The following is a 144179-nucleotide window of genomic DNA, read 5'->3' on the forward strand; positions in this document are numbered from 1 at the left end:
CACCGTCATTCTGGCAGAATAATTTTGCGCAATCCGCCTAAAAAAATGATCCGTAAAAAATTGCGCGGTGAACAATGCGATGAAAGCAGCAATATTCGGAAGCTGATAAAATCACTTCTCCTTACCACATCAAAGCAAATGTTATATTTTTTCCATAGCCAAATGAACAGTGAACACAGAAATTTAAATAAAAAACTCGACTTGTCAAAGATAAAGCAACTGCAATTGCAAAAAGTTAGACAAAAAATCGTATCTAATAAGACTGCTATATGTGATATGGCAAGAAAAGTAAGCATCACAAAAACGACTATAAAAATACTTTCCCGAAATATTTTTCGGATTTTTTTTTTGAATTGTGTTCAGAATTAAATTTCCTTTTCAGGGGGGTCAATTTCGTGGTGGGGCAGACGAGGGAAACGCAAGCAGAATGGTTTAAAAATGGGGTAAATGTCTTACGTATTTAAAAATAAATAGAGATTTTAACGTTTATAGACGCCTTCAATTAGGCGTCTATAAAAATATTTTCCCGAAATATTTTTCGGAATTTTATTTTTGAATCGTGTTCAGAATTAAATTTCCTTTCCAGTGGTGTCAATTTCGTGGTGGGGCAGACGAAGAAAACGCGAGCAGAATGGTTTAAAATGGGGGAAATGTCTTACGTATTTAAAACATAAATAGAGATTTTAACGTTTATAGACGCCTTCAATTAGGCGTCTATAAAAATATTTTCCAGAAATATTTTTCGGAATTTTATTTTTTAATCGTGTTCAGAATTAAATTTCCTTTCCAGGGGTGGCAAGCTCGTGGTGGGGCAGACGAAGAAAACGCGAGCAGAATGGTTTAAAAATGGGCTAAATGTCTTACGTATTTAAAAATAAATAGAGATTTTAACGTTTATAGACGCCTTCCATTAGGCGTCTATAAAAGTATTTTCCCGAAATATTTTTCGGAATTTTATTTTTGAATCGTGTTCAGAATTAAATTTCCTTTCCAGGGAAAGATTAATTTCTGCTCAACTGAGGAATAGAAGCTGCAACGTGATAAAGTGATAAATGCTCCAGGTGATGCAGATGTTGACATCGTCAAGACGGCAGATGGACAGCCCTCATCGACATAGTACGACTTTAATTGGTGAAGACACGGACCTTTTAATATTGATACTACGCTATGCTGACACTGACCCAGACATTAAAGACCTCTACTTCCGCTCCGAAAAGGCTTACGCAACCAAGATACACGACATCAACAAACTTAAAGCAATCATCGCACCAGACATAATTATGCTTACAGCTCCTCTTCATTCATGCATTCACCGGTTGTGATTCAACGTCAAGGATATTTGGTATCGGGAAGAAGACGCTTTCAAGAAACTAGTGAAAAGTCAACCAATAATCAAAGAATCTGCAAATTGCTTTATTCTCTCAAATCAGACAGACCACATCATTAAGGATCTTGGAAACAAAGCTATGACCGTTATGTTTGGCAACGATGGCAGTAGTAACCTAGAAACACAGCGATACAATACATTGGTCAAGAAAATTAAAACAGCCAAATCCTTTGTTCACCCTGAACGTTTGCCACCTAAATCATCCTTTACCAAATTCCACTGCCTCAGAGTTTACTACCAGATTATGGTCAGGATGGGTAGGCTACTGACGATGGTATGGATGCTCTAGACTGGGTATGGAAAGTAGACAATAATCAGATGGTTCCAATCATGACGGACATGAAAGTTGCCCCGGACAACCTACTGAAAATGATCACTGCAATTGCGAATCGTTTTCACCTCACTGTAGTTGCCGGAGATATGTGCTACCATACCATGCTGGATGTGGACCATGCCAAACTGGTTCATGTGTCCATACAGCAATCACATACAGGTAGGCTAATTACTGTAGGCTGTAGGCTAATTACTGTATACTGTAGATGACATCGAGAGTGACAGCGATGAGCATTAGTAATACTTGATCCATTTGCTTTCTTTACGCTGATTATGTCAAGAGTCTACATGACCACATCGTATGAGCTCTTTATGCCTGCTCAGTTAACCCAAATATATATAGAAATCCCTGTGATAGAAATTTACCGGGTTTTTTAATAAACAATACATTGTTATTGTACATTTTTAATTGTTTTGGCAGCCATCTTGGATTGCCATATTGAATTTATAAGCTATCAGATAATTTAACAATTCTGAGAATGGTCTCATTGACTTCACAAGGTATAAAAACCTAGATATAGCCTAGACACCAAAACTACACGTTTTGGTCATATGATAACCGAATTATGGTCAATTTACTGTTATTTTAATGGTTTGGCGGCCATCTTGGTTTGCCATATTGAATTTATAGGCTATCAGATAATTCAACAATTCTGAGAATGGTCTCATTGACTTCACAGGGTATAAAAACCTAGATATAGACACCAAAACTATATGTTTTGGTCATATGATGACCGAGTTATGGTCAATTTACTATGTTATTTTAATGGTTTAGCGGCCATCTTGGATTGCCATATTGAATTTATAGGCTATCAGATAATTTAACAATTCTGAGAATGGTCTCATTGACTTCACAAGGTATAAAAACCTAGATATAGCCTAGACACCAAAACTACATGTTTTGGTCATATGATGACCTAGTTATAGTCAATTTACTGTTATTTTAATGGTTTAGCGGCCATCTTGGATTGCCATATTGAATTTATAAGCTATCAGATAATTTAACAATTCTGAGAATGGTCTCATTGACTTTACAAGGTATAAAAACCTAGATATAGACACCAAAACTACACGTTTTGGTCATATGATAACCGAATTATGGTCAATTTACTGTTATTTTAATGGTTTGGCGGCCATCTTGGTTTGCCATATTGAATTTATAGGCTATCAGATAATTCAACAATTCTGAGAATGGTCTCATTGACTTCACAGGGTATAAAAACCTAGATATAGACACCAAAACTATATGGTTTGGTCATATGATGACCTAGTTATGGTCAATTTACTATGTTATTTTAATGGTTTAGCGGCCATCTTGGATTGCCATATTGAATTTATAGGCTATCAGATAATTTAACAATTCTGAGAATGGTCTCATTGACTTCACAAGGTATAAAAACCTAGATATAGACACCAAAACTACATGTTTTGGTCATATGATGACCTAGTTATAGTCAATTTACTATGTTATTTTAATGGTTTAGCGGCCATCTGGGATTGCCATATTGAATTTATATAGGCTATCAGATGATTTAACAATTCTGAGAATGGTTTCATTGACTTTACAGGGTATAAAAACCTAGATATAGACACCAAAACTACATCCTTTGGTCATAGGATGACCTAGTTATGGTCAATTTACTGTTATTTTAATGGTTTGGCGGCCATCTTGGATGGCCATATTGAATTTATAGGCTATCAGATAATTCAACAATTCTGAGAATAGTCTCATTGACTTCACAGGGTATAAAAACCTAGATATAGACACCAAAACTACATGTTTTGGTCATATGATGACCGAGTTATGGTCAATTTACTGTTTTGTTCAATGGTTTGGCGGCCATCTTGGAAGCTATCTTGAAAATAACCACTTTCCGGAAGTTGGATTCCTTAAGATTTTGAACATGTTAGTACTGACACTCAGTACTAATCAAATCAGTTGAAAAACCATTGGTAACTTATTGTAACCAAAAAAGTAACACCAACAACAAACAAGCGACTACAATAAGTAAAAAACAAGCAAAAAATTAATACATGACGTCACAATGACGTCATTAATAACATAATTTTGTGTCATTTTTATCTCGTGTATTTTGTAGTGGCAGTCAGTCCAAATGTAAAAAAATAACGTATCTAATTGCATAAAAATGCCGTGAAAAGAGCTCAAAATTGACCTGGGGGGAATCCCCGATTTGGGGGTGATTACGTGACCCAAAAAGTTGCGGCACCCACTAAAATTGAAGTTAGATTCATCAACTATAAAAAAATGCAAAAACAACAACGTGTACTAAGACAACTATACTTGTGGAGTGGCGGTTTGCATGACAGCGGATATTCTTTGCAACAACAGCGATGAAAAGCTTAACCAAAGAAATTTGGATGTTGATTTTTTCACAACCTATTGACATTGGATGATATATTACATCGTTACAAACGCTATCAAAGCTCATCCCGATTTAATGATTCTATCTGGAACTCCTAATAGCAATCTTCCTCCTGGCTTAGTAAATGTAGGTAGGCTAACTCCTGTTGGTTGAACGCTGCATTGCAAGCGCTTAAATTTGTAATTATAACATGTGATGTGCCAATATCGTGACTGGAAAACGACAAAGGTATTGCAAAACTGGACAGAAATTTATTTCTTATAATGCATAATCTTATTGTTAACAGAAACGTAGAAGAAAAACTACTTAAAAACACGTTGAATGATATAAGAAGTAAATTTCCACTGGATTTGCAACATGACCCTGCCGAATTTTTTAGCGAATCGTCATTGCCATTAGCGGTCTGATATAACATTGGCACTGGAATACGTCACGTATCACCAGTGTATTGAACGTGGTTCAAAAAGTGAGCTTCATAGAAATAACGAAAAAGTATTATTTCTACCAATGTACCACTGGATTTCAGAAAATAATCTTTTATCATTATATCTAAAGAACTTGCTAGTTGACAACGAAATGTCACCATGTTGTAAATGTACAAGTGTGAACTGTACTACGAGTAAACAAATATTTAGTTTCCCCAAAGTTTTGGTTCTGTCTTTAGGTAGAAATACTGGTGTAATCAAATCCAAAAGATGTGTCACAGCAGATGAAACTTTTACTCTTGAGGATGCAAATGGCGTTGAATGTAATTACAAATTCGTAAGTGCCATTGCACATTTTGGTGAAGGGAAGGAAAACAACCATTACCGTACATTTGTTATTGTCTAGAAGGAGCCAATGTAGTTTGGGAATTTAATGACAAAAAAGTTCGATGTATTTCGTTCTGCGAAATGACAAAGGTAATACAGGATCGCGGATACTTGTTTTTCTACGTAAAAGCTAAAGACTGAATATAGCAAAAGAATCCGCAGCATCCTACTCGATTTGCTAAACAAATGTTTAGAAGTTTATGTTGTGCTCAGAGAATACAAATTATTCTTCATTAACTGTTACTTACTACATAGCCGAGTGGTGAGGTCGGCTGCATAGCCGAGTGGTGAGAACTTGGAAAGGCAATCGAAAGGGCACCGGGTTCGACACCGTTCAAGAGCATGCGTCTGTGTCTTTGGCAGGACACTTAAAGGCATGCCTAAAAGTGGACACGAAAATTGGCTTCATTGCCTTCGTGTCCACTTAATCTAAATCTTCAACCAACAGGTGTAAGCCTGGATACGACAAACAAACCTAGTGATTTCTAAATCAACTCATTGTAGATGCAGTAATCTATTAAAACTTAAAAAAATACCCATTCGAAATGTATAGCCTATAATCGCTTTCTAGAGAAATATAAGTTTTCAAATTAGGATATCTTCAATTTACACATCATTTTGTCAAATTCTGAAAAGTTCAATATTGATCAAGCATTAACTATTCTGTACAATTTTTTTGCACTACTCAAGATGTGCTGTATAGGCAGGTGTAATATGGCTACTGGCGACAGGTCCTGCGTTAACAATAAACCGAACGACCCCATAAGGTTGCCTCAAAGGTGTGGTGGGAAAACCTTACAACAATACAGAACTTAATAAACAAATGTAACACAAGGAATTTATTTTTGTACAGGTCTTTTCCATTATTTTCTGTAATTTCCAATTTTTCAACTATCTTTTATAAACGCTTAATTGAAGGCGTGTCAAAACGTCAAAATCCTTATTTAATTTTAAATACGTAAGATATTTCTTCCATTTTTAATCCATTCTGCTTGCGTTTCCTTCGTCTGCCCCACCACGAGATTGCCATCCCTGGGAAGGAAATTCAATTCTGAACACGATTAAAAAATAAAATTCCGAAAAATATTTCGGGAAAATATTTTTATAGACGCCTAATTGAAGGCGTCTATAAACATTAAAATCTCTATTTATGTTTTAAATACGTAAGACATTTACCCCATTTTTAAACCATTCTGCTTGCGTTTCCTTCGTCTGCCCCACCACGAAATTGACATCCCTGGAAAGAAAAGAAAATTTAATTCTGAACACGATTCAAAAATAAAATTCCGAAAAATATTTCGGGAAAATATTTTTATAGACGCCTAATTGAAGGCGTCTATAAACGTTAAAATCTCTATTTATTTTTAAATACGTAAGACATTTACCCCATTTTTAAACCATTCTGCTCGCGTTTCCCTCGTCTGCCCCACCACGAGTTTGCCATCCCTAGAAAGGAAATTTAATTCTGAACACGATTCAAAAATAAAATTCCGAAAAATGTTTCGGGAAAATATTTTTATAGACGCTTGATTGAAGGCGTCTATAAACGTTAGAATCTTTATTTATTTTTAAATACGTAAGACATTTACCCCATTTTTAAACCATTCTGCTCGCGTTTCCTTCGTCTGCCCCACCACGAAATTAACACCCCTGGAAAAGAAATTTAATTCTGAACACGATTCAAAAATAAAATTCCAAAAAATATTTCGGGAAAGTATTTTTATAGTCGTTTTTGTGATGCTTACTTTTCTTGCCATATCACATAGGCTATAGCAGTCTTAATAGATACGATTTTTTGTCTAACTTTTCGCAATTGCAGTTGCTTTATCTTTGACAAGTCGAGTTTTTTATTAAATCTTCTGTGTTCACTGTTCATTTGGCTATGGAAAAAATATAACATTTGCTTTGATGTGGTAAGGAGAAGTGAATTCATCAGCTTCCGAATGTTGCTGCTTTAATCGCATTGTTCACCGCGCAATTTTTTACGGATCATTTTTTTAGGCGGATTGCGCAAAATTATTCTGCCAGAATGACGGTGGTAATATATCTTCCATGTTTGAACCGTTCTGCTGGACGTTCCTCCCAAATGCCCACGTATTGATGCACATCCCTGGAAAGGTAACTTAATACTGAATCCGATGCATGCAAAATTTAAGTGGCACGTGTTGCGGAATATAGTTTTATTCGAAGATGTTTGGAGATGTGTTTTTTATGCAAAATCGTATTATTTTCTTGAATATCGTAAATATATCTTCCATGTTTGAACCGTTCTGCTGGACGTTCCTCCCAAATGCCCACCTATTGATGCACATCCCTGGAAAGGTAACTTAATACTGAATCCGATGCATGCAAAATTTAAGAGGCACGTGTTGCGGAATATAGTTTTATTCGAAGATGTTTGGAGATGTGTTTTTTATGCAAAATCGTATTATTTTCTTGAATATCGTAAATATATCTTCCATGTTTGAACCGTTCTGCTGGACGTTCCTCCCAAATGCCCACGTATTGATGCACATCCCTGGAAAGGTAACTTAATACTGAATCCGATGCATGCAAAATTTAAGTGGCACGTGTTGCGGAATATAGTTTTATTCGAAGATGTTTGGAGATGTGTTTTTTATGCAAAATCGTATTATTTTCTTGAATATCGTAAATATATCTTCCATGTTTGAACCGTTCTGCTGGACGTTCCTCCCAAATGCCCACCTATTGATGCACATCCTTGGAAAGGTAACTTAATACTGAATCCGATGCATGCAAAATTTAAGAGGCACGTGTTGCGGAATATAGTTTTATTCGAAGATGTTTGGAGATGTGTTTTTTATGCAAAATCGTATTATTTTCTTGAATATCGTAAATATATCTTCCATGTTTGAACCGTTCTGCTGGACGTTCCTCCCAAATGCCCACCTATTGATGCACATCCTTGGAAAGGTAACTTAATACTGAATCCGATGCATGCAAAATTTAAGAGGCACGTGTTGCGGAATATAGTTTTATTCGAAGATGTTTGGAGATGTGTTTTTTATGCAAAATCGTATTATTTTCTTGAATATCGTAAATATATCTTCCATGTTTGAACCGTTCTGCTGGACGTTCCTCCCAAATGCCCACGTATTGATGCACATCCCTGGAAAGGTAACTTAATACTGAATCCGATGCATGCAAAATTTAAGTGGCACGTGTTGCGGAATAAAGTTTTATTTAAGATTTTTCGAAAGTATGTCATGTCGCAGTGTATGCCTCGCACTTATTCACGGATAACTTTTTTAGGCGGAAAGCGGAAAAACTATTCTGCCAGAATGACGGTGGTAATGACGGTCTCGGTGGTAGAATGACGGTGGTTCCTTGAGGGCTAACACTATTGTCTGAACCAGCGGTTCTCAACCAGTGGGCCATGGCTCACTGGTGGGCCATAGAAGCATTTTCAGGTGGGCCACAGACATGTTTAAAAAATTGAAAGATTTATTGAAACATTTTGTTTTATTTTTGTCACTATAGTCAATTTTACACTTGTGTGTTTGTTTAGTTACAATGAATGATGCTGCTGTTTTTAGTTACAAAGTGGCAATCATTATTATTGCAGCATACAGTTTTACATCAACTCAGTTTTTACAACACTTTATGATGTATTAGACTAATTTGTGATTACAATTAAGCCACCTTTATAAGCGGTAGCTTTGTTGAACTTCTGCAGATCCGCTTTTTAGTACGTGCAGCATTTTATTTTGTGGATTATTTTGGGAAGGAATTGACAATACTTGAAGATTTAAGTTTGATGAAAATTACATTCAGTATGTACATCAATTTTTGATAACAGAGAAGAAAAAGGGCAATGTGTATTATGTTGTAAAGTTCTTAGTCATCATTCATTGAGGACATTAAAACTGAAACTTCACCTGGAAAAAGTTTATCCAAATTACAAGGATGAAGATGTGAACTTTTTTAATGAAAAGAAGATAGTGTGAAGCGTCAGCGCCTGGATTCAACAAGGGGATTCCAGCAACATTCCAAAGGCAATGTTCTGCTGCTTTTGGTTTATAAACCTTTTTGTATTTTTTTTCTTACATAAAAACTGAATGGGCCACAGAACTTTTATGCAAACAAAGATGGGCCACGAAAGAAAAAAGGTTGAGAACCACTGGTCTGGATGGTCCTGAGCTGGAGATTTACGACCCCGCCTCGGCAGTAATCGCTTGGCACAACTCTTGTATACCAGCTCCGCACGGCAACCCCTCACTAAAATATTCAATATTTCCAAGAAAAAAATTCTTCCTATTTCCATTTTCTATTGAGCTTTTCTAGATTATTATCAAATCTTTATCGATGTTAAAAAGAAAAGAAAAAAAACCTTAATCCACGGGTCTGCTACTATTCGGTGAATCCGATTCGGTGAGTCCGATTCGGTGAGTTTGATTCGGTGAGTTCCTAACCTCTAGCTCCTAACCCCTAACCCTAAAACGGCAATGATAATTAAGCTACGGTACCCGATAATAAAAAAAAAATTGAAAAAATCCCCCATTAAGGGATCGAACTCACCGAAACGGGCTTCCACCACTGTTTGCAATGAGTGTTACAGAAACCATGACATCAACTCATTTGTAATTACACGTATCCAATAGCAATACACAGCACAAGTTTATTGAAATAACTAGCAACTTAGCAAAATATATTAGTTTTGCTGATACTGGTTCCCAACAATTTAAGCGTATTCTAAACATCACTCCTATGAAAATGCATGCTTGATTGTTTATTAATTAAACAGTAAATTAAGAATTTGGCTATGTAGCGAACTGTTGCTTTGTATTGAATCTCTTCATGAGTTTTCACGATGTTATTTTCTGATGTATATGACCGTCCCTTCTTTCAAATCCGGCGACAGCTGATGAAGCTTCGGTTACCAACTTAATGTGCCTTTTAACGGCTTGGTTGTGACATGGGTACTTGAGTTTTAACTTGTTCTGTCTAAAATCCTCAATATCTTCATTCTTCAAGTGTTGTAATGCAGGTGGCTCATGCATGGCTTTCAGATTCAAACTGGATAATTTATAATATACTTTAGCAGTTGGATTAATTTTTGGAATTTGAAACTTTTGGACTTTTTGATACGAACTGTGACCAAACTCTTCAGTGGTTGCTAATTCTTGAAGGTCGCTGCCATCATCAACACAATCGAATGCCTCATTTTCAATGACATACTATCCTGCTGCTCGTCACATGCTAAGCACCTTATTAACCCCAAGCCGGCGAGTGCTTTCATCGTCATCAGCCAGCATTGCCAACAAAACATTTTCATGGTGCGCAAAATATGCATTTCTTTGAAGAACTTTCAATGCAATATCTCGTACATTTTTTTTGGAAACTTTACCACACGATCAACAATACTGTAGAAATTTATTGGTCTAGCAGTAATCTTGCTCTTGAGCTTGATTTGGAACCAACCAGGGAAATAGACTTTGAGTAAAAGATTAAATTTGCACTTTTTGTAGCTGCCCATTTTCCTTTTTTAGGCCGAGATTCCATGTACGGTATCTAAAATCTTTAACTACCCTTTGAAGTCTAAAAACTACACCATTTACAGTGATGCAATAAACATTGCAGTGAATCCAACGTTCAACAAGTTCGGACAGCGATGTTAACAATTGCTGCTTTTGTTCTCCAGTTCTGCTCATGCAACAATCTTTGTAGTACATCTCTTTTTGTGGGAAGAACACCCAGGGAATGAACCAATACTCCTAAACTTATACTCTCCTTGACGTTCAGCATATGGGCCAGCAATCTCAACATAACAATTCTAGGCTATTTCAAGTGCACTTCTATATGATTGGTTTATTAGCTGACAGACTGAAACTTACCAGTAACACCTACACTAGGTTACTGCAAACTGCACTGAGCCATGTGCACCTAGCAGAATGTCATGGATGACTATTGACTAAGCACTAATGAGCAGTGTAGTTCCATAGAAATCACATGGTACAATGGCAAAGGAAAGGGAGGAATGATCATTGATCATTGCTATTACTATATTCTAATTGTTAAAGATTCCATTCGAAAATCGAACATGATGATGGATGCTACGTTTATCGTGAGAATAAGGCAAAAACTTTATTTTGGCAAATTCTGGCTTATGTGGTAGAAATATAGACAAAAGTTGCAATATAACAGATATAAACATGGACCTTCTGAACGTTTTAAGCCAAGAACCAACATTCTAGCTTAACCCAGGGGTGTGCAACCTTTATTAAAGGAGGGTCATATATCAATATCTGGGTGAAATCGCGGGCCGCACGTTTATTTAACATATGCTTTCTAGTAGTTGTAGGCACAAAAAAGTAGTTTATTTTTGTTATTGATCTTATGGCATTATTAGAGGTTATCTTCTTGCAGAAATATTAAGTTAAGACGCATATATTTCTGAAGGAAACTGCTATTCAAATGTATTGTCACACCGACTACGAGTTCGGTGAGAAATTTGAAGCTGGCTTTTTTTCCCGACGACTTTTTCCAAATTTACTTTAATGGAAGTGCTCGCAATTCGAAGTCCATTTTTCAAGTGTTTGTCTGTCAGAACCAATCAATAGAGAGATTTTTTTACGACGCCATTTTAGAAAAAAATTGTTCGCACAAATACGTTGAGCTAAAAAGAGCCATTTATGAAGCCATGATTTTTTTCAAATGTGAAAAGTCATCTTGATTGAGATGTTTTCAATAAAAATCAAAAAATTGATGACTTCTTTCCGCAGTTTGTAAAATTGTTGCAACATGCAGCCCTTGCTTAACCAACGCACCTCGGAAAAGTAAAGTAGATCTTTATGTGTCGTGTTGAGATCATCCAGAAACTTTTGAAACTGACGATGTTGAGCCCTCGTGCTCGAATAAAATTACTGCCATAATAACCGGGCTCAAGACGTGTTTAAACTTCAAGGGTTTTGCCCACAGGTTTTGCTGGTGAATGATGCATTGAAAAATTGCTATGTCATCATCGATTTTTCTCTTCCTCAAGGCAGACTTCAAGAGACCTATGAATCCAATGCCAGTTCCGGACATGGATCGAACACCATCAGTTGCGATTCTGCATAAGCTGGACAAGTCCAATTCAAACCTGTCAAAAGCATCAATTACTTCAATAAAGATGTCAGCACCAGTTATCGTGCCCTTCATTGACTGTAGTGACAGAAGCTCTTCCCTTTCGTTCAAGTCTTTGTCCACTTCTTTTGCAAATAAGGCCTGCTGTGCTGTGTCCTCCTGGTCTGCAATTTCATCGATCGCAAAACTCCATGAAACAAAGTTCTTCACCTTATCCTTGAGAGTGTCCATAATATCACAAGCAAGATCATCGATACGCCTTGCTATCGTCCACCGTGACAGACTTATTTTCTCAAACTCGCTCTTCATTTTAGGGCAGATTTCTTCTGCGACATCGATAAGACACTGCATCACAAAATTACCGTCAGAATACGGTTTCATAGTTTGAGCTATTCTGTGCCTCTGATCTACTGACGTTCCAAATAATTAAATAGAATGGATTAGCCGTGGCCGGTGGGAGATTTCTAAAATGGTTAACAGAAGGTGCGAAATGTACAATAATCTACTCTACAATAAATTGTTCACACGTACCAGACTAAACTAAATTATAAACACGTTTCGCGGGCCGCACGCAATTCAAAACTGGCACATCTTCGCGGGCCGCATCTGGCCCGCGGGCCGCACGTTGCACACCCCTGGCTTAACCGGTTTCCAAGTTATGGGATTTTCATGAAATTTGATCCTCGGATAACCTTTAAAAATTATGGGCCGCCTGGGTGTAGGTGGCACTAACCCAAAACCTTCTCAGAAGTTGGTTTTAAGTTCATACGCCAAAGAGACATTCTCTTTTCGCTAACGGGTATAATTATACGATTAAATGAATGAAGTATGCAAACTAGAAGCAAATCCTGATGCTTTTATCCGACTTATTCTTTTAAGTGGTATACATATGCGCTTAACCGATGTTTTTACTTCACATCAGATTAGATTTGGTTTGGGATTTCAGGTTTTGATTCAAATAAACGATAGATACGTTTAAGCAGTATACTATTAACCGATTTCGTCTGTATTCAATACTGGAGCTGGAGCTGATAAATATTTTGTAGCTCCAGCTCCGGCTTCACAAGAAATGTTTAAAAAGGCTCCGGAGAAAATTTTTGGCTCCAGCTCCGGCTCCCCAGCCCTGAGTGGGGTTTCTGAAAAAAAAAGTGTTTGCGCAAACTCTCCAAATAGGCTATCATAATTGATAATAAGATGTAAAATGTAAACCAAGTGATTTGTGTAGTCATACGAAAACTATTCGACAAGTAATGTGCAACCTAAGGACGCTTGTCGTTTGGTTGAAAAGCTTTTGCCAGGCAAAGACTACCCAGGTAGCAAAAATGCACAATTCTGCATCGCTCCCACCCCGCCAAACACTCAAAAAACTCATGCAACTCGGTTGCCATCAGCAAGCCGGCTCCACAGTCGGCGATTCAACTTCCACACTTAGCCGCAACAAACTCACCAAGCCCAAACAATGTCACGGCAAAATAAGTAGGCCCAAAAAGAAAGCAATGGGACCACGAATCCTCACCAAACCAATCAAAATGGTCCCGTTGCGCCCAAGATGACAACCTCATTGCAAAGAAAGGAGCGTCCCCCCCAGCCACCAGCACAAGGCTGAGCACTTGAACCACAAGAACCACAATGGTGCAGCTTCCACACTAGCCATTTCAATTCTTGTCGATATCAATTCTTGCTACAAAACGGCTGCCGAGTAACATATATATAGTTGATTGGATGGTCTAAATGGCTAGCATGGAAGCTACACCGTTACGCCCAGCGAATCGCAACAGCCCGCCGCACCAGTGAGCACCCAGCCCTGTGCCGACATCAGGGAAGGACACTCCCCCCTCCGCACAATGAGGCCGCCATCCCAGGCGCAACAAGACCACTTATTGATTAGTTCAATGAGGTTTCGCAGTCCCACCGCCCCCACCCCGAGCCCACCCACTCCGCCACGACATTGTTCAAGCCTGGTGAGTCAACCACAACAAACAACGCAAAACTGCTGAAACAAAACGTTTTGTTTGAGTGAAAGAATCACTGTAAGCAAACAATGCCAAAAGGTGCGCGCATGAAGTCATGGGCGTGTGACTGTGTGAGGTATCAAAAATTTGAACAGGTTGTTATTTTTCTACTTCAATGTGACGTTAGTTACTACTTTAAAAAATCTATATCTTTGCTTCTGCAGAAAATCCGCAGCAAACGCCTTTTTTTACATGTTTAGTATCGGCCACAGCCCACAGTATCGGTTTGCCGATGCCGATGCTCAAAAAATGGCCGATATTACGATGCCGATACCGATGTATCGGTAAATCTCTACTTTGCACATTGATGCCTCAAGTCGTTTAACCATCTGTGATGACAGTGTCCATGTTTCTGCATTGTAGAGTAGCGTAGTCCATATATAGCATTTCGCAATTCGTTTTCGAGTGTTGATGTTAATTTTGCGTGTTGTTAATTAATGTCTTTTTCATTTTTACGAAGTTGTTTCTTGCTATTTCTATTTGTCTCAATATTTCGGTATCGCATCTGCCATTTTCAGTTATTGTGTGTCCTAGATAGGTAAAGCTTTTGACTTGCTTGACGAGCATTCCGTCAATAGTAATATTTAAACTTGGTATACATTTTCTTTTCTTATAATACATTACATTTTCTTTCCTTACACATACCGGTAGTCTTTATGTTTTATGTTGCTTTGTTTTGTTATTTTACTGTCATGTATTGTGTTAACTAAGTCTGGTATTTAGCGCCTAAATTTTGATATTTTGTTTAAATGTTTGGATGGTAGCTGACTTTGGGTGTCGGTTTGGTCTTTCGCTGCTGTGCTTGTAGTGCAAATTATTTGTGTTTTGTATCTTTTTGTTTATTCGCCAACAGAACAAACTAAACCGAATTATCTAAATCAGTCAAATAACTGTATTCTTTAACAATCTGGAAAAATGTCTAATTTGTAATGACACAGTTCACTATTACATTTCTGAAAGATTAGCTTTAGGGTTAGGGTTAGCTTTTTGTTTTATCATGTTAAATGTAGTGTTGTTGCTGAGTTTATGATGTATGAAAATGGTCATAACTTTTAAAAATACAATAAACATGAAACGAAAAAAGTAAAGAGAATGTTTTCATCATCTCCATGTGATGAAAGAAAGCAGTTCAAATGGCTGATCTAAAATGTTGTGTGGTGAAGATATCTCCCCACAAGTGTTTTCATGGCTCGTCTAGTGATAACCATGCAAGAAAACCTCAACGGGTTAAGGTTGTACGTTTTGTTGCGATAATGTCACTTGCGACCGCCCATAAACGCTCACTTGCGATTGAGTTGCTGACACTGCCAACAAAATCCCCGCAAACTTTGTCACCACCTAAAATGTTAAACTGGAATATTGCAGCAGCTTAGGGCAACTTATAATGCAGACACAGCCTGTAAAGTTTTAAATTTGGCGTTTTTATTGTGAAAAATAGACCACAGATTATCTTGATTTCAATCAAGTGTGACGTGGAGCACCAGGCATGTATTCTCTGATCATACAGAGCTGCCGTGCCAAAGTATCAGTTTTTATCGTTCAAATTTGCGTCATAAAATTCTTGCAGCTCTTGAATGCACAATGAAATTCCTTTTATTTCAAAATTAACGTCTTAGAGAAGCGTATTTCGAAACGAAACCAACAGAAGCAATTTTGCTGTGAAACGAAACACTTTCGTTTTAAACATTCCCAATTGTGGGACCCTTCATGATTCGATTCACTAACAAACACACTGGTGGTTGCCTTGTTCAATACCTAATACTTAGTCTACTGCTATCTACGTTGCCCGACCTTCCTTCATGAGCTGCGCAAATACCAGCGAGAAATTAATCATTATCGCAATTGCACGAACGCTTCAACCAATATTTGACTTGTAAAATTTCCAGCTTAATCGGCTACAGTACAATATTTTACCTTTAGGCTTTTTGTCGGGTCAAGGTTAATGTTAAAACTTCAATGGATTTCGTTTTCATCGACCTTCACTGACGACTATTCATTCACATCATTTCATCACAAACATGTTACAGAACTCACAAAAATTTTAAGCATAACCATCAAACTACAGTACTTTGCATTAAATTTATCATTTTTTCTTCGTTTGCTGTATGTTCCAGTTGGATTTTGTAGAGTGCAGACATCAATGTCGGTTGGGTGTTATTCCACTTTGTGGAGTGCAGACATCAATGTCGGTTGGGTGTTATTCCACTTTGTAGAGTGCAGACATCAATGTCGGTTTGGTGTTATTCCACTTTGTAGAGTGCAGACATCAATGTTGGTTGGGTGTTATTCCACTTTGTAGAGTGCAGACATCAATGTCGGTTGGGTGTTATTCCACTTTGTAGAGTGCAGACATCAATGTCGGTCGGGTGTTATTCCACTTTGTAGAGTGCAGACATCAATGTCGGTTGGGTGTTATTCCACTTTGTAGAGTGCAGACATCAATGTCGGTGGGGTGTTATTCCACTTTGTAAAGTGCAGACATCAATGTGGGTTGGGTGTTATTCCACTTTGTAGAGTGCAGACATCAATGTGGGTTGGGTGTTGTTCCACTTTGTAGAGTGCAGACATCAATGTCGGTTGGGTGTTATTCCACTTTGTGGAGTGCAGACATCAATGTGATTTGGGTGTTATTCCACTTTGTAGAGTGCAGACATCAATGTCGGTCAGGTGTTATTCCACTTTGTAGAGTGCAGACATCAATGTCGGTTGTGTGTTATTCCACTTTGTAGAGTGCAGACATCAATGTCGGTCGGGTGTTATTCCACTTTGTAGAGTGCAGACATCAATGTCGGTCGGGTGTTATTCCACTTTGTAGAGTGCAGACATCAATGTCGGTTGGGTGTTATTCCACTTTGTAGAGTGCAGACATCAATGTCGGTTGTGTGTTATTCCACTTTGTAGAGTGCAGACATCAATGTCGGTCGGGTGTTATTCCACTTTGTAGAGACATCAATGTCGGTTGGGTGTTATTCCACTTTGTAGAGTGCAGACATCAATGTCGGTTGGGTGTGATTCCACTTTGTAGAGTGCAGACATCAATGTCGGTCGGGTGTTATTCCACTTTGTGGAGTGCAGACATCAATGTCGGTTGGGTGTTATTCCACTTTGTGGAGTGCAGACATTAATGTCGGTCGGGTGTTATTCCACTTTGTGGAGTGCAGACATCAATGTCGGTTGGGTGTTATTCCACTTTGTAGAGTGCAGACATCAATGTCGGTTGGGTGTTATTCCACTTTGTGTAGTGCAGACATCAATGTGGGTTGGGTGTTATTCCACTTTGTAGAGACATCAATGTCGGTCGGGTGTTATTCCACTTTGTGGAGTGCAGACATCAATGTCGGTTGGGTGTTATTCCACTTTGTGGAGTGCAGACATTAATGTCGGTCGAGTGTTATTCCACTTTGTAGAGTGCAGACATCAATGTTGGTTGGGTGTTGTTCCACTTTGTAGAGTGCAGACATCAATGTCGGTTGGGTGTTATTCCACTTTGTGGAGTGCAGACATCAATGTTGGTTGGGTGTTATTCCACTTTGTAGAGTGCAGACATCAATGTCGGTCGGGTGTTATTCCACTTTGTAGAGTGCAGACATCAATGTCGGTTGTGTGTTATTCCACTTTGTAGAGTGCAGACATCAATGTCGGTTGTGTGTTATTCCACTTTGTGGAGTGCAGACATCAATGTCGGTTGGGTGTTATTCCACTTTGTGGAGTGCAGACATCAATGTCGGTTGGGTGTTATTCCACTTTGTAGAGTGCAGACATCAATGTGGGTCGGGTGTTATTCCACTTTGTAGAGACATCAATGTCGGTTGGGTGTTATTCCACTTTGTAGAGTGCAGACATCAATGTCGGTTGGGTGTAATTCCACTTTGTAGAGACATCAATGTCGGTTGGGTGTTATTCCACTTTGTAGAGTGCAGACATCAATGTCGGTTGGGTGTTATTCCACTTTGTAGAGTGCAGACATCAATGTCGGTTGGGTGTTATTCCACTTTGTGGAGTGCAGACATCAATGTCGGTTGGGTGTTATTCAACTTTGTGGAGTGCAGACATTAATGTCGTATGTCGGTCGGGTGTTATTCCACTTTGTAGAGTGCAGACATCAATGTCGGTGGGGTGTTATTCCACTTTGTAAAGTGCAGACATCAATGTGGGTTGGGTGTTATTCCACTTTGTAGAGTGCAGACATCAATGTCGGTTGGGTGTTGTTCCACTTTGTAGAGTGCAGACATCAATGTCGGTTGGGTGTTATTCCACTTTGTGGAGTGCAGACATCAATGTGATTTGGGTGTTATTCCACTTTGTAGAGTGCAGACATCAATGTCGGTCAGGCGTTATTCCACTTTGTAGAGTGCAGACATCAATGTCGGTTGGGTGTTATTCCACTTTGTAGAGTGCAGACATCAATGTCAGTCGGGTGTTATTCCACTTTGTAGAGTGCAGACATCAATGTCGGTTGGGTGTTATTCCACTTTGTGGAGTGCAGACATCAATGTCGGTTGGGTGTTATTCCACTTTGTGGAGTGCAGACATCAATGTCGGTTGGGTGTTATTCCACTTTGTAGAGTGCAGACATCAATGTCGGTCGGGTGTTATTCCACTTTGTAGAGTGCAGACATCAATGTCGGTCGGGTGTTATTCCACTTTGTAGAGTGCAGACATCAATGTCGGTTGGGTGTTATTCCACTTTGTAGAGTGCAGACATCAATGTGGGTTGGGTGTGATTCCACTTTGTAGAGTGCAGACATCAATGTGGGTTGGGTGTTGTTCCACTTTGTAGAGTGCAGACATCAATGTCGGTCGGGTGTTATTCCACTTTGTGGAGTGCAGACATCAATGTGGGTTGGGTGTTATTCCACTTTGTAGAGTGCAGACATCAATGTCGGTCGGTACAGGACAACTAGGCAAGACAAAGTGGGCGATACCCACTTGGGCGAGACCAGGTGGGCGACGAGTCAAGTGGGCGACGAGCCAAGTGGGCGACGGCCAAAGTGGGCGACGAGCCAAGTGGGCGACGGCCAAAGTGGGCGACGGAATCGAAAGTTTAGCCGTTAGGAAAAAATATGACTTTTAATTTTTACTTTAAAATACAATGATTGATTTGTGGAAGGGAGGCAATGAGAGTTCTCACGCAGAGTTTCACGAAGCATTGGAAGCAACATTTTCATGATTTTTTGTAGCCTAGTAATACTAATAGCGCTTGCTGTTTGATGTTAATTTGCATTGTGACATCATCTTGACACATTATTTTGCAATTTGCGGCGTCAGGGTTTATCGTGAAGCTTAAGAGAAACCCCTCACAAAAGAGACAAACGAATGGCCAAAGAGTGGTTGAAGTCAGTTATGAACGTTCCCTAACCGTTAATCAAAGCTTGTCAGTATAAAATATGATTTTTAATTTAAAATACAATGGTTGATTTGTGGAAGGGAAGCAATAAGAGTTCTCACGCTGAGTTTCACGAAGCATTGGAAGCAACATTTTCATTATTTTTTGTAGTCTAGTAATAGCGCTTGCTGTTTGATGTTAATTTGCATTGTGACATCATCTTGACACATTATTTTGCAATTTGCGGCGTCACGGTTTATCGTGAAGCTTAAGAGAAACCCCTCAGAAAAGAAACAAACGAAAGGTCAAAGAGTGGTAGTAAGAGTAGCCTAATTGTAATCAAAGAGTTAGAGAGGAAAACGCCGCAGAGAGTTGTTGCAGCAAAATTTGATGTGGCACAGGCGCAAATTTCACGGATATGGAAGGCACGGGAAAAGTTCTTGAACAACCATCGTAACAACAACATCGACAAAACTCACCTTCAGCAAGTAGAAGTTGTGTTTTATTTCCAGCAAACACAACTACTTCTGTCCATCTTTCACACCAACGTATCATCAAGAATTTCAAACATCCTTATCGATGGAGTATGTTGCAAAAACTTCCGGTCACCATCGACGCTGATGAAAACGCTACAGCCACCAACAAAGCACGGGCAATCTGTTTTTTTTTTCGCTGAGACTTTTCGGTCATTTTTCCGAAATGACTTGTAAAAATTCGGTCATTTTTTATTTATTTCGGTCATTTTTTCTGATGAAAATATTTCCTTTCAAGTAGCTGATACAAACCAAAATTTGCACTTCCTGACTCGCTACAACATTAAGTTTCGCTGAGAAACGTTGTCGTGTTTTACCTGAGAAAAGTTGGAACAGACAAACGTTTTTTCAACGTTCATCAGCGAAACTCAACCTTGCAACACTTGGCCGAATTGACTATATATTTGTTTGCACATTTTGACCGAATTGGCTATATTTTTTTCGGACATTTTTTTAAAAAATCGGTCAATAACCGAAAAAAAAACAGCGCACAATGAGTGTTCTTGACGCTATAAATCGTATGTGCGCGGAAAATCCAATGTCTCATAGAGACTTGCCATTAACTTACATTTACAATGTTGTATGTGAAAGTACCAATAAAACTTTAATCCGTATGCTCTAGTCTAGACGCTGCGTAGCCGCATCAGCAGTTTACAGAACACATTGTGACTGACAGTCATTACTAGGGCCATTTTGTTTATGACCTAAAAATTGAAAAATATGACTTTAGTTTTAGATATTCTGTCAAAAATTTTATTTTAATGGATTATTTTTAGAGCATCAAATTTATGCTAATCTCCATAGTTAATGATTCGTATGTAAGTTTTTACATGTATTTTAAACAATAACACACTCGAACAACTAACAAAAACTTCTGTTTCGCTTGAAAATCACTACAAACATTCAAATGTCTAATGCATGTACCTACCAAACTAGCTACTTAGTAGTTACTATCTCACCACTGGCTGACCTAGTGACCTACTAGGCTACTGCAAGTGTTTATAATATTCAGAGACTGGACTGTGTGTTGCAAAATAATGTGTCAAGATGATGTCACAATGCAAATTAACATCAAACAGCAAGCGCTATTACTATACTATGCTAGACTACAAAAAATAATGAAAATGTTGCTTCCAATGCTTCGTGAAACTCAGCGTGAGAACTCTCATTGCTTCCCTTCCACAAATCAACCATTGTATTTTAAAGTAAAAATTAAAAGTCATATTTTATACTGACAAGCTTTGATAACGGTTAGGGAACGTTCATAACTGACTTCAACCACTCTTTGGCCATTTGTTTGTCTCTTTTGTGAGAGGTTTCTCTTAAGCTTCACGATAAACCCTGACGCTCAAATTGCAAAATAATGTGACAAGATGATGTCACAATGCAAAGCGCCATTACACAAAAAATAATGAAAATGTTGCTTCTAATGCTTCGTGAAACTCAGCGTGAGAACTCTCATTGCCTCCCTTCCACAAATCAACCATTGTATTTTAAAGTAAAAATTAAAAGTCATATTTTTTCCGAACGGCTAAACTTTCGATTCCGTCGCCCACTTTGGCCGTCGCCCACTTGGCTCGTCGCCTACTTGGTCCATCGCCCACTTGGCTCGTCGCCCACTTGACTCGTCGCCCACCTGGTCTCGCCCAAGTGGGTATCGCCCACTTTGTCTCACCCACTTGTCATGTACCGATGTCGGTCGGGTGTTATTCCACTTTGTAGAGTGCAGACATCAATGTGGGTCGGGTGTTATTCCACTTTGTAGAGTGCAGACATCAATGTGGGTTGGGTGTTATTCCACTTTGTAGAGTGCAGACATCAATGTCGGTTGTGTGTTATTCCACTTTGTAGAGTGCAGACATCAATGTCGGTTGGGTGTTATTCCACTTTGTAGAGTGCAGACATCAATGTGGGTTGGGTGTTATTCCACTTTGTAGAGACATCAATGTCGGTTGGGTGTTATTCCACTCTGTAGAGTGCAGACATCAATGTCGGTTGGGTGTTATTCCACTTTGTGGAGTGCAGACATCAATGTCGGTTGGGTGTTATTCCACTCTGTAGAGTGCAGACATCAATGTCGGTTGGGTGTTATTCCACTTTGTGGAGTGCAGACATCAATGTCGGTTGGGTGTTATTCCACTTTGTAGAGTGCAGACATCAATGTTGGTCGGGTGTTATTCCACTTTGTGGAGTGCAGACATCAATGTCGGTCGGGTGTTATTCCACTTTGTGGAGTGCAGACATCAATGTCGGTTGGGTGTTATTCCACTTTGTAGAGTGCAGACATCAATGTCGGTTGGGTGTTATTCCACTTTGTAGAGTGCAGACATCAATGTCGGTTGGGTGTTATTCCACTTTGTAGAGTGCAGACATCAATGTCGGTCGGGTGTTATTCCACTTTGTAGAGACATCAATGTCGGTTGGGTGTTATTCCACTTTGTAGAGTGCAGACATCAATGTCGGTCGGGTGTTATTCCACTTTGTAGAGACATCAATGTCGGTTGGGTGTTATTCCACTTTGTAGAGTGCAGACATCAATGTCGGTCGGGTGTTATTCCACTTTGTAGAGTGCAGACATCAATGTCGGTTGGGTGTTATTCCACTTTGTAGAGTGCAGACATCAATGTCGGTTGGGTGTTATTCCACTTTGTAGAGACATCAATGTCGGTTGTGTGTTATTCCACTTTGTAGAGACATCAATGTCGGTTGGGTGTTATTCCACTTTGTAAAGACATCAATGTCGGTCGGGTGTTATTCCACTTTGTAGAGTGCAGACATCAATGTCGGTCGGGTGTTATTCCACTTTGTAGAGTGCAGACATCAATGTGGGTTGGGTGTTATTCCACTTTGTAGAGTGCAGACATCAATGTCGGTTGGGTGTTATTCCACTTTGTGGAGTGCAGACATCAATGTCGGTCGGGTGTTATTCCACTTTGTAGAGTGCAGACATCAATGTCGGTCGGGTGTTATTCCACTTTGTGGAGTGCAGACATCAATGTCGGTTGGGTGTTATTCCACTTTGTAGAGTGCAGACATCAATGTCGGTTGGGTGTTATTCCACTTTGTGTAGTGCAGACATCAATGTCGGTCGGGTGTTATTCCACTTTGTGTAGTGCAGACATCAATGTCGGTCGGGTGTTATTCCACTTTGTAGAGTGCAGACATCAATGTGGGTTGGGTGTTATTCCACTTTGTAGAGTGCAGACATCAATGTCGGTTGGGTGTTATTCCACTTTGTGGAGTGCAGACATCAATGTCGGTTGGGTGTTATTCCACTTTGTGGAGTGCAGACATCAATGTCGGTTGGGTGTTATTCCACTTTGTGGAGTGCAGACATCAATGTCGGTTGGGTGTTATTGCACTTTGTAGAGTGCAACCATCAATGTGGGTTGGGTGTTATTCCACTTTGTGGAGTGCAGACATCAATGTCGGTGGGGTGTTATTCCACTTTGTAGAGTGCAGACATCAATGTGGGTTGGGTGTTATTCCACTTTGTGGAGTGCAGACATCAATGTCGGTTGGGTGTTATTCCACTTTGTAGAGTGCAGACATCAATGTGATTTGGGTGTTATTCCACTTTGTAGAGTGCAGACATCAATGTGATTTGGGTGTTATTCCACTTTGTAGAGTGCAGACATCAATGTCGGTTGGGTGTTATTCCACTTTCCTTATTCCACTTTGTAGAGTGCAGACATCAATGTCGGTTGGGTGTTATTCCACTTTGTAGAGTGCAGACATCAATGTCGGTTGGGTGTTATTCCACTTTGTAGAGACATCAATGTCGGTTGGGTGTTATTCCACTTTGTGGAGTGCAGACATCAATGTGGGTTGGGTGTTATTCCACTTTGTAGAGTGCAGACATCAATGTTGGTTGGGTGTTATTCCACTTTGTGGAGTGCAGACATCAATGTCGGTCAGGTTTTATTCCACTTTGTAGAGTGCAGACATCAATGTCGGTCGGGTGTTATTCCACTTTGTAGAGTGCAGACATCAATGTGGGCTGGGTTTTATTCCACTTTGTAGAGTGCAGACATATTTTATTTACTTAATTAACTTGCCATAACGAAGGCTTTATAAAACATAGCTAAACATAAACTAAGCACCTACACTCTTTACAACCCTCACAACTGAAAAGTGGACAAAGAGAAATGTGAACAAGAACTTCGCGACTCACGCCAGAAGCCAACACGTCGACCGTGTGCACGCAAGATCAATTAAACACGTAACCAATCAGAAGAGAAAATCAAGAGTTTTACAACAATTTGTTAGCATGTCCACGTTCTCTACCTTAATTTTCAGACTTGTTGATTATTTGAACTTCTTTCGTTTGAAAATAGATTTTTTTAGATTGTTTTTAAAGTTTGTTCGTGCTATAGAAGCCGCAACTGATCCACCTCCCTAAAACACATTAATGACACAAAGTCAACAACTTTATATAGTTCCATACTTCCGTGACCACTGACTGGCAACACAGCGTACCCTAGCAAGCATGCGAAGTCTTTTATGCATTGCGAAGATTTTGTCTGCGATTTGTAGTTGAACGGTTGAAGGCTGCACCATAGAAATAGCGATTGTTTGTGGTGCATGCCAACATCAACACACTTATGTTTCTCGGCAGCCGATTTGTAGCAAGAATTGACAGCGATAGACACGTGTTTCGCCCATGAGGCTGGGCTCATCAGTATCGCACCGTATTCTGCCACAAATTTATTCGACCACCGCTTTACCAGTCAGTTTAACTCTTATCTTTGTGGAAACAAAGAAAGAGCCAACAAAACCAGCAGGCGCCAGGGCAGAGGACATGTGAAGAGAGGGGCGTTCTTCCCGGCTATCAGCACAAGGCTGAGCACTCGCTAGTACAGCGAGCAGCTGCGAGTCGCTAACCATAACGGTGTAGCTTCCTCGCAAGCCATTCAGACTTTCCGTTATGGTTAGCGAATCGCAGCTACTCGCTGTACTAGCGAGTGCTCAGCCTTGTGCTGATAGCAGCGTTGCCAGATTGGGCGATTTATTGCAAATTGGGCTACTTTCCATATGCGATTTGCGACAAAAAATTGAGCTTTGCGACTTGCGACTTTTTGAGCTACTTTTAAATTTAGATTGGCGACAATGTAACAAAATTGCGACTTTTTTTACATGGGAAATTTCTTACTAAAGTAAGTTTCACTTGCAGTCTACTGACAGTTTATTTGTCGTTTACAAATTTTACAGCGCATTCTCATGTTTCCAAGACAAAGCAAGGGAGTGAAGGGACATGGTTGAGTGAGTTTGTAGTCTATTCCAGCGTTACGCTATCTCCTTTCTATGTCTTTCACTGTAGTGTGGAAGTCAGAACACAGAAGTGCTTGACAAGTAGTGTGCTGAAAAAGTAGTGAGAATCTAATCCGTACCCGATAGAGCCTGTTGTGAATGTAGGTATGGTAGAAGTAGGGGATTGCTCACTCAAAAGTAAGGTGGACAACTGGATGGCACAATTTTATGACAAAATTTGACGCAACTACAGCTTGAGGTCTACTGCCATATGTCGCATACTCAGGTGCAGTTTATATGACCTGCCCACGTGTGTACAAAGTGTGTATCGCTAAAATAAATGTAGGAAATATGTGACATCATGTTTAATAGTATTTAAATCGTGATAATGTAGTGGTAGACTTCACGCAACAACACCGGTAACGGTAGGTAGCTTCACACTGCTGCAGTAAGGTTTTGCAGATTTTCTAGCACCCAAAATTTTAACCAAGTAGCAATTCATTTTATGAGAATGAATTTACCTAAAATCAAAGAAAACGTTGTGCAGTTCTGTTAATTTTTGAGCTTCTTAGTAACCCTCCAGCTGTCCATTTTGCAAGAAAAATCAGTAAAGTGAGTCGTCCCGATATTCTACTGTCCCTATGTGAATGTGCCTTACTGTACCGGTAACTCTGTTGCTGTCTAACACTAAATTGTAGATTGTACTGCTGATATTAATGGGAAAGTGGGCTAAATACAGCAAAAATTTCCACGAAACATGGATGAAAGAAAAACAGTTTAAGAACTGGTTACAAGCGAGTGATGGAGGCAAGAAGGCATTTTGCAAGTCTTGTAAAGTTGAATTGAGAGCCCATAAGGGTGATTTAGAAAAGCATGCTCTCACTACAAAACATACAAAAAATGTAAAAAAGTTGCTGGATCAACCCACCATTACATCAGTCTTTACCCCCAAAAGCGAAAAGTTATTGAAATTGGAAATTCGTCTTGCTTTGCATGTGGCATGTCACTCAGCAATCAGGTCGATTGATCATTTAAGTGAATTGTGGAACAAAACAAATTTATGTGGTTCAACAAGCTCAGACTACCTTAGATTGCATAGAACAAAATGCACAGCCCTTATAAAGAAAGTTATCGCACCATGTTTTTTGCATGATTTGGTTAATGACATGAAAGAAACCCCCTTTTCTATCATTGTGGATGAATCAACGGATGTTGCATGTACGAAACACCTCTGTGTTTGTGTGCGTTATTATAGCACGAAAGCAAATGAAATTATTTCAAAATTTTGTGGATTAATTGAAGTGACAACTACCACGGCAGAGGCATTGTATCAACATTTGCAAGAGTTTTTTAAGTCAGTCAATATTGATATCAATAATTGCATTGCAATAGGCACAGATGGTGCATCAAATCTGTGTGGTATGCACCATTCATTGTATACCTTGTTAAAAAAAGACATACCAAATCTGATATTGCTGAAGTGTGTCTGTCATTCTTTGCACTTGGTATGCGCACATGCATCCGAAGAGTTACCATCCAACATCGATTATATGTTGCGGGAGACATATAATTGGTTTCATAGGTCATCATTGAGGAGGCAGTCATACACAGATATTTTTAAGCTTATCAACGATGGCAAGGAGCCTTTACAGTTAATTCCATTATCTGGCACTAGGTGGCTTGCTCGTAGCCGTTGTGTGCAGCGTGTTTTGGAACAGTGGGACACTCTTAAAACCCATTTTCAGATTGCTGCATCATCATGTGATAAATATGTCTCACGTGAATTATCAGCAATGTATTCAGATCCATGTAATCTTTTGTTTTTGACTTTCCTGAAACCAATTTTGTCTGAGTTTGAGTCTCTCAATCTTCTTTTTCAAAAGGACAAAGTTGATTTTTCAAAACTTTTGGCTGAACTTGAAGGATTGACACTTGTGATGTTGAGAAGAGTGGTGGTTGAAGAGTATGTGAGCTTAAGTGTCGATTTTAATTTCCAGTCTATACTCCGGCCTTTGGGAATGGTTGATTTTGGATACCAATTTACTGAACTTCTGAGAGTGAAAAAGATGGAAGGCTCAGTCTCTGAGGAAACTGAGATTTCTGTGAAAAGTAGATGCCACACATTTTTGATAAAAATTTGTAAAGAACTGCTTATGCGCTTACCAGCTAACTTAAGCCTGCTCAAAAAGATGAATAACTTGTCTCCATGTGTTTGTTTAAGTAATGTTCGGCCACCATGAGCATGCAGTCAGCATCCAGGCCTTATGCTAATAGCGCAATGCAGGTTATTATAACAAGATTTATTAAACTACTATCAGTGTTAAATTGTTGTGCAAATGCCAGCATTTGATGAATGCAAAATAGCAGTACTATCAGTGTCAATTGTTATTTTACGGTAAACAGAGATTATTTACGATAAACAGAAGCCCTTCTATTATCAGATGTATTAAAAACCTTCGTATCCCCTTCTTTAGATATCCCTGGGTTTGTTAAGCTGACTTTCCATATATATATATGTGACTATGTAAGTATATATATAGCTGTATATTTAGAGCATTTGACGGCTTGTATGTTATTAATTAACATTCTTTTGTTCTTTTTCAGGTTCTTCCACTGACTGGCATGTAGATTTTACATATATGATATAGTTTACTAATCAGTGTAGTAATAATTGAAATAAGGATGAATGGCTTGATGAAAATGTATGTATGTTGAATTTATGTAATGATGATTGTACACCTTGTCTTTCAGTGAAAAATACCCAACTCAAGGTAAAGCTGAGGCTAAGCAGTTCTGTTATGAAGTAACCCATGCCTAACACAGACACCCAAAAGATTGTAGCTGTGTCAGTGTTAGAACGTCTAACGGGGGGTCTGGGGGGCGAAGCCCCCCAGAAGTTGGAAAACATAGTTTCCGCTCCTCCTGCTATAAATTGGGCTACTTTGGGAGCAAATTTGCTACTTTTTTGGCTACTTTTTTTTTCAAAATCTGGCAACCCTGGCTGATAGCCGGGAAGAACGCCCCTCTCTTCACATCAACACACTTAGTTGAGCGCAGTTTGTACGTACATTAGGGTGGCCAAAAAAAATGGAATTTTTTTATTTTTGTTTGCACACCCTCTCATTTGAGGAGGATTCATGAAAAAATGACACTGTGAAAATTTGAAGTGAATCCGACAAGAGGAAGTGCTCTCCCACCGACCTCTAAATTTGCTTTCTTTGGCATAATTCATCAAAATTCCTTGAATATGTGACGTAATTCTTTTTTGACTTATCTACATTGCAGTTGCAGCATTTTTGTGTTAACCATTGTTTTACTCTGAATTTATGATATAATAAGTGTTTCCACATGCAGAAAAACATAAATAATGCACAAAATAGATCACATTAACAAGCGTTTGGTATGAAATTAAACGCACTGAACTTTAGCGAAAACCGTATAAAAGTACGTTCACCAGTCACAATCGCAACGCTTCAGGTGACAACACATTGCCCAGAAAAAGCAAAAGAAATGTTTGTAAAGAGTCAAGCCATTGATTTTATTTAATGGAGCTGTTGGCAAGTTGGCTTTTACTTGCACTTGTTGGAAGCAGCTTTCTGTGGTGCTCGATCACCTGATAGAGAAGCTGGCGCTGTTGTTCATTTTCCGCAAGGACTTCATTGAAGTCAGTAGCTAATTTGACTGCCCAGTGCCCGCTCTGCACAATCATTGACGACTTTGAGATCATGGCATGCAAAAAATAGCAGCCTTCGATTAAATGCCTGCTGCATGACAGTGATAGCTCCAGTGTGGATTCCCGTATTGCTTGATGTCGTGTCAAAACAAAGTGCAGCTAAGTGCTCTGCTACAACTCGTGTATGAATTCCACTACTTTTTGGCCCATTAGTGATCCCGTTCCAACAGGCAGCTTTGGAATGCCAAGCAGTATCTCAACATGCATACCAGAAACTACAATGGCCAAAGATTCGCACTTTGTGCCATTGGCATTAGTCAAATGTTTACCATGAAAATGAACAACAAGTGGAACTGTAACTGTTGGTTTAAATTTTTGCAGCACTGCAGCTGCCAGGCTTTCACGTGAGGTGTTTCGAGCATTCATGACAGAGGAATGTGACATTGTCAATTCATTTATATCAATTCCAGCTGCAGCAAGAGCAGGAGTGACGATCATCATTGCTTGACGACTTGATGTTATAGTTCTGTTCAGTGCTGCATTAAACAGTGGATTATCGATAATGCAGCGTTTTGGTAATGGCTGCTCCTACTGGGTTTTCTTTTGTTTTGGTGTTATTTGGATTTACGGTGCAAACAGTGGGTCACTGGAAGAATCTTCATCATCTGCTAATCATTTTCAGATGAGAAAGCAGCAGCACTTGATGGTACTGGATCAATGCGATTTCTGTTGCGTCTCTGTTCATCATCTTTGCACTTTCTATTATATACTTTGCAGCAGCTTGCCGGTGCATTGGGTCCTCTGTTGTCATCAGTATCTGTCATGCACCACCTTGATCTATCAAAAACTGGCAGTCTTCTGGTATTGTTATGCGGCATTCCCAGTTAGCATGTGCAATATCAAATAATGCACTTAAGCTCTGGGTGAAGTCAGCTTCTGAGGTCAGCTGGGAAGCTGAATTTCGCCTCCCTTTGTGCTTTGATTCTCCTATATGCTCTTGATGGATGCGTTTTAGTTTGGTAACAACGTGAGTCTTTGCAGTGGTAGCGATATTACCGTTCACTCACAAGAACTGTAGGCTACTGCAAGCAAGTGGCAGTGTAACCTTATTGATCTTCATCTCGTAGAACCACACCCCATACAGACAGCTGACATAGCCCCTCAAGGGAGTCAACACTATAGAGTGGGTGTCCATTTGTAGACTCTCTTGAGGGCCATGTCAGCTGCCTGTATGGGGTGTGGTTCTTCGCCGTCTACTACGAGATGAAGGTCAATAAGATTACACTGCCACTTGCATGCAGTACAGTTGCAGATGAAGTAATATTAACTACTACCATCTATGCCACTTTTTGGTTTGCAGCACCTTCATCAATATCTGCCCCTACAAATGACCTAGCAATGTCACAGCTCACAGAGGATTATAAAGAGGTTGACAATGCAATTTCTCAAGTGGCAGAAAAAAGTTGAGGTTGCGCTTGTGGTACATGAGTGAGGATCTTGCTGCACTGCCTTTATTCAGTGATAATAACACAGATGAAAAGAAGGCAATCGTTAATGCTCTTAAGAAAGACCCATTTCCCGAAGATGTTCGTCGTGTTGCCCCAAACAAAATTGTCAAGTTTTAACGTCTCTCTTTGGCACAGTTTGTAACACAGCATTCACTTAACCTTTTCGAGTCACTGCTTCTGTTGACACATGGCGTGATCGTGATGATTATAAAGAAGCATGCAAAGTTTGGCGTCATCTCAAAGCCGTCAATGATTGTGCAGAGCGGGCAGTCAAATTAGCTACTGACTTCAATGAAGTCCATACAAAAAATGAACAACAGCGCCAGCTCCTCTATCAAGTGGTCAAGCACCACAGAAAGCTGCTTCCAACAAGTGCAATAAAGTCAACCAATGGCTTGACTCTTTACAAACATTTCTTTTGCAATTTCTGGGCAATGTGTTGTCACCTGAAGCGTTGCGATCGTGACTGGTGAACTTACTTTTATGCGGTTTTAGCTAAAGTTTAGTGCATTTTGTTTCATACCAAACACTTGTTAATGTGGTCTATTTTGTGCATTATTTATGTTTTTCTGCATGTGGAAACACTTATTGTATCATAAATTCAGAGTAAAACAATGGTTTACACAAAAATGCTGCAACTGCAATGTAGATAAGTCAAAAAAGAATTACGTCACATATTCAAGGAATTTTGACGAATTATGCCAAAGAAAGCAAACTTTGAGGTCGGTGGGAGAGCACTTCCTCTTGTCGGATTCACTTCAAATTTTCACAGTGTCATTTTTTCATGAATCCTCCTCAAATGAGAGGGTGTGCAAACAAAAATAAAAAATTTCCATTTTTTTTGGCCACCCTAATCGTACATAGGACATCATCACTCATCAGCATGACTGTATGTTATGGATTTGCCTGATTAGGGTCGAAGAGCTTTGGTTTTATGTTGTACAATAAGTGCACGGGGTTGGTCACCAAACGTTTCAGTTGTTTTGCATTCATCGTTGGCAACTTTATTAGCTCATTGAATTAGTGTTGACAATTCAGTAAAACAGAGCAACTTGCCGAGTGTCTTTGTAAGCCCGCGGCGCCAGTCGTTTCTCTCGTAATTAGTGACTTGACGTATTCGTAAACTTTCAGGTGGTGGAAATGCGTGACGTAGTTCAAGCTATTTGGTCATATTTGACTTCATGGTTGATTGCGCACGCAACTTCCAGTACGTGAAGTAGGCGCATACAAATCTCGACCCAGCGAGGCGAAGACTGCATCGCAATGCCGTCAAGACAACGTACAAAAATGAGGCTAGTAGTTCACAGGGTTAGTTTGGATCATCTCCGCAAACTAACCAGACAGCAAAACCTTCATTTCTACATTGTACAATGTAGACGTTGCATCTATAGACAATGTAGAGTAGACGTCTGCAGACGTTGCCTCAATGTAGAAATGAAGGATTTTGTTGTCTGGGTACCGAATGGTAACGCCGTACGAAAACTATTCAAATAAATTTTCAAACACCTCTGGCCACAACTTCTTCTTTGAAACACAATCGAAAAGCAATTTCATTCGACTTTGATGTCTCGGGATGAAAATTTTGCAAAAAATGGAGAAACCAGCACAACCATTCAATTGCGATACGAGGGAACAACCTATAGAAAATAGGCTAAATTTAGGAACGATTATGAAAAAGTTGTTACCAAAGTTTTCTTTTTAGTGGGCTACAGCCTACTCCGCCGTATGTCGTAAATAAAGCATTTAAATCAGCAGTTTCCAACCTTTTAGGACACATTTCTCGCTTTGCTGATTAGTGGACTTTTAATTCCTCCCTTATCACCGAAAGCAAAGGAGAATGGTTGAAGTAGCAAAGGGTCGTTTGCTGGATAATTCAGATTGCATATAGAATGTCGAACTACCTTAGGATCAACCACTGAAGTCATACCAGGGTTTTCCAAACTATATGCCGTTGCTCAGTCGAATGGTAGGCTATGCCGTGTAAGAAGCAAGCAGCTTATGATAGTATCTGAGGATGCTTTTGCAAAATATGATTTATACCGGTTCAGGTTTCTACATATTCAAGCTTATGGTTGAAGGTTTAAATTCTGTGGATAGCAAGGTAAAAAAATCCAGTCTTCGTGTTCACCTTCAATTGTGGACACGGTGTGGTGATCATGAGAGGCTTCGTACCAGCGTCTTCTCATTCACCACAGCTCTCATTCAGCTACATAACTGAAGTTTTGCATTTGTAAGAAGATGAGGCTTCTTTTAACTAACGTACATTAAGCTTTTAGCTCCATCCTTGGGTATGATGATTGCCGCATTACGTTTCAAAAATGTATATTCTCTGCAAACACGCCAGAGAAAGAAGGTCAACAAGGATTAGCTGTTTACCAATTTGTTGATGCTGTATAGGCCCCTAGGAGATGTGCTACCTTGCCGATTTTTGACAATTGTTTTATCAGCTCTGTTTGTTTTCAGATGTTTAAGTGAAATCTTCTTCAACCATGGTTTGCTTTGATTTAATTGTTGTTTTAATTTAATCTTTAAACAGTTTTCTGTTGACAAGGGACAAACAGATGGAAGCAGCGAAGTAAGTGCTTGTAGACAGTTTAAGTAATACGGTTAGGTCGTGACGTACTTGCTATCTTTGTGACGTACTTGCTACCTTTGTACTTGCAGAGGCAGCAATGTTCCATCTGGGAAGGACATGGATGCGATTCCAGAGCATGATGCTCAAGTGGAAGGAGACGCCTCGAGGTCCCCTGCTAAGCTGGAAAGATTGGTGGGAATATTATTTCTTTTTCAAAACATTTTATGCAAATGAGAAATTTTAATAATTATACTGTAAATGATGCAGAAAAATTGAGAGTCTGGCATCACTGTTCAGCGTTTTTCAATAAAACGAATTGTCCGAAAGCAAGGTTTAAATCTGCTGACACAGAAAACAACACTTTTGATAGAATGCTCATGCATGTTGGCAAAATATGAACTTCTCGTTTCAAACTTATTCGTCAAAGAAGTTCTCTTTCACTGGATGGCAGTTGGTGATATCAGCAGAAATGGTGGAACGACAACTGTGATGTTGGACTCAGTTTGATTGTGGCACAAACTCCTGTAATCACAATAATGACGTCGAGAAAAAAAAATTGTAAAGCTGGTTTTGCAAGATTTGTTTCATTACAAGCCACTTGACCCACATAGAACTGAAATACGTTTGTTTACAGATTTCCAACTGCTCCACGGTGACGTTGCCATCAACTCCTGCCTCGCCAACATCACCTGGAGTCGTGAGGAGGAGGAGCATCATCAAGGTAATTTCCTCTTCTTTAATCACTGAGATGACGATCTATTCTTGTAGTGCTGGGGATTGTGCTCTTCAATTATGTGACTTACATTGTTTGATTCATTTGTTAAAGTTTTGCTACAGATTTTGGTGGAAAGTTCTACCATAACTAAAGCAATGAAAGTTAATAGTAAAAGTGTGAAGTGGTTACATTCGTGCATTTCTCACCCACGAATGAGCGCTTGTCTTTATGCAACGATTCCTGTAAAGCTGTTTGCGTCTTCAGAGTTATTTTGTTGTTTGCCACGTACGTTTCAACACGGTCTGGTACAATAATGAAAACTGCAAAAGCTTTTTGCTTTCTGTTTGTCGAAGTTGATATTGCAATTATGTGCATGGTCTGATATGGTATCACAGGCCTTAAAACTCGTGTTTTTTTCCGGCAGCCATCGTGGCCTACCGAGAGCTCCTTCTCGGCGGCCAAATCTGCGTGCTTGGAGGCCAAAATACAATAACGATAGCACAAGTAAATAGCATTAAACTTGCAACAATGTTAAAATGATCAAGCGTTGTTGAAGTCTGGGCGACGTCCTGCAATAGAACCGTTGTACCACGCATTAAATGCTTTATCGGGATTGTAATCCGGTATTGCGGGACCATCTAACGACCCTAAATTGTTTTCACTGCTCGCAGCTCAGTAAATTGTTTCAACTGCATACCGCCTTTCATAAAACCTGACCATTTATTCCGTTATAATGTAACCATTGAGGGTGTGAAGTCACTAACCCACAGCGTTCTCAACTATGAAGACACGTGTTTTACCCGCGGATGTCAACTAACCTAGTTCTCCTTTTTAACAACCATTCAATGTCCGACAACATTGAATCGATATAAAAACGACAATATTGCCAACCGATGTAAATTAGCACTTCGGATTAACACTTCGTTAAAATAAACATCGGGAATTGCAAACAAGACTTACAGCGCTGGTGATCGCAGCTGGATATATTCAATACAACAGTAGTGACTATGATGCGCTGACCTAATTCTGCGTCACTCTTTGATACTACATGTATTCGACATTTAATCCTCGATCATTCTATTGCGAAATTAAATAATTGGCTAGAAGAAACCGGCGGCCAAACTTGGCCGACGGAGGAGGTAGCACAGGCGGTCATTCAAGCACTACTTAGCGGCCATGGCCGAGATGGCCGCCGGCTGCTTTAAGGCTTGGTTATCACTTCTATAGCAATCCAAGGAACCCTAAGATGCAGTTGAGACTAAGCAGACGTGTCATTTGAAACAGGCTTATTTGCCGTGTTTTCACATTCAGAAGTCAGCACGAATCATAACACGAATTGTCAGTTAGAACTGCTTGGGATTATTCACATTTTTATATTTTTCAATTTAACTTAAATTGACATGAATCAACTGGGGCGAGACGAGAATGTCATGGCGAGATGGATTTGCTCTGCAAAGCCAAGGAAGCGGAAGTCAATGACTGAAAGGCAAACACACGGCATCCGTGATATTCCATCCAACCGTATATTGTTTTACATGTAAAAGTCTCCGTTTAGGTTGTACGCTGGTCAATGTCAATTCTGATCTGGTTGCTTAGGTCTTCCGGTGTTAGCATCGTATAATTTTTCTGTGCCGGCCATCACAGGTTGTACCATGTAGATTATCAGGCTGGTATTTTTTGGTTTTGTGTTTGAGGATCACATCTTCAATAACGGTTTGTATTTTGTGATAGCTTAATGTGACTTTGTAAATGAATAGTTTGCAGATTGAAGCATTTTATATCGGCCACTTTAGCAGACTACTCATGCTACGTCACATCCTGCTCTCAGGGAGCTGCATTGACTGCAACGTCGGTCGGACGTTAAACTTTCTTTCGTCTTATCATGTCGCGACAAACATCACCAACAAGTTGGTATCAACTTCCATAGCTGGTGTGGTCTGCCTTTCGAGATATAGAGATGTTGGTATTAGTAGGGTAGTCAGGAGCTTGCAAATAAGGAAATTAAAATTTATTCTCTTTTCTGAAGGCTTGCATGTGGTAATGTCTCATACTCTTTTTCAAAAAGAATCGCTGATATTGTAATTTGGCTAAATATTTTGAAAATGTTTAGAAGCAAAGTTTGACTGCTGATTTCTTTTTTAATTTTGGTACAAAAATGTAATATATATCAGTTTGTCCTTTTATGATCGAAAATCTGTAAACCATGCGATGTAGTTTGATTTAGATGAAGAAGTGCCGCTATAAGATTGCATGCTAAATTGTCCAATGGTCCATCTCATTCAATGGGTTTTTTCGTCGGAATCCTTTGAGATTCTTCGTAAATGTTCATTTGAGCTTGACCCAAAAGTTAAGCAACACTTCTTTTCAAAACATGCAACTCAAGCCTCCCCTGGTAACCACACGGCCGAGACGTTTTCTACTGTCCATTTAGTCAAATCGCCACTTGCTCTGCCTTGCCCGTTTTGTAAGTTACCGGATACGTAGCTTATTCTCTCATATCTATCACTTCCTATTTCATTACAACGGAAGCAAGTTTGTTGATGATTTATAAAAGTTAGTTGTATGGCCAAAAACGATTGCAGCTGTTTTATGGTGGTAATACCGTGTTGCTGTTTGAGTTCGCCACCCAGATATCATAATCCGTTTATATTGATTCCGCAACTCCAAATACTGAGCCGATGTAAAAAGGGTTGATTTTTGTACTGGAAGCCAGTTTGAACAATTGGTCTTGCATACGTTGTATCAATAAAATAATATAATTAATTTTGCTACTTGGGTAATGAACCAACTGCTTTACTTGGCAAACCATGTGATTTCATCAAAGGATTGGCTTTGCAGTATTTGGAAGCTTTACTCGTTAGTTGGCGCTGTTGGGCTACCTTTTTGCTGAAACTTTCAAGCTGACAAAATCAAGGCTTTATGCTCCAACGGCTGTTAGGCTTTTCATGCTTGGTCAACTAATGCTTTGGTGGCTAAATTGTGTTATGTTTAAATCCATGCCAAATTGTAAACGGTTAACCACATACCTGGTGTTACAAATTCGACAGCAACTTCTGTACTTCCTCCACTCTACGAATGCGTGACACTGCAGCAATTGAACTGTCACTTGTAATTTTAATGGCATTTGCAAGTTTTTGTTAGTTTGTGTTCTTCGATTTTGTTGACCTCTTGTCCTATCTACCTCGTGCGCAGGTTCAGCAGTTACCTTCATTTTGTTTCGTTTTCAGCCACACAGTAATGTTGGAAGTCGTGCCTAATATTGTTATTCCTGTGTCTAACCCTCCTTCCACTTAGTATGAATGTGTGTGCGTGCTCGAATTACTTGATATGTGTATGTGCGGCGTGCGCATCCTGTGCATCCAACAACACTACAGCGATGCATTGTCGCGTCATACAGTTTCTTATCCGCTGATTAAGTTCTTGGTGATATTGAGTGGAAATTGGTGTGTGGAATGCATCCTAGAAAGTTTGCTTACATTGTGAAGGCTCTGTCAGCAGAAACAACAATCGTGGACTTTTATTTTGTCATAGTATGTAGATTGTAGAACCTTGATGAGAAGTGGTTGATGTAATTAGACTGGTCTGATTCTTCGTGAAAGCGTTTCAGCTTCTCACCCACGAATTTTATTGCAAAGCTAAAGGAAACAGGTTTATATCGGTGGACAGTATCGGTTAAATTCTGAACAATTATGTACTAAGACTATGTTAAAAGTTAGCATTGAGTATTTAAAAAGAGATGCAAACCTGAAAAAAAACACTACTTTTGGTACATGCACTTCTCTATCTTTGAGGCAAGGTTTTTCTTGGTACTGCAACACATTTTTTGGCTCATTTGAGATGGAATGGAAGAGTCGCAAAATATTACCCTACACCCAGAAACCATTAAGGTTTTGAAATATTTTGAACTTTAAACTCGCATCCTGCATAGATTATCTTTTCCGGCACACATTTAATAAGTTAGGGTTAGATATCATGTTTGAATAAGTTACTGTTCTCATGATCCTTTTTAGGATGTGTTACTGTTTTCATGATCCGTGACCGTGAGTGAGATAAGTTACTGTTCTTATGATCCATGTTGAAATAAGTTACTGTTCTCATGATCTTTTTTAGGATAAGTTACTGCTCTCACAGTCCATGTTGAGATGAGTTACTGTTCTTATGATCCATGTTGAAATAAGTTATATACTGTTCTCATAATCCATTTTAGGATAAGTTACTGTTTTCATGATTCGTGAGTGAGATAAGTTACTGTTCTTATGATCCATGTTGAAATAAGTTACTGTTCTCATGATCTTTTTTAGGATATGTTACTGTGATGCGGTTCATGATCCATAAGTTACTGTTCTCATGATTCAGGTTTAGATAAGTTACTGTTCTCATAATCCATTTTAGGATATAGTTACTGTTCTCATGATCCATGATGAGATAAGTTACTGTTTTCATGATCCATGTTTGAATAAGTTACTATTTTCATGAACCATTTTAGGATATAGTTACTGTTTTCATGATCCATGATGAGATAAGTTACTGTTTTGATGATCCATGTTATAATAAGTTACTATTCTCATGAACCATTTTAGGATATAGTTACTGTTTTTATGATCCATCTTGAGATAAATTACTGTTGTCATTATCCATGTTATAGTAAGTTACTGTTCTCACGATCCATGCTGTGATAAGTTACTGTCCTCATGATCCAGGTTTGAATAAATTACTATTCCCACGATCCATGCTGTGAAATGGATTAAGTAGAACTTGTGCCTAGCAGTCCCGCGATGAGGTGTTTCCCCGACAGAATGTCCATCTCATTGAACCTTTATTTGTGTGTTGATGCCAGTAATCTCCAGGTTTTTCGAATGGGAGCTGTATCAGTCAAGCTGTAAATTATTGATTTTCTAAAGTCGGTCGTCTCATGCTGATACTCAGCCGTTTTCTATTGCACTTTTTTTTTTGTCGTATCCAGGCTTACACCCGGTGGTTGAAGATTTAGATTAAGTGGACGGGAAGGCAAGGAAGCCAATCTTCGTGTCCACCTTCTGGCATACCTTTAAGTGTCCTGCCACAGACACAGCCGCATGCTCTTGAGCGGTGTCGAACCGGCGCCCTTTGGATTACCGTTCCAAGGTTCTCACCACTCGGCTATTGCACTTTCTCACCGCATCTAACTTTCTTAGAGCTGCTTTGTTTTGGAGTCACGACACAACGTAATGATGCCGGTTAGGATTATAATAATGACCTTTGGTAACGCCTTCGTAAAAATCACATTTAGATAACGTATAATCCGATGTGCGATGTTATGACTTGTTTATGGGAAATGCCCTATTGCCCTTGCATTGAAAGATGGTGCCAGCTAACCACTGTGGTAATTGTTCAATTCGTTTACTCTCTTCCAATACTTCTGTGGAAGTTAATTATATAACCAAGCAAAAATATAATTGTGCAGGCATGGCTTATCACAGTCAGGTTTCTTATGGCAACCATCCCACTTATCATCACACTCATTGTGAGCTGCCATTCACACCAGCAGTACCGTCTGCCATAGAGTACCGGCTGCCATAGAGTGCCGGCTACCATATTGTGCCGGTTATCTAATGAAGACAAAAAGCCACCAGAATTACAGTAGTATCAACTGTTGTTAAAATAATTATAGTGTTTCCATAAGCTCCAGACTTCTTTCATTGTTTTAAGAATGCTATCCGATTCTTTCTGCTTTGTTTTTTTGAGGACCAATTTTCTGACAATGCGTACCGGGTATGTCATAAACATGAGGGTGACTGGAACGTCGCCGCTGGTTGTTCCAAGCTGGAGCCTGTTGTCGACCTGGTTAGGTTGAGTGTCAATGGAAGAACGTTAGGTTCTCATTATTTGATCCTCGTTGAGCTTCCTGGTTGCAACTTTTGTGGCACCAGTGCCGGCCTCAATCAAATGCTTCACAAACATTTTGCTGTGATTTTATCAGTAACTGGAATTAGATTCAAAGATTATGGTTTGAAATTGTTGTTTTAGTTTTATCGCCACACTTGCCTGAAACATGTAGCCTTCCTCACAACCCTAATAATGACTTTTTCGAGTTTTCCACCATCCTGGTTTATTAACGTGCCGGCATATCACTTACCTGGTACTTTCTGTTTCGTAGTGTCACGTTAATGACGGAAAATAAAACGATATGCTGCAATTAGTTTGGTATTTTGCGCTGGCTTCACCCTGCACGAAGACCACTAGTTAACTTTTAGCACAATTGGTACATATTGTAGGCTCACAGGTGCGTTTTTCTTGCACAAATGGTTGTTGTGTGTACATGGGATAAATAAACATATATGGTGTGTATAACTTACGGATGTAATAAATTATAAAGATTCTATTTGAGAGCCAATCACGTGTATTCGTAATCGCCATAATTTTCAAGCGGTAGATTGAAGTGAAGACTGTTTTACTTGAGTTTCCACCGTCTACATTACGTTGTTCATCTATTATTGATAGCCAAGCACGCCAAGCACTTTGCAAGCTGATTTGTTAACAAACGTTGTTCAGACGTCTAACTATCTATGACAAAGTGCGCATGTAGAAATGTTGTTTAGACGTCTTGTCTAACTATCTATGATAAAGTGCGCATGTAGAAACGTTGTTCAGACGTCTAACTATTTATGACAAAGTGCGCATGTAGAAATGTTGTTTTGACGTCTAACTATGACAAAGTACGCATGTGAAGCTGTTATTTCTTCATTTTGTGTTTAGGATATGTAGGACGTTAGCTTTTATGTGAAGTGGTTATGGACGTTCAGGCACAGGTCCATGCTCCGTCCCAGGTCTGTGGCTTGGCCTTGTCAGTGACAGAGCAATCTGATAGCAAAAAAATGACGTTTAACTCAGACTCACTAGATTCTGCTAATATGTCATCGCCGGTCGGGCTCCGGGTGCGGAAGAATAAACCTCCTAACCTGCAACTGTCGCCGCGGAGTGAGCGACTGTTGCGCCATAATGTCGATGACAGGTCCAGTTCCTTAGAAGCTACTGACGCTGGCAGTGAGACGCCACAAAAGGCCAACTCGTCTTTGGTCATGCGCAATCGTCCAATAGGTTCGGGAGAGGTGGGACTGAACTCTCCTATTGTGAAGCGGAGTTCAAGGTTGGAGCAGATACTCGAAATCCCGGATGTGAAAGCAGCACTTGTGAAGGATGCAGGTTACGAGATGATACGTCATCGCGTCGACGACCAGTCTTCAAAACCATGCCAAGGTCGCCAGCAAACGCCAGGACGCGAGGAACACTTTTCATTTGAACACTCAAGCGGCGATTCTGAATCTGCCAGCGAAAGTGACGCCTCTTCCCATCAATCGGATCGTCGCACTCCAAACGCCCAGTCAGAGAAGAACGTATCTGCAGAAGCTGATACACTGAGGAAATATCGCTCCTACATGACTGAATCAACGGGACATTCCAAGCAAGACCCGAACCCATATCATCGGATTGCCGACAGCACAGGCCCCGCACTGTTGTTTGGCAGCCCTATTGAAGTTGGTGCTCCGAGCCCTACTCTCCCAGCAACCCCGCCCAGTAAGCGGAAAGGATTTTCAAAACCATCCGTAGAAGGAGAAACTGACCTGACAATAACAAAGTCGCGTGCTCTGTTGTCGCGATTGAAGTTTTCTTCATTGAGTAGAAGTGGCAGCAGCTCGAGCATGGAGGGTTGGGATTCGTTGGCGCGTGCTCTTGCTCGTGTAGGGAGTGCCACCTCACTCGTTGTTTCTGAAATGGGTGCTCTTGATTTGAACCCCCAAATCAGTCCGATACTGAAGCGTAGCCCCCACGCGCAGCGCTGGAGTGACATAAGCCAGGTTATTATTGCAACACTCTGTTTCGTTTATTTGTTACAAGAAATTGCAAGGTCAAGAAGAATTCAGGTCCCAACGTATTATGATTAAGCATACTTAGAAGCTAGGCGTGCATCATAGGTTGTCTATATCTGTAAGTACGCAATTCCTTGGGAAAATTTTAAAAGAAATATTTTGACACAAGGAATAGAAGCATCTCAGTTTATTCATATAAACTTTTACTCAAGCCTCAGTACACACGTTTCAGTTGTTGCTCAACTTTACATTTACTACATCGCTGTGTGCTTTCTTGCTATACTTTCTATGTCATTTGCTTGCATTCCATTTAGCTGTTCATTTGTCACTATGCCGGGGGCCTTGCTTCACAGTGTCGCCCCCTAACATACGTTCACCCTTACGAAAATGACAGATGTGCAGTTCATGAGAAAACACTTATGAAATATACTTTCAGGACCCAGGAATGAAGCCAACCATGCATAAGAAGACGGTCTCGTTTAGTCGTCTTCCCAGCGAATCCATTGTCAAAAACGCAGCTGATTGTGTATCACGAATGCATGATGGTCATCAATTCGTCAAGATGCGCTCCAACTCGCGTGTCTATAATCGACTGTACTGGCTTGACGAAAGCGGGAGGTAACGTTATCAACTGTAGGCGGAAATGACAACGAAACTATTCCAAGCAACCAACCCTTCGGTTTTGGCTGTCATGGAACACTCGTGATACGTGATCTTCGATTGCTTACTTAGTGTTTCAATAGGTTTGGCGTTTGACGAACATAAAGCGAAAATGTTTTGCAGTTGCTTGCGGTGGGAGCCATCCAAAAAAGATTCTGGGAAAGCTCGTATCGATATCACGCAAATCCGTGAAATTCGACCTGGCAAGACCACAGAGTTGTTCCTGACATCAGATATATCAGGACACTTCCCGGATGAGTATTCCTTCTCCATCGTCCATGGGGAGGGGAAGACTCTCGACCTGATCGCAAACTCCGCGGACGACGCTAACGTATGGGTGACCGGTGAGTAACATGATCGCTCACTGATCGACGTGATCGTACTCTTGACCTCAAGTTGTTACTTGCAGGTCTTCGGTGTCTAATGAGCGGCCAAGACGTGGAGGGACTGCGCATGCGCCGTGACGGAAGGGATGAGTGGCTGGCCGCTATGTTTGAAAAGGCTGACTTGAACGGCGACGGTTTCCTTGACGAAGAAGAATCGTTCAAGCTTCTCACGGTTGGTGGTTGACGTCATACTTACGCATTGTGCACAGTGTCAGTGACGTCACCGCCGGAAAATGACGTAATCACACCGTTTGCAGAGTTTGAGTGACGGGATTAGAGATCTTCGCATCAAGCAGAAGTTGCAGGAATATCTGAAGTTGAAGCAGATAGACAGAACGCGACTGGCCAAAGATGAGTTTATTGAGATATTTAAGGTTCGTTAATTGTGTTGTCTGCTAAATGGGACCTTGTGCTCACGTTCTTGTTATGCGTTACAGGATGTGGCCACTCGTCCAGAAGTCTACTTCCTACTCGCCAGATTCTCCACCGCCGATGACCAACTGTCCATTGATGATCTCATGAACTTCCTACAATCCGAGCAAGGTACGCAGCATCGTGTGGTTAGGATTATCAAGTTACTCGAAAACTATCACATAGTTTGCGTTATAAAAGTCAATATTGAGAGATGCGACGACATCTGCTCAACTCCTCCAATGAATGGAGACACAAGGTCTTAGTTTATTATGTCTCTGTTCAAACCTGCTGCATAACCGAATTAGTGAGAGCACTGGCTCGGCGTTCGAAAGGGCGCTGGTTCGACACTGTTCAAGACCACGCGGCTGTGCCTTTGGTAAGCTTTGCCTTCCCGTCCATTTAATCTAAACCAAGGGTCTCAAACTCAAATTGCTCTGAGGCCAAATGAACACTTATAACACATCCCGAATGCCGCAACAGTAAGAATTCAATGAACTAAATAACACAGTTAAAACGCAATAAAAACTAAACCCTTGAAGAGCTGACCAGTAAGGCGATGTGAAATTTGAATGGACAAAATCGAATTATCACACAGGGTGACTACTGTTGTGTAGAGTATTTTTGTGAAGTTTTATGCAATAAAATCCAGTATCCGTAAACATGTAAGCGTTTTAAGGTTAGTATTTTCTAATTCTTGCAAGGTGATTCCACAAAACATACTATCACAACGCATCAATCCACGTGATCCAGATGGCGCGCTCTGAATGGCTAGTTAGGGAAAACGCGTTGTGTGCGCACACACGCGCGCGCGAGCGATTGCTGTCTGCTGCTGAGAGATTTATAACTTGAGATGCTGAATTGCTGATTATATATTATTGAAGATAAGGCTGCAAAATTCAGATAAGAAGTTGTGTTCAGCCGAAATGTTTGCTATGATTTTATACTTGGTTGTTAAATCATTCAGGCTTCGGTTCAAAGTCAGTTTAGGCTAGGTTTTCCAAATTGTGTAAAGTAGGCCTAAGAGGCAGTGTCTGTAATTATCAGGTCTTCTGGAATAAGAACTGCTTATTCAGGTGAAGTTGCTGTTTGTGGTTCTGCATTTTTTATATGTAGCTTTGAGAATGACACTAATAAAGTTCATAGTATTACGGAAGGCTCAGACAACTAAGTTTTCAGCACTTAAATTCTTAGTTCTGTGTACTGTAAGTAGGCTATGTTTTTTTTCAAAAAATACAATAATCTCTTCACATATTATCTTTAGTTCATAAAGCTAACCTTGTTGTGAGTAGCATTGTTAACTGTTAAATCATGCATAAAAGTTCTAAAAAGAGAGTAAGAAGCTTGGAAAGCTCTTCTGTCATTGGACCCTCCAAGGAGCTTCCCACTGCTGATTTACCAACACTAGGATATGTTCTTGCATTCTGCAGCCTACTTTGTTAAAGGTGATACTCAAGTACTTTATTACTGCAACTTTTTCTCTGACAGGTTTTAACTAAGCTTGGTAGTGACATAAAACATAGACCAACTCGTATATCTTTGTATGGATGAAGGGTAGTTGTTAAAAATACTAACATATACCGTAGCTTGCATGAATGAACAGTACACGTAGGCTACAATAACCAACTAGCAGACACTTTTCAAAACTTTAATGTGTTGAAATAATAAATTGCACGTTTACAGAGACAGAGCACTCACAAGGAATTAATTTTTCAGGAATCTGGAAAAAAAGCTAACTATTCTCTTTTCAAATGAAGATCGCATTCCTAAAACAATTGAGGCTTCTCCTCTCCCAACGTTATCGTGGAGTAGAAGCACCGTTATACCAAATTGGGCTTCTTGACAAAAGGACAACGAAAACGCTTCAAAAGAGAGTTAGCAAAAAGGTAAGTTCTTACATACGGTATCTTTACAAACTTTTTTGGCTAGTAATTTTCTATGAAATGTAGGCTAAGGCTTTATAAGTATATTCTTTGATAACAGGGTCATGCATAGACATGTCCCATGTTGTGTACTGGGGTTGGTCAGTTGTTGTCATTGACATGGCTCTTCTAACAACATTTGTTGAATGGAGCCATATGAGAAGGAGAATGGGTTACTGCCAATTCTACAACCCCACTTCACCATTGCAGATGTAGTGCAACCAACTCTAGATAGTAGGTGGTTTAAGGATTTTTCATTTTCCTAAAGCATTTCCTCGTGGGAAAGTGATTCAGATGTTCTGATTTCTATGTCTGTAAAGGCAGGCTTGTGCTTTCACTAAAGCTAGTCGTGCTATGGCGAGAAGATTTTTCTTGACTACCGTATCACTGTTTTTTACTGCCATTTGTCCGAAAGAGTATTATTTGTTATGTTTGGCATATATTGTTTTTCGTTGTGACAGTCAGAAATAAAAACAAACTGAACTGATTTACATGGATTATTTTGTGTTCTTTACATTTATCATTCACACAAAAAACTTGTTTTTCAAGAGCCTCAAACAACAGCGAGGAAATGATTTCGCTGCAGCAAAGAAGTCACAAGTGATAGAGGAAAAGAACTGGAGAAAAACAGCAGTTTTCTGCAGCAATTTATGAAGAAATTGACTCTCCTTTCGAACCAGCTGCACTTGGTACATCTGAATGTGACAATGCCCCGGTATCCAGTGATGATCCTGCTCTGCGATCTTTTTCTGTGAACATGTTAGAAAATATTCGCAAAGGCAGTAACTCTTGTGATGTTTCTGTCCGCATTTTTACCCAACCAAAATTAAATTTGGATGCCAACTCACTGTGCTCTTTGATTGGGACCATGCCACCCTTACTGAGTCTAGCCTTGCTTCACATTCGACCATAGATGAACTAAAGGGTTTGACAAACACAAAATTTGAATGCCCTCATTTTCCTGCCCATACTCAGGCTGTGCAGCGTCTCATTTGGGAAGTCACTAACGACTGTGGAAGTGTTGCTGGCCTTCAACGACAGGATGGTTTCATTCGGGCGAGAATTGCTTCGCATAGGGTCTTGCCGAAAGCAGACACGAAATCTGACTTTCTTTCATTGGCTGCAGTATAATGTTTTGATATTCACCATTGTTTCTTGTTCATTGGCTGTATTCTTCATTCGTTTGTGCACGTTTTACAAGCACATATAAAGCTGGTTGGTTGATGTGTAAGCTACCATTGGAGAGTTGCAGTTACTATATCTGTCAAAAAACAAATGTAAATCGGCGAAAACAATCGAATATTAATGCAGTGCGTTGTGTGATTATGTAATACATATTACTACAACAAAACCAAAGTGTCATCTTATGCACAGTGCATTCCTACTCTTGCCATAGAAGTTAAAAAGGCTTTAATATCATCGGTATTTGCTGACCAAGCAAAAATAGGGTTGCCAGGTGATTTTTTAATATCTTACCGTACACCGCCAGCCTTTACCTAAAAGGGCAACTAGCAGTCGCATCATATGTAATTGTTGTTGTGGTTGTTAAAGTTGGAAATTTTTACAATTTAAAAAAAATAAACAAAGTTTTTTCTTCAAAAAATTTGTACCTGGCAACTCTGTGCTGGCAACAAATGCCAAGGACAAAATCGACTACATGTTTAAGGTTACTGAATATTTTTGCGTGAAATTTTACAGAAATACTCTACATAGCAATAGTCACCCTGTGTGATAATTCGATTTTTGATTTTTCAAAATTTTTTGATTTTCACATCGCCTTACTGACCAGCAAATAGCAAGGTTACTATTGCAATGACGACACAATATGTGAATAGCCAGTGTGATTGTGATGTAACAATACGAGTTTCTCGCACGCAATAAAAAGTCGCGACAATAGTGCTAAAAATCGTCTGAAGTTTGATCGGCATTTTCAAATTTCTTAAGCAATTTTAGAGTGAATTTTATTGAAAAAAAAATTATTTTAAAGTTTAAAAATGCATCGCGAGCAGCACCAAAAGTCCTCGCGGGCTGCGGGTTTGAGACCCTTGATCTAAATCATCAACTACCGGCGTAAGCCTGAATACGACAAACTTTTGTACTCTTTTTTTTACATTTTTATTTTTAAAAGTCAATTTTTATATGTTAGGTCTACCACATGTGACGAAAGACAACTGTTTGGAACTAATTGACACTTTTGAGCCGTCAGAGGTGATGAGATCGATACCCGCCCTGGGCATCGATGGGTTCACAAAATATCTCACATCTGACCACTGTGCAATATTCAACCCGAAGCATCTGAAGGTTAGTTCTGTTATCTTGAAACGATCGTCAAGTCCAAGGCTTGTGAAAACAATAGGAAAGCTGCACGGCGGCAATGAGGGGTGGGGTGGGATATTGTGAAATGTATGGAGCCACCAAGATCGAGCCTGCAAAGAACGGAGGAGACGGGACAGAGCGATGGCTTTCTGGCGCGATGTCCTCTCCTGTGCTGGTTGTCAGATGCCATAGCGCAGTTGGTTATTAAATTGGTTGGCATTGTGTCATTGGATCTTGTCAACTTCTTTTTAGTTTGTACTTTACAGTTTTACATTTTCTCAAATGTGTTCCATCGCAAACGGTTTTAAATATTCGCTTTAGAGGTGAGAACTGTTGTTTGTTGAGAACAGTTGGTTTAGATCAGCGGTCACCAACCTTTTTTGCATGCGGGCCACTTTGACACTAAGGAGAGCTGTGGCGGGCCGCACTAATACAATTTTAGGTAGGTTGACTCTTATGCTAGAAAATAACGGATTTCGTACTCAGTATCCAGCGTTACATGTTGTTAATATTTGTCTTAGAATACCGCAGCAACACAATTAGTCGAACAACGCTACAATTAGTCGAACAACCAGGCCAAGCTCCTTTAACAACACTTTTGACTTCTTTAACAATGTTTAATAAACGAGGCCACTTGTTTTGCGCACTTATAGCGAGGCGAGTGGTTTCATCAGAATATTCATCGCCAAGCAAGAGTGGTGTTGTCACTTCGCTTCAGAAATGATATCTTGCAATTAACAATTTCAGCAAACAAGGAAATGTTTGACACATCGCAATACAGGCAACAATAGTGACCTGCAAACATATTTCCAATAACAGGGAAAAAGGCACCAGGCACCATGAAACAAACGTTTGTGGAAATCAGCGAAAAATCGTAATTCTATCGTAATTCATGAACAGTCTTCCCTCAAAAAAAGCAATGAGTTGGTTTTTCATTCTTTTTGTGAGAGTCTATAAAACCGTCTTTCTTTTATTATAGACAACTGTCACATGTGGTGCTTATTAGCGTGGCAAGAATTTGTTGATTAACAACATTTTGCAGTACTTGCTTTGGCAGTACATATACTAAAATTGGAACGATACAGAGAAGATTAGCATGGTCCCTGCGCAAGGATGACACGCAAAATCGTGAAGCGTTCCATATTTTGCCAATTTATTATAAATTGAGTTGGCACACCGACCTATTTTGCCTACAAAAACTTGCATAAAGAGAATACTGCTCGTGAAACACAATAACGGTGAAACGCACACTAGTGTTTACATGATATTTGCAAACTTAAGATAAGCAACTCTATGCTCACAGAAAATCGAAACCAGACGTTTTAATCAACCACTGGGTCAATGTGGCTGGACATCGCATTGGAATAACTTTAAGCAACCCCCACCTAGAACTAGGCTATAATCTGATTGGTCGGTCGGTGGAATCGTATGCAAAGCGAAAATATGCTTCCCAGAAAGTATTTTTTGCCTTCGTGCTCTTTAACTCCTCAAAAAAAGTATTTTTGGTTATACTTGTACGCTGATACTTTCCGCGGGCCGCAGCGATACAGCGTGGCGGGCCGCATGCGGCCCGCGGGCCGCCAGTTGGTGACCCCTGGTTTAGATCATAAAAGGTCGCCACGCTTAATATAATTCCTGACTACAAATATAACTGTCAAATAATTTTAGTTAGAGATCCACAAACCTGTTAAAGCCGAAAGGATCATTGATATTTCATGAGCGGTTGGCAATTGAATCGTTTTAGTGCCATTGCATTGGCTCTCAAAACATTTTTTTTTTTAATTCGTTTCCACTATTCATAACCGAATCATTGTTAGGTTTGCCAAGACATGGACCAGCCTCTATCTCACTATTTTATCGCGTCATCTCACAACACTTACTTGATGGAAGACCAGGTCTCTGGCCCGAGCAATGCCAGCGCTTATGTTAGAGCGCTACTAAGGTATGCCTGCTGCTTACTCTAATTGTTTTGTCATAATTTCAGTGCTTCAAGTTATAGTTTGTGGATTAGACATAATGGACAACGCATTATCATAATAAATCACATTTGCCATAGTTTTGGATACCTATACCGTATACCTACCTGTTAGTTGAAAATTTACATTAAGTGGATGGGAAGGCCAGAACGATAATCTTCGTGTGCACCTCAATCCTTCAGGCATGTTGTAATATATTTGGGCAAAGCATGACGCGGATGTGAATATAAATTACTGGTGGATAGACACAAAATACCTAAAAAAATCAAAAATTATAGTTTTTCTTCCAGTTTCTCTTGTATGAAAATTTCTCGCTTTATTTCCTTTCGTTTGAAACGATGTTTCCTCCTCCCGCTCTGTGTTGAATGCTTACGCCTCCCGCTTTGTCTTGAATGCTTACGCCTCCCGCTTTGTCTTGAATGCTTACGCCTTCCTCTTTGTCTTGAATGCTTACGCCTCCCGCTTTGTCTTGAATGCTTACGCCTCCCTGTTTGTCTTGAATGCTTACGCCTCCCGCTTTGTCTTGTATGGTTACGCCTCCCGCTTTGTCTTGAATGCTTACGCCTCCCGCTTTGTCTTGAATGCTTACGCCTCCCGCTTTGTCTTATATGCTTACGTCTCCCGCTTTGTCTTATATGCTTACGCCTCCCGCTTTGTCTTGAATGCTTACACCTCCCTGTTTGTCTTGAATGCTTACGCCTCCCGCTTTGTCTTGTATGGTTACGCCTCCCGCTTTGTCTTGAATGCTTACGCCTCCCGCTTTGTCTTGTATGGTTACGCCTCCCGCTTTGTCTTGTATGGTTACGTCTCCCGCTTGTCTTGAATGCTTATACCTCCCGCTTTGTTTTTAAGTCGTTGCCACGTCTCGCGATGTTGAAACGATGTATGTCAAAAGGGAGTTTAACAACTTCAGCAATGCTTTGAACATCTCTATTGCTTTCATCATAAATCGAGCAACAAAACAATATCATTGAAAAATTTGTAAAATTTGGAAAGTTAAACTCTGGCACTTGTCATCCTGAAGAGATTTCTAAGATCGAAACAGTTGGCCACTGTCTGCAGTTTCGTTATCATTTCAGCTTGTGCTAGCCCACTGCTAAGCGAAGGCCTTCCCCCTTTCTTGCCAATCCACTGGTCCATCTGCAGTTTAGTAATATCTTATTAGTGGGGCAAGTTTTTGCAACTTTTGCAACTTTGTTACAGCTTCCGGAAGCTTCCTAAATACTCAGAATTTATGTAGTGTGATGTTTTAAGACTGTTTGTAGGAATTTTATATATATTGCAACTTTTTTCTATTTTTCATGCAACTTTTTACTGCAACTTTTATCAAGTATATATTGCGCAAAATGTAAAGGAGTGATTTAAAAAACATGCTGTAAAACTATTTCTAGTATGGTTCTATTCTCTTTATATGTAAATAGATCGCTTGATTAATTCACTGTCGTTTAAATTCGAGGTCCTTTCCCATTTCACGGGCGCCCAGGCGAGACCGCCAAAAATTACATTTTCACTTGGTCACATTTTTCAGGCTATTGATTTAGTTAAAGTTGCTAACACTGAATTTTTCTGCAATGCTTTGGATCAAGTTTGCAGACCTGGGAAGTTTGGGGAGTGGTATTTGACTTGTTTTGGGGGGAGGGGAGGGGTAGGTTATCGCTTTGCTGTTTTGCTTTTTGCGGAAAACTATTTCCGCATTGCGTTATTTTCTTGCTGCGCACCAGCAAAAAATGTAATTTTCGGCTGTCTCGCCAGGCCGTCCGTGACATGGGAAAGTACCAAATTTGACAGCTCTGCAGGAGCTGACAGCGAAATGCTGTCATGTAGGTTTCAAACCTAAAGAACATAAAAATGTATGCATGATCGATTGAATAGCGAAGAAAGAAACCGAATAAGCAGACACCCTGCAAATCTTAAACTGTTGGGTAATACAACGGAACCTTTGGAGTATCTCATACCCTAATAATTTTAAACAACTTGTGCACAAATGCAACTTTTTACTGCAACTTTCTCACGTTTTTAGTGCAACAAAAACTTGCCCTACTTATTAGATATTTTTTCAAATTATAAAAAGGGTATTAAAGTTATGTAAGTTTTACTTTGTGAAGAGCTACATGTTCTTGAGAAATTATTAGCTGATATTTTTGTATTAACTTGTTAAACCAATTTAAATCAGTTTGTAATTTTGTATCATGTGGATCCTTTTGTTTCATAGACCAATCTGACACACGTGTGCACGTGTAGGACTGTATGTGGAAGTTCCTCTTCTTCTTAAAGCTCGCTATTTCCTTGTTATTGCATTTAGAACACTTTAACAAAAAACAAATCAAAACTAATTGCTCAGAATGTGAAATAGAAATGTTTTCATTTTGTGCATAAGCGATGTCTGATGTTAAGCAGTTTTAATAATTTTGCAGCAATAAGTTGATTTTCAAAGAATGAATCAGGTCTAATTAAAATTATGCGGAGTCGAGTTGCTAGGCCGCTGCTTGTTTGTGTCGTAGCCTTGCTTCACAACAACTGCACAACAACGCCACAACTGCTTCATCTTCACAACACATCTATGTCTTTCCTCTACCTAAAAGTGTTGACATGAGTGATTAGCGGCGGTTCTTAATCTTTTTCCTTGTTGATCCCGACCGGTTCAATTGACGTTTCATCAATTCGGTTCGAAAAATTCGGTAACGATTTTTTAACAGAAAATAAATAAAATTCCATCAAAAAGATATCACAATGAGAGCTTACAATACTAGGAATAAATTTCTTTATTTACAATGTGGCCGCCTTCAGATAACTTTCCAGTCTCTATCGGAAGTTTTTGACCGAGGCACGTAGCTCTTCTTGGAGTTTTTAGGACGATCTTAAGATGTACAAAGTTCCTTAAATCTATTCACAACATGGTAAACGGTGGACTTGGCAAGGCTTAAGAGCGCAATGGAGCTAAATTATCGCTTCTCTTTGGCTCATTTTAGACCTTACAATCAATGCTTACAATATTAGACCTAAAGTTTAGAGAGTTTAGCAAGATATTTAACATATTAAAAGGCATAATAAGCGACATTCAAAATGCTTAATCATAAAATAAAAAGAGTCGAAGGACTTTGTGTTCTCCCTGTATATATATGATGTACGTAACCTGTATTATTACACACACATTATACACGTGACCTCGATTACCGAAGTAAAGGGATAAGCTCACGAAATAGTGCCCAGGCCAATTTCACCCACACTGCGATGACATCCATACAGCTACCCTATTGCACAATCATTTCATCAAGATAGCAAAAGGCAGGCACCACGTCGAATTCTGTATTATCAATTGTCAGCATTTTGCTTGGAAGCTACCTTTATTTCGTTAGTTAGGCCTATGGGTAAAATGCAAAAAAATGTTTCTTAGTGGACTAGTGGTGATGAAGCAACAAGCTCAGTGACGGTTTTGCTGTTGTTTTCTGTTGATGATGGCATCAAATCGTGTTGTGTGAGTGCTACTCCCATGTTGAGAATTTAATGGATTTTTGGTTTTTGTTTTGATGTAAAGAAGCAGGAAAATCCTGTTTCGCATAGGTCAGTGGTTCTTAACCTTTACTAACCTGCCGAACCCTTACACTAATCTGCAAGCTTTCGTTAAACCCCAAATTTTCGCTGAATCACAAAAAACAGAATCTACCACGTTTAATAGTAATGCATTACTGTATCAATGAGACTTCTGTTGTTGTTTTTTCTGTGACCAATCGTGAGATTCGAGGCTTTGTCTCGAAAACAGCAATTCTCATGTCATTTTCGCATGCAAGCCGGTTTCGTTTTTTTGCTTTGACAACCACCAGAAAGAAAACGCATGCTCCATGCTCGCATAAATAAGTGGTTACGAATGGCACGAGAACATCAAGGGCAACTTTTATAATAAGAGGATAACTTTCCATTTGTTGGCCCCAAAAGGTTTGAAGATTTATTGTGTCGAAGTTTCTTTTTTGCACCTCGTTTTCTTAAAGCTAGATAATGTCATCCAAGTATGGACTAATTGGACTATTCATATCTGCTGTTGTGGTATCATTAGCAAGTGGTTGACGTATCCATGCTGGATATTGCGTTTGTACAGGAAAGTAGTTTTAAAATGAATTTTGCAACTTCTGTAAATGCTCAGTAAATACTGGCGCCTCTGAACTTCTGCAACTTCGCCATTTATTGCTGTATCGGAACTACTTACTACCTCGTCCAGACTTGGAAAGTTAGCGAAGTTGTTATTTTCCAATCGCTGCCACCACAACTGCAATTTCGTCTGAAAAGCACTCATTTGCTCTTCAGCTTCTATTACATTTTTACCACCTCCTTGCATTTGGTAATTCAGCTGATTGAGAGCACCAAAGATGTCAGCCAAATAAACCAAAGTAAGGATAAAACTTGTTCTCAAAGTGTTTTGAATGCCGATGCGGGGATATCTATAACTACGGGATTAGGAACTCTGTGGAAGTGAAAACCATTTTATACATCAGTAATTCAGTAGGGTCACTTTTCTTTGTGCGCTGCTGTGATAAATAATCACAGAAATTGACCTCAAAGGGCAGCAAGTAGTAGGCTAAACGAACAACCAAAAGTGTAACAATCAATTCATCTGCTGTAAATTGTAATATATAGGCTACGCTTGCCTGGTTTGTTTATTTGTTTGTATTCCTTCAGTGCAGTCATGTTGTATTTTGTTTGCTGCTTAAAAATTCCCAAAATGACTATTGGTTTTAGTTCTGAATCTGATGACATCGTAAACGTATTGGTTTCGTACTGGATTGGTCTGTGAACAAGTTGATGATACAACAGCATATTTCACAGATTGCTGAACACTCTTCATTTACTTCTGATCCGATTTGCAGTACGCAAAATGCTATAGTATAAAACAACAGTAGGAGGTTTTTGGACTCGTTGCATTCATTCATTTTTTGGGTTCATTGTTTTTTTTTCTAGCAGTGTAAATGTACTTTTATACATCAATTAAGTTTTAATGTGAGTGTACATTTTGTATTATTATTGTAAAATCGAATTTTGTATATCTTTTAGTCAGTATTTTATTTTGTTAATCTTTCTGTAGTCGTAGTAATGTGACGACCCTACTGATGTATAGCACTGGATAGAGTTTTTAATCCCGTAGTTATAGATGTTTCCCTGATGTTTCCCATGTTTCCCTATAGATTTGTGAAGTTTCCCTGTGCCGATGGTTGAGACTTTTCAAGAACTCCAATAATTCTGTGAGCAAAGCAAAAACGCGATTCATCACTTTCCTCCTCGACCTCCATCGTACTTCAGTGTGGTTCAAAAATGTTTCCAAAAATTCTGGCGTTCGCGCCGAACCCCTGAACCAGCTTCGTCGAACCCCAGGGGTTGAATCGAACCCTGGTTAAGAACCACTGGCATAGGTAGTTTGTCGCGAAAGAAAGTAATATAGTGAGAACCATTTTTGCCATACGGGATGCGTTTCCCATTGAGGAGCCCAATAGTGCTCCAGGCTGCTATCAGAAAAAAACAGTTGGATTCCACAGTTATTTATCACATCGACGAGACTTCCCTGACTGTGGAGTCTGGCATGACTATGGAGTCTGGTGAAAAATATACTTCAATTCCTCCATTTATAACTGACCTAGCCCGGCTTCAGTATTGCCAGATTTTTTAGGGTTGCCAGATTTTTTTTCATTTAGGAGAAGACGAGGCAACACGGGGCAAAGCGGGACATCGCAATTTCTCAGGTTTTGTAGTCTTTGGCTCCCTCTAACCGGAAGCACTAGTTAGGCAACTATAAACTGTATTTGCTGTGGAAAAATGGCGACTGGCAGAGCACAACGCGTGTCGTGAGGAAGTAAAATGTGTTTTGGCATGGTTTGTTATAAGAAAGAGATGGAAATGTAGCTACCACATTCGTTAGCATAAGCGAATTTGTTGGTAGCTTTGTTTTTATCTTAGGCATTGAGACAGTATTTGTTGGTAACAAAAGCAACTTGTACCTAAAACTTTACAGGTTTCAGCAGAGATGTTATTTTCTAAAGGCTATACTTTGGGGAAAAGTGGGACAACTGTATTTGGGGCAAAGTGGGACAGTGCATTAGGGCAACATGAGACTCTAGAAGTCTATATTGCATCTGTGGTTCTTCTGTTGATTGAATTTTTGTTTACGACTCTTTTAGCCTTCAAGATTGTAAAATATTTATCAGCATTCATTTATATTGTAGCCTACCGGTAGGCCTACACAATTTAATTTTGACAATGGTTCGTCGCTATAATAGGAGAAAAACTGAAATGGGTAAATGGATGGACCAATATTAAGAATGCAATAGAAGATGTGAAAAGCAAGAAGTTGTCTTTGAGAGAAGCGGCTAAACAGTACCAAATCCTGCAAAAATGAAATGTCCCGCTTTGCCCCACTTCTGGGGCAAAGCGGGACATTTAAAAAAATTATTTTTTCATTTGTACTATAACAGTAGAAAGATCCCGCTTGATCTTCGAAACAAACATGCTCCCAACTAAGGCTTTCGATTAAAAAAGAAATTAACTAAATCCAACCATCACTGTTGCTGAAATTACGTTTTTATGAAAAGTGTCCCGCTTTGCCCCGTCTTCCCCCTAACTTTACATAAGTTGTAAATCAAAATTGAAATGGCGACTTTCACAAAAACTGGCAAGAACGAACACTTCTATTTTCTGGTAAAGTTTTATAGTGCAATGCAGAAAACAAGAAACAATATTTTGAAAACAAAATGCAAATTAAATTTGTGTATCACAGATGTAGATAGAACTGACCTGTTTTAGCTTGATGCTGCTAGTTCGCTGTGGTAGCAGCCTTAAGCCAAAGAAAAGAATTGCATAAAACAACTACACACTGACTCTGACACTATTCGTCATAGCGCATGACTAGATAACTGTATTCCTAAAGCTAGTGCCAACCGCTACTACCACAGCAAACTCATAGCATTAGGCTAAAACAGGTCGTTTGTGTCTACATTTGTGAAGTAAGCAACAATCAAGTCGGAGTCGACCTTTGTTTAACCACTCGGACACGCCAAAATCTCACCAACTCTGACTCTACAGCCCTGGCACAAAGGGTGCTCATCACCAAACTCATAGTTTTCTAATGAGCTTTTTTATTCGAAACCTCTACTCCTGGCAAGTTTGAAACATAGTTGGGTGGGTTTATCTTCATTTATGCTGGCTTTTCAGATGCTGTCGCTGCGTAGAGCTTGATTGCTGGGACGGTTCGGAGGGACAACCAATTGTTACACACGGGTACAACCGATCCAACTCGTAAGTACAATTTTGGTTGCTGGAGTAACTTCCCTTGTGTGAACAGTCTAGCTTGGGTCTCTTGTTTCAATCGATTGCTTGTTGTAGAATCCCTTTCCGTCAAGTTATTGAAGCAATTTCGGAAAGTGCATTCCGTAATTCCGCCTATCCTGTGATCCTATCTCTTGAGAATCACTGCTCCGAGGACCAACAGCGAAGCATGGCTGAAACCTTGCGTTTCGTCCTGGGAGACAAAATATATGTCGGAGGATTGGAAGGTGATCACCTTCCTTCCCCGCGATCGCTCATGCATCGATTCCTCATCCGAGGAAAAAAGCTACCCTCTCATTGTTCCGATGACGTTGGTTATGTCACTGATGACGACGAAGGGCAGGAGGTCAACACTAAGGTGTGTAATTTTCAAAAAATGCAGTTTTTGCATTGTCATTATGCTTGAAGGTTTGAGTAAGGAGCGTTTCCATGTCGATGGATGGCTTAAACAAGGCATGTCATATCACGCTGTGCAATGGACCTAGCCACGCATTGAGCACCTCGTCTGACCAGCCACCTGCATTGCACTGGGAAGCCATAAGTTACTTATCATGTTCCACCGTGGCGTTTTGCATTATATAACGTTGTCCATGCAGATGACCTCCTCACCCCACAGTCCTACGTTGATGACATCTGCGCCAGATATGGAAGACAACCGGCATTCCAGAGCTCTTGTACGGGAACTATCTGATCTTGTGTCAATCACCATCACTGTAACAATGCTTGAAGATCTGAAAGTCCACCAAACGTCCTATGGGTAGGCCTCACTATGGTGTGATGAGCAATGGGCAATTTTTTATCAATAGATGGATGTGGGCTACATTGTACATAGTGGTATACAATTGTTGATTGATGTAGATTGTACAGGATGGTATATGCTTGTTCATCGATGTACATTGTACATGGTGGTATACGATTGTTGATCGATGTACATTGAACAGGGTGGTATACTATCGTTGATCGATGTACAATTGTACATCGTACATGGTAGCATGTGATTGTTGATTGTAAAGATGTACCGATATATCGGTATCGGCGATATCGGCCATTTTTTTAGTATCGGTATCGGAAAAATTTGGCTGATGCTAAACATGTAACTTAAAAAAGGCGTTTACTGCGGATTTTCTAAAGAAGCAAAGATATAGATTTTTTAAAGTTGTAACTAACGTCATATTGATGTAGAAAATAACAACCTGTTCAAATTTTTGAAACCTCACACTCTCATGACTTCTTGCGCGCACCATTTGGACTTGGTTGCTTGCAGTGATTCTTTCACTCAAACAAAACGTTTTGTTTCAGCACTTTTGCGTAGTTCGATTCTTGAAGGCATACTAAATAAAATTTTCAAACGGAAATTAAGCATTGAAATGCGCAAATTGAACATTCAAGAATACATTTCAAAAAAAATTGTTTTCAATGACACTGGCAATCTTTCATTTAATTTTAATTTTTTCAAAATGACCAAAAAGTGGAAACACACCTCGAGAATACGTCACTATCGACAGCAATAACAAAAGCCACGTTACCACATCTGATGTTTTAACATCAGATCTGTTGTTTTGAGCAAACTGTCTGATGTTTTGACATAGCCTAACAGTTAAATCGCCCGCAATAACAACTATTGCTCGATCAGCTGAATGCTAGTCTATAGTGACGTAGACTGTACAGTCGCATGCTTCGCTGCTCACCCCCATTCCCGTTTTGAAAACTCTGACAAAAGCACGCGCGGAATGCTGATCAGACCGCAATGGGGCAAAATTTTATTGAAAATCGTTTTATGGTAGCAAGTTAAACACAAAGAACGTGTACAATCGCCAAGTCAGGTTTTTCCTTTAGTATCCCTTTAAGTCGTGAAGGAGACTCAATTTCTCCAATATTTATCATTTGTGTTTCTTTTTTACTCTCAGCAGAGTATAAAACTTGTAAAAGTTTTTCATCCATGCGCGACGTGGTAGGCACTTTAACGTAACACACTCTTCGATAAAACGTACACGCGAAAAGTGATGGGCATTATCGGCGATAATTTACCGGCGATAAATTTTTATTGCTTATCGTTATCGCTCAATTATTTTTCAGTTATCGTTTATCATTATCGCCAAAGCCAATATTTGATTATCGCCGATAAATTTTATTTCGGATCAACACACAAGTGGAAAGACCACGAAAAGTAACATTTTTACTAGCCACCTAGTTAATGAAACTAAAATTGAAACCAGTTCTTCTTCAGTGCCTGAAGTGTGTGTACACAGGTCGTTGTCAGGGGAGGGGGCACGCCCCCCATGCAGCGACGGCCTTGACAACACAATAATTTTTAGAGTTGCAAATTGAAATGCATGCAACAATTTTGGAATTTTTTCAATTATTGCTGACTTTGCTGTAAACAGCCCTTTATAAAGCAGAAAGCAAAATACAAAGTTTGGAATTTTTTATGGTATTTTTATTTGATTTAATTATTTTGTCTACTGCACGTAAGCGGCAGTGTAACTCGATTGATAAAAGCATCCAACTGGTATCTGAAGGTATAATTATAAGCACGGCGGTTACCTCAGTGGTTTGATTCTGGATCAAGAGGTTGAAGATTCGATAACTACTGCCGCTGTTGCGATTCTATTCATTCATAACTTACAAAAAGTTTTGTCTCTTTACAGTAGGCTATATTATGTTCGATTTTTCGTCATGTTGATGAAAACAGTTCGTGCTGCATGGGTTGGGGCAGCGCTAATCAAGAAAAAAAAATTATCGTTATCGGACATTATCGGCGATAATTTTATCGTTATCGCTTTAGGCATTTTTTGTTTATCGATTATCGTTATCGCTTAACTGAAAAATGAGTTATCGCGCCCAACACTGCACGCGAATCAGCTGATTTCAGTCATGTGACTCAACACGTGATATTCCGATCGTCTTTATCGAAAGATTTTGATCATGATTTTGATACAAAGAAATTTAACTGAATGCATCGCCACAACCTGCGTGGCCTAATGGGTTAGGGCAAAGGAGTAGTAATTTCGATTGCATGGGTTCGATTCCCACCCTCTGCTAATACTATTTTTTCTTCTGCAACTGAACTGAGTGCAAGAAGGATCTCAAGACTGCAATCAATGGAGTTTATAAGGAAAATTAGGACAAAAACACCAGTGATGTCATATACGTCACGCATGATTGCGTTATGAATTCGGACAGTGTGTTCCGTTAAAGTGCTTAGGCTAGCATAAATCAGAAATCGGCGCAATGACGTGACATCATCTAAACGTTTTATCGAATAATGAATTAACAAATTCGATCGTCACAAGTGGTTTGGTTGTGGTAAACAAATACGTTTTGACTTTGAAGTTCAGTGAAACAAAATATCCATTAATCGATATGCAATATATGTAATCAAATCACATATCAAGAATAAGTCCATATTTTTTAAGGTTTACGTCAGTTCCAGAGACCAGTAGACACAACAAGACCTTTTACTGATTGGTTCAGCGAGGATTCGTGGTCCCGTTGCTCTCATTTTTAGTGAATAGACTCGTTTTGAATTTATTCTTATAAGACGTTACGTAATGAAGAAACATGTGATCTTCTTCTATCGAGTCTTCTAAAGTTCGTTGATACACCACAGATTGACACATTCTTCCGCAACGGAGTTATACACTGACAGGTCCCACCTACTACACCGGGTGGCAAGCCGAGGGCAAACAAGAAGGTGGTCCGCTGTTTGGGGCTCGGTGCCACAGATACATGCAACTAGCAGTGGCGTATATTCAGGGTGTTCAAGGTGTGCACTGCACACCCCAAGAAATCCAGAAAAAAAGAAAATTTCCATCGGTTGTCGATGTTCTTTACTTTCATGATATTCTAACATCTTGCTGCATGCTAATTGCTTTCTTTTCAATTGCAAAACTCATCCCCTTCTAATTTTAATACTCCAACGTTTGAGGTCATTGCCTTTAATTTTTTTCGGTCATTACCTTTAAGCTGGGTGTGCACTGACAGCTTGGCGAGTGCTATTTGAAATAAACAATTTAGAAAAATGACGTCACAAGGCAGCGAAAACAGCAATGGTTTTAGGTCAGCCAGGCTGTGCACTCGCTGATCTGCACACCTTGGCGCGTCAGTGGGAGAATCCCAGGCAATAGCAAGTTTTAGCTTGTTGGATTAGAGTTTGAGGTGATCAGCGTTGGAAACAACTTTTGCTAGAACTGAAGCAAAAGCAAGCTTTCTACGACGATGTAATTCAAAAATTTATTGCACAAACAAGAAGAATCGAATTATGCTATAGATGAATTTTCCTTCTGTAGTCGAGGTGTTAAACATTTTCGTTTTTACTAAGTAGTACGGCGGATAAAAGTACAGCCGACCAACATAGCAATCGACTTTCTTTTCTTGTTTATTATCGAGTTGCTTTGCTGTTGTTTTTTGTTTTAACTTTCACCTGTTTGTTTTCAATTCGCTTGTACATTTCTCAAGGTGTTGCGACCGTGCCTAATCCTTGCATGAAGTAAATGATTTCCATCTCGAGCACGCTTTAACTTTCGCGTTTTTTCAGACTCCTGCTGTGTTATGGCAAGTAATATTGTTCGTTTTGATGGTCGGAAATAAAAAGTGAACTGAAGTATGCTATGTGACTTTAGAAATGCAACTTAATGTTTGATATTGTTAAGTCTTTCATTCAATGCGCTGTCAAATAAAGATCTATTTTGTATTCTTCTCCATTCCGACATTATTTTTGTCACTTCTGTTCATGTTCAGAATTTGTGCTGAAAATGCTCTCTGAACGCACCAAATTCAATGTTAATTTTAAAAATTTTCTGGGAAGGTCCCCCAGACCCCCCGCTGTTGCTTTACCGTCACTGAACACCCTGTCAAAGTGGTCACGGTACGCCACTGGCAACTAGGCCCGTGTCGTAGCCCCACTCCACCATTGCAGACTTAGTGCGTCCAACACCGGTTCGGAGTCGATTTAATGTTTTCCTAGAAATATGTGATAAGGTTGGAAGACATTACGTCATGTATTTTTAATACAAATTGAAGTTTAAAAGTTATTCTTTTGTTCATAGTCGTAATCTGCCATGACATGGCTTAAGCTTGATGAGTTTATTACAACGAATGGTGGAAATTAAATCACAAACTGATAGAACCAGCTTACTAAAACAACCAAGTTACATGGGTTTTTTAAACGTTTAGCAACGTAAAAACGATGCAAAATTATACATTTTTGCTACCTGGGTAGTGGGTAGTCTTGGCCTGGCAAAAGCTTCTCAACCAAACGACAAAACCCTTAGGTTGCACATTACTTGTCGAATAGTTTTTGTACTACACAAATGACTTGGTTTACATCTTATTATCAATTATGATACAGTAGCCTAATAGCCTATTGGGAGAGTTTGCGCAAACCCTTTATTAATTTTTTTAGAAACCCCAATTATGATGTAATGTTTCTTCCCTTATACCCTAGTCCTCAATCACGGTGGCCTTTCATTACTAAAACCTATTACTATGACACAACAATGCGGTTGAGATTGGATTCTTGAATCTGTATAAATTGTGCCAATTCAAAGCTTTTTTTAATAGTTTTATGCAAATAAGATCAAACTTAGCATTTGATATATTTCCTTGCAAATACAAAAATTGCTTCTTTTTGTAACACTAAAGTATCAGCCAAAATATTGGTATCGGTACATTTCTAGTTGATTGATGTACAGGGAAGCAGGGCTGCGATTTTTTCTTTCTTGTCGAACGACCAAAAATTCTGCGTTTGTTTGTCAAATAGTAATATGACGTCACAATAGTCAGATAAGCGTTTGGCCGCTACTCACCGCACAAGTTGTGTGGATGTACGTCAGAGTCACGTAAGTTTTCAATCGCACGCTGATTGAGTGACTGCAAAAGAGTATCAAGCGCTAAGTTGTCTACCTACCGGACGTGTATATTATTTGTTTTGCTCCGGGAAGAGGACTGTTTTAAACGCGAAACTGAGGATCGCAAAAGAAAAAAGCCTTTAGGCTAACGCTAGCGTAACTTACTGCATGATAGAGATTTTTCCTTGGCATCTTTTTAGTCTCGCAGTATCGCTTAGTACGTAAATAGTTATGTACGATTGTACGTATCCGGTCCCGCACGCAAACACAGTTAGGAGCAAAAGATACAATTTACCAAGAAACACAGCTAAGATAAAGCGAAAAATGAACTACAGATTAAAGAAAACAGAACAATACTACGATAATAAGAAACAACGGCGTAATGTTACAGCGTTTAAGGTGTGCCGAGATGGCAAACAAGCCTCTTCGTACAACATTGCAACAAACTAAATGCAATCACGTACGAATCACGAAACTAAATGCACACGAACGAATTAATTAACAGTGAAACGAACATTAGTAACAAGACAAACATTAATGCCAGGGCATGCATGCTGCTAGCTCTTGATTTTGCTGCCTCTGTATGACTTTAGACCGGAGATTTGCGTTATTATTATTTTTTTTTTTTTTTAAGGTAAAATTGCCAATCGTTTCGGAACAGGCAGTCAAGTGCTTTTCGCAACAATGGTTTCGCCAGTGCAATCGGTGGGCCGCACATGCCAACGAATAGTTCATCTTGAATAGCTTCGTCAGACAGCGGCCTTAATCTCGAGTCGTGCAGTGCGCAGCAGAAAGACTCGACGATACATTCGTTACAACAGCGCAACAGGTACTTCAAGCAGAAGTGCATGAGCTCACTCAAATCCTGGTAAAATATTTCCTTTGTGAGGACGTTGTACCACAAACTTTCAATCGAAGGAAACGGCTCTTCGGATACTAGGTGCTGATGAAGCGTGCGGTACAGCAAAATGAGGCGTTCCTGGTTAAAATCCACACCCGCGGACTAGAAGATGGCGAAAACCAGAGAGCTCATCACTTGTAGGTGTTGAAGAGCGTACTGACGTGCTGCTGTTGCAATAAGTATCTCACAGAGTCAATTTTGTTAATTGGCTCATACGACGAAATGCAAACTGGCATAGACGTTCACAACTAAAAGTAGCCCACTTCGGTTATTTTATCAATAAAAGAAACCCGTTGTGTCGAATACCACGAAAAGTGTGTGGCGAAATGTTTGATGCCAGGCGTTAGAAATTCGATCAAAGCATTTTCTCGTAGTGTTCAAAATGTTCTTCTAGAAGAGAACTAATTTCCATAAAAATAGCTGCTTTTTCATCTGTATTTCTGAACATCTGGTTGGGAATTAGGCTGTTTTCTAGAGGTGAAAAACTTTCGTAACAAGTATCCAACGGATTCATTTCAACAGAGCAATATTGTTAATTGGCTTATACGACGAAATACAAACTGGCATTGACGTTCACAACTAAAAGTAGCCAAGGTTATTTCATCTATAAAAGAAACCCGTTGTGTCGAATAGCACGAAACGTGTGTGGCGAAATGTTTGATGCCAGGCGTTAGAACTTCGATCAAAGCATTCTCCCACAGTGTTCAAAATGGCGGCGCGGACGCCTTGGGAGTTTCTCGCGTGAAGCGTCGCTTTTAGACCTTGCTTTGAAGTACCTGGCGCAAGAAAATTTACGTAAGTCGGCACTCTTATGATTGCATCACGTGATGCCCCCCCCCCGATTGTTCCTCGACCTGACGACGTTTAGTCCTCTCTCAGTTTTTTTTCCGTAGGCTAAGGTACGGCGTTTGTCGAATAGTGACGTGTCGAGCGACGTCGTCGCCGAAAAAGGCAAAAATCGCAGCCCTGCGAGGGGAGTATACGATTGTTGATCGATGTACAATTGTACAGAGTGATATACGATTGTTGGTCGATGTACAATTGTACAGGGTAGTATATATATGATTGTTGATCGATTTACATTGGATCGATGAGATCATTTACAACAGCAAATGTATTTCCAGACCTTGTTTGATATCTACCTGAATGAATGCAAAAACATGATAATGGATTTTATATTTTGGCTCCTGGGCGCCACAATTTGGCTGCCAGGAAGAAGCTCTGGTAGGCCATGCTTTGTCGCCTGAAAAACAAAGGAGCTTGGAGCCCTTAATATGTCTACCATGCACACATTGCATCTCATGGTTGATCACTTCTCACTCTTTTATGTGCATTGTATCATTTGGTTCATCACTTCTCACCTTTCATAAGCGCATTGTATCACTTGGTTCATCACTTCTCACCTTTCATAAGCGCATTGTATCACTTGGCTCATCACTTCTCACCTTTTATATTATATGTGCATTATATGATTTGGTTCATCTCTTCTCACCTTTCATAAGCGCATTGTATCACTTGGTTTATCACTTCTCACCTTTCATAAGCGCATTGTATCACTTGGCTCATCACTTCTCACCTTTCATAAGCGCATTATATCACTTGGTTCATCACTTCTCACCTTTTATAAGCGCATTATATCACTTGGTTCATCACTTTTCACCTTTCATAAGCGCATTGTATCACTTGGTTCATCTCTTCTCACCTTTCATAAGCGCATTATATCACTTGGTTCATCTCTTCTCACCTTTCATAAGCGCATTGTATCACTTGGTTCATCACTTCTCACCTTTAAATTATATGTGCATTATATCACTTGGTTTATCACTTCTCACCTTTCATAAGCGCATTGTATCACTTGGCTCATCACTTCTCACCTTTTATATTATATGTGCATTGTATCACTTGGTTCATCACTTCTCACCTTTCATAAGCGCATTGTATCACTTGTTTCATCACTTCTCACCAATCATATGCACATTGCAATCACCTTTCACCTTTTATATGCACATTGTATCACTTGATTCATCACCTCTCACCTTTCATTTAAGCGCATTGTATCACTTGGTTCATCACTTCTCACCATTTATAAGCGCATTGTATCACTTGGTTCATCACTTCTCACCTTTCATAAGCGCATTGTATCACTTGGTTCATCACTTCTCACCTTTCATAAGCGCATTGTATCACTTGGTTCATCACTTCTCACCTTTCATAAGCGCATTGTATCACTTGGCTCATCACTTCTCACCTTTTATATTATATGTGCATTATATGATTTGGTTCATCACTTCTCACCTTTCATAAGCGCATTGTATCACATGGTTCATCACTTCTCACCTTTCATAAGCGCATTGTATCACTTGGCTCATCACTTCTCACCTTTTATATTATATGTGCATTATATGATTTGGTTCATCACTTCTCACCTTTCATAAGCGCATTGTATCACATGGTTCATCACTTCTCACCTTTCATAAGCGCATTGTATCACTTGGTTCATCACTTCTCACCTTTAAATTATATGTGCATTATATCACTTGGTTCATCTTCTTCTTCAATTGCCTTGCCTGAACCAGGCATCGACGGCCTCAGATGAATAGTTAGACCAAATGTTCCTATTATATGTTGCATGGATAATTGTTTCTGTTTTGTCGTTAAATTGTTCCAGATGTGTTTGTCTTTGTCTGCCAGGTGCCCGCTTTCCAAAAATTTTACCAGTTAAAGAGAGATGCTCCAGTTTTTGCTTTCTTATTACATGGCCGAGAAATTTATATTGTCTGGTTTTCATACTTTTTAACAGAGTTCTGGTTTGGTTCACTTGGTGTAGAATTTCTTTATTTGTTTTCTTTGCCAGCCATGAAATGCGTTGCATTCTACGGAAGCAACGGGTTTCTTTTATAGATGAAGGAAAGTGCATGTGCATGATACAAAGTATGATACATGTATACATGATACATGGTGATATATGATACATGTACAAAGTGCATGAGCTCACTCAAATCCTGGTAAAATATTTCCTTTTTGAGGACGTTGTACCACACACTTTCAATCGAAGGAAACGGCTCTTCGGATACTAGGCGCTGATGAAGCGTGCGGTACAGCAAAATGAGGCATTCCTGGTTAAAATCCACACCCGCGGACTAGAAGATGGCGAAAACCAGAGAGCTCATCACTTGTAGGTGTTGAAGAGCGTACTGACGTGCTGCTGTTGCAATAAGTATCTCACAGAGTCAATTTTGTTAATTGGCTCATACGACGAAATGCAAACTGGCATAGACGTTCACAACTAAAAGTAGCCCACTTCGGTTATTTTATCAATAAAAGAAACCCGTTGTGTCGAATACCACGAAAAGTGTGTGGCAAAATGTTTGATGCCAGGCGTTAGAAATTCGATCAAAGCATTTTCTCGTAGTGTTCAAAATGTTCTTCTAGAAGAGAACTAATTTCCATAAAAATAGCTGCTTTTTCATCTGTATTTCTGAACATCTGGTTGGGAATTAGGCTGTTTTCTAGAGGTGAAAAACTTTCGTAACAAGTATCCAACGGATTCATTTCAACAGAGCAATATTGTTAATTGGCTTATACGACGAAATACAAACTGGCATTGACGTTCACAACTAAAAGTAGCCAAGGTTATTTCATCTATAAAAGAAACCCGTTGTGTCGAATAGCACGAAACGTGTGTGGCGAAATGTTTGATGCCAGGCGTTAGAACTTCGATCAAAGCATTCTCCCACAGTGTTCAAAATGGCGGCGCGGACGCCTTGGGAGTTTCTCGCGTGAAGCGTCGCTTTTAGACCTTGCTTTGAAGTACCTGGCGCAAGAAAATTTACGTAAGTCGGCACTCTTATGATTGCATCACGTGATGCCCCCCCCCGATTGTTCCTCGACCTGACGACGTTTAGTCCTCTCTCAGTTTTTTTTCCGTAGGCTAAGGTACGGCGTTTGTCGAATAGTGACGTGTCGAGCGACGTCGTCGCCGAAAAAGGCAAAAATCGCAGCCCTGCGAGGGGAGTATACGATTGTTGATCGATGTACAATTGTACAGAGTGATATACGATTGTTGGTCGATGTACAATTGTACAGGGTAGTATATATATGATTGTTGATCGATTTACATTGGATCGATGAGATCATTTACAACAGCAAATGTATTTCCAGACCTTGTTTGATATCTACCTGAATGAATGCAAAAACATGATAATGGATTTTATATTTTGGCTCCTGGGCGCCACAATTTGGCTGCCAGGAAGAAGCTCTGGTAGGCCATGCTTTGTCGCCTGAAAAACAAAGGAGCTTGGAGCCCTTAATATGTCTACCATGCACACATTGCATCTCATGGTTGATCACTTCTCACTCTTTTATGTGCATTGTATCATTTGGTTCATCACTTCTCACCTTTCATAAGCGCATTGTATCACTTGGTTCATCACTTCTCACCTTTTATATTATATGTGCATTATATGATTTGGTTCATCACTTCTCACCTTTCATAAGCGCATTGTATCACTTGGTTCATCTCTTCTCACCTTTCATAAGCGCATTGTATCACTTGGTTTATCACTTCTCACCTTTCATAAGCGCATTGTATCACTTGGCTTATCACTTCTCACCTTTCATAAGCGCATTATATCACTTGGTTCATCACTTCTCACCTTTTATAAGCGCATTATATCACTTGGTTCATCACTTTTCACCTTTCATAAGCGCATTGTATCACTTGGTTCATCTCTTCTCACCTTTCATAAGCGCATTATATCACTTGGTTCATCTCTTCTCACCTTTCATAAGCGCATTGTATCACTTGGTTCATCACTTCTCACCTTTAAATTATATGTGCATTATATCACTTGGTTTATCACTTCTCACCTTTCATAAGCGCATTGTATCACTTGGCTCATCACTTCTCACCTTTTATATTATATGTGCATTGTATCACTTGGTTCATCACTTCTCACCTTTCATAAGCGCATTGTATCACTTGTTTCATCACTTCTCACCAATCATATGCACATTGCAATCACCTTTCACCTTTTATATGCACATTGTATCACTTGATTCATCACCTCTCACCTTTCATTTAAGCGCATTGTATCACTTGATTCATCACTTCTCACCTTTCATTTAAGCGCATTGTATCACTTGGTTCATCACTTCTCACCTTTTATATTATATGTGCATTATATCACTTGGTTCATCACTTCTCACCTTTCATAAGGGCATTATATCACTTGGTTCATCACTTCTCACCTTTCATAAGCGCATTATATCACTTGGTTCATCACTTCTCACCTTTCATAAGGGCATTATATCACTTGGTTCATCACTTCTCACCTTTCATAAGCGCATTGTATCACTTGGTTCATCACTTCTCACTTTTCATAAGCGCATTGTATCACTTGGTTTATCACTTCTCACCTTTCATAAGCGCATTATATCACTTGGTTCATCACTTCTCACCTTTCATAAGCGCATTGTATCACTTGGTTCATCACTTCTCACCTTTCATAAGCGCATTGTATCACTTGGTTCATCACTTCTCACCTTTCATAAGCGCATTGTATCACTTGGTTCATCACTTCTCACCTTTCATTTAAGCGCATTGTATCACTTGGTTCATCACTTCTCACTTTTCATAAGCGCATTGTATCACTTGGTTCATCACTTCTCACCATTTATAAGCGCATTGTATCACTTGGTTCATCACTTCTCACCTTTCATAAGCGCATTGTATCACTTGGTTCATCACTTCTCACCTTTCATAAGCGCATTGTATCACTTGGTTCATCACTTCTCACCTTTCATAAGCGCATTGTATCACTTGGCTCATCACTTCTCACCTTTTATATTATATGTGCATTATATGATTTGGTTCATCACTTCTCACCTTTCATAAGCGCATTGTATCACATGGTTCATCACTTCTCACCTTTCATAAGCGCATTGTATCACTTGGTTCATCACTTCTCACCTTTAAATTATATGTGCATTATATCACTTGGTTCATCTTCTTCTTCAATTGCCTTGCCTGAACCAGGCATCGACGGCCTCAGATGAATAGTTAGACCAAATGTTCCTATTATATGTTGCATGGATAATTGTTTCTGTTTTGTCGTTAAATTGTTCCAGATGTGTTTGTCTTTGTCTGCCAGGTGCCCGCTTTCCAAAAATTTTACCAGTTAAAGAGAGATGCTCCAGTTTTTGCTTTCTTATTACATGGCCGAGAAATTTATATTGTCTGGTTTTCATACTTTTTAACAGAGTTCTGGTTTGGTTCACTTGGTGTAGAATTTCTTTATTTGTTTTCTTTGCCAGCCATGAAATGCGTTGCATTCTACGGAAGCAACGGGTTTCTTTTATAGATGAAGGAAAGTGCATGTGCATGATACAAAGTATGATACATGTATACATGATACATGGTGATATATGATACATGTACAAAGTGCATGAGCTCACTCAAATCCTGGTAAAATATTTCCTTTTTGAGGACGTTGTACCACACACTTTCAATCGAAGGAAACGGCTCTTCGGATACTAGGCGCTGATGAAGCGTGCGGTACAGCAAAATGAGGCATTCCTGGTTAAAATCCACACCCGCGGACTAGAAGATGGCGAAAACCAGAGAGCTCATCACTTGTAGGTGTTGAAGAGCGTACTGACGTGCTGCTGTTGCAATAAGTATCTCACAGAGTCAATTTTGTTAATTGGCTCATACGACGAAATGCAAACTGGCATAGACGTTCACAACTAAAAGTAGCCCACTTCGGTTATTTTATCAATAAAAGAAACCCGTTGTGTCGAATACCACGAAAAGTGTGTGGCAAAATGTTTGATGCCAGGCGTTAGAAATTCGATCAAAGCATTTTCTCGTAGTGTTCAAAATGTTCTTCTAGAAGAGAACTAATTTCCATAAAAATAGCTGCTTTTTCATCTGTATTTCTGAACATCTGGTTGGGAATTAGGCTGTTTTCTAGAGGTGAAAAACTTTCGTAACAAGTATCCAACGGATTCATTTCAACAGAGCAATATTGTTAATTGGCTTATACGACGAAATACAAACTGGCATTGACGTTCACAACTAAAAGTAGCCAAGGTTATTTCATCTATAAAAGAAACCCGTTGTGTCGAATAGCACGAAACGTGTGTGGCAAAATGTTTGATGCCAGGCGTTAGAACTTCGATCAAAGCATTCTCCCACAGTGTTCAAAATGGCGGCGCGGACGCCTTGGGAGTTTCTCGCGTGAAGCGTCGCTTTTAGACCTTGCTTTGAAGTACCTGGCGCAAGAAAATTTACGTAAGTCGGCACTCTTATGATTGCATCACGTGATGCCCCCCCCGATTGTTCCTCGACCTGACGACGTTTAGTCCTCTCTCAGTTTTTTTTCCGTAGGCTAAGGTACGGCGTTTGTCGAATAGTGACGTGTCGAGCGACGTCGTCGCCGAAAAAGGCAAAAATCGCAGCCCTGCGAGGGGAGTATACGATTGTTGATCGATGTACAATTGTACAGAGTGATATATGATTGTTGGTCGATGTACAATTGTACAGGGTAGTATATATATGATTGTTGATCGATTTACATTGGATCGATGAGATCATTTACAACAGCAAATGTATTTCCAGACCTTGTTTGATATCTACCTGAATGAATGCAAAAACATGATAATGGATTTTATATTTTGGCTCCTGGGCGCCACAATTTGGCTGCCAGGAAGAAGCTCTGGTAGGCCATGCTTTGTCGCCTGAAAAACAAAGGAGCTTGGAGCCCTTAATATGTCTACCATGCACACATTGCATCTCATGGTTGATCACTTCTCACTCTTTTATGTGCATTGTATCATTTGGTTCATCACTTCTCACCTTTCATAAGTGCATTGTATCACTTGGTTCATCACTTCTCACCTTTCATAAGCGCATTGTATCACTTGGCTCATCACTTCTCACCTTTTATATTATATGTGCATTATATGATTTGGTTCATCACTTCTCACCTTTCATAAGCGCATTGTATCACATGGTTCATCACTTCTCACCTTTCATAAGCGCATTGTATCACTTGGCTCATCACTTCTCACCTTTAAATTATATGTGCATTATATCACTTGGTTCATCTTCTTCTTCAATTGCCTTGCCTGAACCAGGCATCGACGGCCTCAGATGAATAGTTAGACCAAATGTTCCTATTATATGTTGCATGGATAATTGTTTCTGTTTTGTCGTTAAATTGTTCCAGATGTGTTTGTCTTTGTCTGCCAGGTGCCCGCTTTCCAAAAAATTTACGTTAAAGAGAGATGCTCCAGTTTTTGCTTTCTTATTACATGGCCGAGAAATTTATATTATATTGTCTGGTTTTCATACTTTTTAACAGAGTTCTGGTTTGGTTCACTTGGTGTAGAATTTCTTTATTTGTTTTCTTTGCCAGCCATGAAATGCGTTGCATTCTACGGAAACACCACATTTCAAAAGCATTAATCTTTTCTGCCATTTTTGTTGAAATATTCTAGGTTTCAGAGTTGTAATGAAAAACAGGATAAATATAGCATTTTAAAACTCTAAACATTTTAAAAACTCTATTTTCTAAAACTCCTATTTCTAAAACTCTAGCATTTTAAAACTTGGTTCATCACTTCTCACTTTTCATAAGCGCATTGTATCACTTGTTTCATCACTTCTCACCTTTCATAAGCGCATTGTATCACTTGTTTCATCAGTTTTCACCAATCATATGCACATTGCAATCACCTCTCACCTTTTATATGCACATTGTATCACTTGGTTCATCACCTCTCACCTTTTATATGCGCATTGTATCACTTGGTTCATTACCGCTCAACCTTTGTATGTGCATTGTATCACTTCGTTCATCACTTTTCACCCTTCATGTGTACAATGGAAAAGATCTATTCTTCTGCCCCTAACCACAATGTTTTGGGTGTGACATTAGACAGATCGCTGACATACCGCCACCATTTGGCGTCACTGTGCAAGAAATTGACATCCAACTCTGCGCTGCTCAAGTGCCTAGCAGGCTCTTGCTTGGGAACAAGGACTGACACTTTGCGTATAGTAGCCTTAGCCCTTGTCTACTCCGCAGCAGAGTGCTGTGCACCTGTTTGCGCACAATGACCGGATACCTGCGTCCCACACCATTGGATAATATCCCCATTCTTGCTTGCATCCAACCTGCTGACTGTGCTGAGCTTCGTCGCGAAATTGCCATCCTGTCTTTCGGTCAACGGGCATTGGAATCCCACCATCTTCTTCACTCCAATGTCTTTGTTCCCTCAAACGAGCGCCCCTGTCGACTGAAATCAAGACACTCTTTCGTGCCGCTGCTCAACTTCTGATCAACAAAGCTGATGGACAAGACATATCCGCGGTTACTTGGACGGACCATAAATGGAATTCTGAATGGAAGTCAAGTACCACCAGACTCCATTTGCTCATTCCCGACGCTGACACACGCCTCATCGGCCTGACACTACAAAGACAGGCGTGGATGCGCTTCAACCGTCTCCGTACGGGCGTCGGGCTTTTCCGCTCAACCATGCACCAATGGGGAATGGCCTCTTTCCCCTCCTGTAAATGTTGTGCTGAGGAACAGACTGCAGACCACATCATCAATGACTGTACCATCTTCAAGCCACCTAATAGAGTGGAAGGTCTGTGTGTCATGGATGATGAAACCAAAGACTGGCTGGCGGCTGCTCTCTCTGGTAGCCTTCCGGTGCAGTCCGGGAACATCGTCAATCTGGGGTGGTAAAAGGATAGACCTTCGGCCCCAGAGGCTCACACGTCGAAGAAGAAGATATTTATATTTCATCACTCGGTTCATGACTTACATGATTTCCGTTTTGACTATTTAGACTTCACCTAAAACCTTACTATACTTTGTGATGTTAACAAGCGTTTCGGTCCTGTGCAACTCTTAGTTTTGATAGTTTCACCATTCTGTGTTAGGTTAATGAATTATTATCTCATCATCCGCAAACTGAAGTTCTTTAGTACAGTATAAACAATAATAATGTGGTGGATTCCATCAAGTAACCATCATATTACATTGCGCAGGTGTCAACATACTAGTTCCGTGCACGAGAAAACTGCCGCGATGTTGGTCGAAAAGTTTCCAGAAGATTTTGTGATTCACAATAAGAAGTGAGTGCCACTCTAGTCTTGTTTTAAATTTTCATTTTTTGTAGTAAACAAACAATTTTGTTTTAGATTCTTAACACGGGTGTACCCAAGTGGAGTCCGGGTGGACTCAAGCAACTTCAACCCTCAGGATTATTGGAACTGTGGCGTCCAGATAGCCTCCCTTAACTACCAGACACCAGGTGAGACTTGTTGGATTGTTCTGGTGATCGGTGAGTATGAGGCGCTATTTTCACACATGGCTACATCCATATTTAACATTTTGAGTTGCAACTGACTTCGGTCTCATTGAATACTTCATTTGCAACATGTTGTGAGTGCCCCCTATTATTACCACTTATCGATTCATGAATCAGAAGGTGGACCGGTTGTACGGCATTGAAGCAGAACATGATGCATCTGGCTTGCTGGACAAGACCAAATGCCTGCAATGCCGCTTCAACCATCTTCTCATAGACTCAATGTTTCCACAAGTCCACCCACATATTCAGTGCCACTTCAACCATGTTCTCATGGACTCGACGCTTCCACAAATCCAATCACCTGTTCAGTGCCACTTCAACCATCTTCTCATAAACTCAACGCTTCCACAAATCCAACCACCTGTTCATTACCACTTTAACCATCTTCTGATAGACTCAACGCTTCCACAAGTCCAATCACCTGTTCAATGCCACTTCAACCATGTTCTCATGGACTCAACGCTTCCACAAATCCAACCACCTGTTCATTACCACTTTAACCATCTTCTGATAGACTCAACGCTTCCACAAGTCCAATCACCTGTTCAATGCCACTTCAACCATCTTCTCATGGACTCAACGCTTCCACAAGTCCAACCACCTGTTCAATGCCACTTCAACCATCTTCTCATGGACTCAACGCTTCCACAAGTCCAACCACCTGTTCAGTGCCAGTTCAACCATCTTCTCATAGACTCAACGCTCCCACAAGTCCAACCACCTGTTCAGTGCCACTTCAACCATCTTCCCATAGACTCAACGCTCCCACAAGTCCACCCACCTGTTCAGTGCCACTTGAGCCATCTTCCCATAGACTCAACGCTCCCACAAGTCCAACCACCTGTTCAGTGCCGTTTCAACCATCTTCTCATGGACTCAACGCTCCCACAAGTCCAACCACCTGTTCAGTGCCACTTCAACCATCTTCTCATGGACTCAACGCTTCCACAAGTCCAACCACCTGTTCAGTGTCACTTCAACCATCTTCCCATAGACTCAACGCTTCTACAAGTCCAACCACCTGTTCAGTGCCACTTCAACCATGTTCTCATGGACTCAACGCTTCCACAAATCCAACCACCTGTTCATTACCACTTCAACCATCTTCTCATAGACTCAACGCTTCCACAAGTCCAATCACCTGTTCAATGCCACTTCAACCATCTTCCCATATACTCAACGCTTCTACAAGTCCAACCACCTGTTCAGTGCCACTTCAACCATGTTCTCATGGACTCAACGCTCCCACAAGTTCAACCACCTGTTCATTACCACTTCAACCATCTTCTCATAGACTCAACGCTCCCACAAGTCCAACCACCTGTTCAATGCCACTTCAACCATCTTCTCATGGACTCAACACTTCCACAAATCCAACCACCTGTTCAGTGCCATTTCAACCATCTTCTCATGGGCTCAACGCTCCCACAAGTCCAACCACCTGTTTATTACCACTTCAACCATTTTCTCATAGACTCAACGCTCCCACAAGTTCAACCACCTGTTCAATGCCACTTCAACCATCTTCTCATGGGCTCAATGCTCCCACAAATCCAACCACCTGTTCATTACCACTTCGACCATTTTCTCATAGACTCAACGCTCCCACAAGTCCAACCACCTGTTCAATGCCACTTCAACCATCTTCTCATGGACTCAACGCTCCCACAAATCCAACCAGCTGCTCAGTGCCACTTCAACCATCTTCTCATAGACTCAATGCTCCCACAAGTCCAACCACCTGTTCAGTGCCACTTCAACCATTTTCTCATAGATTCAACGCTCCCACAAATCCAATCACCTGTTCAATGCCACTTCAACCATTTATGCACTCGGACTCTTCGTCTTATTGATCTCATTCAGCATGCCATGGTCTGACAGTTGTTTCTGTATTTTATTGTTTGAACCTTCTGGCCAAGAGGCAGCCGTCCCGTCACTTTTGCAATGATATTATTGTTACGAATTGTTTTATAGGATTCCCACCCACTGCTTTTGTTAGTTGGTTGCGAACCTTGTATTTCAGGTTTGATGATGGACATCAACGATGGGAAGTTTTCCATGAACGGTTGCTGTGGTTATGTGCTCAAGCCTGCCATCATGCGGGAGCCGGTATGTTGCCGACATTTCGTTTCTGTGTCGCCATCTTAAAATGTTTGACGTTACCCAACTTACAGTCCAGGGTTAGGGTTTGAAAATTTCATGATCAGATCACCGCTTCAATGCGTGATGGAAGTCTACAAGTAGATCTGCATCAGGCATTGCAGAGTGCAAATGCCTTGTAGATTTCCATCACGCATTGAAGCGGTGATCTGATCATGAAATTTTCAACGGTTCGAGAAAAAGTTTTCTCTGCCTATAAAACGTTGAATGGTAGTTTTATCAAATATTTCTGGAAGCTTCCTTGGTTTCGTATTATCTGAATTTTCTCAACTAGCTACTCTCCAAGGCGTCTATGATCAATCAGAGTTGACTCTGTCAAGGTAACAATCATAGATGGTCCTGTAACCGGTGGTGAAATTTTCTAAAATGGATGAGACTTTTGATAAATTCTTCAATCAAGAAAATGAAGTATCTTCTGACAGGTGTCAAACCCACAACAATGCTTGATATGAACGACTCGGTTACATGTCTTGTAATGAAAAGAAATTTATTCTCACACGAATCAGTTCAATCATATATAGCTAAATATCGATTTCGATCAGCTAGAAGCTAGATCATCTTCAGTTAAACTTATTCTATTTGAATAGCTTAATTAGCTTATAAGCTTAACTGAAGATGATCTAGCTTCTAGCTGATCGAAATCGATATTTAGCTATATATGATTGAACTGACTCGTGTGAGAATAAATTTCTTTGCATTGATTTATTCTTATTTCTTTTCGATTTAACGTGTACTTTAAAAGGTCGTCGCTATTTAATTGGATACGCTACTATATTACATTGTATTATAATCACTGAAATCATATTGAATTGATATTAATAACAATACCGTCTATTAAGTTTCATTGCTTATCTAAGTATTGTAAATTAGTATACTTCGGTAGATGTTCTTTGTGATGGTTGTTTTTGCTTTGAACATTAAGTCTGTTTTAAAAAAAAAACATAAGCGAGTAATGTCGGTCTGGAATTGCATGCGGGAAGTGATTTTCTGATGTCTCTGGATTTATTAATATTCAATTGAACACTGAGAATATGTCCTTATAATCTTTGCAATGTATTGTATTGAGTTTAAATTTGGCCGTTGTTATTGCGTTCATAAACGTAGTTGCACTGATGAGAATTTAATATTCGAAAACGCGTTCTGCAACACTGTTTTTGCACTCTGCAATGCCTGATGCAGATCTACTTGTAGATTTCCATCACGCATTGAAGCGGTGATCTGATCATGAAATTTTCAACGGTTCGAGAAAAAGTTTTCTCTGCCTATAAAACGTTGAATGGTAGTTTTATCAAATATTTCTGGAAGCTTCCTTGGTTTCGTATTATCTAATTGGGAAGTGAACAGGTCGACCGCTCGTCAACCTTCTAAATTGCTTTCAGCTGGCGTACTATAGCTCGCAGATGCGTGACACCAACCCAGGTCTCTCCCCCCAAACGCTCTACCTTCGTGTGATCAGCGGCCAGAACTTTCCCAAGCCCCGTGGTGGAGGTCAGTTCATCTTGTTAGCTCCTTGTTCTTCGTGGAAACGACATTGACCTTTGATCATTGACCTTGCAGGGGCAAAAGGTCACGTGATTGACCCTTACGTGCTGATCGAGTTGTTCGGGGTGCCCAGCGATTGTGCGGAGCAACGGACAAGGACAGCCCCCAATAACAGCGGGGGTTCCCCTATTTTTGACGAAGCTTTTGAATTCCGTCTTTCCTTGTCCAGCCTCGCCCTTGTTCGGTTCGTTGTTCTTGATGACGATTTCATCGGCGATGAGTTCATAGGTAAGGCGACTTCGTGTTGATCTAGCTTACATAATGTCGATAGAGCCGCCAGTACAATGAAGCTTACACTTATATCCCATCACAGGGCAATACACGATTCCATTTGAATGCTTGCAGCCGGGATATCGTCATTTACGTCTCCGTTCCATATTCGACGAACCTCTTGAGAACGCGACTCTCTTTGTTCATATCGCTGTCACAGATTCGGAAATCATCCCTCGATTGTCTGGGGGGGCAACTTCCGTCCAATCATCGGTGGGACGGATCGGGAGCAAGCGCTCGAGCACTCAAAAGAAGATGCGCAAACCCCGCCAGCGTAAAGAATCCGACTCTATTCAGATTATCGAGGTTGGTCACCCTGAACTGGATGACGTCTTCTTGGGGGTAGGAGAGCACCTGCAAGCTGCCGCCACCTTGCGGGAGTCACAACGCTGGTCATTATCTTGCTTCCGTGACACCTGCGGCGTTTCCGCGCTCGCTTCGATCAAGCAATGCATCCGCGCTCTGGCTCAGCGCGGTCGATCAGACGCGTCGATCATCGACTCGATGACGACATCGCGTCATAAGCGAAAATTTTCGACTCCCGATTCCGAAGAATCTGATGTAACGATCAAGACAGAGTCGCGTCGAAGAGCGGCATCCACAGACGGTGAAGTGGCGCGGTTACTTCGACAAACTTCCGATACGTCACAATCATCGAGCGAATCAAGCACGACACCCCCTATCCTTGTTCGATTGTTACGTAATGATCGGAGGATATCGCTCCAGTTGCAAGGACAATCTTCAAATAACGAGTCGTGGAGAAAAACATCTGTAACTTTGGATGCTCTTGTCGCTGATACATTGGCTCTGATCAACGAAGCCGCAGCATGCTCGGATGTGTTGACTTCAATTTACGACAAAGCTGCTGCTCGTTACCAGGTTAGTATCACATGTGTTACTTTCTTGTATTGTGACATCACATAACCTTTGTTTCTTTGTTCCAGGATCTACCGACGCTGCTTGCAAACGGGAACCACGTCAGTTGTGACGCTGAACATTCTCGTAGCGTAACCAACGCCAACCCGACCAAACGCGGATCAAAGTCGAAAAAAAAGCACTTGACCGAATCTGAAGGCCGGCGGCGGAAAACTTCAGATGAAAACTTTCGCTGGAACTGTAGCGTCATCAAAGGCCAGCGTGATTTACTTATGACGTCATACAACGAAGCAGAAGTTTTATTGAGCGAGATGTGGGAAGCTGGGGTTAAGTACGGTCTGGTCGATACCCGGCAATCATCCGACCAAGAATTAAATGGTCTTGATGCTCTTCAAACAAAATCCATCAATCAAAACGCCAACAACAATCAACTCAGCAAATCATCGATTCCTTTTATTCGTTCAGTGTCTCAATTGACGCGACCTCGTTCCAAGTCGACCTCGAAGCTAACTGACCCCCCCTCGTTGGAAGCTCCTGGTCCACCTCTTCTGTAGTGCACCATGTTCCATCAACAAAGTCGGCAACTGACCCCTCGTTGGAAGCTCCTGGTCCACCTCTTCTGTAGTGCACCATATTCCATCAACAAAGTCGGCAACTGCCCCCCCTTGTTGGAAGCTCCTGGTCCACCTCTTCTGTAGTGTACCATGTTCCATGAACAAAGTCGGCAACTGCCCCCCTTGTTGGAAGCTCTTGGTCCACCCCTTCTGTATTGCATCATGTTCCATCAACAAAGTCGGCAACTGCCCCCCCTCGTTGGAAGCTCCTGGTCCACCTCTTCTGTAGTGCATCATGTTCCATCAACAAAGTCGGCAACTGCCCCCCCTCGTTGGAAGCTCCTGGTCCACCCCTTCTGTAGTGCATCATGTTCCATCAACAAAGTCGGCAACTGCCCCCCCTGGTTGGAAGCTCCTGGTCCACCTCTTCTGTAGTGCACCATGTTCCATCAACAAAGTCGGCAACTGCCCCCCCTCGTTGGAAGCTCCTGGTCCACCTCTTCTGTAGTGCACCTTGTTCCATCAACAAAGTCGGCAACTGACCTTCCCTCGTTGGAAGCTCCTGGTCCACCTCTTCTGTAGTGCATCATGTTCCATCAACAAAGTCGGCAACTGCCCCCCTCGTTGGAAGCTCCTGGTCCACCTCTTCTGTAGTGCACCATGTTCCATCAACAAAGTCGGCAACTGCCCCCCCTCGTTGGAAGCTCCTGGTCCACCTCTTCTGTAGTGCACCTTGTTCCATCAACAAAGTCGGCAACTGACCCTCCCTCGTTGGAAGCTCCTGGTCCACCTCTTCTGTAGTGCACCATGTTCCATCAACAAAGTCGGCAACTGACCCCCCTCGTTGGAAGCTCCTGGTCCACCCCTTCTGTAGTGCACCATGTTCCATCAACAAAGTCGGCAACTGCCCCCCTCGTTGGAAGCTCCTGGTCCACCCCTTCTGTAGTGCACCGTGTTCCATCAACAAAGTCGGCAACTGACCCCCCCTCGTTGGAAGCTTCTGGTCCACCTCTTCTGTAGTGCACCATGTTCCATCAACAAAGTCGACAACCCAACGTCGCTTGTATTGATCTTGCAATCCTGCCAATCTAACTTCGAAGGCGGCCACGAACATCAACAATGGTGGAAGGTGTTCATGACGTCACAATCATGGAGCGCCTGCTAAGCAGCAGTCATTTTTGCTCTTAAATGTTTTCTTGTATCAAAATAATGCCACATTGAATATTTAATCGTGGATTTATTTTAACGTTTTACTTCAACTTCTTGATGAAAAATTTTAATTTATCTTTGGCAAACGAGGTAGGTCGCTTAATGTCGCACCCCGAAATGGGTTCAAAGTCTCTTCCCTTAACGCAGGACACTTCAAGCAGCATACCCACATCACAGTTGCCTGGTCTCAGTTTCACGTCAATGATGAAACAAACTTTTAATGAAATTTTTTTGCTTTGCAAAGAAGGACCAAAGTTTTGTTGCTTCTTATTTATTATTAGAAGGCCATTGCAGTTTCAGATACTTTATTGATCCGTTGCGCAATTATTTTAATATCACCGCTCAAAATTTTATGAAATGGCATCTGTGATAATTTCTGTGTTGGCGGTCTGTTGGTGCAACGACAAAGTCGATCCTGAGTGCAACGAAACCTTCACCGTCTTTCGTTCAGCATCTCATGATGTCACCATTAAAGTGGAAACAAAGCGTGCGCGTGTCAAGAAACTTTCTTCATCTGGAACGGCTCACGCTACATCATTATCTGAGGTGGCTTTCAGTCAACGGGGTAACCAGATCAATTTTACTGGGGGGTATAAGAAAGGGGCAAGGCTTTTTCCCGGATGGGGCAACATTTTCAGTCATGACCAACAACGATATAAATTGCTTTAAAATCGAGGTTGACGGTTAAATTTTAATTGACGATGAGAGCTCAACTTTGGAAGTTTTTTTTGGACTGGTAATGCGCAGGGTAGCCATCTTAGAATCCCGGGAGGAGGAAATGAGTAGCCGCTGGAAGCCTACCCCCAGAAATTTTTGGAAAAATGTTTAAAGTTACACATTCTAAGAGTAATTTCAGCCAGGGTTGCGATTGTTGCTTTTTTCGGCGACAATGCCGCTGGACACGCGCCGTCACTATTCGACAAGCCCAGTGCCTTACGGGAAGAAAAACTGAGATAGGATGTCAGGTCGAGGAACAATCTGGAGAAAGCATCACGTGATGCAATCATAAGAGTGCCGACTTACGTAAATTTTCTTGCAACAGGTAGTAGCGTACTTCAAGGTAAGGCCTAAAAGCGACGCTTCACGCGAGAAATTCCTGAGGCTGTACCGACTGCTGTCTTATATTCGTCACCAGCCATTATTCTGCAGTGCAGTCCAACGCTCTCATAATTCAATTGTTTAGCCCTTTCAAGTTTCAATTATTATTTAATTAGCTTTGCGCCTTGCAACCCGCGGATGAATATTGTTTCGCATATAAATTAAGAGACTAGGTATGAATCTTTCTTTTTCGATCAACACGTTTCTTATGGCAAGACGTGACGCTTTCTGAATTCGCTCTGATCGCTGCTGCAACAACTGACGCAATACAAGATGATTTCTCAAATCTAGTGTTGCTTTCAAGTCAATCCAACCAGCAACGTCTACCCCTCAACCCAGAAGCCTTCCTTCTCCAACCCAGAAGATTCACCTCAACCCAGCAGCGTTACTCCCCAACTCAGAAGCTTTACTTCAAACTCAGAAGCGTTACAAGGCGTCCTCGCCGCCATTTTGAACACGGCGGGAAAATGCTTTGATAGAAGTCCCAACGCCTGGAATGAAACATTTCGCCACACATGTTTCGTAGTGCAGGCCCTTAGGGGAATCTTTAGGCTAAACGTGTTACACGTTTTTTTTTGCATATTTTTGCAGTTGATCAACCCAACTTTGATTTTAGTGGGTGCCGCAACTTTTTGGGTCACGTAATCACCCCCAAATCGGGGATTTCCCCAGAAATCACGTTTCAGCTCTTTTTACGTCATTTTTGTGCAATTACATATTTGATTTTTGTATATTTTAACTTAAAAAGCACATACAAATAAGTGAGACAAAATAAACACGAAATAATTTGATTGATGACGTCATCACATATATTTTTTGCTTTTTTAACCTATTTTGGTTGTTTGCTGTTGGTTTTAGTTGGAGTACCGGTTACTAAAACCATTTCACAATTCCTAAAAGTAGTTTCGTCATGATTGCATCTTTTATGACGTCATCATTACATTATTAAAACTAGACAACTTCAAATTCAGGAACCAAAGGTAAGTTTATTCCGAAAAAAGCGATCAAATACTCTCATTATAAGTTTTGCAAATGCTTAAAATTTTACAGTTACAAGCAATAACAATAATTCCAGTACAGTATGACACAATAACGACGTCATCAAGGGAATAACCAGAAGAGCAGCTACCAGGGGTGAATTTTCCTTTTGGTCATGCCAATTTAAAATAATATGTAGGCCTAATTATGATCTACAAATCAAATTAATACACGACCCCAGATGATGCAATGTCAGAGTCTTAACACTGTTAATTCAAGATGAAAAAACTAGCGGTTTTCGATGTTAAATTCCTACCATACGTAATTTGATGTTAAAAAATTCGTGTACGACAAGTTTTTTCAAGTTACAAGATAGAGTTTAGAAAGTCAAAAGCATTTCTTGAATGATCAGTGTGGATTGGAGATGAAACATCAATGTGGATTGAAGATGAAACATCAGAGAGGATTGGATATTTTGTGGTCGAATTGCATGTTTCGTACTCGCACGAACAAAGACTTATTGTGCATTTTATGGATTTTTTCTTACAGGAACATCGAGAGCCACAAGTAGACTGACAAAACGGAACAAGCTGATTTGCATCATTATGTTTCCAACCCCAAGCTAAAAGAAAAGGTAGTTGCTGAACATTTACGAGGCTTGATTTCCGTATTTCAGCTTGATGTATCGCTCTGCGTGTATGTTGCATCAGAGCAGCTGACGTTGGTGGCAGCTTTTCAATAGTGCAACCATTGGTAAACATCATATAACGGCATTCGTCTACATCCGTGATAATAGGACCATTGCCATAACGAGCTATGACATACTTTTGTATGTCATTTATAGAACTAGGTGAGCTTGAGAAATTCAGAGAGTTAAATAAGCAACACATTGCGGTAAGATTAAGCATCCAACAATCCCAAGCCTTTTTTCCAAAGACGAAACAGTATCACAGATTGTGATAGCATAAAACAAAGGTAAAGAAGCGCAAATCATCGGAGATTGAGGTAAAGATGAAACAATATCATGGATTGGAATGAAGCGAGTTTTTTCTCCAAATTCAACCCATAGTTTACAGATTTCTAACTTGTCAAAACACGAAATTGCAATAATTACCACATTAGTATCTACTGTTTTGACTATGGCATCGGATTTTCCATGTTTCACATGGAGAAACATACGGGTGTCTGCCTCTTCGTGATCACATGGGGAAACCTCAGACATGTTTGATTGTTAAGAGTTGTATCTAACGATGTAACAACAATCGTAGACAAGTTTGGATCGACTGAAGTTCACAGCTTGTTGAACCAGTTGATATAACGCAGTTTTGTTGCTGTCATTTCCCAAAAACTCAGACCAGTTGAGAGGATGACGAGTATTACTTGTGACAGCCACGTAACATCCAGACCCTGTTTCTTGCAGAAGATAAGCCTCAAATAGCTACTGCCATCACAGAACATGCCAGCAGTGTGATGTCAGCCGATTATGAAGTTTTAGTGAAAGAATCTGCCTCGAAAACCGATCACTACGTCCTTGATGGAGGGTTCTTGTTGCATCGAGTGCCATTGAAACTGGAGACAGTTATGGGTCTATTGCACAGTCGTATGCAGATTTTACCATTCGTCATCATCGCTTAGCAACGGTGGTCTTTGATGGATATGGTGGTCCGTCTATCAAAGACAATACCCATCAAAGACGCGGCATGAACGTCCACCCGGTTGTTCACTTTATTGTAAACACTAAGTTCATTGGAAAGAAGGAGCAGTTCTTGCCTCGAGCTTCCAACAAGGAAGGATTAATTTCTGCTCAACTGAGGAATAGAAGCTGCAATGTGATGAACGCTCCAGGTGATGCAGATGTTGACATCGTCAAGACGGCAGATGGACAGCCCTCATCGACATAGTACGACTTTAATTGGTCAAGACACGGACCTTTTAATATTGATACTACGCTATGCCGACATTGACCCAGACATTAAAGACCTCTACTTCCGCTCCGAAAAGGCTTACGCAACCAAGATACACGACATCAACAAACTTAAAGCAATCATCGGACCAGACATAATTATGCATAGGCCTACAGCTCCTCTTCATTCATGCATTCACCGGTTGTGATTCAACGTCAAGGATATTTGGTATCGGGAAGAAGACGCTTTCAAGAAACTAGTGAAAAGTCAACCAATAATCAAAGAATGTGCAAATTGCTTTATTCTCCCAAATCAGACAGACTACATCACTAAGGATCTTGGAAACAAAGCTATGACCGTTATGTTTGGCAACGATGGCAGTAGTAACCTAGAAACACAGCGATACAATACATTGGTCAAGAAAATTAAAACAGCCAAATCCTTTGTTCACCCTGAACGTTTGCCACCTAGGGGAAGGTCGGGTTAGTTGACTCATTTTTTACTTAAATGCATCTAACTCCAAACAGTTTCTTTCTACCAAGCTGCAAACTACAGCAAATATAAAGAAAGCTTCACTTTAACTTCAGGACTTGTTTCAGTGCGATAATGAGCTTTCAGGTATAATTTTCAAATGCTTCAAAACTGCTACCGAATTGAGTCAACTAACCCGATGATGTGGGTTAATTGACTCACCCTGTGGGATAGTTGACTCACGCTGAATAGGTATATTAGTCCAGTCGCTGAATGATTTGACCCGGAAAAAAATAATACCAAGCTGAAACTTTGTCAGGAGGTTCGATTGGTGATGTGTAGTCACCAAAAAAAAAGCCCCATGATTCCCCCTTGGGAATAGTGAGTTTTGGCCATTTTTCCATAATGGCCGTAGCCCCCATAAGCCAAAAATTCGAAATCGTCTAAAATTGATGTTTTATACCTCATTCGAAAGATAATTTCATACTGAATCACTTTCACAAAAGAACTATGGTCAAAAAATACACACATTTGAAGTTATTAGCCATTAAATGCGGACTATAAGGCAGAATCCACCATTAGGCTTTAGCCTGGCGGATTTTTGTGAGGAGTGACAAGCAATGAATTACTCCATGGTTAAACCAGAGCTTACGAAAAAGTGTACAATTTCCCATCAGAAGTTACTCCTCAAACTGATTTAGGAAAACTTAATATATAAACAAAAAGTCTCCATAAAAGTGGAAAATTTCAACCAATTGTACCGTAGGTGTAGAAATTCAAAAATTGCTGAATCTATAATTTTTGGAATATTTTATCCTGAATTACTCCCAAACCAATATTAACATATTTTTGACATTAAAATAGGCTACACCACACTGAAAAATGTTGACCGGTAAATAGCAAAATTGTAGAAATTATGTAAAAAAAATATGAAAAATGTTCCATATTTTGTATTAGAATAAATCAAAGATATTCCGTCCATCATCATCGTCGTTATCATTATCACTTGATTCGTAAACTTCGAGTACCGTATCTAAAATTAATAACATTGATCTTTATGAAATATCTGACTGCATGTCACCTGACATAGCCTATAAATAGTTGAAGTCACTCCAAACAACTAAAATAATGGTCACATGACTTGCTTCTGTTGTAATGAATTATGGCGTTATACACTTATTTTCATCTTAATTGACTAAAAGCTTGATTATCCAAGAAATTAGAAGACATTGAACTGAAGAACTGTTTACCTCTTTATTTTCACATTCTTCACCATGACAACCACTGCATGCTGTTACACAACTGAGGCCATGCTTCTTACATGAACATCTCTTTGTACCACACTGATTTTTCGTTGATTGGCATTTGCATCTTATAACCTGCAGGAGACACTCTGGAGAAACTTTATTGTCCGTCATTATTGGAGAATAATTGTTGTCTTGAAGTTTCCAGCCCCACTCCTCTTCCTTTGACTCTATTTCCCTATTGCTTAAAAATTTCCATATGGTTACTTGATGATGTGCACGAAGAGCATGGTAATGAGCTGCTCTGCTTGTTGGTGGCATTTTTCTGGTTCCAACACACCCTGGGTTGCCATCTCCATATACTTTCTATCACTATGTCCAAAGTAAAATAGTAATGGAAGGTATATGAAATGATAACTTATTACAGGGATGTTTAAAAGATCAAGGAAATTATCTTAAATTGCCTCTCTTCTGCGTTAATTAGTTAAAATGTTGCACCCTTATTCACAAATGCAATGTCTTTGAGATTCGTGCTAAAATGCTGATTTGTTATGTGGTTCTTTAATTTTCTGTAGGCTACTAGGGTAATATAAAGTGATCTTCAGTGAGCAATACATATGTATACACTATACAATAACTGACTGAGCCAATACTATTAAAACTAACCTGAGATTCGTTAAGGTTTCAAATTTCTTTTCACCATACATTGCTACAAAGGTTGGTTCTGCTAACATTGCAATTTGAGCTTGGTCTTCCCAAACATCACTCATTTTCATAGATAAATCTTTCAGTTCATCAGATTTTTTCACAAGCTTGAGAAAGCTTACTTTTCCTTTTCCAAATGGAGCCGAAACAGTATCACAGCCGGACCATGCATGAATAAACAGAGGATGCTCTCTGATTGTCTCCAGTGGTGGTGGTACAGTTTTCATGCTCCATCCCTTCTGAGCCCTTTCTTGGAAAAATACAACATCTTGAAAATCTCCCTTCCAATGATAAAGTAACATAACAATGATGTCTGTGTCGTCGGCTACAACAACAATAGGATTTCGTCTGCTTGCAGAAAGATTGATTGCTGTTTCTACAATTTCAGTGTCAGCATCATCATCACAGTTACCGTAGTTACTTGCTGTCCATCTTTCTTCAAACTCTCAGAAATCAGATCAATAAGTAGAGCTTTGTTGTGTTCATTCGAAAGAAAACGATCTTGTGTAGCTGGTACAGAATTGATAGACGCCACTTCAACATTTGGACACTTTTTACTAGCAGTTTGTCAAATATGTTCATATGACTTTGCACAGTAGAAGCGTATTTATATCCATCAAAGATAACATGAGCAGAACCATAGTGTCATCTAACATAAGATACATAGAGTTGAGCCAATTCAGCGAATGTTGAGTCTTTCAACCATCTGACTCCGTGAAGTAGGGCACCTCCATCAACAACATACAATCTGGTCCAATTACCAACAGCTTCTGTATTATTCATCAGTGCTGTTCTCAAAGCAGCTTTATCAGATTTTCTCATAAGTCCATCCTTCAACAGTGAAGGAGGATATGGTATCATTTCGAATGAAAAGTAGGCTACTTCTCAACATCGTCTTCACGTTCTGCAATAGCGGCCAGTCTTGTAAAATGAATGATTGGAATGACATTTATGTGTTCCTTGTCTGTCTTTACAAAGATTCCAAGTACCTCAAGTGGTTTAATGCAGGTTTTGTGTTGAATAGTTGCAGTTGCTACATTTTGACCATCCAATGTTTTATGAATGATTGCTCCTATCTCCTCTGATCTCTCACAATTAACCAAATCTTCTCCAGATATAGAAACCCAGCCGGATGTCAAGGAATGTAGATGCTCATCAGAAAAAGTAAATGGATTGCGTTGTTCAAGCCAATCTCTAAACATTACATAATCATCATAGTCGCGCTTGCGTCTGGAGTCGCCCATATCTATGTGCTGTTCACTTGACTTTATATCTAGCGCGAAAAGCACCAGGCTAAAGCCTAATGGTGGATTCTGCCTTATAGTCCGCATTTCATGGCTAATAACTTCAAATGTGTGCATTATTTGACCATAGTTCTTTTGTAAAAGTGATTCAGTATGAAATTATCTTTCGAATGAGGTATAAAACATCAATTTTAGACGATTTCGAATTTTTGGCTTATGGGGGCTGCGGCCATTATGGAAAAATGGCCAAAACTCACTATTCCCAAGGGGGAATCGTGGGGCTTTTTTTTTGGTGGCTCCACATCACCAATCGAACCTCCTGACAAAGTTTCAGCTTGGTATTATTTTTTTCCGGGTTTGACCATTTTTTTCAGTTCAGCGACTGGACTATATAGTAAATGGACATTTATGCGAAATGCATGTATTGGCATTAAAGGAATTGTGTGTAGCACCTAGTTAATGGTTGACAAACGAAATCAGCTGTTGTGTTTCTACAATTGAGATAATTCCAGCTGGTGCATCTATAGCCTACAGTATTACAGTTGATGGGGCTTTTTCCTGCCGGACAGAAGTTGAAACCACCCTTTAGTAGCAAACAAAACACAGTAGTAGGCCTAATTAACGAACGAACACTACAATTGGTTGCAATTCAAAACAAATCTATTAATATGTAGACCTAGTAGGTTAATTGACTCACTGAGTCAACTAGGACGATCGCCAATGAGTCAACTAACCTGTCAGTGCCTTAATCAGAAAAAATGTCTGCCTTTGATTTTCTGCTTTGAGAAGACCAACCAAAGTTATATACAATTTGCAATCATAATTAAAGTATAACATTCCAAAAAAATCATTTCATACATTCATCGACAATAAGAGATACAACATTACGTACTCTATCAAATTTTACTTTCTGTAGTCAAAAACATACTTTCTTGCATAACTTTTCAACCCTTGCATTCAGACATGTGAACCTTTCATGGCCGTCATTGAGTGATCTGACTAATGAAACCACGGAATAACTTTCGCGCTTTTACGCATGGCTTGTTAGAAACTTGCGGTGAGTCAACTAACTTGCTGAGTCAACTAACCCGACTTTCCCCTACATCATCCTTTACCAAATTCCACTGCCTCAGAGTTTACTACCAGATTATGGTCAGGATGGGTAGGCTACTGACGATGGTATGGATGCTCTAGACTGGGGATGGAAAGTAGACAATAATCAGATGGTTCCAATCATGACGGACATGAAAGCTGCCCCGGACAACCTACTGAAAATGATCACTGCAATTGCGAATCGTGTTCACCTCACTGTAGTTGCCGGAGATATGTGCTACCATACCATGCTGGATGTGGACCATGCCAAACTGGTTCATGTGTCCATACAGCAATCACATAATTACAGACGATGACATCGAGAGTGACAGCGATGAGCATTAGTAATACTTGATCCATTTGCTTTCTTTACGCTGATTATGTCAAGAGTCTACATGACCACATCGTATGAGCTCTTTATGCCTGCTCAGTTAACCCAAATATATATAGAAATCCCTGTGATAGAAATTTACCGGGTTTTTTAATAAACAATAGGGGAGACCGGGGCTAAAAGTAACAGGGGTAAGTTGTAACACTATCATTTTCTCCCCAACTAAACAGAAAAATGTATTTCTCTATTGCGCCCTCTATCAAGTGTATTGTAGCTAAGTTACAGAGAAACCCTCGTTTCAATATCTCTCCGTACAGTTGAGTTATAACGAAAAGCATTTTTTGCCTACTGAAAGTAAAATTTTAGAAAAATAAACTTGTAGTTACTACGACAAGAAAAAGTAAGCTAGAGGGCTGGTCTTTGTTTTTTGATATAACCATTTACTTAGGTATTTAAAAAATTAAAGGTGACCAAAAATATGTGGCATTTTATTGGTGAAATATCGAACAGTTTATGGCTAACTGCTATTGGGGCAAGATGTAACAAGAGCTGTGTTATGTTCTTTGGCAGTAAATGAGCTAGATTACTTGGTAACTGTTACAATTATGAGTAATTATAAAAGAAAAAGTGAACGTGGGAAGATTCCACCTGCATCACTAGAAATGAGTCTATTCGAAAAATTGCCAAAGATTACAACATATGCCATGTGACTTTGTACAGACTGGTTAAGAAAGTTAAAGGTAAATTTAACTAGCCTACCTAAGATAGCTTACTGATTGTAAGAAAAAACATTGAACACCTGTAGGCCTATGTCTTTCGAGCGTATTCGAACAGTAGACCGGGAGAAAACTGGGTCAGGTGTGAAAAGTGCCATGGTTGGTCGCATTCACAATGTACCGAGGGATTGCCAAAGTATTATTGTCACCTTTGTGAGGAGTAAAGGAAAAATGTGAATTTTTGAAATGCCTATTATATTGTGTGCAGTTTTGCTTCAGTGTGTACCTTCTGGTGAACATTTTCTGACCTTGAGGAGTGAATAAACCTTTCTTGAGCAAAAGTGAATGTTCAGTAAAGTGTTTGCTATTTATTAGCAGCAAAAATATTCTGTTACAACTTGCCTCTGCCTGTATTACAACTTGCCCCAGATCCGGGGCAAGTTGTAACGCTCGATTGAAGTTTTTCTAGGCCAATTTTCTCAAAATCCTTAATTCATATCACAGGGCTTTAGGTGGAATAATATGCGTAAATGGTTTACCTATACAACTAATCTCCAAAAAATTTGCTCAGACTTGTTTTTACAGACATATAATAAATAATTCAAAAAATGTTACAACTAGCCCCGGTCTCCCCTACATTGTTATTGTACATTTTTAATTGTTTTGGCAGCCACCTTGGATTGCCATATTGAATTTATAAGCTATCAGATAATTTAACAATTCTGAGAATGGTCTCATTGGCTTCACAAGGTATAAAAACCTAGATATAGACACCAAAACTACACGTTTTGGTCATATGATAACCTAGTTATGGTCAATTTACCGTTATTTTAATGGTTTGGCGGCCATCTTGGTGTGCCATATTGAATTTATAGGCTATCAGATAATTCAACAATTCTGAGAATGGTTTCATTGACTTCACAGGGTATAAAAACCTAGATATAGACACCAAAACTACATGTTTTGGTCATATGATGACCGAGTTATGGTCAATTTACTGTTTTGTTCAATGGTTTGGCGGCTATCTTGAAAATAACCACTTTCCGGAAGTTGGATTCTGTCACGGTTTCTTTTTATCTATTACCAGGAAAAGGACTTGGAAAGGTTCAATGACGTAGTTTAATGGGTCAAACCGAAAAGCAGTCAATTAAATTCACGGATAGTTCTACTAGTGAGATGATATATATGAAAACGCTTGAAGGACTCCAACGAATGGTGCACCACTTCCAGCAATTAATCAAAGTAACAGTAAACAGCAATAGATTCCAACGCTTGCGGCTTTTGATCGAGTTTAACGTGATCCACTCACAGCTTCTCATACGATTCTAATTTCAATCAGAAATTATATTAGCATCAACTTTGCTTTACTCGTATTCAATACTTCAACTCTCGTTTAACAATAATCTTTGCGTCTATTAACAACTGCTACTATTATTACAGCAATGATCTCTCATAACCAACTCATCATAATAATCAACTCATCATAATCACATAATCAACTCAATAATAATCATTACGCAAACTACACCACTATTTATAGAAAGTTGTTTCGGTCTAGTAACATCGAGAAGGTTACGTAATGTCACATTGTTCTATCAAGTTGCAATAAATGTCAACAAGCAGAAGCTTAAAGAAGGTCACGTAGGGTAGAGGACTCTTACATAATAACGATTTCGTAATCAGAGATCCATTGGTAAACATCCTTGTGACATCATGACAAATGATATTTGGTGATTGAGAAAACAACAGAATGTTCGAGGTTCGCCTCTTACAGAATGGTCCAGAACTACGTTACATAACAAAGATTTGCAATCAAAGGTTACTTCAGGTCAATAACCAATAATAACACATCGCACCAGAATTTTACAATCAAAACAACACGCTCGTTGAAGACACAAAGCAGTCCATTGCGAGGCCTTGCACATTGATTGTGACATACCCCCCCCTTAGAATATTGTTGCAAACAATATAACAACACAATCAATACAAAACACATTACAAAACAATTAATTACACGATAAATCAATTCTCATAATTTATCTTCAACGACTCAATAGTCCATCGTTGCATGATCTACCAACGATAGCGTTTCTCAAGACAATGATCATTACGTTTACTGTGAAAGTTTTCACCGTCCTCAATGTCATCAGTGCACCGGCGAGCAAGATGACCCATCTTCATATATCGGAAACACTTCCTCTCCGGACAGTCCTTGGCCAGATGACCTTCTCTGTGACAGTTGTAGCAAGCCTTTTCATCAAAAGGGCAGCTCCTGGCTATGTGTCCAATCTCTCCACATCGGTAGCAGTGGTTGTCACGGCAACGTCTGTTTTCCGAATGTCCGCCGTCAGCAACGCACTCCCTGGCGAAGTGTCCGCGTCTACCACATCTATAGCAAACTCCAAATGGTCGTCGCCTGCCTCTTCCCCTCGGTTCTTCGCGCTCATTGTATCCATGGCCGTGAGATCGTCGCTGATTATCTGCAGAACAATCTCGAGCAAAGTGACCATTCTTGCAACAAGAATAACAAGTAGGGGAGACTGGGGTAAAGTGTGCAATGGGGTAAGATGAGCAACCCCTGTTTTTGGAAAAACGAGTCGGCGGAATTTTTTTATTTTTATTCTGGATGTATCACTCATAATGCCACTTCATTCAATGTATTTGTTATGTCCACTGAGAATTGCATTTTACAATGGCACGCAATTATATCAGATTATACTGCTTATGTCGAAAATTTGAAATTTTTATTTTTTTGCCAAAAACTGAATAACTTTATTGTTGCACTATGTAAATCAAATCTGTTTTTTTTTGTATTGGTAAGCATAAAGTGTGAGGATATTCAATAAAACGTTCAGGTTGGTTAGTCTTGTAGTTTTTTAAATATTTGTAATTTTGTCACAAAAATTAGGATGGGGTAAAGTGTGCAATGCTAGTTGAAGTAGGGGAGAGTGGGGTTAGTTGGAAGGCGGGGTTAGTTGAAAAATGATCATTTTTTTAACTCTCGATAACTTTTTTTAAATATTTACTGCCAACATGTGAAGTAGTTTATAAAAGCACATAATCCATGTTAGTTTCGATTTCTTGAGTCAAGGTATACCTGTTTGGCTGACAATTTCCTATTTTCTTACTTTGGAAGTAAAATTTTTGGCGTATTAAAAACCATCTTATGCGTCGATATCGTTAAAGATAGGCAGAAGTTTTTTTGGTGTGTGTCAGCTGTAGATGTTCAACAACACTAAGACATAAACAAATTTTAGTCCAATGCGCCATGCTTGAATATTTTAGGAAAATAGTTTGTCATATGCTAATGGGGCTAGTTGGAAAATAGTGGGTGGGGTTAGTTGGAAAATGGTTTGATAACGGTATGACTATGTAGTACGATACGAGTATATCGTCGTGGTATGATAATAAGTAGTATAAGCTCCAATGTATTTGTTTTAAGCAGACATATGTTGTAAAATTTTAATTTGAATAACTTGGAAAGTGTTATATATACGGCATCACAAGTTTTAATAATGCGTTTATTAAAAAATGGTTTTACGATGATTAGGTGTAGAATTCATTGCATTTTGATTTTAAAGCAGGTAAACATATTTACTTACAACCCCATGTAAATGCTTGTTGGTTGAAAAAAGAGTATCCAGTTCATTAGTGGGCATTAAACTGACGTTTTTCAACTAACCCCAGGCATGGGGTTAGTTGAAAAATCAATTGTATGTTTGTTTATTTCAAATTTGCATTAAAAGTTAAATTGACTAAATACTTATTTTTGGTTGTATGATAGAGGACACCATAGATGATAATTTAAGCCACTTCACGTTGTCAGGTTATGCACCAATTGTTTTAAATTTCACTTTAAAAAAAAATCTTTCCGACTAGCCCCACTCTCCCCTACTGTATGTTGGAGCAGTTGCTCAACTTACCCCAACAGAAATAGCCTTAGCTTATTTAATGTTTGAACTGTTGAATTTGTGTCTTTTTAGGTTCGTATTGGATAAAAAAACAGTGTTGTGTTGTGAAGCATAATGCCTCGCAATTATACAAACAAACTGACAGGGGAATGCTTTAACTTAATCGAATTGCTCAACTTACCCCAGGTCATTGCTCAATTTACCCCATACAATTTATGCCGGGGTAAGTTGAGCAACACGCGAATAAGTATCAATATAAAAAAATATAAAAATCGCAAGGTGATAAAACTCAATCTAAAATGTAGCTGATTCACTAGCGCTTTAAGTTCACCCAATTAAAATTTTCCAAAACAAACCGTTCTTTTGTAAAAGCGACTTAAGCAAAAAGGTGCTCATCTTACCCCACCCTCCTAACTTCAGAATTTCTCTCAATAACATTTCCGATTATAAGATCAACTAAAGGGTTTTGCAAACATATCGCTTTCACAGTCCCACTACAATACGGAGTTTCGATATATATCTTCGCTAACGGTCCTTGGATTGAAGTGTTATTTATCGACATCACAATTCCAGTTTTTTCCGTTAACTGACTGTCTTTAAACTTGAAGTTTGCTCGCTTTGTGAAAATAATCACTAGCGTAATTGATAAACATGCTCCACTTAACCAACTCTCTCGTAAACAAGCTAAATTGAAAAGTAAACCCTGGCTGACTCGAGGATTGCTTGTCTCCATACGAAGCAAACAAAATATGTACAAAACTCACTTTCTGAACATTCACAGTAATGAACCATAAAAAAATTTGGAGTAGGCCTATTATAAATTTCCTTTTGCCCAACAAAAAGAAAACAACCCAAAATGTTGATTGTGTTCGCGTTGATGATAAACTGGAAAGCGATCCAAAAATAATGGCTGAGAGTTTTAATAGCCTACCTTTTTGCCAGTATCGGAAGCCACCTCGCGGAACGAATCGAAACTGATAAAACAAATAATTTTACAGACTTTTTAATTAGTAATCGTGTTTCCTCTTCTATTTTCCTTGAACCACCAGACGTGTACGAAATAATAGAAGAAATACACCATCTAAAATTAATTAAATCAGCAGGGAGTGATGGTATTTCGCATTATTTTCTTCGAATCTCTTCGAGTATGATAGCCTCACCCCTATCCATCCTTTTCGACCACGCATTTTCGAATGGCATATTTCCAGATGTTCTCAAAATTGCTAAAGTCATTCCAGTTTTAAATCTGGAAGCAGTGTTGTACGAGTCGATGAAATAAATTGACGGCGTCAGGGCGAATTGCCTAAAAACTTTACGGCGTATAGTACTGCGTCAGCTCAGAGTTGCCAGATTTTTTTCACAAAAAGTAGCAAAAAAGTAGCAAAATGGATTTGAAAGCAGCCCAATTTCTGCACGAATTTTTTTTTAAAGGAAAATTGCATTTTGTATGTTGCATAATTTTCCAACATGTCCCAACTGTAAGATATTGCATATTATATCAGTTCCTACAGTACAATTAAACTTTACAACCTTAAATTACCTAAACAGAAAAAAGATTATATTTACAGTCAGTAATCGGAAAGATCACAAGAACTATTAAATACAAGAGCAGAAATATATGCAAAATAATGCTTACACCCACAATAAAGATTAACGAGAAGAGTTTAGCGCTGGGTAGCGCTAACCGGAGGAAAACTGGTCACAAAATTAGTTTTAACGTCACTCTATTAGCTTTATTGGGAGCTGGTATACACGTCCCCCCCCCCCTGGTAACTCATGACAAAGACAGGACTTGACCAAACATATAGGGTGAGACTACTTTACCTTTGCTTTACTGTTCACACACTTCAATCCACATGTTTTGGTCAATTCCTCTTTGTCATGAGTTACCAGGGGGGGGGAAGGGGGACTTTTATACCAGCTCCCTTTATTGTGCTACCATTGTTGCTGACTTAAAATATTATAAAACTGTCACAGCTAACCTACATTAGGCTAATAAGATTTGCTACATTACTACCCACTACACCTCGTCTTTGTCTAATTAAACTATATATATTGTCTAAAGTTTACTAATTCAAACCTAAACCCAACTCTTAACTACAAAAATAAGTCTATCACAAAATTCACTCTCTAAGTCTAACAGTAGCAACTACTTACAAAAACCCCTGGGAAACTTCTGCATTTTTTTGTTTGTTTTGCTTGTTTATCTTTATCCTGCATTGCGGGAAAGCGGACTTGAGCGCTATGCATCGGTGTACGCCTTCCGACATACACCTGACCCATGCTGCAGCCAACGGCAATGTCTGTTTCCGGTTGTCTACTCTACTTATGACTTAAATTTGGTACTACCCATTACTCGAAATCGATCACTAGGTAGAGGCAATTATCGTAAAGCTTCTTGCCCAGAAAAACAACAGTAAGTGCGGGTGGCTGGAGTCGAACATGCAGGCTCTCGACTGCGAGCCCAAGGCGCTAACCACTCGGCCACTGCTGCCGATTTTAACCAGGGATATCTATAACTACGGGATTGGAAACTATGTGGAACTCAAAACTATTTTATACACCAGTAGGGTCACTTTTCTTTGGGCGCTGCTTTGATAAATAATCACATAAATTGACCTCAAAGCGCAGCAAGTTGTAGGTTAAACGAACAACCAAAAGTGTAACAATCAATTCACCTGCTGTAAATTGTAAGGTCTACGCTTGCCTGATTTGTTTATTTGTTTGTATTTCATTAGTGGTCATGTTGTATTTTGTTTGGTGCTTAAAAAATTTCCAGAAGTTCTGATGACATCGTAAACGGATTGGTTTCGTACTGGATTGGTCTGTGAACAAGTTGACGATACAACAGCATATTTCACTGATTGATGAACACTCCTCATTTACTTCTGATCCGATTTGCAGTAACCAAAATGCTAAAGAACAACAGTAGGAGGTTTTTGGACTCGTTGCATTCTTTCATTTTTTGGATTCATCATTTTTTTTTCTAGCAGCGTAAATGTACTTTTATAATCAATTAAGTTTTAATGTGAGTGTACATTTTGTATTATTATTGTAAAATCGAATTTTGTATATCTTTTAGTCGGTATTTTATTTTGTTAATCTTTCTGTAGTCGTAGTAATGTGATGATCCTACTGATGTATAGCACTGAATAGAGTTTCCAATCCCGTAGTTATAGATATCCCTGATTTTAACAAACGTATAGAACCGGATAGAGGCTACAATACTCGACCAACTGGGTAACTCAGCAAGTCGCCCATTGGCTAGGAACAGTACACCTGGTCACGTGGATGTGGTCATCACGCCATTTTTACCAAAAAAAGAGAGAAGAGAAAAACGCTCGAAAGTGAGAGACGTGATGCAAGTCGATTATTCTGTGATTCTTTCCACTTTCATCTTTGTTAGGCATTGGGAAGTAAAAAGTAGCCCAAAAAGTCGCAAATGTCAAAAAATCGCAAACCTTCAAATTCAAGTCGCGAAGCGAATTAAAAGTAGCCCAATTCGCGATAAGTAGCCCAATCTGGCAACTCTGCGTCAGCTCTTAAAGAAATTGACGGCGTCAGCGCTAATTTCTAGCGCTATTTTAGCCAGGGTCTCACAAAATGGAAGTATTGCAACTAAGTTTAGGCTAACAATGGCTATAAATAAAAAGCAGGTTTTATGTTTTGAGACCGTATTGTAATTAGCTGCTTAGCTTCTTAGTTATTTCCTTGTAGAAAGACAAGCATTTCAAAACGTTTGTCTGACAATCTGCTGCGTTTGGAACGCATAATGTCCTTTCTAAGTGAAAACATGCGTTCCACAGCGGCGCTGAAAGGTACTGCCAATGCCGGTGTAGCAGTCCAAGAGTTACTGCATGCCAAAAGTTACAAGAGTTGCCAAATATTTCATTTAAATTTTGTTTTGAAAAATAATTAAATTTTTAACCTCTCATAAGGTCAGATTAATAATTATAAGTATTTTGTAATGTTAAATGAAAAGCTTGCATTAGTTTGAGAGCAATAAATTCATTACACTTAGTTAAAACAATTTTCGCTTTTCTATCGATTGTGAAAACGCCGGGCACCGCTGGTAACTTTTGGACTGACAGTAACTTCCAGACTGCAACGCCGCAGAAGCAGTCCAAAAGTTACTGCTATTGTAAGTGGATGTGCTTTTTCGAAATTCTTTTGGGAAAACTTGTAAATGGACTGAAACTTCACTTGGTCAGTAGATTAAACCCTCTGCAAGTAGGCCTATGCGAAAGATGAATCCCAAGGATAAATATTCTCACCACGAAACCATAATTCTTGACTTTAAGTTTAGTGCCACGTGTTTTCGATGCTAGTCCAACGGAAATTCATTGGAATCTCAAAGTGTTCAACACTTTTGTAAAAGCTAAAGCCTTCCCCGCGTGTGAGACTGTGATAGCCTACTCACTGAAGGTTGATGGCGTTTTGACTACCGGTTGGCCTACATGTAGCCTAAGTTACTTTATATTTCTTCAAAACGGTAGTTATGAAAAACCAGACCAAAAATAGGCTCAGTGCTTCATTCACTAGAAAACTTTGGTTTTAACTTATGAAATAGGCCTATATAAAATATAGTCAAAGACTATGTTCGTCAACTACAACTCAAGACCAGCGGCTAACAAGTCAGCCTTCAAATGCAAACTTTGCACGATATATTAAGGTCTGTAGCTTATTAAATGCCACCGATTTACGTATAGCCACGATTTAAACTCTGAAATGTTTGGAGCGATGATCAATTAAATTACCGTATTTGTTTCAACAGCGCCATATAGCCTACAACGCAGGCCCGTAACTAGCTTGGAGTAGCAGGGGGGGCAAAAAGTATTCTAGAGGGGGCCCAACTTTTACCTTCCGTATCATGTACGAAAACGACGTTTGTACACAATGTGGGTATATTTACGCAAGAACATTAATCGTAGGCCTAATACAACGTTTACATTAGAACAGTTTATCATAGAACCAGTCAGTGGCGTAGCCAGGAATTTTGAAAGGGGGTGGGGGTTGACGGCCGACGGGCAAAGACCGACGGCGTCTTCGCCAAAGGCGACACCCAGCAGCGTGGGGTCTGGGGGTCCTCCCCCAGAAAATTTTGAAAAATTACATTGAATTTGGTGCATTCTGAAAGCATTTTCAACAAACATGTGGATATAAATATTCCTGTAAAATGGTGCTGTCCGGTGGCATAGCAAAAGGATAAGATCATGTTTTCTAGGGCATTTTTCGGTAATAAAGCTAAGTCTCTATGTTTTCTTGTTGCTAATTCCTGGCTGAGATATTTGAATGTTTGGTATTGGTAAAACTCGCTCTTTTAATGCAGTTTCGTTTAAAATTAGGCAAACTTTGTTTTAGAGACAACATTCTACCACACCCTTAAACACACAATGTTTACAATTAAATAACACAAGAAAATTGAGTATAAAACTGAAAAGTCAGCGAACAGAGCTAATTAACATAATTTTTTCCAGGGGTGCCAACATTTTTGCAGGGGGGGCTTCGCCCCCCCTGCGCCCCCCCTAGTTACGGGCCTGCAGTACAACGAGTCAATAAAACACTCATAACACTACATTGTGAATCGTAGGTTGCATCATAGCACAATCAGGATGACAGCAAAAGACTATAGGCTAAGTGGTCATCTAGTCAATCACCTCCCCATGCAAATTTATTTGCCAACGCACGTAAACGGACACAACTTCAAATGGTATCATACAAACAAATCAGGTTAAAATGATAGCCTACGTAAATTGTTAGGTTACAACACAGATTTCTAGAGTAGCGGATATGAAACTTCTTACGTATGGATCATTCTCTCATACAACCGTAGGGCGGCGTGAAAAAGAAAAAAGAGCAAACTCGTCAGTAATTTCGCATAAGTATGATTCCACCAAAAATGCCAACACAACGCATCAATCACGTGACCTAAATAACGCACTTTGAATGGGTCATTCAAAGCAAATGTGGTGTGTGCCACACGCACGCGTGCGCGATTGCTGTCTGTGATGGCCTTCTCAAAGGTTTTCCAGCGAGTTGTGATCAGGGTTGCCAGATTGGCCTTTTTACGGCCAAATGTCAGAAATTTGGCCTTTTTGAAAAGTGTTTGGCTGGACAATTTTTGTTTGGCCGCTTGGCCTTTTTTTGGCCTTTTTTAGTTTCCCGATTGGCATTTGTTTGGCCTTTTTTTCTTTTGGTTTTCATAGTTCTTTTGGTTATCCCTAGCAACAGTGAAAAGTTTTGGTGTAGCGTTTTACATCATGCCCATTTCAAAGACCTTGCTAGCTATGCTTTAACATGTCTCTGCATCCCTGTCAGTAATGCAGTAGTAGAGAGGATTTTTTTATTACTTACTGCAGTGAAAATAAACACGAAACAAAATGCAGACTGAGCTTTTGGAAACGATTTTGCGAATACAAACGGACAGGCTGCTGAATGGAAAATGTTGCACAAACTTTGATGGCAGTGCCATAATGATAAGGCGTTTCACATCTGATATTATTTATGGTGAAACTAGCAGTAACGAAATGGCAGAGGCGCTAGCTTTCCTATAATAAGGAGTGTTCATTGTGGAAAGATGTTGGACATAAATGCAATTGATTTTCTTGATTTTGCAGTGTTGTGTGTTTAATGTACCCTACAAGTAATTATATTGGGTATAAATATTGTATATATATACTATTTCATATTGCATTAAGTGATATGCCAATATTAACTCCTTCTCACTAGTCACCTAGGTCTCACTGGTGGACGTTAATGGCTTTTTAGTCTACAGGATGACGCTTAGCCTAATGTTGTATGCATATTTCAGTTGTATTGTAATTGTTTCCATACCTATCTGTTTGTATTTTATGGATTGCATTTTTTCAGGAATTTTACTAAGCGATTCTTCTTTAACAGATAACATGTAGAACAATAGAAACTGGGTAAATATTATCTAATTTGTTGTTGAAAGTAAGTGCAAAAACACCACTGATTTCAACAAAGAGAACAAAACCTCAGGTTTGGCCTTTTTTTCTATAATTTGGCCTTTTTTGGGGATGCATTTGGCCTTTTTTGTTTTATCAATCTGGCAACCCTGGTTGTGATCATGAGAAAGCTGCAAAACTTAGACAGAAAGTTATGTTCAGGCTAACTGTTTGGTATGATTTTATGTTATAATTAATCATTCAGGCTAGGTTTTCAAAATTGTGTAAAGCAAAATTCGGAATGGTCATGTCTTCTGGAATAAAAACTGCTTATTCTGATAAGTTGCTGTTCGTCATTCTGACATTTCTATATTACGGTATGTTGATATGTAGCTTTGACAATGACAGTAATAAAGTTAATAGTATTGCGGTAAACGTAGACAACTAAGTTTGCAGGAATTAAAGTCTTAGTTTTCTGTATGTGTGTACTTCAGTCAGTCAGTGTACACTGTATCTTTTTTCTTCATAAAATGATATATCAATCTCTTCAGTCTTCACATATTATCTTCAGTTCATAAAGCTGATGTTGTTCTTGGCAGTGCTGTTAATTGATAAACCATGCATAAAAGTTCTAAAAAGAGAATTGGCTAAAAAGCATGGAAAGCTCTTCTGCTATTGGACCCTTCAAGGAGCTTCTCAATGTTAATTTACCAACACTACGTGAGATGTCCTTGCATTCTGAGCTTTGTTGAAGGTAATAGGCTACCGTACTGAAGTAGCCTACCTTATTACGTTTTCTCTGACAGGTTTTATTCAAGCTTGATCGTGACATGAAACATAGATTAACTGGTATTTTTTACATGGATGTAAGGAAGGTGTTAAAATATTAAATGTGAATATTATAGCCATCATCATCTATATTATAGCCATCATGAATCAATACCATATAAAGCCAACCAGCAGACAGTTTTTAGAACTTTAAAGGTTTAAAATTAATCGCACGTTTACAGAGATAGAGTCCTCATAATGAAATAGTTTTTTTAGGAATCTGGAAAAAAGGTTAATTATTTTCTTTTCAAAAGATGTCAGCCTACTTGTTATCATCTGCTGTTGTGTTAACTTATATCATCACATGCTAGTAGAATCAGGTATTCAGTCATCAGCGATAGTATTTTCGACAAAGTGGATTTCACAGGCAAAAGTGCAACACTTTCAATTAGGCTACAAATTGGATAAGCTTTTTAAAATGTCGTTGTGTAATATCAGCTTGTCTGTATGTGTATTTGTAGGGACTCAATGAGGAGCTCACATTTGATGTATTTGTCTTGAGGAAGACCGCATTCCCAAAAGAACTGAAGTTTGTCCTCTCCCAATAATATCATCATGGGTAGAAGCACTTCTATATCAAATTGGGCTTCTTGACAAAAAGACAATGTCAACAACTCTTCAAAAAAGAGTTTACAAAAAAGTGAGTTCTCACATATCTTTTCAGATTTTTTGCTCTAATAATGTTCAGGTTAATGCTGCACCCACTTTAAAACTTCTGCTGTCTTTTGCTGCTTGTGTAAACCATGTATTTATTTTTAATAATTTTTAAACTTATTGTTTCGTTTAATGTTAAAGTATTTTGTCAATTGCTAATATTATTTCAACTTTGTAACTGGTTATTGACATAGGAATAGACAAGGTATGTTTAAAATTTTCAGGACATCAAATATGCGACTTCCACTTCCAACAGTTGCGAAGGAAGTGTTGCAACTCGGGGTATCAGTCAAGGAGAAGCTGCTGTGTTGGGAACAGCAACACTTGTTTTCACACGTTACCTTGGATTAACTGAAGAATTTGACAAACAAAAAGTTTGAATGCCCGCATTTTCCTGCCCATACTCAGGCTGTGGAATGCCTCATTGAGGAAGTCACTAATGCCTGTGGAGCTATTGCTAGCCATCAACGACGGGATAGTTTCGTTCGAGCGAGAGTTGCTTTGTGTAGACCAGTGGTTCTCAACGGGGGCGGTACCGCCCCCCAGGGGGCGTTTTGATTTTTCAGGGGGGCGGTATGATTACCTCGGCTTAAGGGAGGCGTTTTGATTATTAGGAGGCATTCTGGTTTAAACCATCTACCGCCCAGCATAACGATTTCATCAAAGAGCTCGTATCTTCGCGGTAGCATTTCCTACCTTATACCTGGTGGAAAAGGGATTCATCTGTGTTGTTCTGCTACATACCAAACAGCAAAACCCACTTGACATATCCATAAGAGGTGATCTTCGAATGTTTTTCACTGGCTTACACTGGATGTGAAGAAAATGACACTTTCTCACCAAGCCCAAGGTTCACACTCGTACCAGTAGGCCTATAGCCTACTGTTTTCATGCTCGCAAATAGGCCTATATATTTGCAAATATATCAATTATAATTACTAGTCTCTAAAATCCTTACAGCCTTTTTTACCCTAACAGGGGGATCATCAAAAAGTCCTTACCGTATTCTAATAGAAATAGAATTCTATTTGAACAAGGTCCTTCTGATGATCCCCCTTTTAGGGTAAAACAGGCTGTAGCCTAAGGGTTTTAGAGACTGGTAACTGGTCTAAATTTGATGTTATTCACTCTGCTTGGCTTTTTTCTTGGCATTGAGCACTTTTTGTAGTATTAATAGTATTTTTTTCTCTTTTCTTAATTAATCGTTTTTGTTGGGGGGGGGGGGGCGGTAAAATTTTGCCAGTTCATGAAGGGGGCTTTGGGCCAAAAAAGGTTGAGAAACACTGGTGTAGACTGTAGAGTCTTGCCCAAAGCAGACGCGCAATCTGACTTTCTTTCCTTCTGACCTTTTTAAATCCTTGTTCTTCGTTTGTGTGTGCTGTTGCTCAATGCTCATGCCTATCATATCTGCTATCTAGTGACTGGCGCTCTAGCGCCTTTCTTGACCTTGTGTCAGCCTACTATAAAGGCTAGTAACAAGAGAAATTTATTTTATTTTTGATGGTTTCGTCCTGGAAAGAGGAGCTCGACGAGTGAGTTATTTTTTGCCGTTCGCAACCAGTGACGGTTAATCATATTTATGCTGATTCAGGTTGTAAATATTTGAACCGATGTTAATGCTTAATTGCTTATGACACGTTCTTGTTTATTGGTACACGAAACGCCGTATAGAAATCGTAGTCCATAGTGTTGTAGCCTACTGTACGGAAACCTCCGTCCCGCATTGTATCTTCTACGTGCTGTGTTGCCTTGTTGTCATCGCTTCTGTGCCACTGACTTTTTGTTTGTCAGCCCACGCATATCTACGATGGCTTAGTTAGCTCCTCATAGTTTCAGACAAACTTTCTGCTGCCCTGTAGAGTTCACAAGGGATTCTATAATCCTAAGTTATCTGTTAGTTTTGAGAAAACTTTGCTTGGTTTAAAATGATTGTTCAATTTCGGAATGCTTATATCCTAGAATAAAACCATCTTATTTCCTAGTAGTTTGCAGTCTATAGTATCGTTCTTGTCTCATCTTCAATTTGTATGTGTACATTAATCATGCTTTAGTTATAAATAAAAACTCCGGCATACCATCTTATTTCCTAATATTCTGGATTTGGTTTCTCATGTCAGCTTCAGCATAGTGCTTCTATTAAGGTTATGAATCTAGTTTGTTCGCATTAGAGAGTAATTTTTGATATATTATTTTTCCACCTCTAGCCCTACGATTGTATGCAGCTAAAACAAGTTTCGCATCCCGGTATCTAGATATCTCTGGGTTACAAATTCAAATTTCATTCCAAAACAGCAACAATTTCTGGTACAAAGCTCATCTTTTAACTTTCATCTTATTTTCGCTTCATTCCCAATTACGTTTCTGCTGTAAATCATGTTGTTAAGATGCAATGGTGGATAAGTCTTCAAGTTCAACATGTTTCCAATGTTGAAATCAGCGTCAAATCTGAAAACCCTGTTTTAGTAACTTCTGGACTGGCAGTAACTTTCAGACCGCGTATACGCGGTCCAGAAGTTACGGTAACTTTCAGACCGCAGTAACTCCTGGACCGTTACACCGGGTTTAGCTGATGAGGGGCCAGGGGCATTTTTAGATCAGATAGCCCCATGCAAACTTGTGTTTTGCGCCGTAGGCGCGAAAAAACTTAAACTTAAAAAAATAAATAAACTATTACTACGCCCTTGGCACGAGAAACTTTACAAAGTAATTTGGAAGTCACTCACACCGCTAATGCCTTGACGCCAAGCTTAGTCACCACCTTGTGACTAAAAATTAACCTTGAAAGAAAAAGGAGGTATTTTACAGAAACTTCAAAGGCTGAAAGAAAATAATAATAATAACACAAAATCACATTTTCCATGTCGAGAAGCTTTCAAAAGAGGGCCCGGGGCAACTGCAGCCTCTGCCCCCAACCCCTCTAAATCCGGACCTGGGTACTATAGTGTGTTGTATTTCAAAAACAAGTCTTGAAAACGTTTAGGTACTCGGAAAGCTATCACTGTTCCAAGCGTGCTGTGATGGCTTAGCATAAATCTTTTAACGGGGTCCACTGCACCAGCATCGCTCTTTTCAGGGGCCTAGACCTCTTGAAATAAAGTATCTTCAACCTCCGCGATGGCATTCATTAATTTTTCTCTTTCTGATCCCTCGTTCTCGATACTGGTGATCACCATTTGGCGAACTTCTTCCGCTTGTATTCCAGGTGGCCATTCCAACCAACGCGAAAGCGGGTAATTCTGATGAGTCGCGCTGGCCAGAATAGCCTACATTGTGAAACGAGATTTTCCATGAAAACAAAAAATGACGCATAGCGCTTGACGCTTAAAATCGGCAAAATATTTGACGGCGCTATCACTTCCGTCAAATAAAAAATAAAGTGACGGCGCTAGCCTCAGCGTCAACAAAAAGTTGACGCCATCAAATGACGCCGTCAAATTGACGGCGTCAACGTACAACACTGTCTGGAAGCAAACTTGAAACAAATAATTATAGACCAATTTCTCTACTGTCATGCTTTTCAAAGATTCTAGAAAAGTTAATGTTCATATTTTACAAATTTTACATACTTTACAATGCATGTAAAATTTAAGTGGCACGTGTTGCGGATTATAGCTTCATTCGAAGATGTTTGAAGAGGTGTCAATTTTGCAAAAATCGTATTATTTTCCTGTTTATCGTAAATATATCCTCCAGCATCTTTGAAGCGTTCTGCTGGGAGTTCCTTCCAAATGCCGACCTATTGGTACACATCCCTGGGAAGGTAATTTAATACTGAATCCAATGCCTGTAAAATTTAAGTGGCACGTTTTGCGAATTATAGTTTTATTCGAAGATGTTTGAAGAGGTGTCAATTCTGCAAAAATCGTATTATTTTCATGTTTATCGTAAGTATATCCTCCATCTTTGAACCGTTCTGCAGGGAGTTTCTTTCAAATGCCAACCTATTGGTGCACATCCCTGGAAAGGTAATTTAATACTGAATTTGATGCATGTAAAATTTAAGTGGCACGTGTTGCGGATTATAATTTTATTTAAGATTTTTCGAACGTATGTCATGTCGCATTTCTTGCCTCATGCTTATTCACGGATAAATTTTTTAGGCGGAAAGCGGAAAACTTATTCTGTCAGAATGACGACGGTCTTAATTAGGGACTTTAGTCTTAATAAGCGATGTTGAGCAATTTCTAATTCTGCATTTCAACCTTGCATCAAAAATCTAGTTGATTAGAATTGATTTCAAGTAGTATCTCAACTAGGTAATATATAAAAACAAAATTACGTTTGGTGTTTACTGTTACGGCTATTGAAAACCGGGGGGCACAGAATGTGTACACATTGTTAAAGAGAGGCATGTCAAAAAAGCATTAAAGAACCGCTGTTGTAGCTTGTAGGTAGAGGCTTTGTGAATATGTGCAGTTATGTGTTTATTCGGATGCTACCTAATTCGTACCCTCATTTCGTACCCTGAAAAATCGAGAAAAAAATTAAAAAAAGCCAAAATAGCACACGGATCGGAGTTTCCGCTTAACCCTAACTTTAAAATTTTTGCGAAAACTCCGATTAGCGATTTCGGCTTTGTGCTATTTTTTCTCTTGGTCTTTCCAGGGTACGAATTGTTCAGGGTACGAATCAGGTTGCACCTTGCACCCTGTTTATTCAAGCTTGTCATGCATTTATTCATATGTGTTCATCAACAACACTGTTATAGACCAACACATTTCAGTTAAAACTAACAATTAAATATGTTAGTAGGCTAGGCCTACTGTACTTCTATGATACACCAATAGGACCCTTGACAAGGAGACAAAACAACATTAACCCGTGATAAATTCTGACGATTTAGATCAACTGCATACAGGCAACATCTCTAATTGATTTCTGTATTGTTAAAATTTGTCAACCAATACTAAACTGTTGACATGAGATGAAAAGATGGCTGATCGTTTACTGCAGAGTCTGCTACGAGCTGGAGCAAAAGCAAGCAAAATAGCAAAGTTGTGTCGTGCTGAGAGTTCATTATTCTCTCTTATCGTGCAGGAAAAACAAACTTTGGCAAACAAAAAAGTGGATTTTAAAACTTTAGCGGATGTCTTTATTCAGCAAATTGCAAAATCAGAGATCTCATGTGAGGTTTGGATTCTTTTTCTAACTTGTTGGAATAATTTATGTGAATTCATAAACATTAAAATATTTTTGTTTTTTTCACACCCCTATACCATAGCCTATACCAATGTATTATATAATATATATATGATAAGCATTTTCCAACTTGTAATGCATTTTATCAAAGAGCAATAAGAGTTTTGTTTGGTGCAAACCCGAGAGTCGAACTTGTTCCTTGTGATATTGAATCGGGCGCTTAACTACTGAGCTATCGGGGCACAATTTTTTAGTAAACTTGATTCATGTTTGAAGCACCTCATTAGATGATTGTGGTTTTCACTGCTTCCAGCTGTCTTTTGCATCACATTTTTTATTTTACTTTGTATTGCCACAATGAGCACCAACAAAAAAATCATAATTTTATTTTTTGCCCATTGTGACAACCTACAGTATGGCTGCAATTATAGATGTTACATCACAGAGAGCAGGAAGCACAAAAGGACGTATAGTCAATTAGTCATCGATTTAGCTAGTTTCATTGCTTTGGCATGCCATTAAGTGTACAGCCACAATGCCGCATGTGTCGAACTGACAGGAACGGTGTCGAACTGACATCCTTTCAACCATCAAACAGATGTTCTCAACGCCTACCCATGCAACTAACTTACATTGTTATTTTATTCTGCATTTTCTGAATGAAGATTGTTTTCAATGCTTTTTCAGTTGTGATTAATAAAGTTTTTAAAATTGTGTTGAAGAATTAAGAGAGGATGCTGCCAGCATTTGCCAAGTAAAATTGCATGCAATCTTTACTGCACTGCACAACTGTGTGCTCTTATTCACTCTTGAAAGCAAATTTTGTGTTAATGCACTTAATAACAGTAATTTACAAGTCTTGTCCTGTTTTGGGAAATGATTGTTCAGACTGTATTGTCACTGTTGACGAGTATTTTGGTGGTTGTACAAAGCAACAATACTGATTTCCAAAGAAAGCATTTTGTCAATATATGTATATATAGCTTTAATGTTTTGGCTCTGCCTGTTTTTCCATTTATTGCGCATGCACGAACCTGCAAAGACATGTGCTTGAGTGCATTTCTTCATGTTCAAGTAAGGGGACCATACCCTCATCAGCAACAAGCTTGATTATTATACTTGTATTACTTATTATATAGATTGGATGTGTTTTTGTTTGTAGTTTCCGAGTTTGAGTGAACGAATCTCTGGGGAAGAAAACAATGAATTCACAAATACCATCGGTGAAAGCGTTGTTGTGGAAATAAATGAAAATGAGAATGCAACGATGGAAATGCTCTGCAGGGCTCTCAACGGGAACACCAGTGTTGCCAAGTAAAAGTGCAATTTATAAACTCCATGAAAATTTGTTTTTGTATTGTTTGAAATTCTCCATTATAGGAGATTATAGTGATACTGATTCTTTCAAAAGATTTGTATTTATTGCAGACAATTGTCGAAGTGTGCACATTCAGAGATAGATTGTCTGGAGGTAGATTCTGCTGCTCTATCAAACCTAGCTGCCTGCAAGTTTTCAGTAAGTCACGTGGGAATTTGGATCGACCCAATTGGCAAGTTCAATTATCTTTCAGTTCTTGTAGTCTGGTTTGATATGCAAAGCCGAGTCATTAGTGTTGGGTAGGGCGGTCCTTATTTGGGGCTAAAAAAATTTTTTTATAATTTTTCAAGTCTCACCCCCCAAAAAGGTTCTATTTACCACAAAAAACCCTGTGTGAAAAAATTTTTGAAAAATATTAACGTTTAGAGGTTCCTCGAGGCCTCTGAAAATTTCACGTTTTTATGCAAGAATGTCATACCTCTGTAAGCTTGGTTTTGCCATGTGGATTTGAAATGCACAGTGTTATGGCTTGTTTTCATCAGCATGGCATAAATAATAACCCAGTTTGGTATACCTAAGACAAAAGTTCTTTTTTGCGATCTTGATAATAAATATTATTTATAAAAAAAATGATAATGTTCACATGTTTGAAAGTGATGAAGCAAATTTAATTCCTTTGAAAAATTGCGCAACAAACAGTGTAAAGCAATAGCTATAAGTGAGCCTTTAGTTGCAATAAAAGTAACAATACACGCTGAATAGATATATATTATATTGGATGTGTAATGTAGAAAAATTGTGATTCATGCGATATTGCGGTCCTGTTAAAACAAACTTGCTAAATGCAAATTAATAGTCATTGGTTTTAAAATGGTTATAATGGTCAACGCCTCAAAAATGGTCAAATCAAAGCCTTTTGAAGTGGTTCAGAAATGCATTTTTGATGTTGTGAAACGACTTGAAGGAGGTACTGCAACTGTTCCTCATCCTTAGTGAGTCGCCCAGAAAAGTGTTGGATAAGTGCTACTGATCATTGGTCACAGCTAGAGATTTACATAGTTCTCGAACAGTCTGATAAGCACTGTTTTCTTCCCACTCTGACACAGGAAGATGGAGAAAAGAATCTGGAAGGCTTAATTTTTTGAACAACAACTTTGTGTTTGTACTGGCAAATGAAGATAGTGTCTTAGTTTTTAAGCTGTTTAGTGTCATGGTGACTCTTTTATTGGGTGCTTTCAAATTTTCTTCTCCAATTCTCATTACTTCCACTATTTCTTCTTTGATGTTTGCTGCAACATCATCATCAAACAGAGAAAGGGCAACAAGCTCTTCCGAAAAATACCACAGATGACGACCCATCTTTTCAGTTGTTGCTTCAGAGATACCTTTGTTAACAGTTTTATAAGCTTCCAATTCTTTATATATATAATAACAAATCATTGTTGGGAGCTTTTATAGCCGAAGGAGCTGTTATCCATGCCTTGATATAGATACGTGTGAAAAACACACATAGGTCATGGAGACCGTTTGCTCACGGCACGTCAGGTGAAACTGACTTCGAAATAACCACACCTGATTGTAACGATGGCATTAAGTGTGGAAAAACAGCCTCTTCCTTTTTTTAAGCACCTCCCTTTAACAATAATTACATGTTCTGTGCCACCTCCCCCGTTTTAAACAACTGTAACACCAAAAGTAACCTGTTTTTGTTGATATTAGTAAGTTACTTGAAATTGATTTCAAGCAGCTATGGTACCTACCGTAGATTTTTAAAGATGCAACTTATTTCATCCCCTGAAGGTGTAGGTGTATATCAGGTGTAGGTGCAGGTGTAGGTGTATACCCCTGAAGGTGTATATCACTTTCATCATCCACCGTGTATGATGGCTTGCACCAGGTGCTTTAAAATTAGCTTGCCCCAGTGTAGTATCTCCAAGAAAAAGCACTAAGATTTCCATTAGTTCACGATAATCATCTCAAGGTTGCTTTTCCTTGGCCAATACTACATGAATGAACTGAATAAGGTCATCCTTAATATCTTTAACACTGCTGCAGCTTCTTCATCAGGGGAAAAATCTTCATGATTCTCTTGAGCTATGTACTCCCACTGCTCCTTGAATATGACCGATCTAGATGGTACTTTCCGCGGACATCGCATGCTGTGACGGCGGACCATGTCCGCCATGCATTTCGAGGCCTGCTATTGTGTCTTCTAATAATACAACTGTGTTTTGTGAGAATTGTGCAATACACATTTATGTTGTAGAGTGTAACAATTATGTCTTTTGAGAATTAAGCAATACAAATTTGTGTCTTAGAGTGGAACAATTATGTCTTGTGATTGCTGTTAAAATACTGTGATTAAGAGTGCTTTCAGGTGTTTTCATGTCTGCACAAAGTTGTTTAGAGCAGTGGTCTCCAACCTTTTTAAGAAGCGACCCCAATTTAAGCGAAAACGAAATCAGCATTTACATGAGACCCCATTTTGTTTTCCAATACAGAGAAAAATATTTTAAGTAATGCTGAAACTAAATAGGCCTAATACGAGTAAGTATGCACAATTACAGAGAAATGTGGCTACACAAAAGTATTCCAAATGATTGTTTTCAAGAAGTTTCACATAACACATGAACGTGATTTCACGAACACAAAATTATCAATTTGTTTCAACATTTGATTCAACATTTAATTCAACAAAGCAACACTTGTGTTTTGCTTTGCACTGTGCGATGGTTTCAATTTGGTCAAAAAAGTCATTGGATATATCTTCAATCCTACGTTATACTGATAGTGAAATTGAATTCAAGAGATTGCAATTTACGTTCAAAAAACTCAGATGGTTTATCCATGCAAGCAACCTGGATGATTTTTTTTTTCAAAATGACATTTAAGTTTATTTTTCTTCGTCGATTCTTCTGCGAGAACTTTATGACACTTTGGTTTGCGATTTGAATCAGTAAAAGCAAGTTTTAAAAAAGCCTCGTCATATGATCTTTTTCTGGTATTTTATGCTGCCATTTTTATATAATATTTAGCTTTTCTTACTAGCTTACTTCCTTAACATTACCGTACTAACTGCAAAGCAAACCGAAAACAGCCGATGAAATGTCTGCACACTACACCTGCATAAATAACTATTCGCTCGTTCTAGAGTCACCATGAATACAAAAAGTTAATCTAAACTAGCATCGTAGTCTTTTTTTTCGGTAATAAATTGAATATGGTGAGTTTTGGCGACCCCAGAAAAAGTTAAGGCGACCCCACATGGGGTCGCGACCCACAGGTTGGAGACCACTGGTTTAGAGGGGTTTCAAAAAGTTTATTTCATACCGCATCACACCCCCTATACATAGTGTATGGGGAAATTTCTAGAGCCTTGAGGAACCTCTAAACATTAATATTTTTCAAAAATATTTCACACAGGGTGTTTTTATCCAAAATGGAACCTTTTGGGAGAGTGAGACCTAAAAACTTTAAAAGTCAAAAAATAAGGACCACTAGTGTTGGGCGATATATTGAATTTTCGATACGATACGATATCTTTTCAATATCGATATTTATTTCAATATCGTTCGATAACTCGTAACTGCAAACCCCTACAAAAACGTTGCTGAAGCTAAACGGCAAAAGTTGCAATTGCTGTGAATGTTAATTACGAAAAAAATTGTACCAAACATGTAAAACGAGAAGCGAAAAATATGCTAGAGTAGTCTATCACGACCGCACTGTTTGATTTGTTGTGATGTAATAATACCAAAAGTAGCGATAAAGCGAGCAACGCGATACGCACGCTGTTACGGTAATTCACGTTGAATAACTCACGGGGAATGGTTAGCGAAACACAATGCTCGCTGTTCTATAGTGAGTATATAGTCGGGTAGTGCTGACGCCAGGAAGATCGCTTCTTTTCAACAGAAGAAAAGTAAGTCAATTTTGTGTTGATTCAACGTTCGAGTCAGCACAAATCGATTTAATTTTCCCGGCTGGTTATATTGCGTAGCAACAATGCCCAATTAAAAATTTACGTTTGTTTTGCATTAATTCGACATCTAGCGACGTTGAATTATCACAAAATAACGTTAATTGCTCAACCAAGTACCGGTAACAAATCAATCGCTCCCTGCGAGAAGATTGCCTCGATTTAGGTATGCACTAACATAATTTCGGCACAGTTGGGATACTGCGAGCAACACAAAGTATGTTTGATGAAGAATTAGGTGTCAGAATCGGAATCATCAGATGCTATATGGGAGGATGAGGCTGTCATGTCATCACTGGAATCGGACACATCAAGAGGCTCATCGCTTGGCTGTAAATCTACACTGTCTTCGCCGTTCGCAATGAAGCGTCCACGTTTTGCGGCTTTCGTGCTTTGATACCCATCCACACGCCTCTTTCGCAGAGCTCCATCAGGGTGTTGACTAAGGAGCAAATCTATGGCTGTGACATAACGACTGGGAGGAATGTCTAACCCTAACTTTACAAGCGCTCGTTTGGCTTCGGCATTTTTATTGCCGACGTTAATGCGCCATTCATGCATCTGCGTCGGCAATCACCTCGGCAATTGCCGACACTAATTTAGAAGACTGAGAAACTCTTTTCTTAAGACAAAAATATCGAAAAGTATCGAAATATCGAGTACTTTTTCAAATATCGTATCGTTTTGTTTTTTTCAATATCGCCCAACACTCGAGTCATGTAGGCTGATTATAGCGCTGGCCTTTTCACATAAATCATCACAATATTGTCGGTTGGAACAAGTCTTTGTTAATCAGTTTGAATGCCTTTTCAACTTACCATTTAAGTGCCTGGATGATGGGTGGTTACTTGAACAGAGCAGTTAGACACCACAAGTAAAAAAGGAATGCAGATTAGAAGCAAAAACTTGGAACACCTGGCCAATCTAATAAAAAATATAGGAAGAGCCTAAAATAATATAATGTATCTAAACATAAAGAACTTTGATGAACAATGTTTCTAAAATGCATGGATGGCATGCATTGGTTCATGGATGGCTTACAACTTGTGGCGTGCATTAGTGCATGGATGGCTCGCAACTGGTGGCATGCATTGGTGCATGGATGGCTCGCAACTTGTGGCATGCATTGGTGCATGGATGGCTCACAACTTGTGGCATGCATTGGTGCATGGATGGCTTACAACTTGTGGCATGCATGGCTTACAACTTTTGGTGTGCATTGGTGCATGGATGGCTTACTAGGGTGGTTTGAAAAATATTTTTTTTGCAGTTTCAACATGGGGGGGTTCTGAAAACCTGGCAAACCTTTAAACAATAATATTTACACAACTTTTTTTTGGTAGGCCCCAAAATCCAGCCACCTACCCCCCCCCCAATAAAGGTCACGAAAGGTCAAATTTAGTAAAAAATCCTCTAACTTGCACACCACTTATAGTAGAAAGTCAGTTTTGGTGTCAAAAGATGCAGAATACCTATGTTTCTATGTATCATAAAAGGAACTTTTTCTCTAAATGCATTAATTTTTGCAATAATTGAAAAAAAGGCATTTTTTAGGGTATTTGGGTCATTCCATGCCAAACGTCCTGAAAATCAGAAAGTTCCCAGTTTGACCCACTTCGATTTTGTTCTAACTACGGTAGGTCAATATGTTATTTGGCATGATATAGCCATGCATTACAAATGTTAGCTTATAGTTTTGGAAATATGCTGCTTTAATGTTTTAGGTACCCCCTACACTTTTCCGCATTTATTTTTTTGGACCATTTTCAATTAACCATATCTTTTGCTCCAAAGGTTATATAAAGTTTATGTTTGGTAAAATGGTTCACTCTTAGCTATATTACATGATTGCATTGTCAAAATGCAATTAATTTGCAGTATAATGGAATAATCAAGCCTCAAAGTAGGCCTTTTCTTCACCAAAGACAAATTTTGTGCCATATTTGGAAGTCTGTAACTTTTTTATGAAAAGTAGGATGGTTATTATATTTATCATGAATGTTCTTTCTCTACCAGATAACAACTTCACCAAGTGTGTTAAAAAACGAGCCATCTCGGGCTTCCAAACCAAATCCTTGCGCCCGGCAGCAAAATAAAATAAAAAACGTCATTACAGTAAAAGCCGTTTTCCTGAACCCAACAGACCGAATTTCGTTTCTCACACGTACTGGATCTACGCATTTAAAACCCAAAGTTTAAATGACAAAGTAATACAATGATACAGCAGTATCGTATTTTCCAATAAGCATCAAGACTTTCTTCACCCCTTGCAAGAACAACGCTAACAAGGCCGTGAAAATATTTCCAGTTGTATTTAAATGCACTGCTTCCTAAGTAGTGTAGAGCTGGTCTTCGAATTTTATAAGTCGACGACAATCAGCCTGCAAAACTTTTATCAGCAATATTTCTCAAAGGCGTGTGAGTTGTGAGAGACTGCTTAGTTTGTAAAAAAAAAGTAGCAAATACGAGTAAAGAGAAAAACGTTTGAAATACCAACGCGAGTGCAGGAAAAAAAATTTCAAACAGCAACGGAGTTGAGTGGCTTGTAGAAGCTGGTGACCAAACAGGTCGACTGGTCGTATCAGAGGCCATTTAATGACTTCCTTAGTTTAAAAACCTAATAACTGCCATACGTTACGTATTTTTTAAAATATTTTTGTGCTTGAAAAATCGAGCTTATCGTCGAGCCAGAGATCGTAACGCATGTAGTGGCACCCTGTGTGCTGTGATAATGCATGAAATGGCACACTGTGTGCTGTGATAATGCATGAAGTGGCACACTGAGTGCTGTCATAATGCTTGAAATGGCACACTGTGTGCTGTCATAATGCATGAAATGGCACACTGTGTGCTGTGATAATGCATGAAATGGCACACTATGTGCTGTCATAATGCATGAAATGACACACTGTGTGCTGTCATAATGCATGAAATGGCATACTGTGTGCTGTGATAATGCATGAAATGGCACACTATGTGCTGTCATAATGCATAAAATGGCACACTGTGTGCTGTCATAATGCATGAAATGGCATACTGTGTGCTGTCATATTGCACGAAATGGCACACTGTGTGCTGTCATAATGCATGAAATGGCACACTGTGTGCTGTGCTAATGCATGAAATGGCACACTGTTTGCTGTCATAATGCATGAAATGGCACACTGTGTGCTGTCATAATGCATGAAATGGCACACTGTGTGCTATGATAATGCATGAAATGGCACACTGTGTGCTGTCATAATGCATGAAATGGCACACTGTGGGCTGTGATAATGCATGAAATGACACACTGTGTGCTATATTAATGCATGAAATGACACACTGTGTGCTGTGATAATGCATGAAATGGCAATCTGTGTGTTGTGATAATGCATGAAATGGCACCCTGTGTGCTGTGATGATGCATGAAATGACACACTGTGCGCTGTGATAATGCATGAAACGACACACTGTGTGCTGTGATAATGCATGAAACGACACACTGTGTGCTGTGATAATGCATGAAATGGCACACTGTGTGCTGTGATAATGCATGAAATGGCACACTGTGTGCTGTGATAATGCATGAAATGTGATACGGAATCCACTTGTTGGTGTAGCCGCTGTCTTACATTTTGACCAATTGTACCATTTATTTTTGGGACGAAATGAAACGGTTCAGTGAACATGAAACCAACGTTTCCACAGATTGTACTTCTCAGTTTGTCGCTGGGTTTAATGACGCTGCCACCACCGGACGTGACGTGCATCGCCGCGGCCTCCAATGCGTCACTGTGCTCATCGGTGCTTATGACGTGACAACCGGAATCCCCATTATGGGAGTGATTTACCAGCCCTTCCACTCCAAGGTTGATGGGTTAGTTGATGTGGATTGGTTGTTTAGCAGTGCAGCAGAGGACTTAAAATAGTTGTTCAAGCTTCGCTTACATTCTGAGAAACATTTTCTTAGCTTCATGCAACATTGTGTGTGGGAAATGTCAACAAGATGGTTTGGGAATCTATATCATCGGACTGGGAAAGCTTCTCCTGACAGTTCCGCATACTTGTAATGTAGAGGCTTTAAACCTCTGACACAGCACCGGTCACAGAGTTGTTTGATTTAAATCGAACAATTAAAATAAAAAATCAGTCAAAATATTTATTGAGATTTTTCAAACATATGGAGGCAAAAGGCTGAATGAGATTGATGCAGCAATGGAATTAAGACGTTGGTGGCCATTATAACGACGTTGATATTAATAATTGTCACGTTGTTTTACTCGACGCGATTTCAATTTTTGGTTTCTGTCTGATTGCAGAGGAAACCACTGAATTAAAACATTTTGTTATTCGGTTGAAATATGACGATTCTTACAATAAACCTTTTTGGCAGAGAATGGCGATCAAAGTGTTTCTGGGGAGCCAGCCTTGACGGACAAAAGCTGAACAACGTTGACTGCCCTTCCAAGGTTGGTTTGTGAAACTGTTTTGTTCAGAGCCGGAGCTTTGCAGTTTCAAAAGGAGGTGTATGTAAAATTCAGATGGAGCCAGTTGTGTGATAGGCAGAGCTCCAGCTCCAATTAATTTCATAAAATGCTATTGCTATTGGCTGATTTCACATAATTTAACAGCGACTCATGACAAAATTGATAATTGTCGTGCGTCTGCTATTTCGTAAGACTTTAAATTTGGGGTGATCTGATCGAGGGCTACTATTAATGAAGTGATAAAGCTTTGGTAGAGAGGTTGCTTTGTTGAACCATAGAGAATCTCTATTAATGAAGTAAAGTATTCGAGAAAATACGGTGCAGTAGCTGGAGCAGTTTCATTTTTATGCCGTCCCCAAAGCCCTGTTGTTGTGATCTGATGTTTCTTTGCTGTAGTTTACTTTTCATTCAGGTCCCTTCGGATTTGCAGCTCGCGCCCCCTCGAGTTGTCACTAGTTCTAGTGATGACATCACCGTGAGGGCGCTGCAAGAGCGTATGGAAGTGTGCACAGGCAGCGGCGCTGGCTACAAGTGCTTATGTGTCATCAACGGTTTGGTCGACTTGCACGTGTATTACCTCGATGCGTGCCACGCTTGGGATACCTGCGCCCCTCACGCTATCCTCCTTTCGCTGGGTGGCGGTGTAGCGTGCCTAAAGAAGGTATTGAAAGGTAAGGTGGTGCACAACTATGACATCACTTCTGCTTAGAAAATGTGAAGCTTTCCGGATGCTTACACTGAATTAAAACTGGTTGTCTTCTTATATTCATAATCATGGGTTAGTGCGTCCACCTCTGAATCGGTAGCCATGGATTCGATGCCTTATCAGATCATACTTTTTAAAAGTGGTACTGGGTCTTGTTTCGGCTAAGCACTGAGCAATGGAATGGAATCTGGATAATAATGTACCCGGTTGCGCCTCTATATACGGCAGTATTGACACTGCCTGCTTTGTGAACCACTGAGGTCTGAAGACCAACGCATATCTGTGTTGGACACAGCGTCATATAAACTCATTATTATTATCGTTTTGCTTTTCATCATTGCAACACGAAGAGTCTAAATCAGGGGTGCCCAAAGTTTCGTAGCCACGGGCCGTCGCTATTCGTGAGTCTTGGCAGGCCGCATTAAATTTTTCATTTATTTTTGTCCTCAAAATCCGGCCTAAGCTTTGAGATTGTATAATATTGTAGACTAACCAATCACGAAATCTTTTTGGTTTTATTCAGACAACAAAACTCCTTAGTTCATCTGTTTACAATTCTACATCATTCAAACAATTTAAAATAACGTAGTAATTACAATCATGTTATGTGAACGATGCAGCTGTGATTTGTTAGCCAATATACTTTATATACCGTGGCACGTAAGTGGTGATAGAAATTGGAAGTGGGGAAGAAAGATGTTTATCAATTCGCCTTGTTCGCCATTTTGATTTGTTGAAGTTCATAACTGAAAACGTGTTTTCGTATATGTACGATTGTACGTGCTACCTGCTATTATGAGCCCAGGTATTGTTCCCGCAGGCTTCAGTTTGGGCACACCCGCTTTAAACTGCGTCTGCCTATTTCATCACCTCAATAGGCTCAGGAAAAGCGACCAATCAGGCAAACTAACTAATTGATAGAACCTTCACACAAATCATGAGTTGGGCCACACAGGAAATTGTGTACAATGGAGGCAACAGAAATTGCTTACTCGCTAAAAAGCCTGTAATTTTTGAAAAGCTTCTCTTTCCGATGCATTCTGCTGCGTTGTGCACACGTTTCCATGACGTCATCTACAAACCATTAGCCTACTTCGTATTTTGTCCGTGTGGAAAATCTAAAACAGAATACTATTGACTAATATTTTATTTGACTAATATAATATTAATCTTATCAATCTTACTAGGAGATCAAAGCCAGACATTGTGACGTAAGACTTGAACTAAGTTGCGCGTGATTAGTGTAGAAGTACCTGTACTCCTATCGATTCTTAGCGAAGAATTCACCTTTGTTACGCTGATTTAATGTCATCACTTGTTGAAGCAACGTAAAAATCGAATGTTTTTATGCTTGAATGGAAGCTTAGGGATACAGTATTCACATTTTCTAGATGCGCGGGAAATTATATTCTCGGAACAATTGTTCGTGCTATGCAATGACGATTTGTATCGCTAGTTCCTGTGTTATTTCTCGACGGACAAATATGACCGATCTAGATGGTACTTCCCGCGGACATCACATGCTGTGACGGCGGACATGTCGGCCGTGAATTTCGAGGCCTGCATTTTGCTTCATAGAAGTCTGGTCTTCATCCCGAAGCATCAGGGTCAACCGAAGTGTTGAGAATCCGAACATTCTCGTATCAAACTCCAGCTATAGCCCGCTATCGTACTAACATTCCATCTTCCTTGAAGATTCCCTTACTAAGTCATTCACTCTGCTTGAGTAAACAGTTGGGGCCCATCATTCTGACTGGAGACTACAAATTCTTCACTTGAAGAAATTGATTCACTTTCACTGGGTCGAAAACCAAGAAAATTGGTATATAGGGAGTGTGGCAATATAAAGAACTGGTTGAATTTCTGATGGCAAACTGGGATTTTGCATTGTATAGAAGCCTCGTTTTAGAATTAGATGTTATTGTTAGATAATGATATGATAATTTTAACAGCACAAAAGTAACAATCACTAAGATAATTTTGTGGTTTTCGCCATACTGTGAAAACTCCAAAAGAGAAATGCTTTTTTCCTTTCTTCCACATGCTGAATGTCGACATAATATATACATACTTGACGTGAAGCCCAGTACTTGTGTTGGCCTCCAGCCTTACACAAAAGCAAGCATAGCAAGCATTCTTTAAAACATTCTTTATGAGTGGAGTTATATTTCGCAGACACGACGTGCACGGTTGTGCCGCAGACACGACGTATATGGTTGTGCCGGAGACACGACGTGCATGGTTGTGCCTCAAGCATGACGTACATGGTTGTGCTGCAGACACGACGTACATGGTTTGGCCTCAAGCACGACCTACATGGTTGTGCCTCAAGCACGACGTACATGGTTGTGCCTCAAGCACGACGTACATGGTTGTGCTTCAAGCACGACGTACATGGTTGTGCCTCAAGCATGACGTACATGGTTGTGCCGCAGACACGACGTACATGGTTGTGCCTCAAGCACGACGTACATGGTTGTGCCTCAAGCATGACGTACATGGTTGTGCCGCAGACACGACGTACATGGTTGTGCCGCAGACATGACGTGCATGGTTGTGCCTCAAGCATGACGTACATGGTTGTGCCGCAGACACGACGTACATGGTTGTGCCGCAGACACGACGTGCACGGTTATGCCGCAAACATGACGTGCATGGTTGTGCCGCAGACACGACGTACATGGTTGTGCCGCAGACACGACTTACATGGTTGTGCCGCAGACACGACGTACATGATTGTGCCTCAAGCATGACGTACATGGTTGTGCCGCAGACACGACGTACATGGTTGTGCCGCAGACACGACGTACATGGTTGTGCCTCAAGCATGACGTACATGGTTGTGCCGCAGACACGACGTACATGGTTGTGCCGCAGACACGACGTACATGGTTGTGCCGCAGACATGACGTGCATGGTTGTGCCTCAAGCATGACGTACATGGTTGTGCCGCAGACACGACGTACATGGTTGTGCCGCAGACACGACGTACATGGTTGTGCCGCAGACATGACGTGCATGGTTGTGCCGCAGACATGACGTGCATGGTTGTGCCGTAGACACGACGTACATGGTTGTGCCGTAAACACAACGTACATGGTTGTGCCGCAGACATGACGTGCATGGTTGTGCCGCATACACGGTTGTGCCGCAGACACGACGTGCATGGTTGTGCCGCAGACACGACGTGCATGATTGTGCCGCAGACACGACGTGCATGGTTGTGCCTCAAGCATGACGTACATGGTTGTGCCGCAGACACGACGTGCATGATTGTGCCGCAGACATGACGTGCATGGTTGTGCCTCAAGCATGACGTACATGGTTGTGCCGCAAGCACGACGTACATGGTTGTGCCGCAGACACGACGTACATGGTTGTGCCGCAGACACAACGTACATGGTTGTGCCTCAAGCATGACGTACATGGTTGTGCCGCAGACACGACGTGCATGGTTGTGCCGCAGACACGACGTGCATGATTGTGCCGCAGACACGACGTGCATGGTTGTGCCTCAAGCATGACGTACATGGTTGTGCCGCAGACACGACGTGCATGATTGTGCCGCAGACATGACGTGCATGGTTGTGCCTCAAGCATGACGTACATGGTTGTGCCTCAAGCATGACGTACATGGTTGTGCCGCAGACACGACGTGCATGGTTGTGCCGCAGACACAACGTACATGGTTGTGCCTCAAGCATGACGTACATGGTTGTGCCTCAAGCATGACGTACATGGTTGTGCCTCAAGCATGACGTACATGGTTGTGCCGCAGACACGACGTACATGGTTGTGCCGCAGACATGACGTACATGGTTGTGCCGCAGACACAATATTCTTCTTTGAAATATAATATGATTCGATCAAATTAGTTGTTCTGCAAGGAGTGGTACGCTTGGCAGTACAAAGCGTCCAAGTGGTACGAGATCGTAAAAAGGTTGGGAAGCCCTGGGTTAGTGAGATTATCGATCTTTAATAAATTGCTTTGAAATTGTTGTAACATGTAACATTGCTTGTAATTGATCAGTTAGGAAACAGTCCTCCCAAATTATTTTTGCTGATAGGGCGATATACACTGTAAAAAAGTTTTAACTTGATAAGTACACCTCATGCATGTTTTTAAGTTTTAAATATTTTGGCTTTCGTTTTTTGTTGTTTGATTTTAACTTAAGTCTAGCTAATTAGCTTGTTTGTTGTTATTTCATGAAACTTTTGCTTCCATCAAATGGGTAATTTCAAGACCTTTTTAAAAACATTAATCTATAACTTATCGGGGTTGTAATCACGCCTTGTTTATTTAGACTTATTTATCGACACTGTGAAAAGGTGTACCCAGCATTGTCCCCTTGGTAACAGGCCTAAGATATGGCTAATTAAGAGAACTAACCAGTTAAACGATTTCTTCTGCGTTCAACCACTGACTGATGTTTGCTTATCCTCTTGCAGGTGCTGATGTGTCTGAATGCCAGCTGCGTTATAACGTGCCAAACAAAACCCCTCATCCCCCTTGGGCCAATGTTGGGGGTATACTGGCCTATTCTGGCTCGGACACTAGTCGGATCTCGATTAAGCTGCTTCAAGAAATCACGTTTCTCTGAAGACGCTAGCTTGCACTGACTTCATAAGAAGTCATCCCTCGGATTCACTATACTCGGATAAAATATACGCGTGAAACTGTCGGTCCTAGCTGGTCTCATTTGTTAGGACACAAGCCCAGAGATAAAGTGTTGTGATTGGATTGGTCCTTGCACTTCCACCTGTGAAGGTTTATATTATTGTCAGCACTAATTGTGATTGTATGTACTCTCCATGGTTTGCATCTCGTTGCACTTAATGACCCGTTCTCTTCAATTCGGCCAACATGCCACCAATTTTTCTTTTACTACAATTTGGGTAGAGAGGTTGCTTATTTTAACCATAAACAGATAAGCTTATAGCTGAGCAGTATCATGAATAGGAACATTGGTTGGCACCACCTAATTTTTTTTTATTGGCTTAAAACATGCTTCTCACTTTTCTCAGAAGAATGGTGCGAATTTGATGAAAATCAGATAAGCGGTTCTCGAGTTATAAGTGAAATAATCCTTGGCCACTAGGTGGCTTCATAGATAAGGAGCAATAGAAAAACGGCAATATCTCAAGAACCGCTCAACATATTTGGATAATTTTTAGCTCTACCCCAATGTTTTCTGGGGTGGGCTATCTGTGTATGAACATTAAAACAAGTTTTGGCTACTATTTTTTTAGATAAAAAGAAATTGACTGCTTGTCCTTACGCACCAATAAAACCATGATGCGTAACATTAAAAAAAAAAAAAATTTTTTAGTTGGGTAGAGGAAAGATTGGCAAAAAGTTTGGCAAGAACAGAAAAGTGCTAAAGTCTCAAAGTCCGGTAATTCAAATTGTATGGGTTAAGTGCAACCATATTTCAAACATGTGTATGACAACACAATCGTGTGATTAAGGGAAAACAAACATGACATCACAAAGGAGTATGAACCTTTTCAGGGAAATAAAAAAACATCAAAATGTTTCCATCTTTCACTACATTTAAATGAGATTTGGGCTAAAAGTTAGGACTTTAGCACTTTTCTGTTTTTGCCAAACTTTTCATCAATCTTTCCTCTACCCAATTAAAAAAAAAAATTTTTAATGTTACGCATCATGGTTTTATTGGTGCGTAACGACAAGAGGTCAATTTTTATTTTAGCTCAAAAAGTAGTAGCCAAAACTTGCTTTAGTGTTCATAAACAGATAGCCCACCCCGAAAAACATGGGGGTAGAGCTAAAAATTATCCAAATATGTTGAGCGGTTCTTGAGATATTGCCGTTATTCTATTGCTCCTTATTTATGAAGCCACCTAGTGGCTAAGGTTATTTCACTAATAACTCGAGAACCGCTTATCTGATTTTCATCAAATTTGCACCATTCTTCTCAAAAGAGTGAGAACCGTGTTTCAAGTCAATAAAAAAAATTAGGTGGTGCCAAAATTTGAAAATTTTGTTTTTATTATAATGAAATGACCCAACATTTAACAATGTAACTAACAAAAATAAATTGGATTAACCCTGACTCCTTTTCAAGCCTTCAAAAGAACAATAATTTTACATGTATAGGAAATATTAGAGAAACATACAATATAACAAAAATAGGGTAAGGCAAACCGGGGCGTATTGTCACAAGGGGCGTGTTGTCACAGCAATTTTTTTGTACTTGCACTAACTGCTTCGAGTCTATATTTGTAGCACGTGCTTCCTTAAAGGCCTACTAAATGAAAATTTCAAACGGGAATTTAGCATTAAAATGAGTGAACTGAACATTCAAGAATACATTTCAGAAAAAATTTGTTTTCAATGGCGCTGGCAAGGCTCAAAGTCCAATGTTTCCTTTATTTTTATTTTTTTTTCAAAATGACCAAAAAGTGCAAACACAGCTCGAGAATACGTCACAAAAGACAGCAATAACAAAAGCCACGTTACAACATCTGATGTTTTAACATCAGATCTGAGGTTTTGAGCAAACTGTCTGATGTTTTGACGTTGAAATCTGATGTTTTGATGTACATACATAGCCTACAGTTAAATCGCCGGCAGTAACAACTGTTGCGTGATCAGCTGATTGCTCGTCTTTTATTACGTAGACTGTACAGTCGCACGCTTCGCTGCTCAGGCCCATTCTGGTTTTGAAAGCTCTGACAAAAGTACGCGCGGAATGCTGATCAGACCGCAATGGGGCAAAATTTTATTGAAAATCGTTTTATGGTACGGTAGCATGTTAAACACAAAGAACGTGGAAACTCGCCAAGTCAGGTTTTTCCTTTAGTATCCCTTTAAGAGTCATCTTCATTTTGAGGTTTAATAGCAAAGTCAAGAAAAGACAGCAGGTTTAGCTTAAATTATTATCAAAAATTTGGTCATGGATGTAAATTTCACTAACTTTTCAAAATGCTTTCGTAAGAGCAGTCTGACCGCAAGTATAAATCAGATTTATAGCTTATCATGTTAGGAGTTTAGCTGACACTTTAGAAGTTAATAGCGTGCCTTTTCTAGTCGCCATTAAAACTTTTGTCTGACTGCGTACGTCGGGGCGAGTTGTCACAGCTGTTATAATCTTGTCACGAGTTGTTAGAAACATTACAATTAGAAACATTACTAGTCCAGTCGCTGAACTTAAAAAAATGGTTAAACCCGGAAAAAAATAATACCAAGCTGAAACTTTGCCAGGTGGTTCTAGGGTAGAAGGGGGTGAATTGGCCACATTTTCAATATATCGTAGTTAAAAATCTACACCTGCAAATTATTTAGCTGAAATTTAAAAATAAAAAATACATTTGTTTTTCAAACTATATGGTACTATGACCAACAGCAACATGATTTGGAATTAAACTCGTTGGATAAAGTTCTACAAACAAATCGGCCACCAAAATACTTTTGGAGGTGAATTGGCCAACGTATTTTATCGACTTGACAAAGTACAAACTGTTTTGCCTAATTTAACAAAAATTTGCAATGTAGTAGGGTAGTAGTAGTCCAGTTTTTATCCGGTGATGTCCCCGTTACCGAGGGTGGCCTTAAATTATTTAAATGTCATACAAACTCTAAAAGCGATAAAATGTCGCAATGGAAACTAAACAACTAACAAACAAAATGTAACACAGCAAAACGATCTACGGGAGCATCGCCAGCCTCTCCAACCTTAATCGTCTTCGCAATTGTAACAACAATCGATGCCAAAACAAATCTCACACGCCCAAAGCTGACAGTGTGGACACTTGAACCAGTCTTCTTTTATAGAACTTGTTAAACAGCTCTTTTTCTTTTGTGGTTTTATTTTTTCAAAACTGTTCATGTTTTCACCAACGCACGTTGATGGAAATGGCATTGCTGTTGGTTGTGTTGTACGATGGAAACTTAACTTAACTTTGAAGGTTTTGTTCTTTGTTTGAAGTTTCTTGAGTCCTGACGCAATGTGTGGTTTTGTGTGTGTAAGGTTAGCTAAACCGACGATATTATGATGATGATGACCGAATAAGATGGTGTGGGTGGTTGATCGAAGAAGATGAGTCATCCTTTTTAAAACTTGTTGAAGGTGAGGTTTGATCAATGGACACAAAAGATTCGGATTTAGAAAACTCTTCGTCGCGCACAACTTGCTTGTTGAGAGGATAAAGGCCGCAATGAGCAAAAGAATTGACAATGAGGCCACATTTTTGCTTCATCTCTTCCCAAACTCGAATGAACAACTCAAAGAAATTGCGTCTTGTCAGCGAAGAACTAGAACTGATGCGAAGAAACTCAGAAACTGAATTCGATCAGACAGATTTTAAAGACTTATTGAAATGGGTGTCTAAAGGTTGCAGGCGGTGTGAACTATGTGGTGGCAAGCAAACTAGTTCTATAGGGTGAGAAATGGCGTACGTTATGGCTTCAATTGTCAAATGAGAAGTGTGACCATCCAAAACCAGAATGCACTTCTTTCCATAAATTTTTGTTCGGTATTTTTAAAAGTGGTGTAAAAATTCCAAGAATACTTGCTAATCGATGTAGCCGCTTTTAGTTGACACCACTGTGATGTCTTGCTTTGACAACCCTTCCACTATCTCATCAAAAGGTTTCTTTCCTTTCAGTATTACAAAAGGCGGCAAACATTCTCCAGAAGCATTGATTGCAGGTATAATTGTTGTAAGCGTCCCTCTTTCTCCAACTTGAATAGATTGGTTTACACGAGCTCCTTTAGTAGCAATAACTCTTCTGGCATTGTTCGGAACTGTCGATAATCCAGTCTCATCTATGTTATATATGAGCTGGGGAAAATCAATGAGATGATTTCCTTCGTAGATGTGTTTAAGCTGGTCAAAAAATGATGCAACCCGTTGCCTGTTGAAAGCGTTTGCACGAGAAATGCTAAAACCTTCCGGTGTCCTTATGCTAAGAGTGGGATGTTGTCGGTTAAAAGAAAACCACCAATCCCTGGAACACTTTTTGTTGCTTATCCAGTTGAGAGGGAGCTTTGCATTCAGTTCGTTTTTCGATTTAATTTTACAGCATATTCGTAGGCAAGTTGAAGAAGACCATCAACAGTTAAGGGAGATCCACGGTTTTCTAGATATTGCAGCCTGCTTACAATTTGCTGTTCTTGATGTGAAGTGAACACGGTAGACCCACCTGGACATGAAACATTTGGCCTACGCATTCTATTTACTAATGTTTTTCTAGGAATTCCAAATACTCTTGCTGCTGAACTTGGCGTTTGATCGCCTGCCTTGATTGCTGATATTGCACCCTCAAGACTTTTCTTATCATATTGCTGATATTTATGCTTGGTTCTGTACGTTCTTGGCATGTCTAAACATAGATATGTTATAGAATTGCTTATACTTAAACTATAAAACTTTTGTTGAACTAGTTATTATCTTCTTGCTTTCATGTTATCGCTCACTGGCAGCCTAAGCACTTATGGCTGCGTAGGGGGTGAATTGGCCATTTTTTTAAAAACGACAAAAAAGCAACATTTTTTTTACAGCCACATAAATACCGAATACTACAAACAATATCAAAACATTTATATCGATTTGTGAGCGTACGTCCAAATTGTTAGCAAGATTTCAATTTTTATTTTTGTTGGCCAATTCACCCCCAATACTTCTTTGGTGCCAAATACCAAGTTTTCATAAACGGTGAATAAAGTACGACTGTCTTACTTTATTTTCTGTTAGAAACCAGTCTTGCTGTAAATTGTAGGAGGGCAATCCAAATTTCAATAAAACTTACTTCTAAACGATCCTTCTTGGACAAAGTCACTCAAACTGTAACTTTTTTACCTTAACTTTCTGAAGACGTTCTAATCCCTGACAAAACACATTTATGACATGTGGTGACGTAGTAATGTTGGCAACATAGTAGTCCTTGAATATGTAAAAATTCAAACCGTTGCTGAAGTCAATCTGGATGAAACCTTTACTAGAACTTGTGACATAAAAATGGCCAAATCACCCCCTGGCCAATTCACCCCCTTTTACCCTATTGGTGATGTGGAGTCACCAAAAAAAAGCCCCATGAATCCCCATTGGGAATAGTGAGTTTTGGCCATTTCTCCATAATGGCCGCAGCTCCCATAGGCCAAAAATTCGAAATCGTCTAAAATTGATGTTTTATACCTCATTCGAAAGATAATTTTATACTGAATCACTTTTACAAAAGAACTGTGGTCCAAAAGTGCCCACTTTTGATGTTATGATTCATTGAAGTGTCATAAGGTAAGACTTAAATTTCTAACGAAAACGCAATGACGTGATAGTGTGCGGTTTAGGGTTTGAGCCACAGTTCCATTGCGCACCATTCAATGCTGATGCTTTCCGCACAACTGTAAATATAAAGTCAAGTGAACAGCACATAGATATGGACGACTCCAGACGCAAGCACGACTATAATGTTGAGAGATTGGCTTCAACAACGCAATCCGTTTACTTTTGCTGATCTACATTCCTTGACATCCGGCTGGGTTTCTATATCTGGAGAAGATTTAGTTAATTGTGAGAGATCAGAAGAGATAGGAGCAATCATTCAAAAAACATTGGATGGTCAAAATTTAGCAACTGCAACTATTCAACGCAAAACCTGTATTAAACCACTTGAGTTGCTTGGAAATTTTGTAAAGATAGACAAGGAACACGTAAATGTCAATCCAATCATTCTTTTTACAAGACTAACCGCTATTGCAGAACGTGAAGACGATGTTGAGGAGTACTTTTCATTCGAAATGACACCATATCCTCCTTCACTGTTCAAGGATGGACTCATGAGAAAAGCTGCTTTGAGAACAGCACTAATGAATGATACAGAAGCTGTTGGTAAGGACCAGATTGATAAAAATTCATTGTAGTTAATGGAGGTGCCCTACCTCACAGAGTCAGATGGTTGAAAGACTCAACATTCGCTGAATTGGCTCAACTCTAGGCCTATGTAGGCCTAGAGTTGGGGGTGGTTCTGCTCATGTTATGGTTCTGCTCATGACACTATGGTTCTGCTCATGTTATCTTTGATGGATATAAATACGCTTCTACAAAGTCAAATGAGCATATGCGATGAACTGCTAATAAAAAGTGTCCAATGTTGAAGTGGCGTCTATCAATTCTGTACCAGCTACACAGGATCGTTTTCTTTCGAATGAACACAACAAAGCTTAATTTATTGATCTGATTTCTGAGAGTTTGAAGAAAGATGGACAGCAAGTAACTAACTGTGATGGTGATGCTGATACTGAAATTGTGGAAACAGCATTCAATCTTTCTGCAAGCAGGCGAAATCCTATTGTTGTTGTAGCCGACGACACAGACATCATTGTTATGTTACTTCATCATTGGAGGGAATATTTTCAAGATGTTGTATTTTTCCAAGAAAGGGCTCAGAAGGGATGGAGCATGAAAACTGTTTCACCACCACTGGAGACAATCAGAGAACATCTTCTGTTTATTCACGCATGGTCCGGCTGTGATACTGTTTCGGCTCCATTTGGAAAGGAAAAGTAAGCTTTCTCAAGCTTGTGAAAAAAATCTGATGAACTGAAAGACTTATCCATAAAAATGAGCGATGTTTGGGCAGACCAAGCTAAAATGGCAATGTTAGCAGAACCAATCTTTGTAGCAATGTATGGTGGAAAAATAATTGAAACCTTTACGAAACTCAGGTTAGTTTTAAAAGTATTGGCTAAGTCGGTTATTGTACACTTGTACAGTGTGTATTTCTCACGGTTAGCCTATAGGCAAATTGTTCGTAAGCAATTGTTCGTAAACTGTTTTTCGTAAAATGAAATCCGTAAAACAATTCTTCGTAAAGCATTTCTTCGTAGGCTATACCATAGCATCTTTTCACATATAAACTAGGTGGGCAATTGCCCACCTAGTCCCTTTGCTTGCCCCCCTAGCCCTTTTTTTGCCCCCCTAGTTTGAAACTAGGTGGGCAATTTTTAACACTTAATTTTTGTTTGAGTTAGATCCAAGTTAAAAAATGAACAGCTAAATGGAAAGCTTCAACATACATTTAGAACTTATGAGCCGACCTTTGACCTTACGGCACTCACAATATCAGTAAAAGCGTTAATGTTCCATTCAAGCAGATTAATTAGCAATTCCCAATTTGTACTGCTTGTGAGTACCTCAAATTTTGTGTGAGATTCTAAATGTCTGAATTATCGAAGTTTGTTTCCTGATTTTCATCAAAATAAAATACCAGCTCTTTAGAATCATCTAATTCTGCAAAGATTCAACTCATTATACTGTAATATCTTAACAGTTGTGTTTCATAGATTGTCGTAGTTGTTTCTTGTTATTTTAGTACAGTGGTTCTTAACCTTTTCTAACCTTCCAAACCCTTACGCTAATCTGCAAGCCAGGCGCGGATTTATAGGGGGGGCCCAGGGGGCCCGGCCCCCCCGAAATTTTGTGGAAAATTGTATGTTTCCGCATCAAATGGTTTGATATGCTTCTAAACAGCTGATATTAGTCCCTCGGCATCACAATTGATGAAAATGGTTGTTTTAATGTCTATTTTCTAGCATATCGTATATGTCGTAGTATCATTGTTCATATCTGTTTAGCTTTTTCTTTCTTTTTAATTGTTTGTTTGTTTGTTTGTTTATTTTTTTTTTTTTTTTATCCTGCATTGCGGGAAAGCGGACTTGAGCGCTATGCATCGGTGTACGCCTTCCGACGTACACCTGACCCACGCTGCAGCCGACTGCAATGTCTGTTTCCGGTTGTCTACTCTGCTAATGACTTAAATTTGGTACTACCCATTACTCGAAATCGATCACTGGGTAGAGGCAATTATCGTAAAGTTTCCTGCCCAGAGAAACAACAGCAGTGCGGGTGGCTGGAATCGAACACGCAGGCTCTCGACTGCGAGCCCAACGCGCTAACCACTCGGCCACTGGTGCCGACAATTTCAAATTTTCTGGCCCCCCCGAAAAAAACTCTTAGATTCGCGCCTGCTGCAAGCTTTCGTTGAACAGCAAATTTTCGCTGAATCACAAAAACAAAAATCTACCACATTTAATAGTAATACATTATTGCACCAATGAGACTTCTGTTGTTGTTTTTCTGTGACCAATAGTGAGATTCGAGGCTTTGTCTCGGAAACACCAATTCTCTTGTCATTTTCGCATGCAAGCCGGTTTTGTTTTTTTTGCTTTAACATCCACCAGAATAGAAAACGCATGCTCGCATAAAACGAATGGCATAAGAACTTTAAGGGCAACTTTTGTAATAAGAAGATAATTTTCCATTTGTTGGCACCAATACGTTTGAAGATTCGTTGTGTTGAAGTTTCTTTTTGCATCTTGCTTCCTTGAAGCTCGATAATGTAATCCAAGTATGAACTGTTTATATCTGCTTTTGTTGAAAAAATTGAAAATTGAACTAAATTTACTTAAACTAAGAAAATTTCCTCAAAAGTGAGAGTACTGCTTCTGCCGTTCCATGCAAAAAGCAAACGTGAGGAAATTCATGTTTTGAGAAAATGAAGTTTTTCTTACTGATTGCTTTTACAATGTTACGTAAAAAGATAGTTTTTTGCATTCTGTGTTACATGCAGATAGCATTATTACATCCAGCGTCAAACACACAGATGTAATTATTATTTACCATCACGTAAGCCGCAATCAAGTTTCTGCTGGACAATATTTTTTTTAAATATTCGCTGATATATCATTCAGTAGACCGTGTGTTAATGTTTCAGAGGACGTTTGCGCCAAACCCCTGAAACAGCTTTGTCGAACCCCAGGGGTTCGATCGAACCCTGCTGGTTAAGAACCACTGTTTTAGTACAAGAGACCTCTGCAACTAGATGTTGCTAGATTAAATTTTATTACATTATTATTTATAAAATATTGTTGGCGGTGATGAATATAGAAATCAATCATGGGTTTCAAAAGTTTAGTCTAGGACTAGGTGTAATATGCCTTTTTACCCACAATTTGCCTGAAAAATCTACATGTTTAAGCTTAGGCTACATGTTTTACGCTCTGGAAAAAATGCCCTTTTCCCACCATTTATGCGCGAAAAGTGCCCTTTTTAACATAACTCTTGCGCAAAAAGTGCCCTTTTTTGAAAATTTGCCCACCTAGTCCTAATTTGTGAAAAGATGCTATGGGCTATACGTCAAATTTTAACTGCATGCACGAAAAAATGCTTTAGGAAGAATTGCTTTACGAAGAATTAATTTTACGAACAAATGTTTTACGAACAATTGCTTACGAACAATTGCTTTACGAACAATTGCTTTACGAACAATTTCTTACGAACAATTTGTCGGACACCATTTCTCACTGGAGATCACTTTATATTACTCTATAGTACAGAAAATTAATGAACCACATAACAAATTAGCATTTTAGCACGAATCTGAAAGGCATTGCATTTGTGAATAAGAGTGTAACATTTTAACTAAATTAACGCAGAAGAGAGGCAATTTAAGATAATTTCCTTGATCTTTTAAACATCCCTGAAATAAGTTATTATTTCATATAGGCTACCTTCCATTATTAATTTTACTTTGGACAATGAAAGTATATGGAGATGGCAACCCAGGGTGTGTTGGAACCAGAAAAAATGCCACCAACAAGCAGAGCAGCGTATTACCATGCTCTTCGTGCACATTATCAAGTAACCATACGGAAATTGTTAAGCAATAGGGAAATAGAGTCAAAGGAAGAGGATTGGAGCTGGAAACTTGAAGACAACAATTTATTATTCTCCAATAATGACGGACAAAAAAGTTGCTCCAGAGTGTGTCTTGCAGGTTATAAGATGCAAATGCCAATCAACTAAGAATCGATGTGGTACAAAGAGATGCTCATGTAAGAAGCATGACCTCAGTTGTGTAACAGCATGCAGTGGTTGTCATGGTGAAGGATGTGAAAATAAAGAGGTGAAACAATTCTTCAGTTAAATGTTTTCTAATTTCTTGGACAATCAAGCTTTTAGTTAATTATGATGAAAATAAGTATAAAACGCCATAATTCATTACAACAGAAGCAAGTCATGTGACCATCATTTTAGTTGTATGGAGTGACTTTAACTATTTATATGTCAGGTGACATGCAGTCAGATCAGATATTTCATGTCTTAAGATCAATGTTATTAATTTTAGATACTCCAAGTTTACGAATCAAGTGATGATGATAACGACCATGACGATGGACGGAATATCTTTGATTTATTCTAATATAAAATATGGAAATGTCAGTACTTGGACATTGGTTACAAGATTTAAAAAAATTTATGAACTGAAATTTGTTATAAAAGATCCTTTACTATTTAGGTCGGTGTTTTTTTTGTAGTGTCCCAAAATGTAAAAATCTTGTATTTCACATTTTTTGACATAATTTCTACAATTATTCTATTTACCGGTCAACATTTGTTCAGTGTGGTGTATTTTAATGTCAAAAATATGTCAATATTGGTTTGGGAGTAATTCAGAATAAAATATTCCAAAAATTATATTCAGCAACTTTTGAATTTCTCCACTATATAGGCTACAATTGGTTTTAATTTTCCACCTTTATGGAGACTTGTTGTTTATCTATTGACTATTCCAAAATCAGTTTGAAGAGTAACTTCGGATGGGAAAATGTACAGTTTTTTGTAAGCTCTGGTTTAACAATGGAGTAATTCATTGCTTGTCACTCCTCCTTGTCACACCAGGCTAAAGCCAAATGGTAGATTCTGCCTTATAGTCCGCATTTAATGGCGAATAACTTCAAATGTGCGTATTTTTTGACTATAGTTCTTTTGTGAAAGTGATTCAGTATGAAATTATCTTTCGAATGAGGTATAAAACATCAATTTTAGACGATTTCGAATTTTTGGCCTATGGAGGCTGCGGCCATTATGGAAAATTGGCCAAAACTCACTATTCCCAAGGAGGATTTACGGGGCTTTTTTTTTGTGACTCCACATCACCAATCGAACCTCCTGACAAAGTTTCAGCTTGGTATTATTTTTTTCCGGGTCAAATCATTCAGCGACTGGACTATACATACAATTTGTCGGCAGCAGTGGTTAGCGCGTTGGGCTCGCAGTCGAAAGCCTGCATGTTCGACTCCAGCCACCCGCACTTGGTGTTGTTTCTTTGGGCAAGAAACTTTATGATAATTGCCTCTACCCAGTGATCGATTTCGAGTAATGGGTAGTACCAAATTTAAGGCATAAGTAGAGTAGACAACCGGAAACAGACATTGCAGCGTGGGTCAGGTGTACGTCGGAAGGCGTACACCGATGCATAGCGCTCAAGTCCGCAATGCAGGATAAAGATAATAAAACAAACAAACAATGGCTGTGTCAAAGCAGCCTCCCAACTTGAGGGGCCCCATCAGATCAATAATGCAAGAATATTAATAACGTTTATTAAAACATTCCAAAACAGTTTCAAAAACTGGGGACTTCACCCCCATCAACACAAGCCTTTTCTTTGAATTCTGTTTAATTTACGGATTTTGCTATTAACTTTAGTGAAAACGTAACGCCATGTTCTAAAAAATACATTTTAGGATTTCAAACCGTAAATATTTAACATAATTTTAAGAGGGCCCTTTTCTAGAATTTGGGCGGGGTCCCAAATGGACTTGATACGACACTGGTTAGCAGGTTTTAAGTTACTGCAAACGTGCAAAAGAACAGTTGCAACCTTGTGACAACACGCCCCGTGCAGGGGCGTGTTACAATTTTTTTTTTACAAAAATTTGATTTTCTTGAAATCCTTTTGCGGTTAAAAAGTTTAACTGGTGGCAAAAGGAAGTGTAAGTGGACAGCGTACGAATGATATAACCAAATCACTTGCATTGTATATAGCAAAAGCACAAATCGAAAAACCCCAAATCTGTGACAACACGCCCCGGTTATAATCAATGCATTGAGAACCTGCTCATACACGAAATGATTACGCAGCACAACGGATCAAGTGCTCATACACGAAATGATTACGCAGCACAACGGATCAAGTATTTGGTAGAGGAAAAATTAAGTTCAGACAGAAAGTGTCCAAACAGATTACGCAAGATGTACGGAAGCACAACACGAGATAATTGCACAAAGCAAAGCACACACGTGACAATTTAATCAAAGAAAGATGGTCACAGCGTGTGGTGTCCGCGGGAATTACCATCTAGATCGGTCATATTTGTCCGCCGAGAAACAACACAGGAACTAGTGATACAAATCGTCATTGCATAGCACGAACAATTATTGCAATACAGTAATATATTTTCCAGCGCATTTTAGCGCGCATCTGGAAAATGTGAATACTGTATCCCTTAGCTTCCATTCAAGGAGGAAAACTTTCGATTTTTACGTTGCTTCAAGGATTGATGACATTGAATCAGCGTAACAAAGGTGAATTCTTCGCTAAGAATCGATAGAAGTACAGGCACTTCTACAGTCTACACCAGTGGTTCCCAACTCGTTTTAAAGGCGACCCATTCTAAAACAAAATTCAATTTGGTAAAATCTTGCGACCCAAGCAAATTGTCGTAATATTTTAAAAGCCATACAAGATTGTGTTGCAAACAAACAGCACTACAAAAGCAGTAACTTTTTCCGAAAATAATATGTTTATCAAATCACTAATGAGAAGGCTGTGCTGTCAGTGAGTTTTTGAAATCGAGGCGTTATATGTTGCTTAGGCATAGCCGCATGTCGGCTTTAACTTCCAGCCGGTTTTGCTGTTCAGTTTTCAATACACACATGGCGCTAAATCCAATCTTACAAAGCCAAGTTGTTGCAAATGGAATCTGTTTTTGAATCCCTAATTGTGAAACTGTGGGATACACTTTGTACATGAAAGCCCAAAGATGGATGTTTGCAGAATCTTTGAGGTATTTGTCTTTGAAGGACGCAAAAGAAATACGGTTTGCTACTTCTGTCGTTATGTCCATAAACTGTTCTGCAACATGGGTGGAAAGTTGAGGCAGATCTTTTCGAACAAATGGATCAATTATCCAATCATTTTGGTTATTAAGTGTTAGAGATTCTCTATAGTAGTGCACAAACTTTTTGGCAAACTGTTCCAGGTGTCTAATTATCGTTTGCTTAATATCAACTTCATTGCCACAGATATATTGCGTTAGCTGAGGAAATATATCGTACTCATCTCTGGTGACATAACTTTTCCAGAATATGAGTTTTTTGTGGTAACCAGAAACTTTTGCGGCATGATCTATCACCGTAAAACCGTTGCCTTGCATACATAAATTTAGACAATTCAGAGAGTCAAATATATCGCAAGGTAAGCAACTTTTGCCTTGAAATCTTCTTGCAAAAACTTCTCGACTAATTTTACACAGTTCTGTTGTCTCAGGAAAATAGCAATCTCTTCTCGCAAATTACAAACTCGCTTCAGGACACGACCTCGCGACAACAATTGCACTTCTGTGTGCAACAGCAATGCTTGATAATAATAATCAGAATCCACAAAGACGAAAACAAATGCCCATTTAGTGGACTTGTTTTGATGAAGTTTACACACTTCACATCATTCAACACTTCGTGCAGCTCTTGAGACAGCTTTTTTGCAGCAAAGGCCTCTCTGTGGAGAAAGCAATAAGTCCATACAGCACTTGGGGCTTTGTCTTTGATGCGTTTTACCACACCAGACTATGCGTGGTCCAACGTGTGGAAAACTTTGTCATAGTTTGTCCGACATAGCGTTCGTGACATATAGTGCACGTTACAATATATATCCCGTAACTTTGTCAAGTTAATTTATGTTTGAGACTGAAATTTTTGTTGGGTTTACATTTAATAATAATAATAACAATAATAAAAGCGAAAATTGTTAAAACTTCTTGCACTACGATCATGCTACAAAGCTTTCCGATGTCTCGACATGAAACGCTTCATGACTTGTGTTTATATTTTCCAGTTTTGTGATCGATCTCATCACGTTTTAAATTTTTTTTATTGTTATTTTTTTCGCCCAAGATACAATATGCCTGAAAAACAAGCGACCCAAAAAAATTATCAGGCGACCCAACTTTGGGTCGCGACCCATGAGTTGGGAACCACTGGTCTACACTAATCACGCGCAATTTAGTTCAAGTTTTACGTCACAATATCTGGCTTTGATCTCCGAGTAATGATTATACAGCAAGGTTGGTTACTAAATTAGATTATAGGAGTAGGCTATTACAGCAAGATGCAACAAAATTTGTTAAGTTTTGGTGTTACAGTAAGAAAGAAAAGACCCAAGGAAAATTTACTTTCGCTTACATGACACGCAAAAGCCTGTAAAACTTTGCACAGCAGAAAATAGTAGCGTCATTGTAAAAATTTTCCGACTCCTGCCCAGAGTATTGTGACGCAATAAGCCACACGACCTCGTTCGGGGGAAGTTAATCAGTTATGTGACGTATTGACCAGCTACATGGCGCTTTGACTCTTCAAGCGCAAGTCGTTGGTCTGATGAAAGACGTTCAGAGTGACTTTACTGATTTTTTAAAAAGCCTTTTAAAACCGTAGTTATAGTTCTGAAATAGCGAAGAATTATTATCAAGATAAAGTGATTAAGCATGACGATCGACGGCTAAAACTGGTGTGTCCGCCGTGAGACTTGATTTGTCCGCCGAGATAGCTGCTCAGACCGGACACGTTTGTCCCAGGGGCGGATCCAGAGGGGGGCGATTGGGGCGATCGCCCCCCCCCTAAAACCTAAGAAAGTAGCTTTATTCTTCATTTATATGTAGGCTATAGGCTACGATTTGGAAAACGACATATCGAAAGCAATGCTGAATAAGTCTTTCGCCATGTTCAAAGATTAGGTTAGTTAGGCTAAAGTAGGCTATAATAATAACATAGTATTGAGGGCTCCAACTCGTGTCCGAGCATTGGTTTGTCTTCAAATCGAATTTGGCTTTGGATGGTGATGTCGTATGTGGCTTTGGAGGCCCAGTCTATGATGGAAAAGACGTAGGCAAAAGGCACATTGTATGGAGGATGGAGGGCGTGGTAGTTTTAGTTTTTCTTTTCTAATCTTTCGTTTTTCTTGGACATTTTGTATCTTGTTTTTTTTTTTTTAAATTTCCGTGCCTTCCTGGTTCTTTTTCTCCAGAGTGATCTGTCACTAACATTGTATAATAATAACATAGTAGCCTATAAGCAGTGCTATTTTCGTAAAAAAAGCACAGGGTACACTGTCAGATTTGCCAAAATGAAAAATAATACACAATTCGCAAAATAGGCTACTAAGCTTTGTTCTACCATAACATGAATTATCAACATCAAAATTGGACGAGAGGTACAAAATTGTTTATTTTTGGAAATCCAGAGGGTATACTATTCGAAAAAGCAGAGAGTATACTGTGTATACCGGCGTATACCCTCGAATACAGCACTGAGTATAAGGCTATTATTTCGTCACATTAGTCTAATTACCGAACGAAATTATTAAAATTTAAAAAAGTTTCTAAACTTTTTGCTGGCACTAGAGCATAGCCGCAACTTTGGCGGTCAGACGTGGAACTAAAACCATTGGAATTCTTACATACGTTTTGAGTTGAAGAAGTGTAATTATGCGAGGTTAATTTGTAAGCTTATTTTTGTAGAGCATTTAATACGATATCTCTCTTTTAGTCTTAAAGGAGCTGAGGATTGAGGAGCGACACCATAATGAAACTATATTGCAGTAGGCTATTACATGCTTTATTAAAAGTTGTCAGCAACATTAAACGACGCAGATCGCAAGAAACCTTGGATTTTTATATAAAAGAGTGACAAGTTGTGTTTCGAAAGAACCGTTAGAGCAGGGGTGGGCAAACTACGGCCCGCGGGCCGCATGACCATTTTATGACCGGCACTTGCAGAAACTCCTACTCATCACTTATTGTTTTAATTAAACAGGTTACATGACAAAATATTATTCCCTTTACAAGTGTGTTTTTTTTCTCTTCACTTTCAGTGCGTGCCAACATAGTTGATGAAGAGTGGAGGTTGGACTTTAGGTTTGCCATTGATATCATGGAAAAGTTGAACGAATTGAATGTAAAACTTCAAGGCAATGGTTTATTTGCACGCCAGATGTACATCCACGTTATATCATTCCAAATGAAGCTTTCATTGTTCCTCAGACAAGCTGGTAACAACAGGTTCTGTCACTTTCCTTTGCTGAAAGAAGCAAACATTTCTGGTGAACTTGCAGCAAAGTATAAAGTTCAGTTGGATACCTTGGCTATCGAATTCGGCAGTAGGTTCCAAGACTTAAAGAACCTGGAACAGCAGTTTAATATGCTCAGCTCTCCATTCACTACAGAAGTTTATTCGGCTCCTGAGGATTTACAGCTGGAACTGCTGGACTTGCAAGCAAATAATGACTTGAAAGAGAAGTTTAAGTCAGATTCACTGCCTGACTTTTACAAGTCATTGTCTGACGATTTGTTTCCAAACTTAAAAAACTTTGCTGCTAAGTTTTTGACACTGTTTGGATCCACATACATATGCGAACAATCATTTTCTTGTTTAAAAATAAACAAGTCGAAGAACAGGTCTTTGCGGACAAACACCAACTTGCATGATGTTATGAGGATATCTACCAGCAAACTTGCTCTCAATTTGCAGAAGATTGTGAAAAACTGTGAACAGTTGCACAAGTCTCATTAACTTTTGTGATGATGATTGCATAGCTTTAAACGTAACTGAGTGTGAAATACAAAAATTGTGTTTAATATGAATATGCGTTTATTTACACACGGGGTAAATTTTCCTACTTTGTAGGCCTAAGGAGAGTGTGCGGCCCCCAGGCTGCAACATTTTTCAAATGTGGCCCTCAGTACAAAAAGTTTGCCTACCCCTGCGTTAGAGCATGGTTGTGATGCCAGTTTTGTTAGCACTGAAACTGAACTGACTGGGGAATGTTCTGCTGCCGTCGCTAATGTCAGTGATAGGCCTACCAATAAGACTTCCATTATTCGACAGAATGACGTAGGATGCCACATTGATTCGATTTCTAATATTGATGACTTAACAAAATGTGAGTTTCTAAAGAAACCCTGGAGACCTTCACATGATTTTAATCTGCCATTTTCTACTCGTCATAAAAAAGGAAAGGAAGAAAAAAGATACTGGAACCAGTCCCACTTGGATAAATTTCCATGGTTGGTTTATTCTGATGCCAAAAAAGGACTGTTTTGTAAATATTGCAGCTTATTTGTTATTGGCCGCGTGTTGAAGGTTCTCACAAGCACGTAGGCCTACCCCTTCAAAAACTTGTTACAAAGCCTTTGACTGTTTTTGCGAAGCTTCTTGAAAAAGATGGCGATCTAACAACTCACGAGAAACAGCAGTACCATAGAGATGCAGTGGAAGGGGTAAAGATTTTCTGAAGACCTTCCACACACCAAGACAACACATTGCAAACCAGTTATAACAACCTCAATGTCTATAGCCTATCAATATTATGCTGTGACATTGCGAAGATAGAATTAATTACCTGTTATTATCTTTCGGTGGCCAATTTTTAAATTGCTGTGGAACAATCAAGAGTGAAACCATCAATCTCAACTAAAGGCTTAAATACGGCTAAGTTGTTCAGGCTTTAAGTTCAACTTGACATGGCAAGGGCACATCAGCCCTTTATGCCTTCCTTTTTGTTTAACAACAGCATTGTTGAGTTGTTTTTTTTTAAGTTATAGAATTTCTCATAATTAGTGTTCGAAGTGCTCTCAGAACGCACCAAATTCAACCTAAATTTTCTAGGGGAGACCTCCCGTCGTTGTTCGTGCCAGGCTGATCACTTGTCTGAATGTCAATGACATCGCCCCTCCTAACGTTAGTACCTGGATCCGCCCCTGGTTTGTCCGCCGTCAATAAAAACGAATTTCGAGGCCTATAGGCTACTTCGAATTATATGCTATATAGTCACTTTGAACTTTAGCTCTTCATACGCGAAGATACTAAACTGAGCAAACTGCACCTCGTTATTGACACTCCCAAGAAAAAACAAAGCGGAAGAAATCAAGAAAAACGTTTTTCAATCATTGTTACAATGCTTCAACGGCACCATGTTGGCGTTTATCAGCTACCGTACTTCTGTTTCTTTTGTTATCTTAGGAGCAGCGCTCTTGTTGCAACAAGTATAGATCTTTTAATTGAGATCGATCCGCAATGAAGGTCAAACTAACGCAAATCTGAACTTAGAAACATTTGCTTTAGGATTTTTTTAAAAATAATTTGCGTGGGGGCAGCCACCCCGAGCTAAATTCACGGGGGGCGCCGCCCCTCCGCCCCCCCGGAGTCGGCGCCTATGCTACCATCTACGTATAAATTTCCATACCGTATGAGACAGCCATGCGATCAACTGCTGTTTTGCGGGCAAGAGCAACGTAGGCTATTTTTCGCTTTCGGCATTAAGTCCGTTTAAATGATCTAAATCTCTTTCGCGAAGTGTTTTATCTTTGAAACACCACGAAAAAGGCGGCGCCCCCCGGAAGTCGGCGCGTATGGTTACAAAACCAAGTCATGAAAGTCGTCGAACGTGTGCTTGAGCTAATTATCAGACAACAGGTGACTATTGACTGAAGATTTAATGCGCTTAAAACAGTAAGTTTCATGTTTTTACGCGAGAGATTTTATTTTTTTACCACAATTACAAAAAACTAACACTTCCAACGAAAAGAAAACACAAGAATAAAATAGTTGATCGTGAGGTGGCGCGAAAGACCATGTTTCCGATGTAAAAGCGGCCTCGTATTGCGACACTTTCACAAACCACTTGCCCATTTCTTTTGCTTCGCTTCAAAGGAATCTGTACCGCCATGCGCTTACATTTTAATTGTAAAATTCACTCGCGATTGCCGATTGCAGCAAAACAACAAGAGACTTGTTGCATGCATTTCATTGCATTGCAATTTGCAACTCTAAAAATTATTGTGTTGTCAGGGCCGTCGCTGCAGGGGGGCGTGCCCCCTCCCCTGACAACGACCTGTGCACACACACTTCAGGCACTGAAGAAGAACTGGTTTTAATTTTAGTATCATTAACTAGGTGGCTAGTAAAAATATTACTTTTCATGATCTTTCCACTTGTGTGTTGATCGGAAATAAAATTTATCGGCGATTAATTATCGGCGATAATCAAATATTGCCTTTGGCGATAACGATAAACGATAACTGAAAAAATAATTAAGCGATAACGATAAGCGATAAGAATTTATCGCCGATAATGCCCATCACTGTTGACAACTCAACGTAGCCTAAGGTTATTTCATCTATAAAAGAAACCCGTTGTGTCAAATAGCACGAAACGTGTGTTGCGAAATGTTTGATACCAGGCGGTGGAACTTCGATCAAAGCATTCTCCCGCAGTGTTCAAAATGGCGGCGCTGACGCCTTGGGAGTTTCTCGTGTGAAGCGTCGCTTTTAGACCTTGCTTTGAAGTACCTGGCGCAAGAAAGTTTATGTAAGTCAGCACTTTTATGATTGCATCACGTGATGCCCCCCCCCCCAGGTTGTTCCTCGACCTGACGACGTTTAGTCCTCTCTCAGTTTTTTTCGTTTTTTTTTTTTTTCCATATGGCACGGCGTTTGTCGAATAGTGATGGCGTGTGTCGAGTGACCTCGTCACCGAAAAAGGCAAAAATCGCAGCCCTGCTTGTGGTATAAAAATACCCCCGTAACAAGGTGTTTACAAAATAATCTTTTTAACCTGTTGAAGAACATTACCCAAGGAACTTGAGTGCAAAGTTTTGACTTTGTCACTCAACCATTTAAGCAGTTGAAGTGAAGGTGTAAAAAATAACTGTAGAGACAAAGCTACTGTTCTAAGCCATTTGGAACCATTTTTATTGAATTCAGCGCCCCTGAAAACCCCCAAATAGCAATTTTCCCCACTCCTCTACCAACCATATAAGAAATATACTTAAAAATCACTCATGCGTAACCAGGATTTGCACCTCGTTTGGCCAAATTGCAATCCTCAATATCTCGAGAACCAAAGGTCATAGAACGCTAATTTTTTTTTAAAAGAGTTGTCTCAATGAGCTCTATCTGAACACAAGATATCATAAAATTCTGGAACCATGGATGTACTAATATTTTTTCCCCTAAATTTAGCATGGAATGACTCCTCTGCAAATAAGCCAATTTTTTATTATGGAGATTTAAAAATTAACCCCCAACTTACCCTTTATTAGTTGAGTGACAAAGTTAAAACTTTGTATATAAGTTCCTTAGATAATATTCTTCAACAGGTAAAAAAGATTATTTTGTAAACACCTTGTTACGGGGGTATTTTTATACCACAAGATGGCGTTATTTTGGCTTTTTTGCTTTTAGTGCATATTTTGACCCATTGTAACTTTCTAATAAATGTAGTGTTACTTATCAAACTTGGTGAAGTTATTGTCCAGTAGGGAAAGAACATTCATGATAAATATAATAACCATCCTATTTTTCATAAAAAAGTAACAGACTTCCAAATATTGCACAAAATTTGTTTTTGGTGAAGAAAAGAGCTACTTTGAGGCTTGATTACTCCACTATGCTGCAAATTAATTGCATTTTGCCAATGCAATTCTGTAATATAGCTAAAATTTTACCAATGCAATCCTGTAATATAGCTAAAAACCATTTTACCAAAAATAAACTTTATATAACCTTTGGAGCAAAAGATATGGTTAATTGGTTAATTGAAAATGGTCCAAAAAACCGAATACGGAAAAGTGTAGGGGGTACCTAAAACTTTAGAGCATCATATTTCCAAAACTATAATAGATGTTGAGCTAAAAGTTGTAATGCATGGCTAAATCTTGCCAAATAACATGTTGACAAAGTTTAAGCAAAATCGAAGAGGGTCAAACTGGGATCTTTATGATTTTCAGGACGTTTGGCATGGAATGACCCCATTAATACCAATATTGGACAAACAGTGAATCAGTTTCTCATGGTTAACTCTATCAAATGCTTTCTCATAATCAGTAGAACATGCATATAGCCTATACAATGTTTTATACACGGCAATAATATCACTGTTGAACTTCAATTTAATAAAATTAGACATATTCTTGACAAAACGTTTGAATTCTTTACTAATAAAAGGGACCGTGAAAAAGTTTTTTTAATTTGTGTTCACTTTCCTCCGTCTGAGAGTCAGTAGAACTTGAATCCAAAACCCTCTCAGCACTTTATTAAAAAACCACAAAGGATAGTTGCTAGCATAAAATTAAAAACGTAATCGTAACCGAATTTGATGCTAAAATCCAAGAGACTTTGCTCATAAAATCTTGCAATGCTCACCTTCAATAGGAAGCTGTTTGCTGCAGGCACCTCCT

General features: G+C 39.5%; 2 protein-coding genes, 1 long non-coding RNA gene and 1 other non-coding gene across 5 annotated transcripts; all 4 read left to right on the forward strand.

Moving 5' to 3' along the window:
• Positions 1-32765: 32765 nt before the first annotated feature.
• Positions 32766-80660, forward strand: LOC145787997 (inactive phospholipase C-like protein 1). The gene is made up of 20 exons (XM_082599836.1): positions 32766-32879; positions 32969-33071; positions 33514-33600; positions 41878-42059; positions 42225-42445; positions 42511-42659; positions 42745-42861; positions 42925-43030; positions 46967-47121; positions 48954-49078; positions 56304-56387; positions 56475-56775; positions 57014-57174; positions 73234-73320; positions 73387-73499; positions 75583-75668; positions 77099-77207; positions 77277-77489; positions 77575-78410; positions 78476-80660. The coding sequence occupies exons 1-20, from the start codon at positions 32866-32868 to the stop codon at positions 78959-78961; spliced, it is 3735 nt and encodes a 1244-aa protein (XP_082455962.1). The 5' UTR covers positions 32766-32865; the 3' UTR covers positions 78962-80660.
• LOC145788007 (U6 spliceosomal RNA) lies at positions 48178-48284 on the forward strand. Its single transcript, XR_014291470.1, has one exon. It is a non-coding gene; the product is annotated as a U6 spliceosomal RNA (small nuclear RNA).
• Positions 80661-101127: 20467 nt separating the features above from the next.
• Positions 101128-102600, forward strand: LOC145787082 (uncharacterized). The gene is made up of 3 exons (XR_014291363.1): positions 101128-101526; positions 102062-102240; positions 102479-102600. It is a non-coding gene; the product is annotated as an uncharacterized LOC145787082 (long non-coding RNA).
• Positions 102601-107101: 4501 nt separating this feature from the next.
• Positions 107102-123942, forward strand: LOC145787752 (inositol polyphosphate 1-phosphatase-like). 2 transcript variants are annotated; one of them, XM_082599565.1, is made up of 7 exons: positions 107102-107384; positions 108556-108707; positions 108822-108943; positions 116381-116549; positions 117066-117141; positions 117572-117830; positions 122315-123942. In XM_082599565.1, the coding sequence occupies exons 1-7, from the start codon at positions 107187-107189 to the stop codon at positions 122464-122466; spliced, it is 1128 nt and encodes a 375-aa protein (XP_082455691.1). In that variant the 5' UTR covers positions 107102-107186; the 3' UTR covers positions 122467-123942. The 2 variants fall into 2 exon arrangements, with proteins under 2 accessions (XP_082455691.1, XP_082455692.1); XM_082599566.1 differs by having other exon boundaries at positions 107203-107379.
• Positions 123943-144179: the final 20237 nt, after the last annotated feature.

This window comes from Aplidium turbinatum, chromosome 18 (genome assembly GCF_918807975.1).
Source record: "Aplidium turbinatum chromosome 18, kaAplTurb1.1, whole genome shotgun sequence".
NCBI lineage: Eukaryota > Metazoa > Chordata > Ascidiacea > Aplousobranchia > Polyclinidae > Aplidium > Aplidium turbinatum.

Bases quoted from the DNA above. Each gene is read 5' to 3' on its own strand.
- LOC145787997 (XM_082599836.1), top strand. The intron at 47,122-48,953 runs GTTAGTTCTGTT...AATCATTGTTAG, and splicing joins TCAACCCGAAGCATCTGAAG to GTTTGCCAAGACATGGACCA. The intron at 56,388-56,474 runs GTAAGTACAATT...TGCTTGTTGTAG, and splicing joins GGGTACAACCGATCCAACTC to AATCCCTTTCCGTCAAGTTA.
- LOC145787752 (XM_082599565.1), top strand. From the start codon at position 107,187: ATGGCTGATCGTTTACTGCAGAGTCTGCTACGAGCTGGAGCAAAAGCA. The intron at 107,385-108,555 runs GTTTGGATTCTT...TTTTGTTTGTAG, and splicing joins AATCAGAGATCTCATGTGAG to TTTCCGAGTTTGAGTGAACG. The intron at 116,550-117,065 runs GTTAGTTGATGT...CCTTTTTGGCAG, and splicing joins TTCCACTCCAAGGTTGATGG to AGAATGGCGATCAAAGTGTT.